The sequence below is a fragment of the Rhineura floridana genome, chromosome 3, assembly GCF_030035675.1.
Source record: "Rhineura floridana isolate rRhiFlo1 chromosome 3, rRhiFlo1.hap2, whole genome shotgun sequence".
NCBI classification, from domain to species: Eukaryota; Metazoa; Chordata; class Lepidosauria; order Squamata; family Rhineuridae; genus Rhineura; species Rhineura floridana.
This window is the reverse complement of record NC_084482.1, coordinates 226352010-226492602: the sequence shown is the minus strand read 5'-3', so window position 1 is coordinate 226492602 and position 140593 is coordinate 226352010. Positions and strand designations below refer to the sequence as shown.

The window sequence follows — 140593 nt, the reverse complement described above, 5'->3', positions numbered from 1 at the left end:
AGCACAGCCATCACGGCTAGTAGCCATTGATAGCCCTGTCCTCCATGAATTTGTCTAATCTTCTTTTAAAGCCATCCAAGCTGGTGGCCATTACTGCATCTTGTGGGAGCAAATTCCATAGTTTAACTATGCGCTGAGTAAAGAAGTACTTCCTTTTGTCTGTCCTGAATCTTCCAACATTCAGCTTCTTTGAATGTCCACGAGTTCTAGTATTATGAGAGAGGGAGAAGAACTTTTCTCTATCCACTTTCTCAAGGCCATGCATAATTTTATACACTTCTATCATGTCTCCTCTGACCCGCCTTTTCTCTTAACTAAAAAGCCCCAAATGCTGCAACCTTTCCTCGTAAGGGAGTCGCTCCGTCCCCTTGATCATTCTGGTTGCCCTCTTCTGAACCTTTTCCAACTCTAGAATATCCTTTTTGAGATGAGGCGACCAGAACTGTACACAGTATTCCAAATGCGGCCGCACCATAGATTTATACAACGGCATGATGATATCGGCTGTTTTATTTTCAATACCTTTCCTAATTATCGCTAGCATGGAATTTGCCTTTTTCACAGCTGCCGCACACTGGGTCGACATTTTCATCGTGCTGTCCACTACAACCCCGAGGTCTCTCTCCTGGGCGGTCACCGCCAGTTCAGACCCCATGAGCGTATATGTGAAATTCAGATTTTTTGCTCCAATATGCATAATTTTACACTTGTTTATATTGAATTGCATTTGCCATTTTTCCGCCCATTCACTCAGTTTGGAGAGGTCTTTTTGGAGCTCTTCGCAATCCCTTTTTGTTTTAACAACCCTGAACAATTTAGTGTCGTCAGCAAACTTGGCCACTTCACTGCTCACTCCTAATTCTAGGTCATTAATGAACAAGTTGAAAAGTACAGGTCCCAATACCAATCCTTGAGGGACTCCATTTTCTACAGCCCTCCATTGGGAGAACTGTCCATTTATTCCTACTCTCTGCTTTCTGCTTCTTAACCAATTCCGTATCCACAAGAGGACCTCTCCTCTTATTCCATGACTGCTAAGCTTCCTCAGAAGCCTTTGGTGAGGTACCTTGTCAAACGCTTTTTGAAAGTCTAAGTACACTATGTCCACTGGATCCCCTCTATCTATATGCTTGTTGACACTCTCAAAGAATTCTAATAGGTTACTGAGACAGGACTTTCCCTTGCAGAAGCCATGCTGGCTCTGCTTCAGCAAGGCTTGTTCTTCTATGTGCTTAGTTAATCTAGCTTTAATAATACTTTCTACCAGTTTTCCAGGGACAGAAGTTAAGCTAACTGGCCTGTAATTTCCGGGATCCCCTCTGGATCCCTTTTTGAAGATTGGCGTTACATTTGCCACTTTCCAGTCCTCAGGCACGGAGGAGGACCCGAGGGACAAGTTACATATTTTAGTTAGCAGATCAGCAATTTCACCTTTGAGTTCTTTGAGAACTCTCGGGTGGATGCCATCCGGGCCCGGTGATTTGTCAGTTTTTATATTGTCCATTAAGCCTTTAAGAAATGTATGGCAGCAGGAGGAAAGATCAGACCCATCTGGGCTTGGTGACATCAAATGATACATGGACCTGAAAGGAATTTGTTTTGTTGTGAGACTGTAGAATGTTCAGTCAACCTTGGTTGCAAGTGGGCATACAAAGAGAAAAGGGGAGAATTGTAGAGATGTAAATATTGAGAAGCAGCTAATTCGGCTTGATCTGTGCTAACATCCTTTGTTTTTGTCTTAAATTTCCAATGTTATTTTTTCTCCCTCCTTCCCCTCAGCAGATGATGGGCAGAAGAATGAGAATGATAGGGAACCATTGATGGTGTCATTGGTAAAAGCGAAGTGTGAGTCACAAAAAGACACATTTGGAAATCACAGGGGCCCAAAAACATATGAAGGAAACCCTTCAAAGAATGGGAGGCAGAAATCCTCTGCTTCTCAGCGTTTGCATCACAGAACGCACAGAAGGAAGAAGTCACTTAAATGCACTGTGTGTGGAAAGAGCTTCAGCGTAAGGGGTAAACTTACTCAACATCAAAGAATGCACACAGGGGAGAAGCCATTTCAGTGCATGGAGTGTGGAAAGTGCTTCAGTTGGAGCAGTAGCTTTACTGTACATCAAAGAACCCACACAGGGGAGAAACCATTTCAGTGCAAGGAGTGTGGAAAGTGCTTTAGTCAGAATGGTCGCCTCATTTTACATCAAAGAACCCACACAGGGGAGAAGCCATTTAAGTGCATAGAGTGTGGAATATGTTTCAGTCGGAATGATCACCTTACTGTACATCAAAGAACCCACACAGGGGAGAAGCCATTTCAGTGCATGGAGTGTGGAAAGTGCTTTAGTCAAAATGCTCGCCTCATTTTACATCAAAGAACCCACACAGGGGAGAAGCCATTTAAGTGCATAGAGTGTGGAATATGTTTCAGTCGGAATGATCACCTTACTGTACATCAAAGAACCCACACAGGGGAGAAGCCATTTCAGTGCATGGAGTGTGGAAAGTGCTTTAGTCAGAATGCTCGCCTCATTTTACATCAAAGAACCCACACAGGGGAGAAGCCATTTCAGTGCATGGAGTGTGGAAAGTGCTTTTCTCAGAATGCTCACCTCAGTTTACATCAAAGAACCCACACAGGGGAGAAACCATTTGAATGTATGGAGTGTGGAAAGTGCTTCAGTGAGAGCAGTAGCTTTACTTTACATCAAAGAACCCACACAGGGGAGAAACCATTTAAATGCATGGAGTGTGGAAAGTGCTTCAGTGAGAGCAGTAGTTTTACTGTACATCAAAGAACCCACACAGGGGAGAAACCATTTAAATGCATGGAGTGTGGAAAGTGCTTCAGTGAGAGCAGTAGCCTTACTGTACATCAAAGAACCCACACAGGGGAGAAACCATTTAAATGCATGGCGTGTAAAAAATGTTTCAGTCAGAATGGTCACCTTACTTTACATCAAAGAACCCACACAGGGGAGAAACCATTTAAATGCATGGAGTGTGGAAAATGTTTCAGTCAGAATGGTCACCTTACTGTACATCAAAGAACCCACACAGGGGAGAAGCCATTTCAGTGCATGGAGTGTGGAAAGTGCTTTAGTCATAATACTTGCCTCATTTTACATCAAAGAACCCACACAGGGGAGAAGCCATCTAAATGCAGGGAATGTGGAAAGTGCTTCAGTGTCAATGGTAGCCTCACTAAACACCAAAGAACCCACACGGGGGAGAAGCCATTTAAATGCTTGGAATGTGGAAAGAGCTTCAGTCGGAATAGTAACCTTACTGTACACCAAAGAATCCATACAGGGGAGAAGCCATTTAAATGCATGGAATGTGGAAAGCGCTTCAGTGATATTGGTAGCCGTACTTCACATCAAAGAACTCACACGGGGGAGAAACCATTTAAATGCATGGAATGTGGAAAGAGCTTCTGTCAGAGCCATCAACTTACTGCACATCACAGAACCCACACAGGGGAGAAACCATTTAAATGCAGAGAGTGTGGAAAGTGCTTCAGTCAGAGCAGTGGCCTTACTTTACATCACAGAACCCACACAGGATTGAAACCATTTAAATGCATGGAATGTGGAAAGAGCTTCATTGCCAGGAGTGACCTTGCACGTCATCAAAGAACGCACACACAGGAGAAATCATTTAAGTGCACAGAATGTGGAAAGAGCTTCCGCCAGAGTAGTCACCTTACTGTACACCGAAGAACACATGCAGGGAAGAAACCATTTTAATGCAGGCAGTGTGGGAAGAGTTTCCGCGTAAGGACTAACCCTACAAACCTTTTAAGGGGAGATCTTTATCCCAGTCTGTATCTGTATTAGATTGTATCTCTCCCCTTCAATATTAGATAGGTACCATCTCTATTATCTTTTTGGTGCCTACTGAAGATCTTCCTCTTTCAACTAGCCGTACTTATCTCAGTCCGCGTCTCTGTTGGAATTAGTTTTTAAGATGTTTTTAAAGCTTTTCTTTTTTTAAAAGATGTTTTGTATTAATATATTTTAAAGTATGTTTTTAAAGAAGTTTTAGAGTGGTTTTTTTTTTTTTTTTGCCACCCTGGGCTCCTACTGGGAGGAAGGGCGGGATATAAATTCAATTAATTAATTAATACTTTCAACTGTTGGTTCTATTTATTTCCCTTTTTTAAACCTTGTCAACCAGAGAAGCAGAGTCAGGACTCAGAGACTGGGTTTGGCATTAAGTTTTATTCCAGAACTCAGGACAGGAACACAGCATCAAAACACATGAGGCACCTGCCCTTTGGAATTCCCTCCTATTATGTCTCAGACAAGTGTTCTTGTTTTCTTTTTGGTGCCTCTTGTAGACCTTCCTTTTCTAACACACCTACCTGAACTTACGAGATCTGAACAGGGTGGTTCACGGCAGATGGTACTGGAGGTCGTTGATTCATAGGGTCGTTGTAAGTCTAGTTGGCTTGGAGGCACAACACACACACATGTATCTGTATAAGATTTGAAAATTATTTTAATTGTGTTTGTGTGAAATGGTTTTTTATTGGTGGTATTCTGATATATCGTATGTGAGCCCATTAATAAATGCAAATAAATAAATAATGCTAATGCTTTTATGTAATGGCCACTTTACCAGGTGCTTTCATATACTTTAGCATACTTTGAACTGTTGATTTTATTTATTTTCCTTTTTTAAACTTGTGTTGATTTTTATTGACAATTTTAATGTATGTTATTTTGTTTGTAAACCTCTTCAGTACTATAAAAGTCTCCCAGCAGAGGCTGGAGAAAACAAATGAATGCCCCCTCCCCGGGGTGGGTGGGAAGGCCATCAGAGCCAGGATGGAACCAGACTGTTGGCACTTAAAAAGGTGACAGAGACGTTTTTAGACTGATTGTGGGGCGATAGCCGGCAGGAGCTGGGGAGGGTCTGCTTGGGAACAAATCTCCCTCTTGGGATGAAGATGGACAAAAAAAAGGTGAAAATGTAAATTGGAGAGGCATAGAACATGACATGGTAAGTACAGAGGCACAGGACAGCTGTACAGAGAGACCATAGGCCAAAACATAAGTGCAAGTTACACAGGCCTGTCAGTTTCACTCTAGCGAAGCAAAGGTACAGGCTTATCGGAAAGGAAAGACCCATCCTGTTCAGTTTCCCCTTAAAGCAAAGGCAGAGGCTTGAAAGTTTTTTAGTAGTAAAGCACAGAAACAAGCTGGTCAGTTTCATCTTGAAGCAAAGGCAGAGGCTTAAAAGTTTATCCTTAGCAAAGCAAATCTGGTCAGTTTCACCTTTGAAAAAAACTTCCTTAAAAGGAGCTTGCTTCCTGGAGGATTCCTTAACTGAGTTATTAATGTAATGGGTAACCTCAACTGCCCTCGCACAGACTGGCTACCTATGTGTTCCAGTCAGGACAAAGAGACAAAACCTCTAGTAACCAGAAATGATTATGCTCTAGAACGGTTTGTTACAGAGCCAACCAGAGTGGTGCTGACCCTGGACTTCATTTTAAGTGGTACCCATGACCAGGTGGAAGATGGGAGTGCTGTTGAACCAATTGGGAGCAGTCATGATAGTGCTACTGAATTCACCGGGAGTGTATCCCACAGATCAGGAAAGGCACCACCAGGGCCAAGAGAAGGCCAGTGTGGTTAATGAGCAGAGCCAAAGATGCGATCAGTGGCAAGACTTCCTTCAAAAAGTGGAAGTCTTGTCCAAATTAGGATAACTACTTTGGCAAAAGAAAGGCAAGCAAGCAATGAGATCCTAAAAAAAATGTGAGGAGCACATGGCTAAAAATATAAAGACGAACAACTAAACCATTATTTAAATACATTAGTAGCAGGAGACCATCTAGGGAGGAAGATAGATCCTTGGACGATAAGTGAGTTGAAGGTGTGCTAAAGGAGGATAAGGAGAGAATGCTTTGGGGAAAAAAGGATATTCTAGAGTTGGAAAAGGTTCAGAAGAGGGCAACCAGAATGATCAAGGGGATGGAGCGACTCCCTTACGAGGAAAGGTTGCAGCATTTGGGGCTTTTTAGTTTAGAGAAAAGGCGGGTCAGAGGAGACATGATAGAAGTGTATAAAATTATGCATGGCCTTGAGAAAGTGGATAGAGAAAAGTTCTTCTCCCTCTCAATACCAGAACTCGTGGACATTCAAAGAAGCTGAACGTTGGAAGATTCAGGACAGACAAAAGGAAGTACTTCTTTACTCAGCGCATAGTTAAACTATGGAGTTTGCTCCCATAAGATGCAGTAATGGCCACCAGCTTGGATGGCTTTAAAAGAAGATTAGACAAATTCATGGAGGACAGGGCTATCAATGGCTACTGGCCATGATGGCTGTGCTCTGCCACCCTAGTCAGAGGCAGCATGCTTCTGAAAACCAGTTGCCGGAAGCCTCAGGAGGGGAGAGTGTTCTTGCACTCGGGTCCTGCTTGCGGGCTTCCTCCAGGCACCTGGTTGGCCACTGTGAGAACAGGATGCTGGACTAGATGGGCCACTGGTCTGATCCAGCAGGCTCTTCTTATGTTCTTATGTAAACTGTCTTCCAGCAGAAGGTGTAGGGTAGATCCTTGTGCCTGAAGTAACGTTTGCAGGGAGGGAATATAAGCCACTGAGACTGATAGTGGGGACGAGAGATGGAGTCCTAAGCTTAATTGACAAAATAAAAACAAATCCCCACCCCTGAGTTGTCAGAGAAGTCAGATGTGAGACAGGTGATCTTCAAACAAAACTCTGTAACTTGTCCTTAGATGCACCTCCATACCCGACAACTGGAAAGTGACCAACGTAACACCAATTTTTAAAAAGGATCCGGACGGATCCTGGAAATTACAGAACAGTCAGCTTAACACTTGCCTGAAACTTTGGAGAGATGCTGCCAGTCCGTGCAGATAAAGACAATCTTGGGCTGGATGGACCAATGGTCTGTCACAGTATAAGGAAGCCTCCTCTGTCCCCGAAGGGAGCAACCTTCAATGCCTGTGGTGGAGCGTCCACCATTAACTGGTTGGGGTTCTTTGTGTTGGAAACCCCATGCATGTAATATTGCCCCTTTTCAGACTCGTGCCAATTGCATGCTGGCCAGGAAAAGGGGGAAAGGGGTTGGGAGAAAAGCAGGGAAGACTCTGGGAATCCCTGGTTGATGCAATCCATGCTGGAGAGATCTAAAATCTCTGATTGGGGGAGTTCAGTGCATTAGCAAAGGCCCATGGGACTGTGCAGGGGGAGAGGGGGTCCCCTTGTAGCTGATTTGGGGGGGGAGGCCCTCGTCAGCCCTGCTGCTGACCCCCTCCCCCTGCCAGCCCCCCTTATCTGCCCTTTGGTCGCCTCCTTTGCCCCTTTCCACGCCAAAAGCCTTATTTGGAGGGCACTTCCTGGTCTGTGTGGGGTTTGTGCCCCAGAGCTGTAGGGGAGAGCCATCTGGATCCCAAGGAGGATGAAGACTTAAAATGGGGGGGCAGGTCCTGGGCAGGGGAGTCCATCTTGTGGGAAGCCTTGGCGAGAGAAAGCACCCAAAGGTGGGAGTTTGGGGGGAGGCTGGTGAAGCAAAAATGTGTTTTTTTGCAGGGGGGGGGAGACAGATAAGAGTCCCCACCCCAATCCCAGTTCCCCTCTTGGAATCCATAGATAAGGAACTGATGGGAAAGGTCTTACTGGGGGGGGGTGCACCTGGGTGTGTGTGTTGTTGTGATCCTTTGTGCCCCAGTGACAGCTTTGTTATGAAGGCAAAGGGGAGGTGGCGTTAAACTTTATTTCCCACTGTGGGCTCCTGAGAGGAAGGCCTTGGTAGAAATATAAAAATAAAATGAATTCTATGGATATCCTTATCTCATTTGCCCAAAGCACGACCCTGTAAGGTAGGCAAGAATGCTGTTGAGCTTTCCACCTTGTGCACCCCCTGCTCAACTTGGAGCAGTCTTCTGCAACCTGGTGCCCTCCAGGAGTTGTCGAACTGCCACTCCCATCAGCCCAAGACAGCATGGCCAGTGGTCAGAGATGGTGGGAGTTGGGAGTCCACAGACCACAGGAGCAGCTGAGACCAAAAATGTGTCCTGCTCCTCTTAAGTTCTGCAAAGCCTCTTTTATCACACAGTGGGGTGGATGGAGCGCAGGATTCCTCTCCCCATATTTCTCTGGCAAAGATGGAGGCCTTTCCCATCCCCAGGGAGCCCCAAGATGGCGTCAGTGGCCTCATCCGCTCCCACTCTATCCATCCATCCATCCTGCCCTTCCTCCCAGCAGAAGCCCAGAAGGCCGATTTGCACTGTCCAGGACATGATATCCAACCGGTATGCACACAGGCTTTTGTTTTGTGCCCCAGATGTGAGGAAAGGCCCCATAACAGCCTGAAATTGTTCACAGATTGGAGGAGCAACTCTGGGTTGTCCAGGAAGGAAGCAGGAGGGGAGACGAGAGGGGAGGGGGAGAAGGAGGGCTGGATTGGGGGGGGTGCCGAAGGGGGCGAGAAGGGCCCGGAGAACTGTCTGGGAGAAATGGGGGGGGGTCTGACATAGAGTTAGGGCTTATATATGAAGGCCTTTTGTAGGTCAAGCATCCCGAGGGAAACTGAGCAGAGAAAAGTGATGCACCATTTATATATTTATTTATTTAGAGGATTTACTTCTCCCCAGAAGCTTTAAAAACCCCTCAGACCCCAATTTGTGCAGAGGATGAAATCCCTCCCGTCCCCCGTCTGTCCCCTGCAGGAACCTGGGAGCTGCTCCCTTCTTGAAGTGCATCGTAGCAACAACATAAGCCCTCCTCCAGCGATCCAGCATTTCACCAGTCTTCCATGATTTCGCAGAGATAATCTTGATCTAGACTCCTGACGGCATTGCTCTCTGCTTCTTTGGCACTCTCAGACCCCCTCAGCATGTTACGGTGTGCATCCTAGAGGGGGAAATAACATTGTCATATATGGAGTTTGCATGTGTTTTTTTCCCTTTGGATTAATTTATTTACTTACTTAAAAACATAAATAGCTGTATACAAATGCTTTACTTTACATCGAAGAACCCACGTATGATGGAGAATTTTCCTCCTTGGGATGTTTCGCTGGGGGTCCTTGAATAAATTGGAAGACACAGGCTTGGAGCCAAAAGGTAGGTCTTTATTCTTCCAAGCATATGCAGGGCCAGCCTCCCAGGAACATCCAGGAGAGACTGCACTGAGGCACTGTGTGCAAGCTCTTTTACAGAGTACAGTTACAGCATGTGACAATGATTTCACCAACCTTATGAGTCCTCGCCCACACAACATCACAGTTCCTCCTCTCTACAATGATTCCAAACCAATCAGAAAGCATTAGCTAATTCCAGTGCTGATTCCAAGATTCTGTCCATCTCTTTAATATTTCCATTGTCCTACTGTCTCGCAAGACTAATGCATTTCTTTGGGACTAGTTGGACAGTTACTACTATGAATAGGCTTTTGCTTGCTGCCCTGGGCTTCTGCTGGGAGGAAGGGTGGGATATAAATCAAACGAATAAATACATTAAAGAAAAACAGCAGACAGAAAAAAGCAAAACATTTGACAGGACAAAAAATAATGCTAATATTAAACAGCTGCCACTGTGATCCTTTTATGCCGTTTGTGTTTCTGGATTCTCTTGTGCAACTGGTATTTGTATGAGGGCAATCTATCAATTTTATAAACAAATACATTTTCAGCTAAAGACAAATATTCATAAGAGCAAAGATCAAGATTTTATTTTATTTGAGTTTTATACTCTGCCTTTTAATGGAAATCCTCCACAAAGCAGTTTACAATATTTTAAGTATTTTACATACAAATTTATTTCATAAAACCTTTTAAAACACATTGTTATGTGCCTTCAAGTCGATTTAAACTTACAGCGACCCTATGAATCAGCGACCTCCAATACTATATACTATAAACCACCCTGTTCAGATCTTGTAAGTTCAGGTCTGTGGCTTCCCTTACGGAATCAATCCATCTCTTGTTTGTTTGGCCTTCCTCTTTTTCTACTCCCTTCTGTTTTCCCCAGCATTATTGTCTTTTCTAATGAATCATCTCCTCTCATAATGTGTCCAAAGTATGATAACCTCAGTTTCATCGTTTTAGCTTCTAGTGATAGCTCTGGTTTAATTTGTTCTAACACCCAATTATTTGCCTTTGGTTTTCAAAGCAGCATTTCTTTTTACCAAGAAGGCCATATAACGCCTCCCCATCAGCTACATCAATCAGCTAGATTGTACCACGCAGGCAGGATTACATGGGTGCAGGTGATTCTTTCAGCAACCTGGACCTTGAGCTGTTCATGGCTTTACAGAGTGAGGATGCATTTAAATTGTATAATTGCATACCTGAGGAGTCATTCCCCATGCTTCCAGTATGTAGATACACCTTCCTTGTTCCTTGCAGCGGCTCCTCAAAGGTCTTAAACAGAGAAAGGGCCGGCGCTTGCCCTGGACGTGCAGCTTGTGCCTGTTCCACCTACCTCTCTCCCGTCTCCTACTGCTGTGTGTACTACCCGTGGAGTGCTCACAGGGCTACCATCAACCCAGGCTTCTCTAAGGGTCTGATGCCCCTGTCACCATCTTGGTTGATGGCATGCATGCTCAGTATGCTACGTGTGGACACATGCCTGCCATCAACCAAGATGGCAGTAGGGGCATTAGCCCCTTAAAGAAGCCTCTGCCGCCATCTTGGTTGATGGCAGCCCTGCCTGCAAGCGGCAGAAGACAGGAGAGAGAGGTAGGTGGAGTGTGTGAACGGGCAGATGGCCTGGAAGCTCCCTCCCTGTGATCCGCAGCAGGGACTCTGAAGCGTATTACAGAAGGGGAGCGCTACTCTCTCACCCTAACAAGGAACCCTGCAGGGCCCCCTCTGAGCCGCAGGGGCCCTCAGCCAGGGCCCGCCCTGGCCGCCCTTTGGCACTGGCCCTAAGCAGAGATTCCCCCAACCCTGCCATCTTTCCCAAAGGGCCTTTTGTTGCTGGAGAAGCCAGTTTTGCTATGAGACAAAACCCAGTTCTCATTTGCCTTCTATACCACCTCCAGTACCAGATGAAGTTGAGGCCCTCAATTTGCCACAAGGGGGAGAAGATGGTGAGCAGATATGACCAGAGGCTGAAATCAGTTTCAAAATTTATTTAAAATACATAAACAGAAGACCAGTGAATGCATTTCAGTTTACGAAAGATGAAAGCATCTTCCACAAAGAATATCAAACAAAAATCAAAAGCTATTATTTATTATATTTAATTCCTTGTTACCCAAAGGTCTCCAAGCGATTTACAAAACTGTTAAAAACACAAATAAATATATCATACCATAAAACAACAAAATACAACAATCCCCGTAACAGCCACTGAAAACTTGGGTCAGCACACTAATGAAACATCATCTTAATCTATCAAAAGCCTGGGGGGGAAAGGATGTCTTTACCTGGCGCTGAAAAGATGTCAATGAAGGCACCAGGTGGACTTTACTGGGGAGCACAATCCAAAGATGGAGAGCCCCATAAAATATTTTATACATAAAAACCATTAGAATACAATGATTACATTGAAGAACAAAGTGGAAAATGTATTATATGAAGGTATCTGGTAAAGTGCCCAGTACATACAAGGATTGTAGCAGGCAAGATTTCAATGAACTTTAGAACCATTGCTAAATCCTACACTGGCTGACCTAAAACCCACCAGTCCTCTAGTTAAAGGTTCTTGCACCCCCAGCTGTCCTAACCAACCGCACAGCAGTTTTCTTCAATAGAAGCGCATAGCTGCTAACTCAGAGGTGAATTCCAGTGAACAGCCTCCTGTGGTCTTAGATGCACATGAGCAGAGATCAGACTGGATACAACATCCAGAAAAATAAATAGAAAATTAGTCCCAATAAAAAGATTATTTTTAAAAAAAATAAAAATAAAATAGTGAAATCTGAGCCTCACCTGAGATTAAATAAAATTAAGGAAAAAATAAAATGAATCTATAAAAATGTATCTGGAAAAAGCCAGTAAAGCTATCTCTATATAAAAATCACCAGCAATAGTTCTAGTAAGGGGCAAGTAATATTTCCTAAAATTTATTGGAGTCTGTGGAAAATTCAGCACAGAGGAACCTAACCCACAGTAAAATTAGGGAGCGATCCAAGTTGGATTTATGCCGGGCAGAGGGAGTTGGATGTGGTGGAACCATGACTGACCTGGCAAGGTCCTGGTGCCACCAGGTCCCGCCAGAAGCCCCTCATCCCGGCTCACTCGTGGTGCTGCCGGGACCCTGCCAGCGCTCCACTGGGGACAGCCAGTCCAGCAGATAGAGAGCAGGCAGCAGCCCCAAAAGTGGGGCATTCTGGGGGCATGGTGTGGGAGGAGCTACGGGGGGGAGACTTACACAGCATCCAAGTCCCCCTTGGAGTGCTCCCGCAGGTCTGGATCTGTCCTGAAGCTCGCAGGCAAAAAGGCCGCTGTAGTAAAATGATTCTAATAGTGGTCTATGGGGAATGCTGACTCCCCAGTAGGACTGTTTGTGGACGCCGGCTCTTCCCTTCCAGCCCCCACACGGCTCCTGAGGTAGCCTGTGTTCAGTTGGGCCGGTGGCTCCCAAAATGGGGAGTGGACGCTATGGAGCTTTCCATTGGCTCTTCCTCTACCAGCGCCCCCCCCCCAACACAGCTTCCCATCATTTGGATTGCTCTGCCATTATAAGCAGCAAAACTGAAATCTAAAAGCAAAGTTTTCTACTTTCTGTTTATATTCCACAGAAGAGGTAAGGTGCAGCACTGAAAGACATCAGAAAAAAATAGATTGCGTGGGGGAAAAATGAACCTAAGATGGCTAAAGTGAAGAATATATAGTCTTCCCTGTGGTGCCCAACACTCCAAAAATTTTCCCTGCTCACTGATTTGTTCCTTTGTTCCTCCCCTTTGCTCGGAGCTAAAATTCAGTCCTGAATCTGTAAATGCCGTCTTAAGAGGAAAGAGGTTCCATCACACCATTTCTCTGAGCTGGAACAGCTTCACTTTGTCTTGGGGCTACTGATGTGAACCCAGAGCCTTACTTAGGGTAGACTCTTGAGCCCAAAACTATTGGAAGCATCCAACCTTATATCTCCATCACAGTCACTGAACCTATTTCCATACTCCATTAATTTACATAATTTTTCTCCTGTGTGGGTTCCTTTGATATAAAGTAAGTATACTGTTTCAACTGAAGCTCTTTCCACTCTCCATGAAGTAAAACATTTCCCTCCTGAACATGTTCTTAGATGTCTATTAAGTGTTTCACTACCATTAAAGCATTTTCACAGTTCTTCTCCCGTGTGGGTTCTTTAATGTAAATTAGGGATATTATTCTGACTGAAGTGACTCTATGAATTTAAATGGGTTCTCTACCCCATGTGTGTCCTATGATGTTTAGTAAGGCTACTGTTCCAACTAAAGCTCTTTCCACATTCCACGCATTTAAATGGTTTCTCCCCTGTGTGGGCTCTTTGATGTGAAGTAAGGTGAATATTCTGACTGAAACTCTTTCCACACTCCATGCATTTAAATGGCTTCTCCCCTCTATGGATCAGTTTATGCTTAGTAAGGTTGCCACTCACACTGAAGCTCTTTCCACACTCCATGCACTGAAATGGCTTCTCCCCTGTGTGAATTTTTTTATGCATAGTAAGGTTGCCACTCACATTGAAACTCTTTCCACACTCCATGCATTTAAATGGCTTCTCCCCTGTGTGCGTTCTTTGATGTAAAGTAAAGCTGTTCCAAACACTGAAGCTCTTTCCACACTCCATGCATTTAAATGGTTTCTGCCCCGTGTGAGTTCTTTGATGCAAATGAAGGGCACTGCTCTGATTGAAGCCCTTTCCACACTCCATGCATTTAAATGGTTTCTCCCCTGAGTGTGTTCTTTGATGCATACACAGAGCACTACTCTCTTTGAAGCTCTTTCCACATTCTAGGCATTTAAATAGTTCCCCCCCTAGGTGCATTCTTTGATGTAATGTGAGGTTTCTATTACAGCTAAAGCTCTTTCCACACTCCAAGCATTTAAATGGTTTCTCTTCTGTGTGTGTTCTTTGATGTACAGTAAGGTTACTATTCCAGCTGAAGCTCTTTCCACACTCTAAGCATTTAAATGGTTTCTCCCCTGTATGCATCCTTTGATGTAAAGTCAGGCTACAGCTTACACTGAAGCTCTTTCCACACTCCATGCATTTAAATGGTTTGTCCCCTGTGTGTATTCTTTGATGTACAGCAAGTTTACTGCTCTGACTGAAACTCTTTCCACAGTCCATACATTTAAATGGTTTCTCCCCTGTGTGAGTTCTTTGATGCAAAGTAAGGTCACCATTCCGAACAAAGGTCTTTCCGCACTCTATGCATTTAAATGGTTTCTCCCCTGTGTGGATTCTTCTATGCTTAGAAAGGTTACTACTCACACTGAAACTTTTTCCACATTCCTTGCATTTAAATGGTTTCTCCCCTGTGTGGATTCTTTGATGTAAACAAAGGGCACTGCTGTGACTGAAACTTTTTCCACACTCCATGCATTTAAATGGTTTCTCTGTTGTGTCATGATGCAAAATCTGAGAAACAGAGGGTTTCTCCCTCCCATTCTCTGATTGGTGTCTTTCAGGCTTTTGCGGACCGCCATTATTTCCAAACATCTCTTTCTGTGCTTCATGCCTGACTATTGCCAATGGCACCATCTTTGGTTCCCCATCATCCTCATTTTTCTGACCATTATCTGCTGGGGGTGAGGAGAAAAAAATCATGATTAAATTTCAAGTCAAAATCAAAGGATCTCATCACAGATAAAGCCCAGCTGGTGTATTATTTTAAATTGTTTTTAGATTTTTAAGTGCCTTTTACGGTTTTAAGGTTGTGCATAGTTTAATTGTATTTTAATTGTATATTTTTCTATGTTTTTAACTACATGTAGTTTTATTTGTAAGCCGCCCTGAGTTCCAGTTTGGAAAAAGGGCAGGGTAAAAATAAAGTTTCAATTCAATTCAATTCAATTCTTGGATTGCTGCATTTCCATGATTCCGCACTTTGCACACCCAGCAGAAACAGAGATTACCTTCTGAATATATGCTACAGTCTCACACAACAACATAAATTCCTTTCTGGTCCACATATCACCTGTTGTCACTAAACCCAGGTGTGCCTGGTATTCTCCCCATCTGGGATACAACTATGGCATACATTTCTACAACAATATTCAATAAGAAGCATAGTGAGGGACAACGTAAGTGCAGCCATGCTGGGAAAGAGGCCAAACTGAGCACAGCTCACTGCACTCAGAAGAGATGATCAGAGAGAAATATAGGAACACAGGAAGTTGCCTTATACTGAATCAAACGATTAGCCCCTCTAGCTAAATACTGTCTACACTGGCTGGCAGCTGCTCTGCAAGGTTTCAAATGAGGGCCCCTCCCAGCTCTACCTGAAGATTCCAAGGATTAAATCTAGGAACATCTACGTGCAAATCAGGTGCTCTGCCACTGAGCTAGTCTTTTCTCAAAGGCAGGAACGGCCCAAGACCAATGTTGCACAAGTTTGCAATGACACTTTGGACTGTAAGGAGAATGCCTCATCCGTGGGTTATATATTTCACTGGCCAACTCTGAATTTAGCCACAGGCACTGCATCATCTTTTGTTCCCACAGTAACCTTTCCCAAGATATTTTTCCAATCCACACCTGCTGATCTCTCCCCTTCATCAGTGTCCTTCCAGCCAAGAGATGAAAAGAGGTTTTGAAATTTCTTTCAAGGGAAGAAGCAAGCTAGTTACTTCTGAGAACAAAACATCCAGGCATTGCTATGGGCCTCTCCCAAAAGCAGAGAAAGGCAAGATCTTAGACCTCCTGGTGATGAATAGGATAGGGATGTGTTGACTGAATAGGACCCATAGGACACTTGTAAACAGGCGTTCGGTGTACTTTAAGCACAGCTCAGTAGCATTGTGGAAATCAATCCAGCTATTTCAATTTGGGAGTTTCTCAGCAGATGGAAGGGAAGTTTCCACATACAGGCCGCCACTTCCTTTATAGAAAGACCGCTGCTGGATCAGAGCAAAGGTCTATCTAGTCCAGCATCTTCACAGTGCCTGAGGAGATGTGTACAGGAACTCCACAAGGAGGACATAAAGGCAACAGCCCGATTCTGGCAGACAGCAGTCAGCCTCTCCTGCACCCCTTTCAGAGGAAGGGTGGGACAGAAATTGAATATAGATAAACAAATAGTTCCCATTCGGAGCTTTATCTTCCATGATTATTTCTAATTCCCCTTGGAAGATGAGAATTATTTGCATCTATTTTCACAGCAGAAGATATAAGGCAGATCCCTGTGTACAAACTAATTTGTGCAGGAAGGGCGTCTGAGGAATTATGATCATTTATTTAGTATTCTTTGATTTATATCCCGCCCTTCCTCCCAGCCGGAGCAGGAATTGAGGCAGATAACGAGTTTCAATCTCTTTTTAGCATACTGGTTTTAATTATTTTTGAAAAATATTTTGAATTACTTCTTTTTAACTGTTTTTATTGGTAATATGAATGTTTTTTGTAAACCACTGAGAGGTTTTCCACAAACAAGATGTGTGTGTGTATATATATAATACAATACAATAAAATAAAGATTCAGAAGTCTAATATTGGAGGCAGTACGCTTCTGATTACCAATTGCTAGGAACGGCAGGACAGGAGAGAGCTCTTGTGTCAGGTCCTGCTTTCGGGCTCCCCATGGGCATCTGGCTGGCCACGGTGAGAACTGGGTGCTGGACTAGAGGAGCCACTGACCTGATCCAGCAGGCTTTCTGTTCTGAAAGCCATATGAGTTGTCCACCAGTAGAACTCACAGCTGGACAGGTGACTCTGGGCTCCCTTGGGAGGAAGGGCGGGATATACATTTAATAAACAAATACAATCAATACATAAAAATAATAATCTGCCAGGAATGATGTTACACAGGAACTATCGGTGTCTATTCCCAACACCGAAGAGGGCCCCATAACAGGCTAAGCAGCTACCTGCTGATGTCTCCTCTTCTTTGAGATCCTGGTTAAACGGATATTTCTCTTCTTCCCAGCAGGAACTGAGGTCAGATTCTTCCAAGGAAACAGACAACACTAGTTACTTTTGACCACAAAACATTTACCCAGTCCAAACCGAGCCTCTTAAAGCTAAGAGGAGGTATAATTATGGTCTTTATTATTATTATTATTATTATTATTATTATTATTATTATTATTGTTATTATTTATTTAATTTATAACTCCCACGCCCACATGAACAGGACAGAGCCTTTATGGTCGCAGCGGCAGCAGTCTGGCACTTAGTTTGAAATGCCTGTTGGAGATGACACAGCCAGCTGTTTTCATTTGGGCCATATCATTTTAACACACCAAAAGCAAAAGTGAGCCTGGGAGCCGTCCCTCTTTCTCCCACAATAAGCAAGCCAGAGATGCGCTTCAAAGTTACAATCCTCTGGTAAAATCTTCTCTCATGGTGATTAAGATTCAAGCCACTGCAACGTATTTACATAGACAGAAACACCATCAGCACTTCAGTGTCTTAGTTTGAAAAGAATAATCAGTTGTGAAAGATGTTAGATTTCTGAAAGGGAAATATAACGGCATGTGTTATATGAATGCTCCTGTCCTGAGCAGTGTCGGAGGCAGGAGCCGCCAAGGCAGCAGGAGCAGGAAAGGGATCTTCGCAATATATGGTTCCCCTACTCCCAGCAATAACAATAATGGACCCCAACTGACAGCAGCTTGAACAGTGAGTGGTTTGAGGCAGAGGAGCACCACATCCAAAACAAGAAGGTTGCAGCCCCCTTTACCACCTCCAGACATTGGTTCAGGACTCACACTGCCCATCCTGGCACCGATGGAACAGAAAGAGTTGAGAGCTGTCAGCATAGCGGTGACACTTTGCCCCAAATCCACAAGCTCCAAATAGGAGAAAGGGGGGGATATACGAATTTCAGATGACATTATTATTACAAACATACATGGTCACTGTTCAAGTTGCCCTCTCTCAGCTTTGCCCACCTGGGTATTCGGTGCAGCACTATGGTAGATCTGAGGGCCGGGGAGGCAGGGTCGCTGTGGTCTATAGGAGTACTTTCTCGCTCACCAGGCATCCTGTCCAGATGGCGACTGGTCTAGAGTGCCTCCACCTTGTGCTGGGCCAAGGAGACAGACTGGGAATCCTGTTGGTGTACCGTCCACCTTGCTGCCCAACAGCTTCCCTAGCTGAGCTGACAGAGATGGTCTCGGAGGTGTTGTTGAGGTCCCCCAAACTTGTGGTGTTGGGGGACTTCAACGTTCATGCCGAGGCTATCTTATCTGGGGCGGCTCAGGACTTCATGGCCTCCATGACAACCATGGGGCTGTCTCAATTTGTTACTGGCCCAACGCATGTGTCGGGTCACACTCTTGATTTGATCTTCGCCACTGGTCATGGAGATGGTGATCTGGAGGTGGGGTGTTTTTCATCTACCCCATTGTCATGGACAGATCATCGCCTGCTGAGTTTTAGACTTACGACGACTCTTTCCCTCTGCAAGGGTGGAGGACCTATTAAGTTGGTCCGCTCCCGGAGACTCATGGATCCTACTGGTTTTCAGAGGGCTCTGGGAGTTTTTCCGGCTGATAGTACTGGCGCTCCTGTCGAGGCCTTGGTCGAACTGTGGAATACGGAGATGACCCGGGCTATTGACATGATCGCTCCCGCGCGCCCTCTTCGTTGCAGAGCTCATACAGCTCCGTGGTATATGCCGGAGCTGAGAGCGATGAAGCAAGAGAGAAGGAGGCTGGAGTGCAGATGGAGATGAACTCCAGACGGATGCAATTATGCTTTGGTAAGTGCCTCTACTAAGTCGTACATAAAAGCGGTAAGGGCGGCGAAGAAGTCTTACTTCGCTGCTTCTATTAGGACATCTCTTTGCCGCCCAGCAGAGCTTTTTAGGGTTGTAAGAGGACTCTTACATTCAGGTCCTCAAGATACCATTGAAACATCTGAAGCTCGCTGTAACGACATTGCAGGGCACTTCCAAAATAAAATCACATGCATCCATAGGGACCTAGACTCTGATGTTATGACAGTTGAATCCACTGAAGTGTCCAGAGCACGGTCTTGTCCTTAAGAACATAAGAACATAAGAAGAGCCTGCTGGATCAGGCCAGTGGCCCATCTAGTCCAGCATCCTGTTCTCACAGTGGCCAACCAGGTCCTTCATTATTGGATGAGTTTCAGTTGGTGCAGCTTGAGGAAGTGGACAAGGTGCTTGGAATGGTGCGGGCGACCACGTCTGTGCTAGATCCTTGTCCATCTTGGCTAGTGAAGGCTAGTAGGACTGGGACCACCGGCTGGGCTAAGGAAGTGATAAATGCCTCCTTGAGTGAGGGAGTAGTCCCTAGTAGCCTCAAGGAGGCAGTAGTAAGACCTCTTTTAAAGAAACCTTCCTTAGACCCAGATGACCTGAACAACTATAGACTGGTGGCGAATGTCCCCTTTTTGGGCAAGGTTCTGGAGCGGGTGGTTGCCGGTCAGCTCCAGGCGCTCTTGGATGAGACCGATTATCTGGATCCGTTTCAATCCGGTTTTAGGCCTGGTTTTGGCACTGAAACAGCCTTGGTCGCCCTGTACGATGACCTTTGTCGGGAGAGGGACAGAGGGAATGTGACTCTGTTGATTCTCCTTGATCTCTCAGCGGCGTTTGATACCATCGACCATGGTATCCTTCTGGGGAGACTCGCGGAGTTGGGAGTTGGAGGCACTGCTTGGCAGTGGTTCCGCTCCTACTTGGCGGATCGTCACCAGAAGGTAGTACTTGGGGAACATTGCTCGACACCTTGGACTCTCCATTGTGGAGTCCCTCAGGGGTCGGTTTTGTCCCCCATGCTTTTTAACATCTACATGCAGCCTCTGGGTGCCGTCATCAGGAGTTTTGGAGTGCGTTGCCACCAGTACGCTGATGACACGCAGCTCTATTTCTCCTTTTCATCCTCTACAGGTGAGTCTGTGGATGTGCTGAACCACTGCCTGACCGCGAAAATGGACTGGATGAGAGCTAATAAACTGAGACTCAATCCAGACAAGACCGAGACACTGTTGGTGAATGCCTTCCCTGTTCAGATGGTGGATGTTTACCCTGTTCTAGATGGGGTTACACTCCCCTTGAAGGAACAGGTTCGTAGTCTGGGGGTGCTTTTCGATCCTTCCTTGTCTCTTGAGGCGCAAGTGGCCTAGGTGGCAAGGAATGCGTTCTACCACCTTCGGTTGGTAGCCCAGCTACGCCCCTATCTGGACAGGGATGACCTCGCCTCAGCTGTTCATGCTCTGGTAACTTCTAGGTTGGATTACTGTAATGCGCTCTACGTAGGGCTGCCCTTGAAGACAGTTCGGAAGCTTCAGCTAGTGCAAAACGCAGCAGCCAGACTGCTGACGAGGACCAGCCGGTCAGCGCATATAACACCTGTTCTGGCCCGTTTGCACTGGCTACCTATTTGTTTCCGGGCCAGATTCAAGGTGCTGGTTTTGACCTATAAAGCCTTACACGGTGTGGGACCGCAATACCTTGTGGAACGCCTCTCCCGCTATGAACCTACCCGGTCACTTCGCTCAGCAGCTAAGGCCCTCCTCTGGGTACCAACCCATCGGGAAGCCCGGAGGACAGTTACACGATCTAGGGCCTTTTCTGTAGTGGCCCCCGAATTGTGGAATAGCCTCCCCGAAGAAATACGCCTGGCGCCGATGCTGCTATCTTTTCGGCGCCAGGTTAAGACCTGGCTATGCTCCCAGGCATTTTAATGTGTTTACTTTTATATTTCTGTGGTTTCTGTTTGTGTTTATTATTGTTCGGCTGTTTTTATTATGATATTTTGTATTTTAATGCTTTTGTACACCGCCCAGAGAGCTATTCGCTATGGGCGGTTTAAAAATGAAACAAATAAATAAAATAAACAAACATGCTTGAGACTGCAGCCTTATTTCAACTTCCAGTTTATCACTCAGCTATAGTTTACACGTGAAAAGGAGTCCAGCAGTGGGGGTGGAGGGAGAAACTTGTCAAGGAGAGCGTTTGTACCCATTCCCCAGTGAAGATGCCAGGGAGCGAGCCATGCCAAGCAGGTGTCCAGGGCACATCACCAAGGTGTAACAGCCGCCTTGACTGCAGGGATAAAGGGCACAAATTGCAAATTCACACTTTCAAAATCAGTCAGGGAAAAAAACGGCTCCTTACCAACAGAGGCCACAGTTTCATAGTTCTCCTTCATGACTTCCCTGTGCAGAGCTCCTTGGCCTGGCTCCAGCAGAGCCCATTTCTCCTCACTGAACGATGCAGCTATGTCCCCAAAGGTCACCAGACCCTGGAAGAAGAAGAGGAAGATGACAAAACAATGATTTAAGAACATAAGGATGCTGGATCAGGCCAGTGGCCCAACTAGTCCAGCATCCTGTTCTCTCAGTGGCCAACCAGATGCCCCGATGGGAAGCCCACAAGCAGGACCTGAGTGCAAGAGCGCTCTCCCCTCTTGCAGCTTCCGGCAACTGGTTTTCAGAAGCATATTGCCTCCTACTATGGAGGCAGGGCACAGCCATCGTGGCTCATAGCCAGTGATGGCCTCGGCCTCCATTGATTTGTCTAATCTTCTTCTTTAAAGCCATCCCGACTGGTGGCCAGCACTGCCTCTTGTGGGAGCAACGTCGAGCTTAATTGGATGTCCACAAGTTCTAGCATCATGAGAGAGGGAGAAGAAGTTTTCTAATTTTTCCATGCCATGCATAATTTTATATTTTTATATATTTTATTTTTATTTCATATTACTGTTCTATGATTCTATGATCTCATTCTGGTTCAGTCACCACCAGTTCAAACCCACTCAGTATATACCACCCATTTGCAGAGGTCCTTTTGGAGCTCTTCGCAATCCCTTTTGTTTTAACAATCACTTTCCCAATTTCCCAGTCTGAAAGGGGAAGGAGTAACATGGTAGGTGCATGTGGGCTTTGGTCAATTTACCAGCCCCTGTAAGTAGGCCACTTTGGATCAATGCAGTGAGGGACACCAACTTGGATGGCTTTAAAAGAGGATTAGACAAATGCATGGAGAATGAGGCTTCCAGTAGCTACGGCCCAGGATGGCCGTGCTCTGCCTTGGCAGGCGGTGTCAGGATGCCTCTGAATACACTCAGAATCACAAGTGGGGAGGGTGCTTTGCTTGTGGGCTTCCTACTGGGTTGTCTGGTTGGCCACTGTGAGAACAGGATGCTGCACTAGATGGGCCCCCTGTGGCCTGATCCAGCCACAGGGCTCGTCTTCCGTGCTGAGGTAGTGCCCAAAGTAGAGACCAAAGGGCACTGTCTTCCAGAGCCCCTTCCCACTAAATACAGGGAGAGGTACCGAGGCTGTCCCCCACGTCTCCCCGATTCTCTTTCCTTACCTGCGGTGGCTGCTGAACAGCCGTTTCCACTCTGCCCCAAGAAAGAGACGACCCCGACGGTGCCTCTGAGGTCATTGTGGCGGAGACGGAAGAGGAGGAGGCGTAAGCGCAGGCACCTCTGGGCCTCTCGCAGCAGTTGCCACGATGCACTTTCGAGCAGGGAGCAGCCCTCAAGGTGGGGTCATTGCAAAGCCTGCAGGGGAGAGAGAGGGGGTGGGACGAATTTCATCCTTGGAGCAAATTTGGAGTTTAGGGGTTTTAATACGATAAGCGTCCTGACGCTTTTGGTGACCAGGGACTGCTCAAAATGAGAAAGTGGTTAAGTTTGCTTCGGGATGCTCGACCTTCACGGGGCCTTGACATTGAGCCCCTAAATCTGTTTTAGACCCCTCCTCAGTTCATCCCAGACTGTCTTCCAGGCCTGGGAAGGTCTTCCCTCTTTCGCCATCATCCAACCCCAGTCAATCTAGCCGCTCCTGCCTTTTCATCCTGCCCACCTCAGAGGTTCTCTTTTAGCTTGTGAACCCTCTCAGACTTTGTTCCTGTGCCCCTTTTTCATCACGAGGAGGGCATAAAATTAAAAACCTAACCCCTGTGCACAGCAGTCGGGTATAGTGTCCCTGAAAGTTGGCGGTTTGTGCATATTGTAAGGTGGGATTCCTGCATTGAGCAGGGGGTTGGACTTGATGGCCTTATGGGCCCCTTCCAACTCTACTATTCTATGATTCTATGGGAGTGGATGAGGCCCCTAGCTCCATTTCGGAGCTCCCTAGGGATGTGAAAAGCCGCCCTTCTCGCCACTGGAAATATAGGGAGAGGAACCCTGAGCTGCATTCGTCTCAGCCCGCTGGGCAAGGAAAAGAGTTTTGAGCTACTTGCAACACTCCTACGTTAAAAACAGAAGGACACATTATGGGCATCATCTACTTGCATAAACCTTTACAGCAAGGGTAGAGAACCTTTGGCCCTCCAGATGTTGCTGAACTACAACTCCCATCAGCCCCGGCAAGCATGGCCAATGGCCAGGGATGATGCGAGTTGCAGTTCAGCAAAATCTGGAAGGCTGGAGGGCTCCTCACACCTGCTTTAGATGTTGTGGGCTACAGCCACTGCCATCCCTGACCATCGGCCATGCGGGCTGGGGCGGGTGGGACTCCCAGTCCAGCAACATCTGGAGGGCACCAGGTTGCAGAAGGCTGTTCCAAGTTGCGCAGGTGATGTGCAAGGTGGAGAGGTCAACAGCATTCTCGCCTACCTCACAGGGCTGACGTTTGGGCAACTTGGATATAAGAAGTTCATTTACTTATAATAAAATATGTGGATAAATTATGTTTTAATTTTTTTTTGCCAAGGCCTTCCTCTAAGGAGCCCAGAGTGGAAAAAATATTTTCACACACACACACACATGTACCCCTTTGTCTTCATAGAAACACTATCAGAGGGCCAAGGTCACAAAGTGAATTCCACTCCTGAGCAGGGATTTGAACCTGGGTCCTTTTTGACTTAGTTCAGTGTTAAATGGCAAGCATCTGTGCCCTTTCCTCCAGTGCTCTCTTTCTCTCTGTGTGTCTTTGTATTGAAGAGCCCTCTGACTTTTGCATTGCAACAGCGTAGCCTATTGTACAAAGGTAAAGGTTACATCCATAGCTCCACCCACTTTTTCCCCTGTCCCTGCCCCCCCACTGGAAAGTGGCCCCTGGAAGGTGGTTGATGTGAGAATGTGGCCCTCAGGCAGGGAAAGAGCCTCTGTCCCATGTCTGACCACTGCACTAGACACGGGTTGTCACCCTGGCCCACCTTATAGGGTGGTTGTGAGCATTGCCTGGGTATTGTATAGTGATACAGAGGCCCTCCCACCTAAGTGGATCTCTCCAAGGCAAGCCCCTCACCACCACCCCCACACACATACATACCTCTGAGACCCACCCCCGGGGGGGCTTTGATCTTGAGAGGGGGGTGGCATTTAACTATTTCCTCCCCCTCTCCCCGGAGACTAATTTAAAGGGCTTCTAAAGAAGCTGGTCGGTTTCAAACGCATTTCTCTTGCCTTGCAGGAGGGAAACTGACCAGCCGCTCTTCGTCCCCCCCCCCCAACAAAGCCGCTCTCCCTCCAGCTCTGGGGCTGTTCTCCGCCGTGCCATCTCCCCAAGCAAGGCGGCTCCCTCTGCACCAAGGACCCCTTTCTCCCCCTGCCCGGCCTGGGGACTGGGCTGACCTGCGAGAGAGGGAGGCGAAATCCCGTGGAAAGTGGATCAGGCCCCCTCCCTGCCTGGGGAGCCCCTGGAGGGCCGCCCCATCCCCCCTCCTCCTCCCCTCCTCCTCTTCTTCCCCATCACACCCGGTGATGTTGCACCTCTTACTCCTTTGCGCGCACCGGCGCGGACCCTGCAGCGTAGCGCCGCCTTCTCCGCGCCCGCTTCTTCTAGTGCCTCTCCTCCCCCCCCTTTTGATTAAAACTTCCTGCCTCTCTAGGAAACAAAGCTCAGTTCCTCGACCCACCGGAGGACTGCTCCTCCCCCCCACCTCTCCCTCTCCTGCCCCAGGAAATGCGTCCTATCGAGGACATCCAGACTGACCCCCCCCCCCACTGCCTGGCCTCCATATTTCCCCCAGGACTGACCTGCGCGGGGAAGCGGCTTCGGAGTGAAGCTTGCAAGGCAGACCAGGCTGCCATTCGGCCCCCCTTTGCATGGATCAGCCCCGCCCCACTTTCTATGGATTCCCAGAGAGGAGGGGGCTCCTCCCTCCCTTAAGCCCCCCTCTCCCAGGAGCAAGTCCTTCTTCTCACGTGAACCCCGTTCCTTGCGCCTCTCTTTCCTATGCGCGCTCCAACCTCCTCCTTTCTCTCCTTGGCTGACAAAGGCAGAACCCTCCATTCACCCCCCACACCCTTTTCCTTCTTTTCATTGCACCTTTGATTGCCTCTCTAGGACCCAAAACTTAATGAAGGTTTCTACCCCCTCCCCTAAAAAAGTAGAGAGCCAGTGTGGCATCGTGTTTAAGGTGCTGGACTAGGACCTGGGAGACCCGGGTTCGAATCCCCACACAGCCATGAAGCTCACTGGGCGACCTTCGGCCAGTCACTGCCTCTCAGACTCAGAGGAAGGCGATGGGAAACCCCCTCTGAATACCACTTACCATGAAAACCCTACTTGTAGGGTCGCCAAAGGTCAGAATCGGCTTGAAGGCAGTCCATTTACATTTTTCCCAATCAATTGGCAGTCGGTGAAACCATTGGGCCAAACTGCTTGGCCTTTCCAGCTCTCCCTCTTCCGGGGTCCTTTCTGCTTAAGGGGCCTTTCTGCCTGATGCCTTTGCTTTCAAGGGCTGCAAACAAACCAAAACAGACCCCTGGACTGCACCCAGGTTTGCCGCTGAGCCTTGCCTGGAGGGCAGATGGGCTTTTGCAGTAAGAAAAAAAACCCCGTCTTGCCCCCTTTTCCTTTGAAGTTATGGTTTTAACAAATAATGGTTTTGGCCCTACAAAATGGCATTAACAGCCTCCTCTTGTTATCTTGCACCTTCCATTTTGTACGCAGGCACCAGCAGAACCTTAGATGTGAAGGGCACCCAAAGGCTGCAGTGTCCTTTGCAAGATACACAGAGAAGGACCATGAGAACCTCTGCATGTTGTTCCAGAACCTCTTCCTTATGGGAAAAGTTAACATGGCCCCAAATGTTACCTTTTCCTTTTCAGAGAAACCTCATCTAATACAATGGGCACAGGAGATGGCCAATGGGATGGACTTCTGCGAGGGGGAATGATCAAGGGGATGGAGGTTACAGCATTTGGGGCTTTTTAGTTTACCAGAAAAGGTGAGTCACGGGTGACATGATAGAAGTGTGCAAAATTATGCAAGGCACGGAGAAAGTGGATAGAGAAAGGTTTTCTCCCTTTCATATAACATGAGAACTTTTTGACATGCAATCAAGCTGAATGCTGGAAGATTCAGGACAGACAAAAGAAAGGACTTCCTCACGTGCACAGAGTTAAACTCTGGGATTCACTCCCACAACAGACAGTGATGGCCCCCAACTTGGATGGCTTTGAAAGAGGATTAGACAAATTCACGGAACATTACGGCTAGCAGTGGCCACTAGCCACAATGGCTGTGCAAGCAGTATGCTTCTAAAAACCAGTTCCTGGAAGCCAGAGGAGGCGAGAGTGCTCCTGCGCTCCTGCTTGCGGGCTTCCCTTTGGCGCATCCGGTTGGCCTCGGTGAGAACAGGAGGCTGGCCTAGTTGGGCCACTGGCCTGATCCAGCACCCTCTTCTTATGTTCTTCTGTTTCTGAACCAAACAGAGGTGTGAATTCCGACTGAAACGGATCTAGAAAATCTCCTCCAAGAGTACCTGGAGCTGGTTGGCCACCACCCTCCAAAGAATCTTGCCCAGAAAGGCCAGTATAATTAGGAAATATAATTAACAATCTCACAATATGGATTAGTTACTCCTGAAAATTCTGCATGTCTGAATTTGCCTTCTAGTTAATCAGACCATCGATAAACTGTAGACAAAACCCTATTCTCACTCCCTTCCTAGTTTGAGAACCAGATGAATGTGAGGTCCTTCATTTGTCCCTGTGGGCAAGAGGCCTGTGACCAGATGATCGGAGGTGAAATCAGTTTGGAAAATATACTTAAAATACATCAGCAGAAGACAAGTGCACAATATATTTCACTTTTTAAAATATGTTGGCATAGTCCACATAAAAATATCAAAGGAAAATCAAAACCACATTATAAAAAATGTCTGGAAACTATTAGATGGGCAAATAAACTGCAGCAAACTTTATTTTAGTTATGTATATAGTACTGAAGACGTTTACAAACAAAATAACATACATTAAAATTGTCAATAATATTAACATTTAAAAAGAAGTTTTAAAAAATGAAAAACACACAAAAAAACCAAGTATGCTAAACTAAACTATATGAAAGCACCTGGTAAAGTGGCCAGTACATAGAATTAGGGTTTTTAAAAACAATTATTTCTATTTATTAAGAGCTTCCCATAAAATATATCAAAAATGCCAAAAATTAAAGTAATTCCACACATATAAAAACAATTAAAATAAATTAAAAATCCAATACAGATACATAATGGGATAAATAAACCCTTAAAAGGATTGTTGGAAAAGGAAGGTCTGCAAGAGACATCAAAAAGAAAAAGAGAAGGCACCTGGCCTGGTCCAAGCTGTTTTCATATTTGTAGTCCCAACATTAGAATTAACTACAGACTTAACATTGCTAAATACTATCTTAGCCTACCCAAATTCCACGAGTCCTCTAGTTTAAAGATGTACAGCAAGGCTCACACGGAAGTTTGTTGTACATTCCATTCCTTTAAATGTGTGTATTCTTTGAGGAATAGTAAGGTTACTCCTTACACTAAAACTGTTCCCACACTCACTGCATTAGAAGGGTTTCTCCTTTGTGTGTGTACTTTGATGTACATTAAGGTGATTGCTCGGGCGGAAGCTCTTGCCACACTCCATGCATTTAAATGGCTTCTCCCCTGTGTGTGTTTTAAGATGTAAAGAAAGGCTAGCGCCTTGACTGAAGGTCTTTCCACACTCCATGCATGTAAATGGCTTCTGCCCTGTGTGCATTTTTTGATGAGTATTAAGGCTACTGCTTCGATTGAAGCACTTTCCACACTCCATGCATGTAAATGGCTTCTGCCTGTGTGGGTTCTTTGATTATTAGTAAGGGTACTGCTTTGATTGAAGCTCTTTCCACACTCTCTGCATTTATATGGTTTCAATTCTACGTAATGGGGAATTCTACTCTCAAGCCCTGCTCTGTTTAAGAGACACTTTTTCTCTTCCCTGAAAAAGGAGGGGTGTGGGTAGGAGGTGATTTCGTGCGTGCGTGCGTGTGTGTTTCTTGCTGACCCTGAGAAACTCAGGCTACTTTCTAATGCTTGCTTTGAATTGTTCTGCTAGGCTTGAGGGAAGTCTGCCAAGGAAGAAGATAACATTTATTTCAGTTTCTATTGCTTGTTCTTCTTGCTCACAGGATGGCCTTGTGCTCTCCTGCCACAGTACCTCAGGGATGCACGACGAGTCATTGTGGGGTGGGAATTATAGTCCAGAATGCTCCAGGGAGATTACACCTTTCTGCTTCACATTTATTTATTCTGTGAACTTCCACCTGAGCCAGTTGTGCATTGCCAAAAACTAGGGCGAAAGAGGACACAAATTTGCATACAGTTTGCATGTTAATATATGTGTATAAATACACACTTAGAAATAGCTCAGGGCAGTTAGATACTCATGGTACTTAACCACCCTTAAAAGTGTGATGCAAGTATTGTAAACTTTTACAATGTGACACAATCTAAAAACAATGAGAATATACAGATAATACAAAATAAACACCCGCCCTGTGGAATTCCCTCCCCTTAAATATTAGACAGGCGACATCTCTGTTATCTTTTCGGCACCTACTGAAGACCTTCCTCTTTCAACAAGCCTTCTAAGTAGAGACCTTATCGCAGTCTGCATCTGTGTTGGAATTCCTTTTTAATATGTTTTTAAACCTTTTAAAAATGTTTTTAATCTTTTTTTAAAGATGTTTTGAAAGCTTTTAAAAATATTTTTAAAGATGTTTTGATTTAATGTATTTTAAAGTCTAGTTTAAAGTCTAGTTTAAAGTCTAGTGTTTCTAGTGCCCTGGGCTCCAGTTAGGAGAAAAGGCGGGAAATAAATCAAATAATACATAAATAAGGGATGTAATCGTTGGTGCTGAGGCAAACACAAACACAAACACACACGCAGGCTCAGCTTTTCCCTGACACCAAGGAAATTAAGACACCTGTGTGTGCTAAAGTCAGCCCGACAGAACTACAACTCCCATCAGCCCAATCCAGTGGCCATGCTGACTGGGGCTGATGGGAGTTGTAGTTTTAAAAAAGTAACTTTTCCAAACTCTGTTGATATGTTCAATCGAGGTAAGAGCAACGTAAACACGGTGACGTCAGAGAACTGAAAAAAGGAGGGCAGGGCCAAAGTTTATCTTCCTGCAAAAGTCCACCTGCCCTCCATGCAAATCTCTGCTGTTGCAGCCGCAAAATTCAATGCAGTCCTTTTTGCAGCCCTTACAAGCAAAAGCATCAGGCTGTGCAGGGCAGGAAGGGCCGGGGCAGCAGAAGAGGGAGTGCTGGAAAAGCCAGGCTGTCTGGCCCAATGGTTTCCCAGCTGTGGTCGTGGGGAGTAGAAATCTTCGGGTAGCAAAGACAGGGAGGTTGGGGCCCGGCTGCTTGCCACTCAAGACTCCTCCTATAGGGGGGGGGTAAAGGAACTGAGCTCTGGCTCCTAGAGAGGCAGGAAGTTGCAATCAAAAGTGGGGGGAGGTAGAGTATTGAAGGGGAGGGGAGAGAGAAGGGGAGGGGAGGGGGAGTCTCTCTATGCCTATTTTGGGGAGAGGAGGAGTTCGGAGCTTGCAGAGGACAAAGAGGTGCAACATGGGGGAAGGGGCGGGAGAGAGAAGGATTTGCATTTGGGGGAGGGTCGGGAGATAAAGGAGAGATGTTCCACCCCTCTCCCCAGGCCCCCCTCTGGAAGGGGGGCTGACGCATGCAAAGTGCGGCCTGGTCCCCATTGCAAAGATCCTGTGTCGGAATCGCGTATTTGCCATTTGCCGAGTGCACCTTTTTTGCGCAGTTAAAGAGGCGGCCCGGTGTGCGGTTTGCCGAGCAGGATGTGCAGAAGTCCGTTGCGAGGCATCCTGGGTCCCCAGGGGGACGCGCAACTCAGGAAGGGGGTCTTGGTGCGGCGCGGGTCGGCGAGACACAGGAAGCCGCCTTACGCTGAGTCCGTCTAGCTCAGTGTTGCGTACACTGACTGGCAGCGGCTCTCCAGGGGGCGTTTCCCAGCCCTGTCTGTCTGCACGGCGCGTCTGAATGGCCGGAAAGCGCAGGAGGGGAGAGCGCTGCTCTTTGCGCTCAGGTTGCGCGTAAAGGGCACGTGGTTGGCGCTGTGAGGAGAGGAGGCCGGGCTGGATGCGCCCCTTTTGGCTCTTCTTAGGTACCTGAGGATTGAACCCGGGGCCTTCTGCGTGCAAGGCAGGTGCTCTGTCACTCAGCTGCTACTGCTCTGCCTTCGGGATAGCTGTGCTCCTTTCGTGGCCCAGAGCTGGGAGGGGGGAGAGATGTGTCTGGTCAGTTTCCCTCCTGCGGAAAAGGGGAGGAGGTGGGGATTTGAAACTGACCAGCCTCTTGTTATGGGCGTGTTATGTGCCTCCAAGTGGACTACTACTTATGGCGACCCTATGAATCAGTGACCTCCGGTAGTGTCTCTCATGAAACACCCTGTTCAGATCTTGTAAGTTCAGGTCTGTGGCTTCCTTTATGGAATCAATCCATCTCTTGTTTGGTCTTCCTCTTTTTCTACTCCCTTCTGTTTTCCCCAGCATCTTTTCTAGTGAATCATATCTTATTATTTTATTTATTGATTGCTTTATTAAATTTATATCCCGCCCTTCTTCCCACTAAGAGCCCAGGGTGGCAAACAAAAGCACTAACAACACTTTGAACCATCATAAAAACAGACTTTAAAATATATTAAAACAAAAACATCCTTAAAAACACATTAAAACAAAACATCTTTAAAAACATTTTTTTAAAAAGGTTTAAAAACATATTAATAAGCAATTCCAGCACAGATGCAGACTGGGATAAGGTCTCTACTTAGAAGGCTTGTTGAAAGAGGAAGGTCTTCAGTAGGTGCCGAAAAGATAACAGAGATGCCGCCTGTCTAATATTTAAGGGGAGGGAATTCCACAGGGCAGGTGTTTATTTTGTATTATCTGTATATTCTCATTGTTTTTAGATTGTGTCACATTGTAAAAGTTTACAATACTTGCATTAAAGGGTCGGTGCCACTACACTAACATTTCCTATGTTGTGCGGAATGGACCTCCTGGTAAGTTGGTATCTTCTCATTATGTGTCCAAACTATGATAATCTCATTTTCATCATTTTAGCTTCTAGTGATAGTTCTGGTTTAATTTGTTCTAACACCCAATTATTTGTCTTTTTCGCACTCCATGGTATGAGCAAAGCTCTCCTCCAACACCACATTTCAAAGGAGTTGGTTTTTCTCTTATCCATAATGGAGCTTAAAATATTTAAACCCACAAAGCCCAAATTGATATAAAAGATGAAATTCTTCCTATCATCTCTCTCTCCCCTGCAGGCACTTGGGAGCTGCCCCCGACTTGAAAGTGCATCGTGGTAACGACTGTGAGAGTCCCAGAGACGCCCAAGTTTATGCTTCCTCCATCTCCTCCACAGGAAGCGCAATGACATCAGAGGTACCATCTGGACCATCTCTTCCTTGGGGTAGAGTGGAGAGAGCAGCCAGGAAGGCACTTCAGGTATGGGAAGGAGCATCCAGGAGAGTCATAGGGATTCCCTGGGTGCCTCCCTCTGTGCTGAGTGGGGAGGGGCTCTGAAACAATATTTATTTATTAACTGTATATCCTGCCCTTCCCGGCGCCCGGGGCGGCAGGTGACAAGTGGTAAAACAGCAAAAGCATCCTTAAAAACAAAACTCCTTTAAAACATTTTTCAATGTATGTTCAAAAAACCTTTAAAAACGTCTTCAGTTCAGTTCATAGAATCGTAGAGTTGGAAGGGGCTAATGAGGCCATCGAGTAGAAACCCCTGCTCAATGCAGGAATCCAACTTAAAGCGTAAGTTCAGTTTATGGAATATGTATTTATTTATTCATTTATTTATTAGATTTATGTCCCGCCCTTCCTCCCTGTAGGAGCCCAGGGCGGCAAACAAATGAACAAAAAACACTTTAAAACATCATAAAAACAGACGTTAAAACAAAACATCTTTGAAAATATTTTTTAAAAGGTTTAAAAACATCTTAAAAAAAAAAGGTTTAAAAACATATTAAAAAGCAATTCCAACACAGACGCAGACTTAAAAGGCTTGTTGAAAGAGGAAGGTCTTCAGTAGGCACCCAAAGGACAACAGAGACGGTACCTGTCTAATATTTAAGGGAAGTAAATTCCATAGAATATGCCTTTTCCTCTTTGCTTTTGGCACAGCAGGAAGTCAAAATGACCTGCAAACCACATGAAGCCTTGAAAGATGTAATCAAATGAATGAAAGCACAAATACCGCTTCCCTATTATCACTTCCCCTTTCAAACTGGAAGAATTGTGCATGTTGGAAGAATGATCTTTTCTTCTTCTCCTTCCAGATTCTGTTGACCTTTGAGGAGGTGGCCGTGTACTTCACGGAGGAGGAGTGGGCCCTGCTGGATCCGGGCCAAAGGGCTCTGCACAGGGAAGTCATGGGGGAGAATTATGAGATGGTGGCCTCTCTCAGTAAGGACACTACTTTTTTTGTGCGATTGTTAGATACTGTAGGTATGAATTCACAATTCTCAGTTATTGGGCTGGATGAAGAAGGAGTCTGGCCTACTCTAAGGCAGCTTCCTAATGTCGTGAAGGTTTTCTTAATCATTCGATACAGTCGCCTGCCGCCTTCAGCTGCATCTTGCTACGGGAGGAGAAGGCAGTTTTACAAATGCCACATTTGCAAGGCACCCTTTAGCATGGCAGCACCTGTACTTTGGAACTCCCTGCCCATTGATATTAGGCAGGCACCTTGCTGTATTGTTTTTAGTGCCTGCTAAAGACTTTTTTGTTTCAGCAAGCCTATCCAGGCATGTAATTTTACTATATAATTTTAACTTGCATTTTAGTACATATACTATATCTCTTTTGGAGGAAGTGAAAAAGCAGGGATGGATCCTAGGCTGATTTTTACTTTCAGAGTGATTATGGCCCAAATCAAAACAGCTGGCTCTTCAAAGTTCTGCAGGGTCAGCCACCACAGTCACTTCAAGCTGAGTTTCCTATCCAGTAAGTACATGTTCACAAGAGCCAAACTGATCCTGCTGGGTCCTCATGTCCCTGACCATGTCATGCAGAAAATAATAAAATCACAATTGCCCCTCTTATTTATTATAATAATTATTGATAATATCTACTGTATTTATATAGTAGTTTAAAGGCAGACCCCCACAAAGTGGTTTACATAACATTATTATAAACACGGCTGAATATTTTGTGGTCAAATTTAACTAGTCTTGTTGGTTTCTTTGAAAGAATCTGACCTTGGTTCCTGTTGGGAAGGATGGGAAGATCCATTTATCCAGGATCCCAAAGAAGAGGAGGAAACAGCAGGTAGATCCTTTGCTGTGTCGCGAGCCCCTTTTTGGTCTGGGAATTCAAATATTTTTCATTTCCTGAGAAATACTGTCTAAAGGAAATGGGCCCATCAGGTGGTGAGTTCTGGTGGACATCTTAATGGAAGAGAAGGCTCTCAATGGCTACTAGTCATAATGGCTATGAGCTACCTATGGAAACAGGGGAGGAGCAGCAAGAGGGAGCTATTGTCTTTATGTTCTGCTGCTGGGCTTCCCAGACGAATCAAGTTGGCCCCTGTGCAGAAGTTGGACTAGAGAAATCTTTGGTCTGATCCAGCAGGGCTCTCCCTATGAGGAAGAGAGATGGCCTCCAGGTTGAGGTTGCCCTTCTACATGCTAAAATATGCTGCAAATCAAAACATCTGGCTTGGCTTCCAAATAGTCTGGTGGCCACCTTTCAACAAGCTTTCTAAAATCTTTATCCCAGTTGGAATCTGTCCTGGATTTGAATGGATTTTATATATCTGCTGTTGTTATAAACTGTTTCTATATATATAATATCTTTTTTTTAAAAAAAATCTATGCTCCCCATATGCTCAGAGGCACATGTTACCAAATTCTTCCAAGCTACACACAGGAAGTGGATTGGACTGTGAAAGACCAACCCAAATTGTGTATGCATTTTTACAAATTAGTAGGGCAGTACAGTATCTTGAATGAGGAGGTCAGGTCTCTTGCTTCCCTGGTCACTATAACTGCACAATTTCCCTGCTTTTTAAACTTTGATAGAAATATCTGTTGGTTACAGATATGTTCTTAAACCACAAGGTTTGGGTTTTTTTTGCTTGTTCTGAGGGGACATGGATTCCATTGCAAACCTCTCCCTATAGGGTGCTTTGAAGTCCTGGCACCAGGTGATTGACAAGAGGGCAGACTCGCCCGCTTATCAAATGTGGCCTGTAAGGCCAATTCTGATCTGGCCTGTGGAACCAAAAAGAAATAAATCTCCTGATAAGTGGGGGGTTAAATCCTCCTGCTTTGACTGCACGCTGCTGTTTCCTACTGGGAAGGAGAAGATTCTGCTGGAGAGAGGAATGAGGAAAGGGAGAGACTGGCAGATAACAATTTTTAAAATGTCTTGGGAAAGGTAATAATGGGAGCAGAACTAGGCCAAATTCAGGTGTCAGTAAAATACACATCCAGCTGTGTGTTAACAGAGGAGTTCAGTTCAGAGTCATGGGCCATTCCTGCCTTTGGGGAAAGGCCATAGCTGAGTGGTGGAGCATTTACTTTGCATGCCAAAGGTCCTGGGTTCAGTCTGTGGCATCTCCAGCTACGGGTGGAAAGGGCCCATCTGAAATTCGGCAGAGCCACTCGTGGCCAGTGTGGAGAGCACTGACTACATAGACCAATTTATTTGTTTAATTTAATTTATATACCGCCCTAAGCCAAAAAGGCTCTCTGGGCGGTGTACATAAGAGATAAAACAAGCACCAATGAACTTATCTTCCTGCATTTGTATCTAAATGTCACATTTGACTGCAGCCAAGTCCAGTGGTATTGCAGAGTATAGTTTTGTTAAAATCGATACCACACTTGTGTCACATCTGTACCTAGTGACATCAGGTGGGATATGGAAGAGGCAGGAATTGTTCTTTGAGACTGCAGTGAACTCAAAGCAATTTCAATTTCAGCTAGGCACAGAAAGAGAAACTGGGGAAATTGTTGGGCTTTATCCGTTATGAGATGCTGTTACTGCATTGAAATACAAATGAGATTTTTCTGTTTTTTCCCCTCCTCCACCCTCTGGCCCAGCAGATGATGAACAGCACAGTGAAAATTACAGGGAGCCGCAGATGGTGTCACTGGCAACAGGCAAGCATGAAGCAGGAAAAGAAATGATTGGAAATGAAAGAGGACAGAAAAGGTGTGAAGGAAACGTGTCAAAGAATTGGAGAAAGAAATCATCTACTTCCAAAGGTGATGGCACCCATAAGCCTCTGACGCTACAGGGAGATCACAAAAGAAAAAGCAGGAAAATGTATCCAGTGATTGTGGAAGCTTTCAGAGATATATCAGATCTAAATAGGGATTACAGAATCCATGAAGGGGAGAAACGATATAAATGCATGGAGTGTGGGAAGAGCTTTAATGTGAGTGGCAGCCTTACTAAACATCAAAGAACGCACACAGGGGAGAAACCATTTAAATGCATGGAGTGTGGAAAAGGCTTTAGTATGAGTGGTAACCTTACTAAACATCAAAGAACCCACACAGGGGAGAAACCATTTAAATGCATGGAATGTGGAAAATGCTTTAGTGTGAGCTGCAGTCTTACTGCACATCAAAGAACTCACACAGGGGAGAAACCATTTAAATGCATGGAGTGTGGACACAGCTTTAGTGTCATCTGTAACCTTATTAAACATCAAAGAACACATACTGGGGATAAACCATTTAAATGTATGGAATGTGGAAAGAGCTTTACTGGAAGTGGTAACCTTACTAAACATCAACGAACCCACACAGGGGAGAAACCATTTGAATGCATAGAGTGTGGAAAGAGCTTTAGTATGAGCAGTAGCCTTACTGCACATCAGAGAACCCACACAGGAGAGAAACCATTTAAATGCATGGAATGTGGAAAGAGCTTCAGTGTGAGAAATCATCTTAATAATCACCACAGAACTCACACAGGGGAGAAACCATTTAAATGCATGGAATGTGGAAAGAGCTTCAGTGTGAAAGATCAGCTTATTAAACATCAAAAAACACACAGCACAGAGAAACCATTTAAATGCATGGTTTGTGGAAAGAGCTTCCGAGTGAGCAGTAGCCTCACTCTACACCAAAGAACACACACAGGGGAGAAGCCATTTAAATGCATGGAATGTGGCAAGAGTTTCAGTGTGAGGTGTCATCTTACTAGTCATCAAAGGACCCATACCGGGGAGAAACCCTATAAATGCATGGAGTGTGGAAAGAGCTTCACTGTGAGTAGTAGCCTTATTTTACATCAAAGAACCCACACAGGGGAGAAACCATTTAAATGCATGGAGTGTGGAAAGAGCTTCAGTGAAAATGGAACACTTACTAAACATCAAAGAACTCATAAAGGAGTGAAGCCATATAAATGTATGAATTGTGGAAAGAGCTTCGGTGTGAGCAGTAGCCTTACTGTGCATCTGAGAATCCACACAGGGGAAAAACCCTATAAGTGTATGGAATGTGGAAAGAGCTTCAGTCAGAGTAGTAACCTTACTTCACATGAAAGAATCCACATAGGGAGAAACAATAGAAAATCAATGGATTTTCAATGGAGTATGGAAAGCGTTTCAGTGACAAGATAAGTCTTACTGTACAAGAAAAAACCCACATAGGAAAGAGTAGAAATCAACAGAGGGCAAAAAGTCTTGTGGCACCTGGAAATGTAACACATTTATTAGTTTTCCTTGCCTTGAGTCTGCTTCATCAGATGCAAATCAAGTGTTTATCAGAAAAAGACATAAACAGTGAGGTTTTATGGAAGTAAACAATGTATTTTATGGCTTTATGTATTATAAAATGCAATGTAAGATATATAATGTATACAGTCTGCATCTGCATTGGAACTGTTTTTTAGATGTTTTAATTGTTTAATCACTGGTGTGTTTGCTGCTTAGGGCTCTTTTGGGAGGAAGAACAGGATATGAATGTAATAATTAATAATAATGATGATAATGATAACGCTTAAATTTATGCAGTTGACCCCTGTTTGCCACCCTGCGCTCCTTCTGGGAGGAAGGGAAGGATAGAAATTTATGATTATTATTACTACCATCTGCAGTGGAATATAAAACCATTATCACAATTCAAGCTAAAATTGTTAGATAATGACCACCTTGATACGTTGTCATCAGGGCCAAGCATTTTGCTGTGTAAAGTCCATGTAGAGGAGCCAGGTAATATGGCACTTGAATCCTACTCTGGTGAGGTGAATGCATCCTATACGCTCCTGAGGCAGCAGGCCAGATTAGGAGGCTCAAGACAGGCAGTGTAGCAAGAGAGGGGAATGGCTTCAGATTTCAAGAGGAACAGGCAGAAGGTGCTTCTGATGTCCCCCAGAATCTCCTGTCTGATGCAGTCAGTTCACTGGGCCACCCTTGAGAGTTGTGATGCTGTCCTGCTGGTTTCTGAATATTGCTGTTTAGTCTCAGATAAAGGAAACACTTTGTCCAAACATCTTTTGGTGAACCCTTCCCCCTTCCAATATTTTAGTTTAGAGAAAACGTGAGTAATGTGGGGGACATAGTAGAGGTGTATAAAATTACGCACTGTGTGGAGAAAGTGGATAGGAGAAGGGGACACCACAACTTGGGGACATCCAATGAAGCTGAATGGAAGATTCAGGACAATATTTCTTACACAGTGCATAGTTAAATGATGTAGTAATGGCTTTGAAAGAAGATTAGACGAATTTATAGAGGATAAGGCTATCAGTGCCTACTCTCCATGTTGGCTATCTTCTCCCTCCAATGTAATTCCTCTGAATACTTTTTGGAAAAGGTTTTGGGATGTTGCGGAGCAGAGAGAAGATTTAATATTCTTCAGTGGATCCATCTTAGTTTCATGTTTTTTTCCTGATGGCTTTTTATGGTGTAACTTGCCTCTTCTCTGGAAGATACACGAAGAGCAGACAACTTTGCTTTCATCTTTAGCTCAGCTAATTTCCTGTTTGGATTTTCCTGGATCTTAGATCCTGGACATCAGACTAATCTATGGTCTTACCTGCATTTTGGACCATAAGAGCCTATTCCCTGGATTTCCCCCTGGGTTGATAGATGTGAACTTCTATCAAGCGAAAATGCCATACAGTTAGAACAACTGGAAATAGAGGAAGCTTTAAATTGGAGGACCCTGGAGTTATAGCTGGGTGAATACACACAGGTAGCAATGGTTCATGTTAATCTTGCATGTTATAATCCTTGTATGTGATGGTCACTTTACTGTTTTCCATGTTGTTTCTCATGCAGTCATTGCAACCTAATGGTTCTTAGGTGTAACGTGATATTGATTTCCCTTTGATACTCTTGGTGAATGATGCTTACATGAAATGATGCTTATGCTTTTCATAAACTGAAATGCATTCATGGTCTGCTGCTGTTGTATTTTAAATAAATGTTTGAAACGGATTTCAGCCTGTGGTCATACGTGGTCACAACCCTCTCGTGCACCAGGGCAAGCTAGGGACTTCACTTTCATTTGCAGCTGGTAGTGGGGCAGGAGGGGAGTGCGAATCGGGTTTTCTCAGCAGTCGGCGAAAGTGGCTTCTCCAGTTTTGGGAAAGTGGCAGGGCTGGGGAAAATCCCTGCTTAAGAGCTTGGAGGAGCCGTTGCTTCCTGGGGTTGACGTTCCTGGGCCAGATACGTCAATGGTCTCATTCATTAGAAGGCAACTCCAGACATGCAGAGTTCTCAGGAATAACTCATCTGTGTAGTGAGATTCCTTCTGATGTCAAGCCTCCCCCCACTCTGTGCCCCTCAGCTGAAGGGAGATGCAAGGAAAGGGCACAAGAAGGCCTCCTGGCGGTCTGTTTCACCCAAGGGCTGGGCAGCCCATAGGTAGACTGGCTGAAAGACATTTATTGGTGGATTCTCCTTCCAGGGTGAAGGATGATTGCTCAGTTTCAGCACAGGGGCGTTCATGCACCCTCATATTTTTAAAGCAGCCACCAAAACTATAGAAACTTTTGCAGTGATTTCACGACCCCCCCCCCAAAAAAATAATAATTAAAAAATTGGTTTTGTTCTTTGAAGAGTGTGGACTTCCTGGAGCTTACATCTCCCCATGTGACTCACTGTAGGCCGTTTGTACCAGGGCCAGGAACAGCCTGATCAGTTTAAGGTCTGCCCCCAGCCCCTGCTAGCAGGAGGGAAACTTACCAGGCAGATTTTAGGTGCAGGAAATCTGAAGGCATCTTTTCTCTAGTTCTGGAGCTCAAAAGCACCATGTGCCCCCAGTAACTCACTTGCTGGATCGTCACCTTGTAGTGGTGAGTGGGCTTGCGTGTTCCAGTGAACCCTGTGAGCGATGCTGTCGGGAGTCATGTACTCCCAGCAGGGTCACCCATAGCGGTAAAGTCAAGGCAGAGGAACCAAAGAACGATCCAAGAATGTCCTCGATGGCAGAACAGGCGGAGGACAACAATGTGTATGTTACAACGGCTGTGAAGGCGGATGAAGGCTACAGCAGATAAAAGACTTCCAATCGTCGTGGTGCCCATGCCATTGGATCAAAGCCTGTTTCTGTCAAGATTGTGTGTTGAACGTTGTGCGCAGATTCTGCAGAAGTCAGTGCCATTATTTCACAATTATGTTTGGAGTTTTTTTAGTGTAAAATTTGCAAAGTGTTGCTGTACTTCACATATTCATAGAAATAAAAGCAAAAGAAAATGATGTCCTATAGGAAACTTCACTAAAATTGCAAAGTAAATCAGACATATTTAAAGTGACCATCTGAAGTATGTCAACTGTCTTAATAATGTTGCTTCCTCCCTGCTAAAACAAGATCAGCACAGCACATGTCTTCTATTATTTGGGCTGATTGCAGGTGTTGCCACCACTCACCATATGCTCAGAGGCACATTACCAAATTCTTCCAAGCTACACAGCAAGTAGATTGGACTGTGAAAGACCAACCCAAATGGTGTTTGCATTTTAACCAATTTGTAGGGCAGTCCAATATCTCAGAGAGGAGGTCAGGTCTCCTGCTCCCCTGGTACATTCACTACAGCTGCCCAATTTCCCTGCTTTTTAAAGTTTGATAGAAATATCTGTGGGCTATAGGTACATTCTTAAACCACAAGGTTTTTTGCCTATTAGTGAATTTCCCTGCTTTTTAATCCGGGAGGTAAGAAATGGGATCCTGTGCAAGTTTGCTGAGAATGGATTGATCATTTGCATGCTTATTGAGTTCAGTAGGATTTACTCCCCTGCAATCATGCTTAGGATACGTGAAACTGACCACAGGGAATGGGGAAGGGAGCAGGAATGGAAAGGCAGAGGGGAGGACTGGGATGGGAGCAGGCAGGAGGGGGAGGGGAGGACAGATGTGATCATTTGCATGTTTATTGAGTTCAGTGGGATCTACTCTTGTGCAATCATGCTTAGGATAGGTAAAACTGACCGGGGGGGGGAGGGAAGGAGGGCTGGAGTGGGCAGGGGAGGAGGAAGAAGGAAGAGGGGAGGAGGAAGGGAGAGGAAAGGGGAAAGAGGGGAAAGTCAGGTCTGATCATTTGCATGAATATTAAGTTCAATCGGATTTACTCCTATGCAATCATGATTAGGATAGGTAAAACTGACCAAGGGGGAAGGGGAGAGGGAGGGAACATATCGGAGGGGGCAAAGGAAGGGGGAGGAGAGGGCAGGTTTGATCGTTTGCATGCTTATAGCCGAAGCTCTGCTCACGGCAGGAGTTCGATTCCAACGGGAGGAAGTTGAATCTCCAGTAAAAGGGGTCGAGGTCCACTCAGCCTTTCATCCATGCATGGTCAGTAAAATGAGCACCCGGCATATGCTGGGGGGTAAAGAAAGGCCGGGGAAGGAACTGGCAATCCCACCCCATATATATGGTCTGCCTAGTAAACGTCACAAGACGTCACCCTAAGAGTCGGAAAGGACTTGCACTGTAAGTGCGGGGACACCTTTACCTTTTTTTAGAGTTCAATGGTATTTACTTCCGTGCAATCATGCTTAAGATAGGTAAAACTGACCATGGGGAGGAGGAAGGGGAGGGGGAAGGAGGAGATTGGAAGGGGGGAGGAGGGAGGGGCAAAAGAAGGGGGAGGGAAGGGGCAAGAGGGAGGGGATAGGAGAAGGGAGGGTGGGTTTGGCCATTTGCATACTTTTTGAGTTCAATGGGATTTATTTCTGTGCAATCATGTTTGAAAATGGAAATGGATTGCCTTCAAGTCAACCAGACTTATGGCAACCCTTTGAATAGGGTTTTCATGGTAAATGGTATTCAGATGTGGTTTTACCATTGCCTTCCTCTGAGGCTGAGAGGCAGTCACTGGCCCTAGGTCACCCAGTGAGCTTCACGGCTGTGTGGAGATTCAAACCCTGGTCTCCCAGGTCGTAGTCCAACGCTGACCTGGGGGAGGAGATTGGGTGGGTGGGCACTGGGCAGAAAGGAAAACATTGTGAACAGTATCATTGCTTTTCACCATTTCCCCCACCTTTTTATTCTACAAAAGGCACATGTAGCCTCCCTAGGGTTGCCAGGTTCAGGGCCTGAGACTGATCCTGTATCTTTAGGAGAAGAGGAAGTCAGCCAAGTGCAGGTGTTCTTGCAGCACTGTCATGGGAAAAACCACAAGGTGGGATTCTCCCTTCCCCCCCTGCACAGCTTTTAAAGATACAGAAGACCTCTTGGAGGCTGGGCCTGGCAACCATGAGTAAAGCCCTGCGAACGCTCTTCTTCAAAAGGTGTTAGAGGGCGAGAAAAATGATACTTGGCACAGTATCTTAGCTAGAGTACACAGCTGAATGAGAATAGGATGCTGCCTTATACTGAATCACGTTGGTCCACCTAACTCAGTCCTGTCTACACTGACTGCCCTTCCTGGAGATGCTGGGGGTTGAACCTGGGACCTTCTGCATGTAAGGGAAATGCTCTACCACTGACCTATTGCCCCTTCCACTGTAATTAAGTCTTCTTTTATTTAGTGGCCAACAGCATGTCCATATCAAATATTCATACTGATTTTCAATTATCTTTTTATTGCTTCATGTCTTAGGTTGTATTAAATTTTACATTGAGCTGAAGCCAGAGCTTGGAAAAGGTACTTTTCTGAACCACAACTCCCATCAGCCCCAGCCAGCATGGCCACTGGGTTGGGATGATGGGCGTTGTAGTTCAAAAAAAGTAACTTTTCCAAGCTAAGATAAATCCAGTGAATATGGAACCTTCCCTCTGGCTCCCCAACACAATACCCTTTTAAGAACATAAGGACATAAGAAGAGCCTGCTGGATCAGGCCAGTGGCCCATCTAGTCCAGCATCCTGTTCTCACAGTGGCCAACCAGGTGCCTGGGGGAAGCCCGCAAGCAGGACCCGAGTGCAAGAACACTCTCACCTCCTGAGGCTTCCGGCAACTGGTTTTCAGAAGCATGCTGCCTCTGACTAGGGTGGCAGAGCACAGCCATCACGGCTAGTAGCCATTGATAGCCCTGTCCTCCATGAATTTGTCTAATCTTCTTTTAAAGCCGTCCAAGCTGGTGGCCGTTACTGCATCTTGTGGGAGCAAATTCCATAGTTTAACTATGCACTGAGTAAAGAAGTACTTTCTTTTGTCTGTCCTGAATCTTCCAACATTCAGCTTCTTTGAATGTCCACGAGTTCTAGTATTATGAGAGAGGGAGAAGAACTTTTCTCTATCCACTTTCTCAATGCCATGCATAATTTTATACACTTCTATCATGTCTCCTCTGACCCGCCTTTTCTCTAAACTAAAAAGCCCCAAATGCTGCAACCTTTCCTCGTAAGGGAGTCGCTCCATCCCCTTGATCATTCTGGTTGCCCTCTTCTGAACCTTTTCCAACTCTATAATATCCTTTTTGAGATGAGGCGACCAGAACTGTACACAGTATTCCAAATGTGGCCGCACCATAGATTTATACAATGGCATTATTTCCTGCACATTGACTGATTCCTCTCCCCTCCTTCCCTTCACCCACCCCTAAAATGCAGTTCTGAATTGGTACATGCCGTGTCAGGATGAAAGATGTCCTATCACACAACTGTCATCAAACAGCTTCCTTTTGCCTTGCGGCACGTGATGTGATCCCAGGGCCCTTTCAGGGGACACTCTGGTCCAGAGCAGTTAAAAGTATCAAAATTGCTATCATCTTCGTGGCTGGGAGTTCAGCGTAAAAAATGACCGGATACATACAAGTTGATTTTCTATGATTTCAGACCTGGCGCTTCCAGCAATATGGACCGTTGGGGACAACCTGAGGTGCTCCAATAGTATCCTATAAATAAATTATAAATACAAAATACAATATAAGAAACGAAACTATAAAAATACGATTAAAAACCACACCACATCTAGCACAATGCATTGCAACTGCCAGAAAATAACATTAAGAAGCCCACCAAAACCTTCTGCAATTTTCAAACGATCCGTGGGGGGAAAGTTTCGGAAGCTCTGACTTACAGCTCGGAAGCTAAACTGTAAACTAAATCCCCATTTTGGAAAAGTGGCTAAAAGAAAATTCCCAGTAAGGTATAGTTCCACACAACAGAGGTCTAGCTATAGGGAGCCCCCGATGACGAAGCATCTCTGCCCTAGTGACAAAGTGTCAAGGTGAGTTAAGCGGCTCAGCGAGTTTGCCAGCATGCATACTCTCCTCTTCCTCCTGTTGACCTAAAGAAATCCCAAAGCCCCCAAGTAAGTAATTTTTGATTTGCCCCAATGGGCGAGAAGGTGGTGACCAAACAGGACCCGAGAGGCTCAAATCTGTTCAATGTTATTTATTTTAACTATATCAGCAAAAGACTAGTGAATGCATTTCAAGCATAACAACATCAAAGAGAAATCAACAGTACATCATGCATGAATGAATTTTGGGGAAGGGAACAGTATATGCATATAGGGATTACATGGAAAAACAGAATATGAATACGTAAACTTGACTATTCAACTTAATTCTACACAGAAGAATATGCAAGATTAAAATTAACTACAATTTAACCATTGCTGAATCCTACATCGGCCTATCTAAACTCCATCGGCCCTTTAAAACGTACTCAATTAAAGCTTCCTACATAATCCCAGCTGTCCTAACTACATGGACTTTTAAGAGAAGAACACAACTATCAATGCAGAGTGAAATTCCAGAAATCAGGCCCCTGTGGTCTTCCATGCATGTTACAAGAGATCAGTCTGGTGTCCAGGAAAATTCAAACAGAACATTAGCCGAGATGAACAAAAATGTTTCAAAATAAAATAGTCTAAACGTTACTCAGGAATTAAATCATCAGAGGTGTACAAAAAAACCTAAATTACTGTAAAATTAGAAGCAAAGCTTCTTAAAATCTCAAAACAAAGCCTTCTCTTATGTATAAGTTGCAACACAAAAAGGTATCATGAAAAAAAACCTGTCTGTGTGAAAAAGAAATGAAGCAAAGTCCAGAGAGGAAAGTTGCTGACAAATCCAACAGTCACACTCGGCTTCAGAAAAGGAAAGTTCCCAAAAATAAAGGAATGGCAAAAAGGATATTGAAAGTCAAAAGGTCTGGAGTTATACTGCAGGCCAAGAAAGGTTATCAGCAGGTCCAAGAGGATGCAAGGGTGGTGCTTGCTATGATGATGTTTACCCTCCTTTCACCAGCAGGTCCCAGGGGGTGGGGTGGGGTTTATAACAGTTTAAAATTCAATATTAAATACAGTTGAAATAAATTACAAGCATATGAACTGGGTGGGTCCTGAAAACACACATCTTAGGTATCAAAGGCCAGGGAAAAGAGTCAAAAGAAGGTATTAGTGGCAAGAAAGCATCCTTCAGTAAATGGAATTCTTGCCTAAATGCAGAGAACAAAAAGGAACACAAAGTTTGGCAAGAATCAAAAGTGTGTCAAAGAAGGATAAGGAAATTGCAGAGAAGCTGAATGAATTCTTTTCATCTGTCTTCACAGTAGAGGATATAGGGCAGATCCCTGTGCCTGAACTAACCTTTGCAAGAAGGGAGTCTAAGGATCTGAGGCAAACAAGGATGAAGTGAGATGAAGTTCTAGTCTTAATTGACAAAATAGAAACCGACAAATCCCTGGGCCTATGTGGCAAGCCACTGAGAGTTCTCAAAGGAGATTGCAGATCTTCTAACAAAAATGTGTAACTTGTCCCTGAGTTCAGCCACTGTACTTGAGGAATGGAAAGTGACCAAAGTAAAAGGATCCACGAGGATCCTGGAAATTACAGATTGGTTAGCTTAATGTCTGTTCCAGGAAAACTGGCAGAAAGTATTGTTAGATAAGCATATAGAAGAACAAACCTTGCTGAAGCAGAACCAGCATGGTTTCTGCATGGAACCTATTCTTATTACTTTCTTACTAACCTATCAGGGTTCTTTGAGTCAAGCATATTAACAGAGGTGATCCAGTTGACCTTGTATAGTTAAGACTTTTAAACAATTTCGATAAGGTACCTCACCAAAGACTCCTCAGTAAGCTTAGCTGTCATGGAATAAGAGGAGAGATTCTCTTGTGGATCAGGAACTGGCTAGGAAACAGAAAGGAGAGAACAGCAATAGAAAGTGAAGCCCACCAAGAATCTGTACTGGGACTTGTGCTTTTTAACTTGGTCAAAGATGATCTAGGATTAGAATGAGGAACATAGGAAGATGCCTTATATCAAGTCAGAGCATTGGTCCATTTAGTGCTGGAAGTGTGGCCAAGTTTGCTGATGTTACTAAATTGTTCAGGGTGGCTAAAACATAAAGGGATTGTGAAGAGCTCCAAAAGGACCTCTCCAAACTGAGTGAACAGGCGGTCAAATGGCAAATGCAATTTAATGTGAGCAAGTGTATAGTGATGCATTTTGGGGCAAAAAAATCTTAAATTCCCATATACGCTCATGGGGTCTGAACTGGCGGTGACTGACCAGAAACGAGACCTTGGGATCATACTGGATAACTTGATGATTATGTCGACCCAATGTGTGGCAGCTGTGAAGAAGGCAAACTGCGTGCTAGAGATCACTAGGAGATGAAATTAAAATAATTTGTAAAATATTAGAGCATAAAAAGTTCATCTTCAGCTAAAAAAAGAAAATCAGCATTCAGGATGTTTCAAGCTGCTGAGCTGAAATATAAAATATACATAAGATGACTAAGAAAACATAAAAAGATACAATGGAATGAGAATCGTTTCCCCCAAGAATTATAATGGTAAACTTAAAGAACCAAAAAGCCTGAAGTGTAAAAACCACACGTAAGAGGACTAAGGAAACCTCAAAATACATTCCTAATAATAATAATAATAATAATAATATTTAATTTGTTTGTCGCCTATCTGGCAATTAGCCACTCTAGGCGACGTACATTAAAAAAGATAAAATACAATAATATCAGATGCAATCATATTAATAACAATAGATAGAAATACTGGACAGTCATCGATACATAATAAAAGCAATTATATTAACAACATACGATAGATGACAGACTCATGACGATTTACCCATCCCAAGGACCTCGAAGGTCGAATTGTTCATTTTTCCACCAACGGTGATCATCATTAAACTTAAAAGCCCAGACTGCGAGTTTTGATTACTAGCTGAGACATACCGGCTTGTGAAGTAACTTGTACAGTCAAACAGCTTGCAAAGTAGAAGACTAAGAAAACGTCTTTAGATATTCAGTGTAAATGGCCGCAACACACATTTTTTAAACAAAGAGATCCTCAAACTATCGCCTTGTTTTGCTTTAGGAGCACCAGGTGCTCAAACATGTCATCAGTCAGAGAATGTCTTTTGACAGCCATTTCATTCCCGCCTGTGCTGAAGAGACGCTCCACAGCTGCACTTGAAGGCAGACCCGTGTTGTACTGAAGGAAGCTTTTCAAAACGCGTGGGAAGGCATGCAGCGATGACAGCTCCCTGTTTGGAAACTCCAGGTACCTTGAGACTTCCTCTTCTGCGGAGTCCTCTGCTGACTTTTTGCTCTGAGACTGTATGCTGAAAAAGTCATCGTCGCAGTCGTTTGCACGTTCCTTGTCTGAAGCGCTTTCACCCTGCTTAGCAACTACTTCGTGAATGTGATCTCTCAGACAATTTTCCATGTCATACCTGCTGAGATCTGTATTGCACAGATCCAGCCAGTCCAGCTTGAACCGAGGGTGTAAGGATGCTGCCACCAAAAGCTGGCGCTTCTCCCAAATTGGCCCAAACCTTTTTCTGATTGCTCCTCGTACAATCTTCACCAGAGGGCGGCAGTAGGTGTAATTTACAGACTTCTTCTCCAACACCTGCAGTTTATGGTCTAGAGCATGCAGAGTTGGCAGCAAATAACCCATATACATGCCATTTTCCTTTTGAAGGATATCGATGGACTGGGCAACTGGCCCCAAGATCTCACAATACTCCTGGACGACGTGGACCTCGGGAGTTGTGAACCTCTGCAAGGAGCAGAAGTCCATGATGGAATCTATTTTCTGTGGCGCAGTGGACAACAGATCCCTTAGTTGCTTCAGGGCACCATAGATAGAATTCCATCTCGTTTTATTTGGAACCCTGAGAAAGTCACCACACTGGTCCCTTATGTACGCTGCAGCAATTACTGACTGGTTTTGCTTGGACCATAGTTTATAACATTTCCCTAATAAGGAGCAAAAGTGTTTTCTGAAACCCCCCAAAGAGTTCAGAGCTCTCACAATATCCTCAGTTGCCACCAAGTGCAGCGTGTGACTTGCACACCTTTCGTATGGACGTAAACGTACTTCTGTTTCTTCGTCTTGGTCTTCACCTGCATCCAGAATGTTATAGACATCCACAAATTCCACCTTCACATCCTGCTGGTCATCATCATCTTCCTCAGAGTGCTCTGCGACATCCACCGCCTCCCTGTCGTTGTAGAGAACTCTGAAGGTTTTTTTAAAGTTAGAGCCGTTGTCTGTGGTGGTACATACCACTTTGTCGTGGATTTTGTACTCCACATGAACATTGTGCAGCGTTGTAGCCAGGAGATCATAGGTGGGGGGTCCTTTCAGACGTCTGCAAGCCAGCACACAGAACTCGCGAGTCAGACTATCTGGGTTGATCCAGTGGGCTGTGACCCCGAGGTAACTGTTTTTCCCATGTGTCCAGCAATCCACACTGGTGGCCACATGAGCCACTCGAGTCAGTTTCATTGCAACCTCTTCTCTCATTTGGTAAGCCTTTTTTTCCAGTCTGTCTCTCAGAGTCTTCGAACTCATAACGGACAGGTCCTTGCTGAGGCCAAGACGAGCAAACTCAACGAACGATGGCTTGTCCACAAGCTCAGGGGGCATTGCCTCCTCCACGATGAAATCAAGGAGTTTCTTATCCAGGATTTTCTGGGTGACAGGCTCTCTGCCAGATCCCCACCTCTCTAGGGTCACCTGCATCTTGGGAGGCCTTGTTCCACTAGTGTCTTCTGCTTCAGAGAAGTCATGCCTCTTTGTATGTTTCCTTTTTGCAGCCTCGAGAGCTCTGAGCTGCTCTGGGTGCTGCTTCTGGAAAGAGAAAACAGCCTCACTTTAGAGCCTTATACAAAGAAAATTCTCTGAGATCAGCTGACCCACAAAAGCAAGGCTTTGCCTTAATAAAACTTATCAGGGACCCTCCAGGCAAGTGCTTTATTGTGGGTGTAGCTCTTGATACAACAATACTGCATCAGCAATCGATACCACATTATTGCTGTCCACAAGGGCCACAGCGCAACAAAAATGGGATGAAAATAAACCAGAACGTTTGTGGTGCTAAAAGGTACAGGATTTCAGCTGGAAGTTACAGGACATGAAATGATTCGACATGAAGCAGTTATTAACAATATTAATAACATCAGCCATCACCATAAAAGAGGAAGTCTACCAAGAGTGAGACTTTGGACCCTGTCTGTCTTGGACTTCGGCTGCCTTGGTCCCCGGCCTCGCCTCTAGGATTCCCTGCTCTTGTAGGACTATGACTAAAGCCTGACTCAGGATTAAGAGCTAGGCCCTGACTCAGCAGTTTTGGTGACCCACTCCAGCGGTTTTCTACGTGTTTATACTGGCCTGCTAGTAGTGTGTTTGTTCAAGAACAAGGCTTTTGTCTGTCTTATAGCGGTAGGATGTGTCTTCACTACAAGAGGGGAGGGAGGGGGATACAGGGGGCTACCATTAGTGTTGTAGAGGGCAGAGGGAGATACGGAGTAGGGAGGCAGTTATGTTATCAGGGGAGAGGGGTATGCAACAGAGTGCTGGTTGCCCCCAAACTGTCTCCCCGTTTAAATAGCCTGAATAGCCGTGGTGACATTCCCTCCGGGCTGAAATTGCTGCTTGTGAATGCCAGGTCGGTGAATGGTAAAACAACGGCCATTCAGGACTTGATCCTGGATGAGCATGCCGACCTGGCTTGTATTACTGAGACCTGGTTGGATGAAGCTGGGGGGGTTAATCTCTCTCAACTTTGCCCACCAGGTTTCTCTGTGCAGCAGCAGGCAAGACCTGGGGGGCGGGGAGGTGGAGTCGCAGTGGTCTATCGGGATACTATCTCCCTGACCAGGTGCCCTGCCCCACAGTATCCAGGGTTCGAGTGTGTGTATCTGAAGTTGAGTGGTCGGGACAGAATAGGGACTCTGTTGGTGTACCGCCCACCCCGCTGCTCCATAGTCTCCCTTCCTGAGCTAGCCGGGCTGGTCTCGGGGCTGATGTTGGAGTCCCCTCGGCTTGTGGTGCTGGGGGACTTCAACATCCATGCCGAGGCCGCCCTGTCGGGAGTGGCTCAGGACTTCATGGCCTCCATGACAACCATGGGTCTGTCCCAGTAGTATCTGGCCCCACTCATGTTGCTGGCCACACCCTGGACCTTGTTTTCTGTGTGGAGGGGGATGATGGTGATCTTGGTGTGGAGGAACTTTCTGTAGTTCCTTTGTCATGGACAGACCACTACCTGGTGGGGTTTAGACTCACTGGGACTCGGAACCTCTGCAGGGGTGGGGGACCGATTAGGATGGTCCGCCCCAGGAGGCTGATGGATCTGGATGGTTTCCTGATGGCTCTTGGGGATTTTCCTGCCACCTCAGCAGACGATTCTGTCGAAGCTCTGGTTGACCTCTGGAATGGGGAAATGGCCAGGGCGGTGGACATGATCACTCCTGAGCGTCCCCTCTCATGAAGTGGAGCCAAACCAGCCCCTTGGTTTACCAAGGAGCTGGCGGTGATGAAACGAATGAGACGGAGACTAGAGCGACGTTGGCGGAAGACTAGGAGCGAGTCTGACTGAACACGGGCTAGAGCCTCCTTGAAGGCCTACTCTGTGGCAGTGCAGGCAGCAAAGAAATCATCTTTTTCTGCCACCATTGCATCTGTGGGGAGCCGTCCAGTGGAGCTGTTTCGAGTGGTCAGGGGTCTTTTACATTCTGGCCCCCGAGAAGGTAATATAGATCACTCAACAGCCCGCTGTCAAGAGTTTGCACAGCACTTTGCAGATAAAGTCGCTCAGATTCGTTCCAACTTAGACGCTATAATTGATACAGTCTCAGGGGATGTAACTTTGGCTCCTGTCTGTCCAATAATGATGGATTCTTTTCAATTTGTACAGCCTGAGGATGTGGACAAGATCCTTGGAGAGGTGAGAGCCACCACATGTCTGCTAGACCCTTGCCCTTCCTGGCTTATAAAAAGTGCCAGAGAGGGACTGGCTGAGTGGGTGGGGGGAGTGGTTAATGCCTCCTTACACCAAGGCAGAGTTTCAGTGTGCCTAAAGGAGGCAGTTGTAAGGCCTTTGTTAAAAAAGCCCTCCCTGGACCCCTCCATAATGGATAATTACCGGCCAGTGTCCAATATTCCATTTTTGGGTAAGGTAACAGAGTGTGTGGTGGCCTCCCAGCTCCAGGGATTCTTGGATGAAACAGATTATCTGGATCCATTTCAATCTGGTTTCAGGCCTGGTTATGGGACAGAGACGGCTTTGGTCGCCTTGGTGGACGACCTACGCAGAGAACTGGACAGGGGGAGTGTGCCCCTGTTGGTTCTGCTGGACCTCTCAGCGGCTTTTGATACCATCGACCATGGTATTCTTCTGGGCCGCCTTGCTGGGATGGGACTTGGGGGCACTGTTTTGCAGGGGCTCCATTCCTTCCTGGAGGGACGAACCCAGAAAGTGGTGCTGGGGGATTCCTGTTCGAGCCGTTGGCCATTGGCCTGTGGGGTCCCTCAGGGCTCAGTTTTATCCCCTATGCTATTTAACATCTACATGAAACCGCTGGGAGAGGTTGTCCGGGGGTTTGGGGTTCGGTGCCATCAGTATGCTGAAGACACCCAACTCTATGTCTCCTTTCCACCTAATTCCAAGGAAGCTGACTCGGTTCTAAACCGGTGTCTGGCGTCAGTGGTGGACTGGATGAGGGTGAACAAATTGAAGCTTAATCCAGACAAGACAGAGGTGCTCTTGGTCAGTCGTAAGGCGAATCAGGGAATAGGGATACAGCCTGTGCTGGATGGGGTTACACTCCCTCTGAAGACACAGGTTCGCAGTTTGGGTGTGCTCCTGGACTCAGCGTTAAATTTGGAGTCCCAGGTTTCTGCAGTGGCCAGGAGTGCTTTTGCACAATTAAGATTAGTGCGCCAACTGCGCCCGTTCCTTGAGCTGTCTGATCTGGCCACGGTGACACATGCCTTAGTTACATCCCGCTTAGATTACTGTAACACGCTCTACGTGGGGCTGCCTCTGAAGACTGCTCGGAAACTTCAGTTGGTGCAACGTGCTGCAGCCAGAATGTTAACTGGGGCTGGTTACAGGGACATAAGAACATAAGAAGAGCCTGCTGGATCAGGCCAGTGGCCCATCTAGTCCAGCATCCTGTTCTCACAGTGGCCAACCAGGTGCCTGGGGGACCGTACTACCCCCTTGTTAAAATGCTCCACTGGTTGCCAGTCTGTTTCCGGACACAATTCAAAGTGCTGGTGGTGACCTACAAAGCCCTATACGGCTTAGGTCCAGGCTATTTATCAGACCGTATCTCCCTGTATGAGCCTGCCCAGGCCCTGAGATCCTCAGGAGAGGCCCTTCTCTCAATACCCACATCTTCTCAAGTACGACTAGTGGGGACGCGTGAGAGGGCCTTCTCGGTGGCTGCCCCTAGGCTTGGGAATTCCCTTCCTAGGGAGGTAAGAATGACCCCCTCCTTGCAGTCCTTCCGCCGACAAGCAAAGACCTTCCTATTCCAACAAGCCTTCGGAATGGAAGGCTAAGGATAGGGCGTGAAGGGTGCTGCATTGCTAATGTCTATTATATCATTTTTAAACTAGTCTGAATTCTTTTAGCTGTATGTATGGTTTTAATATTGGAAATGGTTTAATCTTATTTTAATGTAGACTTTGTATGTTTTTAATTATATGTATTTTTTATCTGGAAGCCGCCATGAGTTCCAGTTTTGGAAAAAGGGCGGGGTATAAATAAAGATCATCATCATCATCATCACCACCCCAGAATGCACACAGGCATAAACAGTATTGAAAGTGGGACTGCGTGTGGCCACCCAATTATTTTATTTATTTATTATACTTATTTGTCACTTACTCTCAATAGTTTTGTCTCGGAGCAACTTACAACTTAAAAAAAACACCCAATCTATAATTTAAAATATGTTAAAGATAAAAGAACATGGTTAACTAAAAGTGCCCATCTTGCAACAACATAAAAAAGGACCCACCCTGACCCACCCAACTAAAAGATCGACACCTGTTAGCAAAATGCCTGGGTGAATATTATCATGAGCACATCAGCATGAATGAGCATTAAAACTGATGTCTGGAGGTGTCCCCCAAGCCTTCAAAGAGCTCTCTCTGCCGGCTTCACTCTAAAGCACACCAAAAGCGTGAGTGCTGCTAACCTGCAAATGTCTTTTCAGGTTGGATGTGGAGGTTGTTGCCGCGCTCACCGTCTTCACTTTGGGTAAGCAGAATTTGCACTGCACCGTCACGTTCTTGCCCCTCTGCGACACGAAAGAAAAGGCTCGCTCAAAGCCAAGCCACGGCAATGGTTTGGCAGAGGTCGATGGTCTCCCTAGCACATCCTGGGCAGCACCCTCCTCCCCGACAACCACGCAGTCGTTATTCTGGCGTTTCTGTGCCTCTGTAAGATAGAACAAGAGGAACGTCTGTAAGAAGCACTTTCCTCCACCAAGGTGCTGGTTTTAACCTGTAAAGCCTTACATGGCTTAGGACCACAATACCTGATGGCAAGTTTCTCCCGACACGAACCCACCCATACACTACACTCAACATCCAAAGCCCTCCTCCGGATGCCTACTCCGGGGGAAGCTCGGAGGACAGCAACAAGGGAGAGGGCCTTCTCAGTGGTGGCCCCCAAATTATGGAATGATCTCCCTGATGAGGTGAGCCTGGCGCCAACACTGTTATCTTTTCAGTGCCAGGTTAAGACTTTCCACTTCTCCCAAGCATTTTAGCATGTGTTTTTAAATTGTTTTTAAAAAATGTGTTTTTAAATTTGTATATTTGTTTTTAATGTTTTAATTGTTGTAAACCGCCCAGAGAGCTTCGGCTATGGGGCGGTACACAAATGTAATAAAATAAATAAATAAATAAATAAATATGGACATCACTTCCTCTGATCCTATGATTATTTGAGGGAGGCGGAGCCTTCGGGTGGGATTTCTGGTGGTGATGGCTGCGCTTTACTGAGCTCCTTCACCCCACTGAGCCCATCCAACACCATCCAGACCTCAGTACATGAGGCTGATCAAAAGCAGGGCTGGGCTACACTTTCCGTGGCAAACCCCTACATACCTTCAACAGTGGAGGCAGACGCTGCCCGAAGCAGAGAGGGGCAGGCCCTGGGAAAAATGATCTAAGCAGATCCCCAACCCTCAAAAGGGATCAGTCCCCCAGAGAGGAAGGAGAGAGAAAATGAATCCCCGCCACCCACCAACTCAAACAGACCAGCTTTATCTCCATCGCGAAACACCCAGGATGCAACGCAAACTTCTCTGCCTCTGAGAGAAGTCTGCTGAGAGGACGAGAAACGGTGCGCCTGGCTGAGGCCAGCAAAGCCAGACTCACATTTACCCCTTTCAGGTCGGCAGCCAGGCCCTGCGGAAAGGGGTCAGAGGAACAAGGAAGGATTGGCTCCCACGCCCAAGAGCGCAGAGGAACAAGCCGCATGCCCCTCCAACCTGCTGGACCTGACACACAGCGCAGCCCTGCTCCTAGATCAGTGTCCCTGGATCAGCGAGGCCGGACCAAAGCCCCCAACTTGCAGAGCTTGGAGAAGTTACTTTTTTGAACTACAACTCCCATCAGCCCAATCCAGTGGCCATGCTGGCTGGGGCTGATGGGAGTTGTAGTTTAAAAAAGTAACTTCTCCAAGCTCTGGCAACCACCCTGTCAGCTTCCCCCCTCCCTGCCACGAAAACCAGTTCATTGCAAGCACCGCTGGAACCCAGGTTGCCTTCTGAAGATGCGAAGTCGCTCTGAATTGTCAAGGGAGTTCCTAAGACTTCTTTTGTAAACTGCCCAGAGCTTTGGCTATGGGGCGGTATATAGATGTAATAAATAAATGAATGAATAAGACTTAATGTGAAGCCAGGCGTCTACGGCTGCGTTCACACCATCCCTTTAACGCACCTTCCCCAAGAATCCTGGGAACTGTAGTTTGTTAAGGGTGACGGGAACGGTACCTCTGTGAGGGGTAAACTATAGTTCCCTGGATCCTTTTTTTGGAGGGTAGGGGGGGTGGGCTTTAAGCATATAGCGTGTGTGAAAGGAATTCTGATTTTATCCCCTTAGGAACCCATCTTTGAAGTATGTTTAATTTGCTGAAGTTAAAATATAACATTTGCAGTGAAAATTATAAAAGAGAAGCATGTTTGCATAGATGTTCTCCTCAACGCAGGCTTGAAGAGATTGTGGTTAGCATGTTTCCGGAGCTATTCCCGAAGCAACATCGTGTAAAAGAGGAACTATCACAAGAATGATTCTTAGGAGAAATCACATATGCTGGTTTTACATTGTGTGAAGTGTTGATCATTACTCTTTTTGAGATGTTTCTGGATGTCTTGTTACGTACCTTAAATGTGTCAAAACAAGGTTAGAAGGGCATAAAAACCCTTCCTCTTTCTTGCGGATGAACAAAAACAGTCCTTAGACATATAGGCCAGGTACCCGCCCCCAGGGGAGGATACCCGGGCAGGGATTGGCCCAAGGGGGTCATAAGGTACAATGAATCATTATAAAAAGCAAAGTTTTCCTGTTGATTGGCAGAGTGAAGTTCGAGAGAGCTTCCTCTCCCATTATGCATAATGGTATTTTTTGTTATTGATCAATAAACCTCTGTCCTTTGGAGCAGAATCTTTGGTCTGGAAAGGTTTCCCTTCCACACGTGTACGCAGCCTATGTCACTGGCAATGCTTGGATTTACTCTAATAAGCACAGATGTCGTACCATATTTATTTATTTATTAAATTTATATCCCGCCCTTCCTCCCAGAAGGAGCCCCACTAAAAGCACTCTGAAACCTCTTAAAAACAAAAGACTTTAAAACATAGCAAAACAAAGCATCTTAAAAACTTCTTTAAAAATCAACTTTTAAAGCGTCTTAAAAAGCAATTTCAGCACCATAGTTTTGTTCATATAAACTCTCCCAAGAAACTCTTAAATCCGGTACCTGCCCATCTCTTCTCTTCCTCGGAGCCACACCTAAATGGATCCTCTTCTTTCAGCCACGACATCAAGGCCAGTTTGGCAGTTTCTTTCAAGGAAGCAGACAGGTCATTTCATTCGGGGTACACAACATTCAGGCATTCCATGCCACCCAGTGCCATGGCCCCCTCCCAAAAGCCAACGGCGGGAAAGGCAAAGTCTGACTGACAGGACAGGCTCATGTGGGCCCAGCAGGGTTCTCCTGGCACTTAGAAACAGGCTCTCGCTGTGCATGAAGCTCAACTCAGTGGCGCTTCTCAGAGGATAGAAGGGAAACCTCAGCCTGAAGGCTCTCTCCTCTCTTTACAAAAAGAGCCCCACTGGATCACAACAAAAGTCTATCTAGTTCAGCATTTCATAGGAAGCCCAAAAGCAAGACCTAAAAGGGCTTTTGTGCCTCTGGTGCTGCTCTTTCCCTAATTCCAGAGACTAGTAGCCAGAACTGGCACTAGTGGTCGGCCAGGTCGGGCCCTGGCTGAGGGCCCAAAACCAGAGAGGGGCCCGCCATCCAGAACCCAATCCTGCTGCACTGCCACTCAACGGACACATGGGGGGGTATGGGAAGGCATGCAGTGTAGGCGTTCTTGAAGGAGCAATTTGGTTCCCATGCACAGTGGCTGCAGTGCATGTAATTACCGAACATACACTCTATCTTTGCAAGGTTCAGACATGGATGAATTCGACACCCTACGCGCAGTTTGTGTGTGTTTAAAGTAGAGAAGCAGACCAAACAGCCAAGAGTGAGACTGGAAATTCAATTATTTCTCAAGTGTTTGTGTGCTGTGTGTAAGATGAAGGATCCCAGGCATTGAGACTATTCATATAATCCGCCTATCAGCATGGTAAGCCATCATGAATCTTTGGGAGTTGAGGAAAAAGTAAATTTCCTCCTGGAAATTTCCCAAAATTCAAAATCTTACATTTTTTCCCCTTGGACAACAGGGCATTGCCACATCAGTGAAGATTTGTTTTATTTTAAAGGTGCGGGGCAACAAGGGAGGAGGAATGTGGTTTGGGGAGGGAAACGTGGGGACAAGGCACCCCAGAAACCTGGAGCCGGACCTAACAGTACCAGTTGAGAGCTTTGGACTAATCCACTTGGGAACCCTTTGGAGGTGTCCACCAGTAGAACTCACAGCTTGATGGGTCAGTCCACTCTGGACGATATTACACAGGAATGAAGAAAACCCTTCAATTCACAGACCAAAAAAGACCCCGCAACAGAGCCAAGCACCTACCTGCTGATGTCTCCTTCTCTCTGGGGTCGTGGACAAAGGGATCGTCTTCTTCTTCCCAACAGGAACTAAGGTCTGATTCTTCCAAGGAAACAGACAAGACTCGTTACTTTAGACCGCAAAATATCCAGCTGTTCCAAATGAAGCTGTTCCTATGAGCTGAAAGCTAAGAAGAGGAATAATTTTGAACGTACAAATCCTACATCGCATGGATAAGAGAGGGCTGTGTGGTCCCAGCAGGGACAAGCTGCCACTTGTGAATGTGCGTTCACTGAATGTGAAGCTCAGTTTGAAATGCCTGTTGGGGATGACCCTGCGGGACTTAGCAGAGCTTGTTGTTTTCATTTGGGCCATATCATATCATCAGACAGAAAGTAAAAATTCACCCGAGAGGCAGTCCTCCTCCTCCAGAAACGAGCCACAGATGCACTTCAACAATTCTGGAGGAAATTTTATTCCATGGAAATTAAGAATCAAACCCCTGCCATGTATTTGTGCAGCCAGAAATGCTCCCAGTGACCCTATAATGTTACTGGTTCCAGAATGCATATGCAAATAGGGTAAAGCACATGCGTGGTGGTGGGAATGGCTTTTTGCCACATCTTGGATTTCTAAAAGAGACATAATTTTACATTTCACATTAATGCTCCCATCCTAATCAAACTTCTTGAATGAGCGCCCTATTCATTTTTTTTTATAATTTTTTTTTTATTCAAATTTTTCAAAAGGCAAACAAAACAAAGTCAAACAACAAAAACATAACAATACAACAAAAGAAAAAAATAGTTGACTTCCGATTTGAGCGCCCTATTCATTTTGAAGGCATACGCATGCTTTGAATTTCAGCCTTATTTTAACTCCCAGTTTGTGGTTCAGTTATGCTATTTCTATTAAAAGGGTTCCAACAATGGGTTCAGAGTTAGAAAATTGTGGTGGTGGTGGGGAACCTTCCCCTCCATCTCCCTCTAGCACTGGCTATCCAGATAATGATCCAAACTGCCACGTGATGAAGCTTAAAAGGGAAACCTTATCAGCCAAGAACGACGAAAAGATCTTCCTCAACGCAAAAGCATAACAGCGTGTGGAATACTGCAAAATTCTGGCAGAAATGCCAGACCCTGCTAGGGATTTTCTGACCCTCTCTATTCCAATCCTTGCATGCAGGATCCAGGGAGGTAGAGCCCTGCTCACAGCCTGATGGAAGCATACCAGTACCCACCTTGATTCGGTTTCCTCTTCCAGCCTCCAAGGTGAAAAAAATCCTTTCCTTTGGGCAGAGGAAGGAAGAGAGATGGCCAGCGGGTGCTCCCAGATTGCCAGGGAGCATCTCTTCCCATTAGGGGCTTGGAGCACAAGGCCCAGAATCCCAGATGGGAAACCGGTTCTCTTGAAGCCCCAGCAGGTAACTGTCACTCCACGTCTTTCAGATGGGCCACTGGCCTGATCCAGCAGGCTCTTCTTATGTTCTTATGTTCTTCTTCTTCTTCTTCTTCTTATTATTATTATTATCATCATCTCAGGCAGGGCAAGGCCTTTCCCAACACTGGCTCCCTGATCCTTGTTTTAATCTGGAGCTGTCAGGGACCCCGTGTAGAACCTTCTGCATGCTACAGCAGGTGTTGTTTCCTGAGGTGCAGCCCTTCCCCAAACATGGCCCACAGACACACTTCCATAACTACGTCCCTACAGACCAGGAACAAGTGGGGCAAATACTAAACTTGTGCCTCCAGCATCTATCAGTCAGGGGAAAACAACGTCTCCTTACCTAGAGAGTCCACCGTCTCATAATTCTCTGCCATGACTTCCCTGGGCAGAGCCCATTCCTTCTCCGTGAAATGCTCAACCACTTCCCCAAACGTCAGCAGGCCCTAGAAGAAAATGATATGATTTCTTGAAAAAAGGAACCATCTCCTAATTTGAAAGGAGAGGCGGAAACTTCTGTGGCTAGGAGTGCCTTTTACCAGCTTTGGCTGGTAAGACAGCTGCAGCTGTTTCTGGACCGAGATAGCCCAACCACTGTTGTCCATGCACTGGTGACCTCCAGGCTGGATTACTGCAATGCACTCTATGTGGGGCTGCCCTTGAGGTTGGTCTGGAAGCTGCAGCTGGCGCAAAATGCGGCAGTGAGACTGGTCACTGGGGCAGGGTATCGCCAACATGTCACCCTGCTGCTGAAAGAATTGCACTGGCTGCCTATTAGCTAACAGGCCAAGTTCAAGGTTCTAGTTTTGGTGTACAAAGCGCTATACAGTTTGGGACCTGACAGATTGTCTAGGCCATGCAGGGAATGCAAGTTTAGGAATGCTCTCCCCCCCCCCCGCTTTCCTCCCTTCCCATTTTTGTACCTTGAATTCTTCTCTCTCCAGCTCCTTCCCTGGGAGAAAAAAAAACTCATGAGGAGACCCCTTCCACCCTACTCCCCGTCCTCACCATAGGGAGAGGGAAAGGCACGAAGCCCACTTCTCTTCCGGTTCCCTTTCGCACGTGAGTGTGGGTTTTAGACAGAGGTGGGAGGAGGGGCTCCACTACCGCCAAAGCTCTATGGTGCCGTCCCCCCCGTTCTTGTTTCTTTGCATTGGCCGTGTCCGAAAGGTGTTGGCGCAGTTTCAGAGGGGCCACGCACGGGACACAGAAAGGCGCTTTGCAGGCGCGGAGAGGGAAAGAGTCACGTCCAGTGAACTGGCTGCTCTGCTTCCAAGAGAGGAGGAAGATTTTTAAAAGGGGGGCACGCTGGGGAGACATCACAGTGAATCCACCTCCATCCCTGGGGAAAATCCGTCTCGTGTGATATCTTGGCTGGGGGGGGCAGGCTGATGTGTGGACAGCTGGAGGAGGGACCCTTTCAGGTCGCCTGGATCCGAAAAATGCCTGCTCAGCTTCCACTCCTTCCAGGCAAAGGAAATGGGGAGGGGGTTTGGAAGTGATCTGGCTTTTCTTAGGGGCCTTCTAAGAAGTCTCAGGGATGGAGGTTTCCCTAGACTGCGATGGCTACCAACTTGGATGGCTTTAAAAGATGATCAGACAAATCCATGAAGGATGAAGGCTCTGAATTGACTTGCTCGCCCTGATGGCCATGTTGAACCTCCACCGTCAGTTACTGGGAAAATTAAGAGAAAAGACCATGTGTCCTCCCCATTTTTTGGGGAAAAAAAATTTTTGGGAGAAAAAAACCCATGCCCCCTTCCCCGGGCCTTCACATCTCTGCCTCTGATAGGACCGTTTACACAGGGCAGCCTCTTGGGCTAGTGCAGCCACCAACAATGTTGTGTTAATAATAGCTTAGTGTTCCGCCCTCAGCTTTCTCCGGCCTTTTCCTTACACCTCCCTCATCAACTGACTTTCCCAGGGGACAGTTCACTGCCTATTCTTGCTACAGAATGGTGCCGGGCTTCTGCCTCCGCCCCCACCCATGTCTGGTTGCAAATGGGCTTTGCGGTTTCCAGGCCTAGAGAAGCGGAACGCTTTGAGACGCAACGGTGGCTTTCTGGAGCGCATGACATTCAGCTGGGTGGCAGATTTGGCAATATCTATTGCTAGGTTCCTCAGATGGCAGAAAGAGACCCTTGAAAGGTCACCACATTGACCAAGGACTTCTTATTTGGTAGGAACACCTGCCCTTACGATATCTGGCATTTGTACGGATAATTCCCTTCTGTGGAAGGACCATCTCCCAATACCTGCTGGCTCTTTTCCCCTCCAGGTGCCTCCTTCCTTACAGGGATACCCTCCCTACTTTCACAGCCTCAGAACTTGATGGCTGCCAATGGCTTTTGTGCAGGAATCGGTGCTCTTGAAGCGGCTTCAGAAGCTTATCGTATCCCGACCGCGTCGCTCGTTCACCTTTCGTCACCTTGCAATTGGTGGCAAAGGGCCGCCCACCTCTGACATCTCGTTTTGTACGCAGGCAGACAAAACAACACAGGCCGGACTTTAGATGTGAAGGGCACCCAAATGAGGAAACGACCACATGATCTCCTCTGCAAACTGTTAACAAAACCTTTCCTGTATGGTAGACGTTAACAGAGCTCCAAAACTTGCCTTTTCATCACCTGTCATGAAGGTCCGTCTTCCAAGCATTATGCCTGGGTCTGACTATGAACTGTCTCTCACTTTGCTGAGGCTTGGAGCCTATCCTGCTTGTGACATCATACATGATGTCATAATGATGCACTTGCATTCAGCCTAGGCCATCGCTGTGGCAACGCCAGTGGCCGGCAAGTCTCTGCAAAGAGGTCCCCATCAGCGTCATTTTTCTTTGCTGTTTTTAGCCACATTAACCAAATTTTGGACTGCATTCTGGGTTCACGGTCAAAAGATCCTAAAAGTGAGGGTCAGGGGCGTCCGTGAAAACTGCTGGCTTGCAGGCAAGCTGCATATTTCGTAACAGCAAAGGGACAGTAACCAGCCCACAGAGCCAGTGGGTTTAAGAACGTATAAATCTGGGTCAGTATAATGCAGCAGTGGGGAGAGGGAACGGACGGGTCTGAAATAAAAAGGGGAACGAATTCTGGACACCAAGGGAATTTTCTGGGTGAAATAAAAAGCCAGGAACATATTGGGTACACCCAACACTAAACAGGGAAGATTTCATGTCCAGCAAAATCTGTTGTTTTGTTTTCTGTTTTGCTTTTATGTGTTTTTATATCCCTGTTTTCCTGGTTTTAGGTTGTGGTTTTCAGTTAATGTTTAAATCATACATTGTTTGCTTTTTAGAGTGTACTCCACTTAGAGATTTTTGAAATATTGGTAAATAAATGCTTTTGAATAAAGTACAACAAAATTAAATCCTGCAGGAGCAGAGGAAGCGTGCCAGAGTGTTGCAGGCTGGATGGCGACTCCTTCTGGTTCCACCAGCTGCCTCGCAAGACACATTCAACTGATGGGCGGGGCACCCACATGTCAATCACACAATGTCCCACTATGACATCACAGGACTGGCGTCCAGGCGGCAGCGCACACCTGTCAAAATCCCTTGCGCTGTACTTAAGTCCCCGTGATTCCAAACTTAAAGGGGAGGGGGATGCCTCTTCATTCCCCATTATGGAGACTTAAAGGTAGCATGGGGAGACAGTCTCTAAGCCCCCCTGTGAGAAAACAGGAGGCAGATGCCATCTTAAAGACTTTTGCTCAGGGCTTTAATTCTAGCTCAGCTGATGACAGATTAAATCTTGCTGCCATGGCTCTGTGATCGTGTTTCCTGCCGGCCACAGGATTGCGGAGCCAAGTCAGCATTAAAGCCTGTCCCGCACACACACGCACACACGTTCTGATGCCATTAATGACATTAACCTATGGGTGGGTGGGCGTGGGTAGGGCAAAGTGGCCTTGGGGGCCAAGTGGGACCCTTTGAAGAGCTGTGACTGGTCCAGACACCAGAAATTCCCCAGTGCAGTCCCTAAGAGTGAAGTCTGGATCCTGTCAATGGAAGATAGGTCAGGAAATATTTTGGGACTAAATCAGAAATCGATAATGGGGAGGCGGGAGACTTGGTAACATGGAGACCTCCTGAGAAGGAAAGGCCACGTGTTGCGATACAATTCCAGCAACTCCACTGTTGGCTACACAATCGTACTCAAAGAGTGCTTATCACCGGTTTCTTCTCAAAAGGAGAGGAGGTAACGAGCAGGATAGGCACGGCTTGGTCTTGGGACCAGCACTCTTCAACGTTTTGCATCTTTGCGGGGCGGGGGGAATGATCCCACCTGCCCTAAAAGGGGCGATGATCTGACCACTCCTGGAAAAGCCCACTCTGGACCCACTGGTTTGTGACAATTACTGACCGGTTGCAAATGCCCCCTTTTTAGGGAAGGTGATTGAGAGGGTTATGGGCGCAGCAATTGCAAGTACTCTTGAATGAAACAGATTATCTTGACCCATTCCAGTCTGGGTTCAGGCCAGTTCCTCCAAAAAGATTGAATGCAAAAGGCATAGTTTTGTTAATTTGGGGGAACTTACTTTTGTAGCCTTATCTGACCACCCATCAGAAGCCCATTTCTCAACAGAAGCCCAGAATTCAACCTGATGTCTGGAACTGTCTGCCTTTTTTCTCCCTTCCTCTCCCCTTTCCCTCCCCACCCTGGCCCTGGTCTTTTCTGCATGCCTGGAGTTTTTTCCCCGCAGCCTCCATCCATCCCTTCCTCCTTTTCCACCCAGCCAAACCCCCTCCCTTCCGCTGAACTCACCAGCTCTCACCCAGCCTCTTATGCAGATGCAGCAGCAGCAACCTGGCTGGGATGCTCAGAGGTTGCTGGGGGGGGGTCGGTCCACAGGTCACCCCTTCTTTAATCTAGAAAAAAGAAACCAAATGAACAGCTATAAGATGGGGGATACTTGGCTCGGCAATACCACATGTGAGAAGGATCTTGGAATTGTTGAACAGAAGCTGAATAAGAGCCAACAGTGTGATGTGGCTGCAAAAAAGGCAAATGCTATTTTAGGCTGCATTAACAGAAGTATAGTTTCCAAATCGCGTGAAGTACTAGTTCCCCTCAGCGCTGGGTAGGCCTCATCTTGAGTACTGCATCCAGTTCTGGACACAGCACTTTAAGAAGGATGCAGACAAACTGGAACGGGTTCAGAGGAGGACAATGAGGATGATCAGGGGACTAGACACAAAGCCTTATGAGGAGAGACTGAAAGAACTGGGCATGTTTAGCCAGGTGAAGAGAAGACTGTGGGGAGATATGATAGCACTCTTCAAGTACATGAAAGGTTGTCACACAGAAGAGGGCCAGGATCTCTTCTCGATCATCCCAAAGTGCAGGACACGGAATAATGGGCTCAAGTTGCAGGAAGCCAGATTTCAACTGAACATCGAGGAAAACGTCATAGAATCATAGAACAGTAGAGTTGGAAGGGGCCTATAAGGCCATCAAGTCCAACCCCCTGCTCAATGCAGGAATCCAAATCAAAGCATTCCCGACAGATGGCTGTCCAGCTGCCTCTAGAATGCCTCCAGTCTCGGAGAGCCCACTACTTCTCTAGGTAATTGGTTCCATTGTCGTATGGCTCTAACAGTTAGGAAGTTTTTCCTGCTGTCCAGTCGAAATCTGGCTTCCTACAACTTGAGACCATTATTCCGTATTCTGCACTCTGGGATGATCGAGAAGAGATCCTGGCCCTCCTCTATGTGACCTTTCATGTACTTGAAGAGTCCTAACTGTTAGAGCCATAAGACAATGGAGCCAATGACCTTGGGAGGTGGTGGGCTCTCCAACACTTGAGGCATTCAAGAGGCAGCTGGACAGCTACCTGTTGGGAATGCTTTGATTTGGATTCCTGCACTGAGCATGGGGCTGGTCTGGATGGTCTTATGTGTCCCTTCCAACCCTATGATTCTAATCCTTTCTGAGGAGCTCATGTGTCAAGACAAGCTGAAGGCTCCTGGCAGGGAAAGAGGAGGAGAGGCTGCTTCAGAGCCCTGGCAGGGTTTTTCTTTCCCAAGACATTTGGCTGCTGGAGGGGGGAGACCCAAATTGCAGCCCCCTCGTCCCATCAGACCCTACGCTTGCAAACATCCTGCAAATCCTCTCCTCCTTCCTCTCTCTCCTCACTCACCCCTTCCTACGGCTGGCATCCCATGCGCGCTGACATGAGAGTAAGTCCTACTTCGGAGTACCTCTGCACAGTGCTGGCCTCTTCCTCCTCCCTCCCTCTTTTCTCCATATTCCCCCTACTTCCAAAGCCCACCCGCCTCTGGGAGAGGAGGGGGCTCTGCTGCACCCAAGAGGCACTTCAGAGCGTCAGGCTAGGACCTGGGAGGCAGCCACCGCCTCTTAGCCCTACCTACTTTACAGAGTTGTGAGGATAAAATAGGGAGGCAGCATCTCATGTGTACCCCCCTGAGCTCTTTGGGGGCGGGGAGAAAGGTGGGATGTAGTGCCCACAAAAGAGTGGGGCATTTGGGCTTCAGGATTTCACAGTCTAGCTCCCGTTGCCATTCGTGGATCGCCATGGGACTTTTGGTTTGGTTTGAAGACGCCTGTGCGTGAATTTGTTTTATGTGGGGAGATCGGCGGACAACGATCAACACACAATCTTGCCAGAGAAAGGCTCTGATCCAATGGCATGGGCACCACCACGGCTGGAAGTCCCTTATCTGCTGCAGCCTTCATCCGCCTTCACAGCCGTTGTAACGTACACATTGTTATCCTCCGCCTGTTCTGCTGTTGAGGACTTTCTTGGATCGTTCTTTGTCTGGTTCCTCTCCCTTGACCTTACCGCCAGGGGTGACCCTGCTGGGAGCACATGACTCCCGACGGCACCGCTCACAGGGTTCACTGGAACACGCAAGCCCACTCACCACTGCAAGGTGACGATCCAGCGAGGATCCTCCTCCTAAATTCACCCTTCAGCCTCCCCCCACTACCTTGCCTTCCCTCCCCGCGCCCATGGGGGGGGGGTCCTCCCCTGCACCCAAAGGCCCCCTTTGCACGACTCCCACTTCCCCTTTGGGCTGAAGGGGGCTCTTCTGGGCCTTTGTCGCCCCCTTCCCCTGCCTGGGCTTCTCCACCTCCACCCCCCATTTCCCCCTCCCTCCCTCCCGCTTGCTTCGCTTTGCGTTCCCCCTCCCCCTCGAAGGGAAGCCCCCCCCGCCAGACCTTCCCTCCCTCCTTTTGCACCCACCTGATCCTGGGGAGGGGGATCCCCGCCTCATTTGGTTTAATGCACAGACCCCCACGCCCACCCCTCTTTTCCGCTCGGAGGAAGGGGAGGGGGACTGAATCCCCAGTAGGGAGGGGGAGGGCGTTTTTCCCGGCCTCTCTAGGCATCCGCACTCTCTCTCTCTCTTTAACCCTGAGATGGATTCCCAGGTTGCAAAAAAGGGGGCCGTTACTCCCCTTTGCAAAAGAAGCGCCTGCAGGGAGGAGCCCTCCAAGAGACTCCCGCGGGAAACCCGCGCGGAGCGGGGGGGCGGGCTTAAATCCTTTGGGCCTGCTTTTTGTGGGGGGGGGTCGGTGAGGGGAGGGCTAGGCTCTAAAAGAGGACTAGCCAAACTCGTGGAGGGGATAAGGCTATCGGTGGCTACTAGCCACGGTGGCCACGCTCTGCCAGTATAGTCAGGGGCAACGTGCTTCCGAAAGCCAGTTGCCGCGGGAGGGGAGAGCGCTCTTGCGCTCCGGTCCTGCTTGCGGGCTTCCCAGGGGCATTGGCCGGACCCAGCAAGACTCTTCTTATGCTCCGATTTAAGTACATTTCTTTTTCCTTTTACTGTATGGAGCAATTGCTGTATTCATAGAATCACAGAGTTGGAGGGGGCCTGTAAGGCCATCGAGTCCGACCCCCAATATATATATATATATTTATATATTGCATATATCTTGATTTATGACCAGTGAAGAACTATAGTCAAAGTCACTTGTTCAAATGAGTACTTTGATTTATTCATATTATTCAGCTTTAATTCTTTCATAACTGTGACATAAAGTTGTCTGTGCTATCTTATTCTGTGGAATTGGGATGTTCAGATCCCAATTTGTGTGCAGTTCATTTGATACACCTTTCTCAGCTGTTTTTTTTAATGTACACTGGCTCAGAGCAATTTTCCTTTTCTCAGCACCAACTTCTGCAATCTTATTTATTTATTTAACAAAATTTATATACCGCTTGAATGTAAAGACCTCTGAGCAGTTTACATAACAGTTGGTTCAACAGATCACTTTTCCCATTCTTCGAAGGACTCTTTCAAATTTATTTATTTATTTATTTATTTATAAGAGGATTTATATGTTGCCCTCTCGCAAAGCATCAGGGCGTTGTACAACAACATAAAACACATTTTAAAACGATGCTGAACAATCACTAAAGTGCCAAGCTACTCAAAGACGTTTTAAGCAGCTGCATAGGCCTGTTGGCCCCAAAAGTCTTCCAGAGGCGCCTGATTCCCCTCCAGCGCAAGCATCTTGGGAATACCTTCATTCTGGTTCGGGGGGGTCTTAGCTCAGTCTTTCCCTACAACTCCTGCTTGGAGGCCCTGTGACGAAGCAGTCACGGCTTTTTCTCCTTAGATCTGTGTTCCAACACGCTCTTGCAGCTTCACCTGGCTTACACACACCCAAGAGGGCACTTTGCACACAAATGGGGGTTCAGGGCCCACCCAGAAGGTCAGGGGGACTCAAAACCCAATTCCTTAGGGTGGGGGTAGAGGAGCAAGACAGTCCCACAGAGGGCTCACTGCCCACTCCAATTAAGGGAAGAAAATCATTCTGGGGGGGGGAATCCTAAAGGCAAGGGATCCTAAAAGGCCGTGGGCCACAGTCACTTTTCGTTTGTGATGCAGGGTATGTTGACTCTATTCTTCTCTGGTGTATGAAGCCAAGAGGGCGTCTCCCAGTCTCCCTCCTTACTGGCCCGCCAGTCCCTTCTCCTTCCCTCCCCTCTAGCCTAACTGCCCCCCAAACTGCCTAACACAGGACTACTTAGCAAAATGAGAAAATGACCAGATGGCCTGCCTTCAAGTCGATCCCGACTTATGGCAACCCTCTGAATAGGGTTTTCATGGTAAGCGGTATTCACAGGGGTTTTTCCATTGCCTCCCTCTGAGGCTAGTCCTCCCCAGCTGGCTAGCGCCTGCTCAGCTTGCCACAGCTGCACAAGCCAGCCCCTTCCTTGTCCACAACTGCCAGCTGGGGGGCAACTGGGCTCCTTGGGACTATGCAGCTTCCCCATGGCTGCACAGGTGGCAGGGCACGTAACCCCTGAGCCACTCGCTGTGGGGGGTGATCTTTAGCTGGCTCTTGACACCCAGGAGACACAAGCGGGGATTTGAACTCTCTGGACTCCCAGCCAGGCTCTCCTCCCCACTGTGCTATACCAGAAGAAGAAGCTGAATGGTGAGTCTTGCCGCCAGCCTACAATATCTGGGAGACCATGTTTATCATTTCTCCAATTTGCAAGGACACTGCCTGCCCTGTGGACAGGGTGGAGAGAGCAAGGCAGGGAGGGAAAGGCAGCGTCAGGGCCTGATCCACTCCGACAGTCCCCTCACTCCACCATCGCAGAGGATGGTGGAAGGACATGTTCAAGTGTTCCTGGATGACCCTGATTGTTAGGATCTATTTCAGTCTGGATTTAGGCGTAGTTTTGGGACCAAATCAGCCTTGGTCAGCCTGACCTACATCGGGAGAGGGACAGGGGTATGCTACTCTTAGTTGACCTCTCAGGAGCTTTGGATACCCTTGACCATTGTATCCTCCTAGATTGACTGTGTAGTATGGCTTTGGGAGGCTCTCATGCCCCTGTAAATGTTGTACAGTAATTATGGTGTCAGTTTTGTAGGGTAAATGTGGTAAGTAGAGTGAGTGAGAGGGGGAAATGCTGAGTTGTGTTTGGCTGAGCATCTGGGTGGTTGAAGGTATAAATGTGAGAATGACAGTTGTTGGTTCTGGGTTTTTGGAGGGGTGGATTTGTGTTCAGGTGGGCAGTGAGGCAGGTTTTAGGACTAAGAGATACAAAGAGAAAACTATTATATGTAACCACACATGTTGACTGAACTTATAATAATCTTGTTTATTCCCTGTGTTATTAAATAAATAGTTTTGGTTTAACATCACACCTGATCCTTGGCTGGGATATTACAGACAAGAAGGGTGGGCAGAGCAAATACCAAAGCTGGGATCAGTCTCAATGGTGGCAGCAGTGAAGAGATAGCGTAACAGCAGCAGGTATCCAAAGCAAACCAGGGCTGTAATCTTTGAAGATGGAAAGATACAAGGGGTGGGTGGGTTGTGGCCTGTAAGTGCACCCAGACACTACGAAGCAATCGGTAAGGAGGAGATGAAGGCACAGTCTCAGGGCAGTATTGTGTTACAGAGTGTCAGGTGGTGGCGCCTAGTAGACCTTCTGGGCAAATGTCAATTCAAGTCCCAGAGTATATGGTCCAAAGGGCCCTGAGGGTCACCACCTTGCTTAAGCTCAGCAGGTTTGCACCTAGTCAGTGCCTCCATGCCAGCAAATGTTTAAAAAGATGACACCGTAGCCAGAGGGAAAAAAAGGAAACAATTGTAACCATTTTGTTAAACTTCTTTTAACTGAACGCAATTGGTTGCTCGCATGGAATGATCCTCTTTGTAAAAATGAACTCGCACGGGAGCATTATTTATTTATTGAACTTATATCCTGTCCAGGGCAGCAAACGAACAAGAAAACACTGTAAGCACTTTAAAACAAAAGACTTTAAAACATATCTTACTGTAAACTGCCCAGAGAGCTTCGGCTATGGGGCGGCATACAAGTATAGTGAAATACATAAATATTTTTTAAAATCTTTTAAAAACCTTTTTAAAAACAATTAATGCAGTCAGGTGTGATTACATCATTTGGTTTGGTTTTGATTGTCTTTTTCCGTGCTGGAAGCAGACTTTCATGTTACCGCAAATTCTTTTTTAGGCTTAGGCTATGAACGAAAACATCACAGTTGCTGAAGTGCCAGGCTGATGGTAACCTCCACCCCAACTGCCTTATACATTTACAGCAGGATCATGCTACTTCAGTCACGGCTTCCCCCAAAGAATCCCAGGAACTGTAGTTTGTGAAAAGGCCGCTATTCCCCTCACAGAGTGCAATTTCCAGGGTCCCATAACTGTTTAAAGTGGTATCATGCTGCTTTAAATATATAGTGCAGATGTGGCCCTTATTCAGAGATTTACTGCCCATTGGCATTACCATGGAGATGGCTAGGCTGAATGTAAAGGCATTGTTATGACGTGATATATGATGTCACAGCTCCAAGCCTCAGCAAAGTGAGACAGTTAACAGTCAGGGCCAGGCTTCATGACAGGTGACAAGATAACACTTGAGGCCATTTTATCTTTTACCTTAGTTAATTATAGTTAATACCATAGTTAATAGTAACCATAGCATAATGGTTCCAGAACAATGTGCAGAGAAGGTTTGCACGGTCTTTATCTGTGTGTCTTGTCAACGAAATGGCAACCATTTCTACGTTTGAGTGCCCCTCACATGTAATGTTCTGCTTCTGTTATATTGTGTGCCTGAGTACAAAATGACCCCCGCCTCTGAAATTACAGCTCAAGCCGTTTAGGCTTCTGCCTTCTACAAACCAGAACTTCAGAGGAAACATGTTACCCTCTAGGAAGAAAAATGGACATGCCAGAACATACTGGGGCAATTTGTTCCTGGTGACACAACACTATCATCAGCTGTTCCTCTGCATTTTGTACTAGCCAAAGGTTCTGAAATTCTTCATGAGTCTTCCTTCCTACACAAAAGCCATTGCAGCCATCAAGTTATGAGACTCTGAAAACAGGTGTCTCTGTAAGTGTCATGGGCCCAAGGAGAACCTTTGGCAAGCTTGGGAGGATGAAGAATGGGTTACAAACGTCACGGAGATTGGGGAAAATGCGGGAGAAATGTTTCTAGAAATCTCTGGTAGCTCTGAGCTTAGTGAGGTTAATGTAGCCCATCGCGCCCCCCTCCTGTTTCTCTGATGATTGACGACAAGGTTCCCTCACTGGCGCCCAACCCAGACCTACTTGTTGAAAAGATAACATTTAATGAACAACCTTGAGTCATCCAGAGACAGGAAAGTGAGAGCAGTCTCTCAGAGTGTGAATTAATGCTTTCACCAAGGTTACAGAGATTAGAAGAAAGGTAGCTTCAGAAAATGCTGTCAGTTTCTAGAAGGAGCCCCCGCCTTGCAGCTAAAGCAAGAAAGTACCAGAGAATGCTTGGACAAGGATGTGCCTGCCCACCCCTCTTATATTTAGGATGGGTGGATGAGATTAAGGTGTTGCAACAACAGTCTACTGTCACCTCCACTTGCTCATTCTATTTCTGTGAGATGCCTAGTCTGATCCTGTTGTGGTATCATGAGATATACCTAGCCTGTACGCTCCAATTCTGTGTCATGAATCATGCATAGAATGCCTGTCTAGTCTGTTTCTGAGAGATGCCTAGTTAGTGTTTTGTATCCTAGAAGGTCTGATGCTGCATGATTTTGAGTCATTGTATAAAGATATGCTTGAGCTGATGATGATCTTAACTAGCTGAACTTACTTCTGCCTGTACCTTCCTATATGTTGGAATTAATTCAAGGTGTGTTTTCACTATAAAGACAATTTCCTACCCATTTTTTACTCTGAAGTATGGTTCAAATGACAAACCATGATATAGAAGGAGGGTTTCTAAGAGTTTATCTATGGATCTCTCTATTGATCAAAGGAATAACTCATGTTTTAGAAGCCATTGAACATCTTAAATATTTTAAAAGCTCAGGGTTAGACCTGTTGAATTTGCAAAGCAGAGAAATGCATGGCTCCTATGATCTCCTTAATAATGCATAAGGAAATCCTACTCACTCTTAATCTATCTATTACAAGGAGAATGTGGGACACCATTGAAGCAAGCAAAATAAATGCAACATTGCTAGACACATACACAAACTACTCAACTACTATCAAGCAAAAGCAATTAATCCTGGCCCTCTTTACTTAAGAACTGACTTGCAGAATCCAACCCAAAGTCTAGGAAAGGGCCCCCTCCCATTTCTCAAGGGCACCAGCCAGATGTTTGCAGGGTTCACAAGCAGCGCATGAATGCCCTGCCCTGTCCTTTTTCCACAGTGCATATTTACATATGAAGAGTGTGAAAATATTAGTTCCTCCTTTTGCCTGCATTCAAAGCACTGTCGACCACTTTCAACAGCTGGCACTGAGTTCTGGCATTTCTCCAGTATTTCAGAACGTTGAGAACCTCTACCTTCCCCTCCTCCATGAAGAGAAAAATCACAAATACATAAGCCTCTTCTCACAGTGAACATGCTCCAACCTTGAAGATGCTCCAAGCCCTTTATAGTTCCAGGAGCTCTTTTCTGTGATTTTCTCAGCTGCATAAAATCCTCTTTGAGACATGACCAGACAGCCAAAATGTAGTATGTCTAAGTTTTGCTGCTAGTTGCAGAGAAATATGAATACTTCCAACCTGGTGTGATGTTTTTATGGTGCCTCCCCTATATGCGTTCTTTGATGGGATATAAAGTATTTTCTCCACCGAAAGCTCTTTCCACACTCCAAGCATTTATAGGGTTTCTCTCCTGTGTGGATTTTTTGATGAGAAGTAAAGTATTTTCTCCACCGAAAGCTCTTTCCACACTCCAAGCATTGATATGGTTTCTCTCCTGTGTGGATTTTCTGATGAGATATGAGACTTGATTTACAACTGAAGCTCTTTCCACATTCAAAACATGCATATAGACTTTCCCTTCTGTGAATTTTTTGATGTGTACTAAGGCTTGTACTCTGACTGAAGCTCTTTCCACACTCAAAGCACTTATATGGCTTCTCCCCTGTATGGGTTCTGCAATGACAAGTGAGGTACGTGTTATTACTGAAGCTCTTCCCACATGTCATGCATTTATATGGCTTCTCTCCTGTGTGGATCCGCTGATGCAAAGTAAGGTGTGAACTCTGACTGAAGTCCTTTCCACATTCGAAGCATTTATATGGTTTAATACCAGAGTGTGTCCTCTGATGTGAAGTAAGGTGCGACCGCTGACGGAAGCTCTTTCCACATTCCAAGCATCTAAATGGTTTCTCCCCTGTGTGAGTTCTCTTATGTGAAGTAAGGGATGTGCTATGAGTGAAGCTCCTTCCACACTCTGAACATTTATATGGTTTCTCCCCTGTGTGAATTCTACAATGTGAAATAAGTGCTGTGCTATGCCTGAAGCTCTTCTCACACTCAAAGCAGGTATATGATTTCTCCCCTGTGTGAATTCTTCGATGCAATGCAAGGCTTGAAGTGTGACTGAAGCTCTTTCCGCACTCTAAGCAGCTATACGGTTTTTCTCCTGTATGAATTCTTTGATGAGAAATAAGATGCCTGTTCTGACTGAAGTTCTTTCCACATTCCAAGCATCTATACCGCTTCTCTGCTGTGTGAATCCTACAGTGTCTAGTGAGGGCTGTGCTCTTATTAAAGCTCTTTCCACATTCCAAGCATGTAAATATCTTTGCTCCTGTGTGGACTCGCTGATGCAAAGTAAGGTGTGAACTCTGACTGAAACTCTTCCCACACTCCAAGCATTTATGTGGTTTCTCTCCTGTGTGAGTTTTCTGATGCGAAGCAAAATGTGAACTCTGATGAAAGCTCTTCCCACACTCCAAGCATTTATGTGGTTTCTCCTCTGTGTGTGTTCTTTGATGACGACTAAGATTACTACTCACACTGAAGCTCTTCCCACATTCCAAGCATTTATATGGTTTCTCCCCTGTGTGGATTCTGCAGTGCAAGTTAAGGTGAGATTTACTGTTGAATGTGTTGCCACATGAAGGGCACTTATGCTTTCTTTTTCCCTTGTGATGTTTCTGCTGGACTGAGATTTGTTGGAAGTTATTAGCCTGGCAAAGAATGGCTTCATTCCTCCCGTTTTGTGCCTCGTTTTCCTCTTGTATCCTGGTTTCATCTTGATCTCCAAAGGTCTCTTCCTTCACTTCACACTTGATTATTTCTGATGAGACCCAAGATAGCTCCTGAGAATTATGTCTGTCCTGGTCATCACCTGTTAGAATAAAGAGAGGATCCATATTAAGGGTGTAATGCTGTGGAGAACTGCTCTATATATGTTTGGTTATGCTCATGTTTTGAAGGGAAACTTTTCTGTGACTACAACTGTGAAAGTTTGAGTCCTTGTTCTGTTGTAGCCTTGTTCTGTTATTGGGTGGGGCCTGGATCAGGTAAATTCTGTCTGCTTTTCTGGGTGACAGCAGACTCTGATTGGCTGGAGATTCCAGCCACTTGGGAGTTAACTGTCATTGCAGGATACCCTTGAGGTTAATCAGTTGAGAAGAGGGAGAAAAAAGTTGATGAGGAAGTGCTATTAAACATATATGTAAATATCTAACTGTCAAAAAAATCCAGCATGGTCACATCTGACTTCAAAAGAGGAAACAGGCCGGTTAGCTTAATGTCTGCCCTGGGAAAACTGGGAGAAAGTATTATTTAAGATAAATTAACCAAGCATATAGAAGAACATGCCTTGCTGAAGCAGAGCCTATTAGAATTCTTTGAAAGCGTCAACAAGCATATAGACAGAGGTGATGTAGTGGACATAGCATCCTTGGACTTTCAAAAAGATTTCAACAAGGTAACTCACCAAAGACTCCTGAGTAAGCTTAGCTGTCATGGAATAAGAGGAGAGGTCCTCTCAAGGATCACGAACTGGCTAGGAAACAGAAAGCTGAGAGCAGGAATAAATGGACAGTTCTCTCAATGGAGGGCTGTAGAAAATGGAGTCCCCCAAGGATCGGTTTTGGGACTTGTGCTTTTTAACTTGTTCAGAAACGACCTAGAGTTAGGGGTGAGCAGTGAGGTGGCCAAGTTTGCTGATGATACTAAATTGTTCAGGGTTGTTAAAGCAAAAAAGGGATTGAGAAGAGCTCCAAAAGGACCTCTCCAGACTGAGTGAGTGGGTGGCAAAATGGCAAATGAAATTCAGTGTAAACAAGTGTAAAGTTATGCATACTGAGCAAAAAATCTTAGTCTGACATATACACTCATGGGGTCTGAACTAGCAGTGACTGGCCAGGAATGAGTGCTTGGGGTCATAGTGGATAAAATATTGACCCAGCGTGCAGCAGCTTTGAAAAAAGTCAAATTGCATGCTAGGGATCTTTAGGGGATCCCCCACCCCATTCCAGCAAAGTGGAACATCCCAGAAGGTCTGCTGATTTAGAGACAAAATCACTCAGATTCAGATTGAGTTGAATCTGTCGGGAATGCTTTGATTTGGATTCCTGCATTAAGCAAGGGGTTGGACTTGACTGCCTTATAGGCCCCTTCCAACTCTACTATTCTATGATTCTATGAATGCCAGTTAGAGTAAGTCCAGTGGAAGAATCTAGAGCACTGTCTGCTCCATCTGTACTGGATCAGTTTTGAATATTGGGTCCTAAGGATGTGGACAAGTTGCTTGAAGAAGTGTGGCTGACCACCTGCTTCTTAGCACTAGCTGTGAGTGGTTGACTGGGTGGGGCCAGGGAGCGATTAACGCTTTATTGGAGAGGAGAATTCCATCCTCGTTGAATGAGGTGGTGGTATGTCCCCTCCTTAACAAGTCCTCCTTGGACCCAGAAGTGTTAAATAATTATCGCTGAGTGGCAAATATCCTTTTTTTGGGTAAGGTGCCATCTGGATCAGGAGAGGCAATTGGGCTGCTAATGTCTGGAGGCAGCGATGGGCTGGATGTTGGCCGCAAACTGAAGCTGAATCCTGAAAAGACAGAAGCGTTCTGTGTTCCAAGTTCTCAAGTCCAGGAGATGGGAAGCCGGATTGTGCTGGATGGGGTTGCGCTCCCCTGGAAAGGGTAGGCTCGTAGCTTGGGGTTACTCCTTGACCCAGCATTATCACTGGAGGCTCACATGGCCTTGGTGGCTAGGAGTGCCTATTTCCAGCTCCACCTGGTTGGCCAGCTAAGGTCCCTTTTGGACAGAGATGATTTGGGCACAATCCTCAATGCTCTGGTAACTTTCCAGATTGGATTATGTAATCTTTTATTATTTATTTTAATTTTACATGCTGGTCATTGACCGTAACAATAAAGATTATTATTATTAGTATTATTTTATTTATTAATTTTATATCCCGCTCTTCCTCCCAGACGGAGCCCAAGGTGGCATTATTGCAACGCGCTCCACATGGGTCTGCCCTTCAAGACGACTCGGAAACTTCAACTGGTCCAAAATGCAGTGGACAAGATTACTGGCTGGGGTTCCATTTAGAACTCATACAACTCCTAAAACAATGGTATTGGTTGCAGTTTATTTCCAGGCCCAATTAAAGGTGTTTAAAGCCCTAAATGACTTAGGCCCAAAATATCTCAGAAACTGTCTCCTTCCCTACAGACCCTCTCAGATTTTAAGATGAACAGAGGGTCCTTCTTAGTAGTTGCATCACCCTCAGATATTTAGGAGACGGTGGCCAGGGAGAGCTTTCTCTCTGGCAGCCCCTAAGCTGTGGAATTTTCTCATACAGAGGTACATTACGCACCTTTACTACATAGTTTTCGGCGAATGCTAAAGACACACCTCTTTAACTTGGTTCTTCGGCTCCTGAGTTTTTTTTTTTTTTTTTTTTAGAACACACCCTATTCTTGTTATTGAAATGTATTTTGTTTTTAATATTGTATTTTGGATTTTATAACCTAATTCTGAGATTATTGTGGGCCTTCGCTTTGCTCAATCTAGTGGGACTGGGATTCATTCAGTCTTCACATTCCCTAAAAGCTCTTACGAAGAAAAAGAAATCTTGCACAAGGGGAATGCTGCGAGCTGTCAAAATGAACATGAATTAACAGCTTGATGGGTGAAGTCGGTCCTGGATGAGATAAAACAAAATGCAAGGATTCCACCAGCCCTCCATGGAAGGCCCCGGACAACAAAAGGTCCTACTACACACCTGAGCAACTACACGCTGATCCTTCTTCGTTCTTCAGATCTTGGAAAGGAGAACCTTCCCTTTCTTCCATCTAGGAGATGAGGTCAGTTTTGGAGGAAAGAAACAGACTGGTTACTTCTGACTGAAAAAATCTTCAGGCTTTCCAAAGCAAACCCCTTTCTGATCCCCACTTCCAAAGGGACGTAAGGCCAGGCTGCTTGAACTCCTGCAGACTAATATTGTGTGTTGATAAAGGATTTTAAAAGGGACAACAAGCAAACTGGGATGGCCCTATTATGTTTTGAAATGGATTGGTACGAGAGAGCAGCTATGCTTTCATCTGTAACACCCAGCTCTTGTTTGGCTTTGCTTTGGCTGTGAGCCGCATTTGCAGCAACTGCGTGGAAAAGCAACATGCAAATAAAAGTAAATTGTATACTTTAGGTGTTTTGTTTTTAATCTAGCTTGCTTTTTTATTGGTGTTCCAGTGACTTTTTCCACTGTTCATTGTAAACAGCTTAGAGGTCTTTTGTTCCAGTAAACGGGATATGTCTGTCTCTTTGCATTTCGTGCTTTGGAGTGCGACTGTCAAAACACAAGGCCTTGTGCCTATTCAGCAGTAGGTGCCAGGTTCTGAGGAGAAAGAGAGTATTATACAGCCGTAAGAGTGGCCGTAGACTATAGCCAGCGTGGATTTTTCACATTCCGCCGTTTAAAATTGAAAAATACCCCTCACGCCATTCTGATGCTCCCCATAAGCTCATTTCAAAACAAAACCTTACAAAACTTATAGTCCTGAACTCAGAAACGCTTGCTTAACAACTCTCTCAATTTTCATGGCGATACACAAAACAATCAGAGAGAATCGAGAGTTCAAAGTCTAAAAAGAGAGAGAGAATAATCCAGAGCCCTTTTGGACTTTTTCCTTTGAGAGTTCTCATAATCTGTTGAAATGCATTAAAAAATGAGCCATGTTCACAGAGTACCTGTAATCCTATTACTGACCTTGCCCCATACTTTGACCTTCATCTTCTGCAGTTTAAAAGTTTAAAAAATGCCTGGCTGATTTTTAATTAATTTAAGAAATTTTGCATTGAACTGAATGATAGTGTTGGGCATGCACAGTAAGAACCAATTGTCAGTGTTCTACAAGCCAAACTCACAGCTGCTGGGCTTGCCTGGGTTCCCCTTCAGCACACCCACAGCAGATCTTGATTTCACTTGAGACAGTCATGGCTTCCCCCAGAGAAGCCTGGGAAGTGTAGTTTGTGAAGGGTGCCGAGAGGAGACTCCTATTCCCCTGACAGAGCTCCAGTGGTCATAGTGGTTTAACAGTTAGCCACTCTGATTGAAGGTCTTTGAGGGGAACAGGGCGTCTCCTAACAACTCTCAGCACCCTTCACTAACTACACTTCCCAGGATTCTTTGAGAGAAGCCATGCCTGTCCAAAGTGAAATAAAGGCCTGGTGTGGATGTGGCCAGGGCCAGCTTTGGTTTAAATTTGGGTGGGAGGCTACATGTGTGTGATGTAGAATAAAAAGGTGGGGAAAATCTTGAAAAACAATGCTACTGTTCACAATGTTTCATTTTGGAAAGGAAAGGGGCTCATCCTCTGCCCAGTGCCCACCCACCCACCCAATCTCCTCCCCTCCCCCTTCATCCCTTCCCCTCCTGCTGTCCTCCTCCACTCCCTCCCCCTCCCCCAGGTCAGTTTCACCTTTTCTAAGCATGATTGCATAGGAGTAAATCCCACTGAACTCAATAAGCATGCAAATGATCAAACCTGCCCTCCTCTCTTCCTCCCTCCCATCACCTCCCTTTTGCCCCTTCCCTCCCACTTCCTTCACGCCTCCCCCCTCCCCTTCCAATCCCCTCCTTCCCCCTTCTTCTCCTTCTGCTCCCCTCTCTCCTCCCCTCTCCTCCCCTCCCCTGCTCCTTCCCTCTCGTCTCCCCTCCCCCCATGGTCAGTTTCACCTATCTTAAGCATGATTGCAAGGGAGTAAATCCCATTGAACTCAATAAGCATGCAAATGATCACACCTGCCCTACTCCTCCCCTCCCTCCTGCTCCCCTCCCAGTCCTCCCCTACGCCCTTCCTCCCCTCCCTCCTCATCCCCTGTGGTCAGTTTCACCTATCCTAAGCATGATTGCAGGGGAGTAAATCCCACTGAACTCAATAAGCATGCAAATGATCAGTCCGTTCTCAGCAAACTTGGACAGGATCCCATTTCTTACCTCCCGGATTTAAAAACAGAAATTTACTAATAGGCAAAAAGCCTTGTGGTTTAAGAATGTACCTACAGCCAATAAATATTTCTATCAAACTTTAAAAAGCAGGGAAATAAGGCAGCTAAAGTGAATGCATCAAAAGAGCAGGAGACCTGACCTCCTCTCTGAGATATTGTACTGTCCTACAAATTTGTCAAAAAGCAAACACAATTTGGGTTGGTCTTTCACAGTCCAATCCACTTCCTGTGTAGCTTGGAAGAATTTGGTAACATGTTTCTTTGAGCATATGGTGAATGGTGGCAACAGAAATATCTGTTGGCTATAGGTATGTTCTTAAACTGCAAGGCTTTTTTTCCTATTAGTGAATAGTTTGTTATAGGTGGGGCCTAGTGAGGTATTCACTAATAGGCAAAAAACCTTGCGGTTTAAGAACATACCTATAGCCCACAGCTATTTCTATCAAACTTTAAAAAGCAGGGAAATTGGGCAGCTACAGTGAATGCACGGAGACCTGACCTCCTCTCTGAGATATTGGACTGCCCTACAGATTGGTCAAAATGCAAACACCATTTGGGTTGATCTTTCACAGTCCAATCCACTTGCTGTGTAGCTTGCAAGAATTTGGTAACATGTGCCTCTGAGCATATGGTGAGTGGTGGCAACACCTGCAATCAGCCCAAATAATAGAAAGAAGACATGTGCTCTGCTGATCTTGTTTTAGCAGGGAGGAAGCAACATTATTTAGACAGTTGATATAGTTCAGATGGTCACTTTGAATATGTCTGGTTTACTTTGCAATTTTAGTGAAGTTTCCTATAAGAAATCATTTTCTTTTGTTTCTATTTCTGTGAATATGTGAAGTAGAGCAAAATTTGCACTAAAAAAACTCCAAACATAATTGTGGAATAATGGCACTGACTTCTGCAGAATAGTCTCCAGTGGACCTCAGGAGTGTCTCAATTTGCTCAAGATAAAACAGTGGGAGGTGAAATATATTCTAGCAAAATTCTAGGTGTGCTCTATGTTTTTAATTGACTGTGCCCACCTTGCCTTAAATGAAGTGGTTTAAACGTAGCAGGCTGAAAATATGCATCCTCTTTTTTCCAACAGCTAAGAGTCATTGCTGAAGTAGCAACATATTGGAATCAGTCTGATTTTTCATCAAACTGCAGGTCCAAATTCCACTGTTAATGCACCCAAGATAGAAATAGAACATAACCTCCAATTTGAAACACAAAAAGCTGTCTTCACTATCATATGACACTGACCAATAAAAAGGCTTTGAAATTAATAAAAATAAATTTGACACAGATTTCTGGGATGAATAATGAGGGAAATAAAATTTTCTAGTGTAGATTCTCTGTAGAAACATTAATAACACAGGAAAGAAGCAAAGTAAGAAGAACACCAGCAAACATACAAAAATATAATTCTCTCTATCTTTGGAGATGGCAGGCGTTACCACCACTCACCATATGCTCAGAGGCACATGTTACCAAATTCTTCCAAGCTACACAGGAAGTGGATTGGACTGTGAAAGACCAACCCAAATGGTGTTTGCATTTTGACCAATCTGTAGGGCAGTCCAATATCTCAGAGAGGAGGTCAGGTCTCCTGCTCCCCTGGTGCATTCACTATAGCTGCCCAATTTCCCTGCTTTTTAAAGTTGATAGAATAGCTGTGGGCTATAGGTACATTCTTAAACCGCAAGGTTTTTTGCCTATTAGTGAATTGTAATCTCTAAGTGGTTTACAAAAACACACACATTGAAATCATCAGTAAAAACTGTTAAAAACAATAGTAAGCTAAAAAGAGATTAAAACACATCAGTGTCTATGTGTCCGGATAGGCTTGCCTAAACAAAAACGTTTTACGCAAGCGCTGGAAAGAGTGCAGCAAAGGCACCTGCCTGATGTCAAGAGGCAGGGAGTTCCAGTGTCCCTAACAGCACCTCTCAAGTCCTCAGAAACTGTCATCAAGCACATTTAAGGCCACAAAGTAAATCTTGGTATCTCCTTATGCACATAATTAATCGGCTTGAGTGGGCTGTGTTGGGGGGGGGTGGGTCTGATCAGTTTACTCCAGAGGGAAGTTTTCCTGTTTAAATAGAGGCAGATTCAGACTGAGACAGACTTGAGGGTCCACAGATCTCTTTCGCTACCCTGAATGGGCTGCTCTTCTTTCCTCGCCCCCATGTTTCCAAAGCCCCCTCCCCTGACTTGCCTTCCCACCCAGTATTGCCCACACAGACTAGCAGCCTGACCTGGAGATGCTGCTGCAGGTTGAACCGGGGATCTTCCTCAGACAAGGCAGGTTCTACAGCCCTTCCCAGGATTCAGGGTCCCTGCTAGGCTTTTGATCTCACCCCCCCCCATTCCTCAGCCTTCCAAACACCCCCCCAAACCTGATCAGATGATCAGGCTCCAGCCCTCTACCCAGAGGCACTTTAGAAATATATCAAGCTTCTCTAACCTGAGCCAGACCACTGGTCCATCTAGCTTACTATTGTCTACACTGGCTGGAAGCAGCTCTCTAGAATTTCGGACGTGGGGGGGGCTTTCTCTCCCAGTCGTACCTGGAGATGCCGCCGGCAGACCCGGGACCTTGTGCGTGCAAGGCAGGTGCCCCACCCACTGAGCTATACAGCCCCTTCCCTACGGTGGCCTCCTCTCTCTCTCTCTCTCTCTCTCTCTCTCTCTCCCCCCCCCCATTTCCCAAGCAGCTGCCGCTTTCCTCCTGCTTTCTCGCCCAAATCTCCTCCTGGGGTACCCCTGCACCCCCAAAGCACTTTGCACTGACCGCAGCCCTCCTTGGGCTAAACTGCCCTTCCCCTCCCCCCCCCCCGCTTTCCACCTACCTTGGAAAGGTTTCTTGGACTTGCAGAGAGAGGGGCGGAGAGCGGGTGGGCAAGGCAGCCTCTCCCACTTAGTCCTCCTGCGGGGGTAAAGGAACTGCGTTTGGGTTCCTAGAGAGGCAGGAAGTTGCAATCAGAAAGGGCGACGCTGGCGTTGGACATCTGCAACTCCAAAGCAAAGTTAACATGTCTCTGAACCCCAAAATATAAGTTGGGGTGCCCCAAATCATGTATCCCTGTGATCTGGAGTCCAACCCCCTGCTCAATGCAGGAATCCCACTACCTTCCTAGGTCATCGGTTCCATTGGCGTATGGCTCTAACAGTTAGGAAGCTTTTCCTGATGTCCAGTCGAATTCTGGCTTCCTGCAACTTGAGCCCATTATTCCGTGTCCTGCACTCTGGGATGATGGAGAAGAGATCCCGGCCCTCCTCTGTGTGGAAACCTTTCAAGTATTTGAACAGTGCTATCATGTCTCCCCTCAGTCTTCTCTTCTCCAGGCTAAACATGCCCAGTTCTTACAGTTTCTCCTCATAGGGCTTTGTTTCCAGTCCCCTGATCATCTTTGTTGCCCTCCTCTGAACCTGTTCCAGTTTGTATGCATCCTTCTTGAAGTGCGGAGACCAGAACTGGATGCAGTATTCAAGATGAGGCCTAACCAGTGCTGAATAGAGGGGAACTAGTCCTTCACACGATTTGGAAACTATACTTCTTTTAATGCAGCCTAATATAGCATTTGCCTTTTTTGCAGCCACATCACACTGTTGGCTCATATTCAGCTTGTGATCAACAACAATCCCAAGATCCTTCTCGCATTTAGTATAGTATTGCTGAGCCAAGTATTCCCCATCTTATAACTGTGGATTTGATTTCTTTTTCCTAGGTGTAGAACTTTGCACTTATCCCTGCTAAATTTCATTCTGTTGTTTTCAGTCCAATGCTCCAGCCTATCAAGATCACTTTGAATTTTGTTTCTGTCTTCCAAGGTATTAGCTATCCCTCCCAACTTTGTATCATCTGCAAATTTGATAAGCATTCCCTGCCCATCCTCATCCAAGTCATTAATAAAAACGTTGAAGGGCACTGGGCCAAGGACCGAGCCCTGCGGTCCCCCGCTTGTGATTCTGTAGCCAGCTGTGGATCCACCTGATAGTTGTTCCATTGAGCCCACATTTAGCTAGCTTGCTAATCAGAATTATCACGGGGCACTTTGTCAAAAGCTTTGCTGAAGTTGAGATATATTGTGTCCACAGCATTCCCGCAGTCTACAAGGGAGGTTACCCAATCAAAAAACAAGATAAGATTCGTTTGGCAGGATTTGTTCTTCATAAATCCATGTTGGCTCCTAGTAATCACTGCATTGTTTTCAAGGTGCTTACAGATTGACTGCTTTATAATCTGCTCCAGAATTTTCCCAGGGATCGATGTCAGGCGATGTCAGGTCAGCCCAGCCCTCAGCCCTTGCAGAATAGCTGTGTGGCTTTTGTGCCCCAGAGCTGGAGGAAGAGACGCTTTCTGGAGCAGAAGGGGTCCTGGACAATCCCCCCCCTTGCTAGGCAAGGAAAATGAGGTACAGGGCTTCCAAATAGCCTCCAGGCAGAGGGTGGAGGAATTAAATAAATCAGCTGTGACTTGGCAACACCCCTGGGAGTGTGTTGGTGGGGAAGATCAAAGCCCCCTTCAACCGGGTGGATCTCAGCTTGTCTTGCAGGATTGGTCGTGCTGAGGGGTGTGTGTGCTGAGGGTCTTCCTCTGCTGGGGCTGCAGTGCCCACAACAACCTTGTGAGGTGGGCCAGGGTGACGTCCCGTGTCTAATGCAGTGGTTAGCCATGGGACAGAGGCTCTTTCTCAGCCTGAGGGCCACATTCCCTCATCAGCAGCCTTCCAGGGGCCACTTTCCACTGGGGGGCGGGGCCAGGGGCAAAAGTGGGTGGAGCTATGGATGTGAACCTTGTTTTAGCCATGCAAAAGCCAGAAGATTCTTCAGCACACACACCCAGTAATGGAGGAGTGCAGCGCACTGGACATAGACCAAGGTGTAGAGATTTGAAAGCCTGGAAAAAATCCAGAAAAATTCAGTTCAACATAATTCACCCCCCTTTTTTCCCCCTTCCCCAGGCAATTGCATCTCGACCAGGGACATTATGATGTCTATGTTCTGCCTCCATGGCTGAAGTGCTCTTGCAGGCTACTTTGAGAAATGTGGCTGGTCCCCGGGAGAACAGGGTGCTGGACTAGAAAGGCCATTGGCCTGATCCAGCAATCACTCCTTCTGAGACCCAGAATCAAATTCTGTTAGCTACGCGGTTCCCTGGGAGACCTTGGGCCAGTGAGTATTTCTCTGCCTAGCCTACCTCACTGGATTGTTGTGAGGATAATGTGCCACACTTTATGTGCCACTCTAAATTTTGGACATCCACTATGTGTGAGCACATGCGTATCCTCTGAATGTGTGACCTTGCACATCTGTGCAAGTGTGTCTGTATCTTATTACTAGAAATACCATTTAATACTGAAGTTGTGCCCCAGGGAACCTGGGTCCAAGTCCTTGCTCAGGGATGAAATTCAGCTGATGACCTTGGCCCAGTGACAGGGCTGTTGTGAAGACAAAGGGAGGGAAAGTCAAACTTTATTTCCCGCTGGGAGCACCTTAGAAGAAGACCTTGGTTAAAAAAAAATATACTGTCTATATAATAAACTATATGGATAAAAATGTTCCATTCCTGGACTCCTTTCATTACTGGAAAGAAAGGCACTTTTCACTCCCCCCCCGAATGCACTGTAATCTTTCTGTGCCACCCCCTATATAGGTGCAGAGTGCTGGGCCTGGACCAGATTTAAGAGAATTGAACCCCATTATTCCTAATCAGGCCAATGTCTGGTTAGATTTGATCAAGGGATTCTGGGTAAAAATGGCTAAGTGTTTGCTGGCCAGAGAAAAAGCTGAATTTTACTAAAGTGATGTTTCTAGGCTTAAAAATGAGAGAAGACCAAGTACGCAAAATAACATCCTGGTATAGTGAGTGGAGAAACATCTTTATTATTATTTATTAAATGTATATCCTGCCCTTCCCAGAAGGAGCCCAGGGCAGCAAACAGAAACACTAAAAACATATTAAAAACAGACTTTAGAATATATTCAAACAAAACATATTTTTTTTTAAAACAGCTTTAAAAACATTTTAAAAAGCGAGCTTCCGGTTGAGCTTAACTTCCGGTAAGATGTATTTACTTCATCTCCAAAGAGAAACTTAATATTATTATTAAAGGACTGCTATCAGTAGCTAATGTTTAAGGAGTAAGAAGTAAGGAAGGGAGAGAGTGTGTCTTGGCATATATCCACATTCCAGCCTCTTTGACTGTGTGCGGAAATGCCGGTCTGCGGATGCTGAAGCATAGGAGGATCCGCCATAAATTTTAAGAGGATTTACTTGTCAACTTTGCTGTTTGTTGGAGGAATTAGGAACCTGAGCCCAAATTTATGAGGGCTGCTGAAACAAATGCTTATCTTGCTACAGCAGCTAAGTATACCCTATTTTGAACTGGCTCGGGGGAGTCAAACACCGGTGTTGGCCCTTACTGATTTATTTGTTACACGGTATATGGAGTCAAGATGGTAATGACTAGAAGCAACTATCAGGAATTAGGTCTAACAGTGGAAGATATTGAAATGCCAAGCAAAGCCCAGAATAAAATCACGAAATACTTTCTTCCCATTAATGACCCACCTCCTTCGAGGGCCCGAGAAACTTTAATTAATTCTGTGAACACACAGCTGGGAAATGAATGGAACGTAGCACACCCTCTCTCTGCCAAACTGCACACGATCTTCCCAGCTGCCAAAAGCCTTGCTGAGGAGCTGCAGGACGCAGGTTTAAACTTCTCCTCGAGAGTAACAAACGACAAGCTGTCTTCAGAAATTATTTAAACTTTTCCTTGAGCGTAACAAACGACGAGTTGCCTTCAGAAATCCTTACCATTGACTCTTACTGCCCTCTTAAAAGACAATCAATGACTTTACTTGAGAGCGAAAAGGAGAAGGAAGAACCCTCTTTATCAGATTCTGATCAAGACTGGCACGTCTTTCTGTTCGAGGAAATGAAACTGATCAAGGCATACATCTCAGAAACAAACAAATTACTTACCACGCTGGTGGAAGCGTTAGCGACTCCAAGAGCTGAAAAAATAGGAGTAGAAAATTCTACACACAGCTCTGAACCACCTCGCATCGAGACTACAGCCATGGGTAAGAACAGAGCTTCAATAGCCCCAAACATTAACCAACCCAAGAAATAAAAAAATATCAAGAACAGTAAGCTCAACAAACCAAAAAAGATGAACTTTGAGCCTCTGTTTAGACAGTTGGAGGTTCCAATGAAGAAGAACCCTCCAGGAGTCTACTGTCAGGTTGAGCAGGGAGGATCCTCCTTGCCGCTTACGGAGTCTTTTTCAGACTCTCAGAGTTCTATTCCTGATGAAGACATGGCAGAGAGTGTGCGCACTCCGAGGAACTACTTAGAACAAAGGACTGTGACAATTGAAAGGCATCCAATGAGGTGGAACTTAACATTGCAATCGAATAAGTTGGTCATTTCCTATAAACACAACTCTGGGGAGCGGCGCCCCTCATTTCCGAGCATTTCGTTCTTGGACAACTGCTTTCGTCAGTCCATGCACGCCCCGTGGCGACAAATTATATCAGATCAATGATAAATATTTCTAACAATCCACGTGACTGGCGTTTGATTATTACCTGTCACTCCAGTAAGGTAGCTAACCAAATTCTAAAAGCAAGGGACGGTTTAAATAGAAGGGGGATATCCGTACAAAGATATTATACCAACGCTGTAGCTCCAATGCCGTTAGCCAGTCTTCACACGCAAAATCTGTCTATTAGCACGGTTGTATCTGAAGCATCTTCAAGGACTAATAATTACAAGAACCCCGACCAGCCGGACCCTGATCCATCGAATTTGCAATACTCCTCTGTAGTCATGACATCACTGATGCCTGCTCTTTTACAGGAATTAGAACCAGAGGAGCTACAACTTACGGAGCTTTATGTCCAACTTCCAGAGTCGGAGAGATTGGCACTTGTCACTAAGTTGCATCTTCTGATTCAACGACTCAGAGCTGCAGACTGTAACGAGAGATCGATAGCTTCACCTGCTCCTTTAAATGATGCTGGAGGAAACCTTTGTACCACTAATACAGGAACCCCTATTAGGCAAAGTCCGACTCCAACAGAAGAAATGATTCCTAGTATTGTTAAATCCAATTGTTGCAAAAGTGGCGCAGTTTTTCGGGATGACATGGGAGTTTTAAATAGAATCTCGGAATCCAACTGACACGTACCTCCCGCTGCCCTGCATTTTCTTTCTTGGAACATAGCTGGCTGGAAAAGCAAACAAAGCGATCCAGAGCTGATCTCCTATTTTAACAACTTTGATGTAATATTTCTCCAAGAGTCCTGGGCAACTTGTAAACCTATTTTGAATGGCTTCTCCTCTAGACACTTGCCAGCCACATTTGCGGGCCCCAGGAGAGGTAGAGCAGAAGGGGGTCTGGCAATATTATTCTCCACTGATTTGGTCATCCAAGTGAGAGATCTTCAACCTTTGAAATCTATGGCTATGGCAGTGCTCCTGAAATTTAAAGTTTTATCTGTCCTATGCATCAATGTTTATATGCCTTCCAATCATATGCGTACCAACATGGATTTGATCTGGGATGAGTTTGATAATTATTTGTTAGATTTGGAGATGCAATATCCTAGAGCATATTTGATTATCATGGGGGACTTTAATGTGAGGATTGGACCTAATAATAATGCCCTTTTCTCGTCAAGGTTATGGAGGGGAGAAAATTGTGACCACCTTATCCCGAATCTCAACAGACTTTCGAAGGACAGCAAAATCAATTACGGGGGAATATGTCTCTCACGTCTTGTGGGCAATCATAACCTGATTATTTTAAATGGACTTGAACACCTAGATGACAGTGCGGAATACACTTACATCTCCACCCGTGGAAGCAGTGTAATTGATTATGTAATAATTTCTTCCCAACTACTTAATTTGATTTCTACCTTTAAGGTAGGAAACAGACAAAATAGCGACCACCTACCGCTTAATATCGAATGCCTCTGCCCAAAAAACTCCAGGTTAATTAATTACCACAATGCTACCCGTAGTTGCAAGTTCTCTGCGGGCAGAAGAGTCAGATGGACGACACAGTTGGCCCTCAAGTTTGAAAACTTCCTTTTCTCTCCATCGGTCAGGGCCATCTGGGAAAATTTAAGAAAAGCTAATAACTCCCAGTTAGCCCTAGTTGAGTATACATCCTTAGTTTCAAATTTAAACACCATTTTTTTCCCCAGATAGGACGTGGTTAAAAAAATTTCTGGCTGTAATGCGAAATGGTTTGATTCGGAATGTTTGGCCTTGAGATTACAGCTGAGGAATGCATATATGCAGTATCACCAGCAAAATCTTATTCAGCTTCCGCCTGAATATTATGATATTAAAAGGAAATATAAATCCCTGCTGGCTACTAAGAAAAGGTTATTTGTACAGCAAGGATGGGAGTCCTTAATTCAGGCATCGAGATCTAAAGACTCTAAAAACTTCTGGGCTATCATCTCCAATGCCTCCAGTACTGAATCTATAGCTCTTTGTAATATCCTCCCCCAGATTTGGGAACGGTACTTCACTGATATGTTTGTGGAAGTTCGTCACAAAGATCAAAGCCCTTTTATTCCCCCTGATCTTATGTCTCTTCCATCTTGGCCCCCTGTTACACAAGGAGAAGTAAAAGATCTGATAGCTGGATTGAAGGCGGCCAAGGCACCCGGTCCTGATAATATCTCGCCAGAAATGTTAAAAAATTTTCCAGACTGGTGGGCACCCATCCTAGCCAATCTATATACCAAAATTAATAACACGGGTCAATTCCTGGAGGCTTGGAGTGAAGCAATAGTGGTGCCAATATTCAAAAAGGGAGATAGAGAGGACCCGTCTAATTACAGGCCAATTAGCCTATTATCAGTAATCGGCAAACTATATGCTGAACATTTGAAAGTAAAGCTAGAAGCCTGGATGGAGGAACATGATATATTAGGAAAAGAGCAGGCCGGGTTTAGGAAAGGCAGTTTGGTACTGGATCACTCCCTAGTATTGAGCCATTTAGCGGAAAAATATAGCAAGCTAAGAGGTAATGGTCTTTATGTGGCCTTTGTTGATCTCAAAGCCGCTTTTGACTCAATTCCACGGGACAAACTATGGATTAAACTAGCAAATACTAACATCGATAAAAGGCTGCTTTCCCTGATTTACAATCTATATCAGCACACCTCTCTTCGTGTCCGTTGTGGCCGTGAGGGAGGTTTGACCGACTCCATCTTTTCTAACAAGGGGGTGAGACAGGGGTGCATACTAGCTCCCCTGTTATTTAATTTATACCTAAATGACCTGAGAGCATCTTGCCTCTCTCAGGAATTCCACTCCCCAAAAATTGCAGAAATAAGATGCCCTCTGCTTTTGTACGCAGACAACGCGGCCCTTCTCTCCCTTTCAAAAGTAGGGCTTAAACGAATGCTACGAGCTTTCATGTTCTATTGCAGTGAAAATCGATTGATTATTAACTTCTCCAAAACCAAAATTTTGGTATTTTCCAATCGTAAAACAACCTCTGTCTGGTCAATTAACAGTCATCAAATAGAACAGGTCCCATATTATAGATACTTAAGGATTATCTTTCACTACTCGATGAACTGGACTACCCATATAAGAGCGGCAATTATGAATGCCCGTAACACGATCAAGGGCGTGTTACACTTCTTTTCCAAGGGTGGGCAGTACGTGCCAGCTGTCATCCAGGTTTTCAAAGTCAAAATCATCCCCCAGCTCTTATATGGGATCCCCATTTGGATACATTCATTTAATTCCTCGGTGGAATCAGTTCTTTCACTTCTCTTACGCAGGGTGCTAGGCGTCCCAAGATGTGTTACCTCTGCAGCTCTCAGACTAGAATGCAGTCTCACATCTTTGGAATGCCAGGCATGGTTGATGGCGGTGAACTTTTGGGTCTCACGAGCGTTTAACCCACGGCCAGGATATTTAACTGCCCTCTGGAATTATGATTTTACATCTAATTGGTGTAAAAAATTTACCGCGAAATTATTACGGTTAGGTTTTTCCGCAGAATATTTAGTATCCCAACCATTTTCCATGGCAAAAGCCCAAATTCGATCTCGGCTTAGAGATTCTGACTTACAGTCTACGATCAGTGGAGCCACTAAAGTATGTTCTCCTCTTTTTTTGAAACTAAAAATGGTCCCTGAAAATTATGCTCCCTATTTGGACTACCTTACAGTACCTAAATTTAGACTAGCTTTTACGAAGGCCAGATTCAATTCTCTGCAGTCAGCACTGTTGAAAGGAAGGTACGCTGGTCTCCCTGTTGTACAACGTCTTTGCCCATGTGGAATGGGGTCCATCGAAACCCTTCACCACATGGTTTTAAACTGTCCCCTATACTCTTCGCTAAGGGACAAATATCTTTCCCTCTTGCTACTAAGGTATTCTTCCAAGCCCCCGGAAACTATAGTATCTTACCTATTGGCTGGTTCAGATAGGGAAACTTCCCTCCAAGTAGCTAAGTTTATTCAGGCCTCCCAACAAATACAGCTAACCTTGCCCTCTTAACTGAATGCTCTTGCTTCGAAGCAATTTTATTTTGTATTCTGTTTTATTGTCATTCTGTTCCTTTTGTATATATCCTGTATTTTGTATCTCTTGTTTTATAGTGGGTCCTTGACCGTAATAAACTTATGATGATTTAAAAAAGCAATTCCAACACAGACACAGACTGGGACAAGGTCTCAACTTAAAAGGCTTGTTGAAAGAGAAAGATCTTCAGTAGGTGCTGAAAAGATAACAGAGATGGTGCCTGCCTAATATTTAAGAGGAGGGAATTTGAAAGGGTAGTGGCCACCACACTAAAGGTCCGTTTCCTATGTTGTGCAGAGTGGACCTCCTGATAAGATGGTATTTGCAGGAGGCTTTTCCCTGCAGAGCGCAGTGATTGACTGGGTATATAAGGAGTAAGATAATCTTTCAGGTATCCTGGTCCTGAGCTGTACAGTATAGGGCCACCCTACACTGGAATCTTGAACTTAGCCCTGTAGCTAATAGGTAGCCAGTGCAATCCTTTCAGCAGCGGGGTGACATGTTGGCGATGCCCTGCTCCAGTGAGCAGTCTCGCTGCCGCATTTTGCACCAGCTGCACCTTCCAGTCCAACCTCAAGGGTAGCCCCACATAGAGCGCATTACAGTAATCCAGCCTGGAGGTCACCAGTGCATGGACGACAGTGGTCAGGTTATCCCTATCCAGAAATTGCCGCAGCTGTCTTACCAGCCGAAGCTGGTAAAAGGCACTCCTAGCCACTGAGGTCACCTGGGCCTCTAGCGACAAAGATGGATCCAGGAGCACCCCCAGACTATGGATCTATTCTTCAGAGGGAGTACGACTCCATCCAAATCTGAACTCGGGAACCACCAGCCCACAGCACCTCCATCTTGCTAGGATTCAGACTCAATTTATTGGCCCTCATCCAGCCCACCACCAAGTCCAGGCAGCGGTCCAGGGCTTGCACTGCTTCTCACGATCCAGATGTTACAGAGAAATAGTATACTGCTGACACCTCCCCCCAAAGACCGGCCTCCAAGAGATCTTCTGTATCTTTAAAAGTTGTGCAGGGGGAAGAGAGAATCCCACCGTGTGGTTTTTCCCATTAGAGAGTTGCAAGAACACCTGCACTTGGCTGACTTCCTCTTCTCCTAAAGATACACGATCAGTCTCAGGCCCTGAACCTGGCAAGCCCAGGCCCAAGGCATGCTGCTCTGCGGGCAGTGAAGGCGGAGTGATGCCCTCTCCCCGTTCCAAGGGCCGAAGCCCACTGGGCGAGCAACTGAATCTTTCTTGCTTCAGCCCTCAGAATTAGGGGTCCCAGGCCAGGCAAGAGATGGGGGACGACCACTGGGGTCCCACTTCCAGATGGATCTCATCAGATCTCTGGTGAGCACCTTAGAAGGGATCAGGGGAGCCATCCAGGTGGGCACCTGGCCTTTCAGCCCAGTCTTGCGAATGAGACCCAGGCCAGAGACCCAAGGCAACAGCAGACACAGCTGGGAGGTCACAGGCGGGGGCTTTGCAGCTAAGGCCTCCTCCTATCAATGGGGGGGGGCAGGGGGTCCCCTTGCAGCTGAGCCTGGGAGGCACCAACCCTCTGAGTGGGGAGTCATTGAGGGCAAAGGCAGAGACGGCCCAGGCAAGGTTTGCCTTGCAAATTCCAGGCAAAGAGTGAAAAGGGACCCCAGAAGGGAACGAGCTGGAAATATGGGGGGGGGAGCAGTGGGGTTCCCCGGAGCGGCTGCAGCCCCACAGCAAGGAGGAGGAGGAGGAAAGGGGGGCCGCCTTGCTAGAGGGAGGGAGGCACTTTCCGAGCGAGCAAGCCCAAGCCGGACCTGCAAAGGGAAATCTTTGGCTTGCGGGGGGGGGGGGGGGAAGGAGGGGGGAGCCCCCTTTAGTCCTCCGACTCGGGCAAGGAGCTCCTAGAGAGGCAGGAAGTCTGCGAGAGCATTTTGGGAAGGAGGGGGGTCCCCGGAAGAGAGGGATGGGCCTGGGGGAGGTGGAGGAGGAGTCTGGAGCCGCGCAGGGGACAAAGAGGTGCAACAGATTGGGGGGGGGAGAAAAGGAGGGGCTGCTTTTGGGGAGGGGGGAGGGAGAGCCCCCCACCGTTTCCTCTGGGGGGGCTGATGCATGCATCCATCTGCAAAGCGTGGCCCAACTGTTGCTGCAGGGCCCCCATTGCAAGGCCCGGGGGAGATATGAGGGGAAAGGGGGGCTCGCTGCGGTGGGGCAGGTGGAGAGGGAGCTGCTGGGCCGAGCATTGTCCGGGCATGCAGAAGGCCCAGGGTTCAATCCCCCCCAATGGCGGCATCTCCGGGGAGGGGTGGGAAAAGGCCCCCTGCTTGAACCCGGGGAGGGCTGCTGGGGTTGCACCAGGGAGACCCCCCCCCGAATCAGACCCCATTCGCAGCTCCCTGGGTGACCTATTTCTCAGCCCCGCCTACCTCACTGGACTGTTGTGAGGGCGAAGGGTGGAGAACTGTGCCTGCCGCCCCAAATTCTGGACCTGCATGTGCACATCTGTGCAAGTGTGTGTGCACGTGTAAGAGAAAGAGAGGCACATCACATTTTGTTATTCATAGCAGTTACCCAAAAGATTGATGCAGGCTATAATATTACAATGACTCCTGAAAGCCAGGTCTGTATTAAGTATGAAATTCCTCCCATCCTGTCTCTCCCCTCCAGGCACTGGAATGGTCTCGCTTGAGAGCAGCTCCCCACTTGAAAGCGCATCGTGGCTGTGAGAGTCCCAGAGGTGGCCGAGTTGACGCCACACAGGCGGTGCAATGGCCTCAGAAGCGCCATCTGGATCGTCTCCTCCTTGGGATGCAGTTGAAAGAGCTGCCGGAGTGCCATCTCGGGTGAGCGAAGGAGAGTGGGGAGATGGGGGGCAGCCTGGGTGCCTCTTAAAAAGGAGGTTCTTAATGTGCCCCAATGGGCAAGAGGGTGATGACCGAACAGACCTGAGAAGCTAAAATCTGTTTGGAGGGGTGTATGAGCGGAAGACCAGTGAATGCATTTCAAGTTTTGAAAGAGAAGAGGACAAATAATAATAATAATAATATAAAATAAAAATAAATGGCATGTTATACATGGATGAATCTTGGGGAAGGGAAAAATAAGGAAGGTTATATACAAAACAGAATATGAATAAATAACTTTTAAACTGAACTCTCCTCAGAAGATCAGTATGCAAGATTAAATTTAACTCTAGCTTAACCATTGCTGAATCCTGCATTGGCGCACCTAAACTCCACCAGCCTTTGGCTTAGCTGACACTGCATGTTCCCAGCTGTCCTGACTACATGAGGACACAGTCACCGATCCAGAGTGAAATTCCGGGAATCAGGCTCCTGTGGTTTTCGATGCATGTCATTGCTGTTGTTATATGCCTTCAAGTCAATTATGACTTATGGCCACCCTATGCATCTTTTGGGATATATTCATAGGTTTTCATGGTAAGAGGTATTCAGAGGTGGTTTACCATTGCCTTCCTCTAAGTCTACGGCACCCGGTATTCCCAGGCGGTCTCCCATCCAAGTACTAACTGGGCCTGACCCTGCTTAGCGTGACCCTGCTTAGCGTCCAATCGGGCATGTTCAGGGTAGCATGGCCGTAGTCAATGCATGTTACGCGAGATTAATCTGGTGTCCAGGATATGAGGTGCAAGAAAACCCAAACAGAAAATTAGTCCAGGTAAAAATTAAAGGGAAATGTTTATTATAAGTTGCAAGTGTGGAATCTTAAAAGCAAAACATTCTTCTTCGAGTGTGTCACAGAGAAATGTTACAGGGCCAAAAGACCTTTGAAAAAGATGCTTCAGTAGAAACAAGAGATGAAGCCAAGGAGGAGTCCACAGAAGAAAGTGCAGCCTTTCTGCTCCTCCAGTGCCCCAGAAACCTTGTCCTGATCGCTGATTGGTTCCTTTAATTTCCCTTTTGCTCACAACCAAACTTTGTCCTGTATTGTAAAAACACAGGGCACAGGACAAAACAGTAGCAGAAACAGTTTTCCATTTTAAGGGTTGACCTGATCTCAAGCCTTATCGGGGATCAGGTTACCCAGGACTCATAGCTGCATGGATCTTCACAAACATTTCTGCCTTTATTCAGGCCTCCTTTAGCCGTGAGCCAGAGTTTCTTGCTCAAAGATTGCTTCTGTTCCACTCCACAAACTCCGGGATGACTTTACCCATGCATGCAGATTTCTCCCCAGAATTGAGCTCACTAACACCCAGACCCCTTTCTTTTCAGTGGAGAGTACCTCTGAACAAATAGGACTTTTTCTCTATATTTTGGCACTGTGACATCTGAAAGTGACCTGGTTATAGGGGCTGATAAATAAACCAAAGTACACATGCAACGTTGGGCTTGTCCACATTTGAGCTTAGTCCACACATAAGCATTTTTGCCGTTCTAGACCAAATGCGCTCCTGTGTGTCCGTGCTGACAGCCATTTCCCTTGTCATTCAGATCTGTGCTGAGTTTGCTCTTTCCTGGCTCTTCATCTGTTAATGCCTCTCCCATACTTTCCCTTCTCAGAGGGCATATGCCCAGGGATATTCTTACCTCTGAGTATGTACCCTAAAAGGAGTGAGTGTGCAACCTGCTTTAAAAGAAAACATGGTGGTGAAATCTTGGAGATTATCCACTGGGGCTTGGAAGATGTGCAGAAGGAAATAAATAGGGCAGATGCTGCCTTCTAACCTCCAAAGCAGCTCATTCCTCAGAGACATCGGCATGGCTGGAAACGCCTTCATGAAATACAGGGATTCTTACATGGTAGCACAGCATGCCTAGCTGTGCAAGGTTGGGCACAAATTTTAGCTCCCCCCCCCATTATGTAAGAAGTGTTGCTGTTGACAGCACCGCATCCGGAAGAAAAATGAATTGAAATGGGGGAATCTGGAAGTGGGCAAAGAGGAGTTGCCCTCCCAAAGAGTTTGGCCCCTACACGCCCACCGGGGTAGAACTGCAGGATGCGTCCTCCCCCACCTAGCAGGGAGCAGCTTCAGCTTCCAAACTTCAGCCTTTCCGGATTTTCCTCGGATCGTAAAGTTGTGCCTTTTGAGTGGGAAATGTGTGGGATAGCACTTGCAGCACCAGCACGTCCTGTGGGCAGCCATGGTTTAATGGGGGCAGAGGCATGTTCCGGTGCCCATGCTGAGGGATGGATGAGCACAGTGCTGTTATCGCTTCCCTTTTCAAAATGCGAGGACGGTTGCATGTTGGATAAATTACCTCTTCTTCTTGCCCTCCCAGGTTCTGGTGACCTTTGAGGAGGTGGCTGTATATTTCACAGAAGAGGAGTGGGCTCTTCTGGATCCAGGCCAAAGAGCTCTGCACAGGGAAGTCATGGAGGAGAATTACGAGACGGTGGCCTCTCTTGGTAAGGACACTTCTTCCCCTCTTGACTGACAGATGTTGCTGTTTGTGCCATTTGTCTATGCAGTGCAAGGATGCTGCGGTGGAAACGTGTGCCTGGGTTAGACATTTGGGGAGGGACCACAGTCCAGTGGGAAAGCGTCTACATTGCATGCAGAAGATCCTGGTTCAACCTCTGGCATTTGGGGCTTTTTAGTTGAGAGAAAAGGTGAGTAAAAGGGGACATGATAGAAGTGTATAAAATCATGCAAGTTGCGGAGACAGGAAAGTTTTTCTCCCTCTCTCGTAACAGTAGAACTCAGGGCCGTCCAGTGAAGGTTGAATGTTGGAAGAATCGGGACAGAAAGTACTTCTTCTTGCATAGTTAAAAACATGGAATTTGTTCCCACAAGGAAGTGATGGCCACCACCTTCCAGTGAAGCTGAATCTCAGGCGATTCAGGACAGAGAAAAGGAAGTACTTCCTCACACAGTTAAACTATGGAATTCACTCCCCTGAAGCAGTGATAGGCAGCAACTTGGATGGCTTTGAAAGAGGATTAGACAAATTCATGGAGATGGCTATGAATGGGTAGTAACCATGATGGCTGTGTTCTGTCTCAGATGCTTCTGAAAACCAGTTGCTGGAAGCTGCAGGAGGGGAGAGTGCTCCTGTGCTCAGGTCGTGCTTGCAGGCTTCCCATTGGAGCATCAGTTTGGCCATGGTGAGAACACGATGCTGGGCTAGATGGGCCATTGGCCTGATCCATCCAACTCTGCTGATGTTCTCATGCTTGTATCAGGCTATGAGAAGAGCTGTGCTCACCTGCGTCCCGATCACAGGCTTTGCAGTAGAGGTGCTCACAACATCCCTAGTGTGTGTGTGTGTGTTACGTGCCTTCACATCGAGTATGACTTATGACAACCCTATGAATCGGCAACCTCCAATAGTATCTGTTACAAACCACCTTGTTCAGACCCTCGTCGTGACTGGAAATTCTTCAAGGACATTGTTGTCTTCCACACATTGTTCTGCATTTGCATTGAGGAGGATTCTCTGCTTGTTCATAGATTTTAAGCTTACAACCCATTCATCGGGGGCAGTTTGGATCCTTGTAATTCATTGTTTGCATAGCCAGTGCCAGAGGGCGGTGGTGGTGATGGACTGGATCTAACACTGTTGCTCAAGGTTCAGGTAGCCTCGGTGCCCAGGAGTGGCAGTAACCTATTAGAATTCTTTGAGAGTGTCAACAAGCATATAGATAGAGGTGATCCAGTGGACATAGTGTACTTAGACTTTCAAAAAGCGTTTGACAAGGTACCTCACCAAAGGCTTCTGAGGAAGCTTAGCAGTCATGGAATAAGAGGAGAGGTCCTCTTGTGGATAAGAAATTGGTTAAGAAGCAGAAAGCAGAGAGTAGGAATAAACGGACAGTTCTCCCAATGGAGGGCTGTAGAAAGTGGAGTCCCTCAAGGATCGGTATTGGGACCTGTACTTTTCAACTTGTTCATTAATGACCTAGAATTAGGAGTGAGCAGTGAAATGGCCAAGTTTGCTGACGACACTAAATTGTTCACGGTTGTTAAAACAAAAAGGGATTGCGAAGAGCTCCAAAAAGACCTCTCCAAACTGAGTGAATGGGCGGAAAAATGGCAAATGCAATTCAATATAAACAAGTGTAAAATTATGCATATTGGAGCAAAAAATCTGAATTTCACATATACACTCATGGGGTCTGAACTGGCGGTGACCGACCAGGAGAGAGACCTCGGGGTTGTAGTGGACAGCACGATGAAAATGTCGACCCAGTGTGCGGCAGCTGTGAAAAAGGCAAATTCCATGCTAGCGATAATTAGGAAAGGTATTGAAAATAAAACAGCCGATATCATCATGCCGTTGTATAAATCTATGGTGCGGCCGCATTTGGAATACTGTGTACAGTTCTGATCGCCTCATCTCAAAAAGGATATTATAGAGTTGGAAAAGGTTCAGAAGAGGGCAACCAGAATGATCAAGGGGATGGAGCGACTCCCTTACGAGGAAAGGTTGCAGCATTTGGGGCTTTTTAGTTTAGAGAAAAGGCGGGTCAGAGGAGACATGATAGAAGTGTATAAAATTATGCATGGCATTGAGAAAGTGGATAGAGAAAAGTTCTTCTCCCTCTCTCATAATACTAGAACTCGTGGACATTCAAAGAAGCTGAATGTTGGAAGATTCAGGACAGACAAAAGGAAGTACTTCTTTACTCAGCGCATAGTTAAACTATGGAATTTGCTCCCACAAGATGCAGTAATGGCCACCAGCTTGGACGGCTTTAAAAGAAGATTAGACAAATTCATGGAGGACAGGGCTATCAATGGCTACTAGCCATGATGGCTGTGCTGTGCCACCCTAGTCAGAGGCAGCATGCTTCTGAAAACCAGTTGCCGGAAGCCTCAGGAGGGGAGAGTGTTCTTGCACTCGGGTCCTGCTTGCGGGCTTCCCCCAGGCACCTGGTTGGCCACTGTGAGAACAGGATGCTGGACTAGATGGGCCACTGGCCTGATCCAGCAGGCTCTTCTTATGTTCTTATGAGTGCCTATTTTCCGCTACAGCTGGTATGTTCAGCAGCTGTGGTCCCTCTTGGACAGAGAAGACTTGGCCACTGTGCTCCACACTCTGAACTACTGCATTATGTGGAGCTGTCCTTGAGAATGGTTCAAAAACATCAGCGGATGCAAACATGCAGCAGTCAGATTACTGGCTGGGGTTCCATTTGGAACTCACGAAACCCCTGTGGGCTGGCAAGCCCTGGTGTAGAATGGATGCTCTCCGCAACGTACGTTCTCTGTCCTACCCACTTTTGATTCTGGCCCTGCTGAGCATTGTCATGTGACCCCTAGAAGAGAGTCCAGATGGGAGGGTTGCTCTCTGCCTGAAAAAGGTGCCTCACCCCTGAGATAGACCTTTGGTCTTACTCAGCACGGCTCTTCTTAAAAAGAGAGTTGGCCTCTAGGTTGAGGTTTCCCTTCCATGTGCTCTGCTCCAGATTAAAATCGTTTCTTCAGTGCCATTGAGCTGAGGTTAATGTACAGCGAATGCCTGTTCACATGGACCGGGTGGATTTTGCTGGGTCTAGATGCCTCTGTCCCATCAATCAGCTCTTCCTTTCCCTGCCATTGGTAGGGGACCATAGCAATGCGTGAGTTAAGAATGCCTGGATTTTTTTGTACCCAATAGAGTTAACTATCCTGTTTGTTTCTTCGAAATAAATTCCTAAACCAGCTCTCATCTCTTTGCTGGAAGGAGAAGATCCAGTTGCCTGGGGCTCTGATGAAGGGAAGAGATTGTGCGGTACCAGTTTTAAAAATATCTTGGGAAAGCTTAGAATGGGAACAAAACTATAATGCAATATCTGTGCTGATTAGGCTAAATTCAAAGCTTGCCAGTGACACACACCCCTCTTGTGTATTAATGTTGTACACTTCACAGCTACATTATAAAGATTTGATCTGGGGCTATTCCTGCCTTTGGGGACAGGCTGTAGCTCAAGTGGTGGAGCATGTGGTTTCAATCCCTGATAACTCCAGGTAGGGCGGGGAAGGGCCACCACCACAAACCCTAGAGATCTATTGCCAGCCAGCATAGACAGCAGTCAGCTAGATGGACCAAGAGTCTGAATCCGTACAAAGCAACTTCCTATGATAGTATCTGACGATCTCCTTTGACAGCAGGCCAATTCATAGGAGCCACAGCGCAGGGAGCTCTTCCCAGTTTGGTTTCCTCTCCAGCCTGGTTGTGCTTCTATTCCTATCCCCTAACCCCACCCCCCAGATCTTCATGCATCATCCTTTTGGATACACCACCATAGTTGTATCAGAGAAGGGAAAACCCAGAGACTTCTGTGCCTAGTGACAGGAAGTGGGATATTGACCAGAAAGGAATTCATGTCGTTCACATAACAAAACCGTAGACAGTAACATATTTGGAAAGTAGCTTGAGAAGCAGCTAATTGGGCTCAGTGTTTGCGCCTTTGGGGCACGCCATAGCTCGGTCTCCAGTTAGGCCTGGGTTGGGCAGACATCTGAAACTCTGCAGAGCCAGTGCCAGCCAGTGTAGACACCTCTAAGCTAGAAGAACTCATGTTTGGACTTTGTTAATCATCTCTTTTGACTGCAAGGAAATTCATAGGAATTGCAGAGCAGTGAGCAGTTCCCAGTTTGGTCTCTTCCCCAGCCTTGCTGCTTTTCAATCCCCTCGTCACCTCCTAATCCTAGATTCTTGTTTGAATTTATCACATGGGGGGTGATGTCTGTGCCTACTGACATCAGGAGTGATACAGACCAGAAATGAATTGATATGCTTAGATTGTAGACTATTCAGAAGATAGCCTTAGTTTCAGCTGGGCATATAGAGAGAAAGAGGGAGAAGTTTGAATATTCTAAAATCAAGGAAGCAGTTAATTGGGCTCAATCTGTAATGATGCCTCCTTTGTTTCTGCCTTGAAATCCAAAAACCATTTTCTTTTTCTTCCCACAAACAGGTGATGGGAAGAACAATGAGAATTATAGGGAGTCATCTGTGGTGTCATTGGAAAAAGCCAAGTATGAAGCGTGGAAACAGATGTCTGTATATCAAAGAGAACCCCCGAAGACTGACAGAAACCAGTCAAAGAATAGGAGAAAGAAAATCTCTGCTTCTCAGTGCGCTCACGTTGATGTACCTCTGCTCCCGTGGGAAGTTCACAAAGGAAACAGGAAGAGAATATGTCAAGTGTGTGGGGAAATATTTAGATACAAATCGCAATTAAATATGCATTACAGAATCCATATAGGGGAGAAAGTATTGAAATGCATGGAGTGTGGAAAGAGCTTCAGTGAGAACAGTAAGCTTCTTCGTCATCAAAGAACGCACTCAGGGGAGAGACCATTTAAATGCATTGAGTGTGGAAAGAGCTTCAGTGTGAGTAGTCACCTTACTCGTCATCAAAGAACCCATACAGGGGAGAAACCATTTAAATGCATGGAGTGTGGAAAGAGCTTCAGTCAGAGCAGTAGCCTTCCTTTACACCTAAGAACCCACATAGGGGACAAGCCATTTAAGTGCACAGAGTGTGGCAAGAGCTTCAGTCGCATTGGTAACCTTATTCGTCATCAAAAAACACACTCAGGGGACAAACCCTATGAATGCATTGAGTGTGGGAAGAGGTTCAGTGTGAGCTACAATCTTACTAGACATCAAAGGACCCACACAGGGGAGAAACCATTTAAATGCGTTGAGTGTGGCAAGAGCTTCACATCAAACAAGGGTCTTACTTTACATCAGAGAACCCACACAGGAGAGAAACCATTTCAGTGCATGGAATGTGGAAAGAGCTTTAGTGTGAGTGCTAATCTCACTTTACATCAAAGAATCCACACAGGAGAAAAACCATATGATTGCACTGAGTGTGGAAAGAGCTTTAGAGGGAGTAGTCACCTTACTTTACATAAAAAAACCCACACAGGGGAGAAACCCTATAAATGCGCTGAGTGTGGAAAGAGCTTCAGTGTGAGTAGTCACCTTACTTGTCATCAAAGAACCCACACAGGGGATAAACCATTTAAATGCATGGAGTGTGGGATGAGCTTCAGTGGGAGTGGTAACCTTATTCGTCATCAAAGGACACACTTGGGGGAGAAACCATTTAAATGCATGGAGTGTGGAAAGAGCTTCAGTTTGTGCGAAAACCTTATTCGTCATCAAAGAACACACTCAGGAGAGAAACCATTTAAATGCATGGTGTGCGAAAAGAATTTCAGTGTTAGTGATAGTCTTACTAGACATCAAAGAACACACACAGGGGAGAAACCATTTAAATGCATGGAATGTGGCAAGAGCTTCACTCTGAGCAGCAACCTCACTTTCCATCAAAGAACCCACATAGGGGAGAAACCATATAAATGCATGGAGTGTGGAAAGAGTTTTTGTGTGAGTGGTAATCTTGCCTTACATCAAAGAACCCACATAGGAGAGAAAGCATATAAATGCACAAAGTGTGGAAAGATATTTAGTCGGAGAGGTCACCTTACTCTTCATCAAAGAACACACAGAGGAAACTGTAAATGAGGGATGTAGAACCTCTTGCCTGTGGACCAACTGTGGCCCCCAGGCCTCCCTGTTTGGTCCCCAAGGCCATTTTGGGGAAGCCACACCCATCTGCCCCAAACCTGACATCATGACTTTAGGTAGGGGTGGGTAAGGGCAGGGCTTCAAAGGAACAAGGAGCTTAAAGTAGGCTGCTTTTTGCTAGAACAAGGCATGCTCCCAACTGCCCACCAGCTGATGAGTGGTAGGACTGTGCCTTCTGCAAGGAGGGGAATGCGATTTCCATTCAATGGAAACTGCTTCTCTCTCCGGGTGCACTTAACTCCAACAGTGGTGGCAGCAGAGGGAAGAGCAGAGATTATTCTAATTCTAATACTCTTTAAATGCCGGATTTCTTCTCTCCCTTGCAGCTGGTGAGGGGCACAAAGGAAAGAATCCCCTCCCGTGCACCTAGGAAGCAAGAAAAGATTGCATTTTAAACAGCAAGTTTCTTCCTCAAGATTCCCTTAGCGGTAAAGGGCACTTGGGGACACCCCCTTCCCAGAGATTTTGAGAGCTGGGTGGGACAATCCACCTGTAAGTCATGTCATAATGACATGATTGACAGGTGAATGGCCCTGTCTGCCTGCCAAATTTGGCCCATGAGGCCAAACCTGATAAGGATCTTGTCCGTGGAGCCAATAATGTTCCTCACTCCTGATTTAAATGCATGGAGTGTGGAAAGAAATTCAGTTTCAGCCTGTAGCCTTACAAAACATCAAATAATGCATGCAGTGTGGAAAGAGCTTGAGGAGGAGGAGTGGCCTTATAAATATCAAGGAACCCACAAGGTGAAGATACAAAAATGTATAGAGTCTGCAAAGTGCCCCTGTGTGAGTAGTAGCCTTGCTGTGCATCTGAGCACATACACGGGAGGAACCCTAAGTATATGGAATATGAAAAGAGCTTCAATGACAGCAAAAACCTCGCTTTACATTAAAAAATCCACACTGATGAAAACCAAACTATTGCTGAGTATGGAAAGATCTTAAATTTGACAGAAGCCTTACTGCGCATGAAAGAATGAAAACAAGAAATTAGAAATTCAGGGACTATGGAAAGCGGAAATAGAGTCTTCTGGCACCTGAAAATGTATTACTATTTATTGTCTAGATTCTACATCAGATGCTAGGCAAGATTTTATATCTGCGTAGACAGAAAAACTGAACAGTGAGGTCTGATTGAAGTGAACTGCATAAAGTACAATGTATACTAACTATGTTGAAGCTTATATTTATGCAAAGTAACCAATGCCCATTCACAACAGTTGTAATTGATGATAATACAGTAATTCTAGAATTTCTATGTTAACTGTCTCACTCTGCCTAACAGTAGAGCTGGCCCTGGTGGTAATTTAGCGGTTTCATATTGGAGTCTCCATTTGAAGTTCCTTTGTTCAAGAATTGCTACTTTCAGCTCAGCAAGAAGTCTCCTTCTGCTTTCCGAATACTGCCTTTATGGGTGTCATTCAGACTTCTTTTGAGGGTGCACTTCCTGCCCTCTCTGCCCTCTTTTGCACTGGAGAATCCGTGGATGGAGGCTGACTGTGTTCCCATGTGTGGTGTCTCTCACACACGTGCAAATCCACACCTCCAAGCTAAAAACATTTATTGAATATTTCAACTTTGATGAGTATAGAAGTTGGAGTCAGGGATGATCACAGCAGTAGTCAAAGTGAGGTTCTTCAGATGTCCATAGGCTATTTCAGTCATCCCTGACCATTGCCCTGCTGCCCTGGCCAAGCTCTGTGCCTTTAATTGCACCCAGACCCTCAGAAATCCAGCAGTGGGAGTTTTCCTTGGTGTGGACGAAACAGGGAGCACATGGGAGGGGGAGTTCAAGGCACAGAAGCAGGTAAAATGGATGCAACCCTCATTGATTTCTGCCCTGTTGAAAGAAAAGAGTGGTCGTATGGTTCAGCAGCTGTGACAAGAATTGGTTATTATTTATGAGTGGATCTGTAAGAAAATGCTCACGATTCCCTAGTGAAACGCGTCTTTTTAATTTCTTTCCCCATTTTATCTTCCCACTCGCGCCCCCTGCCTCATCTCTGCATGGCATCACTCCATTTGTGTTTGTATGTACCTGTTTGCCTTGGTTTTTGAAATGCTGTCTTTGTTACCTTAAGCTGGGGATAGGTAGGACACTATTGGAGCACCTCAGGCTGTCTCCATCTGTCTATAAAACTGGAAGCTCCAGGTCTAAAATCATAGAAAACCACACTGTATGTATCTGGTCATTCTTTATGCTGAACTCGCAGCCAAAACATCTGGTCCTGATTCACATGCTACCTGCTTCATCAAATTCATTTGATCTGGTGACCAGGCCTTATTTCAGGAATCTGGTTGTTTGGTCCAGAGGGCGAGGCCAGCAGAGTTATGGAACTGAAGCATTATTTGGTTCAAACTGTCGTTCATAAATAGCACGACTGTTTCCTGTTGCAGGAAGGACAGAAATTCTTCTTGGCCTGGAAGTCTGGAAACACAAGCGGCTGTCAAGCTGTGCCACCATTATGAAGATGATAGGAATTTTGATACTTTTAGCTGCTCTGGACCAGAGTGTCCCCTGATAAGGCCCCGGGGACCACATCACTTGCCGTAAGACAAAAGGAAGCTGTTTGATGACAGTTGTGTGATACGTCTTTCATCCTGACATGGCACTTAACAATTCAGAACTGCATTTTAGTGGTGGGTGAAAGGAGGGAGGGGAGAGAAGGAACCAATCAGTGATCAGGAAAAGGGTGTTGGGGAGCAGACAGAAGGTTCAGTATTCTTGGATTTATCTTTGCTTCATCTCAAAAATTTAATACAACCTAAGACATGAAGCAATAAAAAGATAATTGAAAATCAGTATGAATATTTGATATGGACATGCTGTTGGCCACTAAATAAAAGAAGACTTAATTACAGTGGAAGGGGCAATAGGTCAGTGGTAGAGCATTTCCCTTACATGCAGAAGGTCCCAGGTTCAACCCCCAGCATCTCCAGGAAGGGCAGTCAGTGTAGACAGGACTGAGTTAGGTGGACCAACGTGATTCAGTATAAGGCAGCATCCTATTCTCATTCAGCTGTGTACTCTAGCTAAGATACTGTGCCAAGTATCATTTTTCTCGCCCTCTAACACCTTTTGAAGAAGAGCGTTCGCAGGGCTTTAACTCGTCGAAAAGCAGTTACTTCAGCCCTTTCCAACATTCTTCTAGATGCTACATTCGGGCCCTTTGAAGCTTTTCGTGTGTTATGGGAAGCTGACATAGGAGAACCTCTTGCTGATTCAGTGTGGTCCTTGTGGACGTCGGTACTAGTTAGGACACTTTCAGCTTCTGTGAGAGAGGCAGCCTTAAAAATCACACACCAATGGTATCTAACCCTGATTCAACGTGTTCACCCAGTCGTTTGAGGGGGTGCAATGAAAAGGGCACATATGTGGTGGACTCGCTCTTTTGTTTCTGGGTTTGAGGATCTTGTGTTTCACCACCTCTCTAAAGTTATGTGACATAAATCCCCTGCCATATCCCTTCTCTCAGGTTTTACTGGTCCTTGTCTGCTTTATAAAAAAATGTAAATGTACTGCCTTCAAGTCGATTCCAACTTATGGCGACCCTATGAAGAGGGTTTTCATGAGGCTGAGAGGCAGTGACTGGCCCAAGGTCACCCAGTGCGCTTCATGGCTATGTGGGGATTCGAACCCTGGTCTCCCAGGTCGTAGTGCATCTCACAATAGTTGTAGGGTGGAAGTCTTCTACTGCTTGCTCACTTGGAAATGTACTTATATGTTTGGCGCTTAGCGCTGATGGAAAAGTCGACTCGCTCTGTACGGCTGACAGGTCAGGGCAAACCTGATGCTTTTGCAAAGGTCTGGTTTCCTTTTATTGCCTTTATTAATTCCTCCTCAGATGGCATTTAGTCCCCAGCATCACATGCTAGTTCATGGTGCAATTTTATGTAATGGTATTTGGTTGTTATATTTTCCTACTTTTGATATATTGTGGGGTGGCGGTATTGTGACACTTTATATGTATGACCCCCTTTATGCCTTCTTATGACCCATATTATTTGTTTATTGTTTATTTTTGAAATAAACTATTACTATTATTTTTAAAAGGCAGCTTCCTATGTTCCTAGGCTTTCAGGCCACAATTTGGGAGCCCCTGTGTATGTAGGGCTCCATTCGGGAGGAAATATAAATTTAATAAATAAACTGGGAATGTAGGAAGCTCTAATTAGAGGGCCGGTGGAGTTTAGGGTTCACACTGCATTTCCCATGTAATCACTGCATCCTAATTGGGTTTAATGTGTAACAGTCTTTTCTTTTTCCTCCAAATCCTGCCTGTGGTTGTTTTGCACACAAGCACACACACATACAGCACTCTTTAAGACCTTCTTAAGAGCCTGGAGCCCTCAGTACCCTTGCCTAGGGCATTCCCAACTTCAGGGGGGTCCTCTGAAGTTCAGGCTATGCCATCCGAGAGGTACGTAGCTGTGTTTTAATGCACCTTGCTGTGAGTCCCCCTCCCAGCTGAGATTAGATTGGTACCCTCCTTGCTGAACTTCAGGTGCATGATGAAGACGTTCTTGTTCCAGCAGCGTTTTAAGACAGTCGTCTTTCTGCTTCCTTTTATTATGCCTTTTAAATTGTGTATGGTTTATTTTAGCTACACTGCTGAGAAATGCAAATGATTGTTGTTGTTATATGCCTTCAAGTCGATTACGACTTATGGCGACCCTATGAAGCTATTTTTGGATATATTCATAGGGTTTTCATGGTAAGAGGTATTCAGAGGGGGCTCACCATTGCCTTCCTCCAAGCCTACGGCACCCGGTCTTCCCGAGTACTAACCAGGCCTGACCCTGCTTAGCTTCCAAGAACAGACAAGATTGGGCGTGTTCAGGGTAGTATGGCTGTAGGGGCAAATGATTAAGTGATATATAAATGCTTTAAATAAATACATGTGGGGCTTTCATGTTCCTGGCTGTGTGTAGTGCTGGCTCTGAGGCCAAAAAGAATACAAATAAAAGCTCTTGTCACCTTTGTGATCTCGAAAGACTCTCTGTGCCTCCAGCCCTGGGTGATTGGGCATTTGGTGCCCTCGGTACTTTGGTCTTTTGTGGGTTTTGTGCGTGCAAAGACAAGACATACTGCTTTTCCCTGTCTCTCCATCATGAGCTCTCCACCTCCACTCATTTCCCCCCCACTCACGTGCTAATCAGGTGCACAAGGCCAGCACTGCAATTAATGGATCCAATCACTATGTGCTTCCAGAACCTGCAGCAATTATAAATAAAGAATGAAGAAAAGCAGGAGATGCCTTTGGGTTTACAGGCTACACCTGTGAGGTCTTGACAAATGCTTTCAGGGAAGCAGCCCTAGAAGTGAACTAGAAAACTACTCTCAATTGCTGCCTATCATGGCTGGTAAAATCTAGCAGGAGGGGACTGACTGGACGGGTCCAGGGAATGGTCAGTGCCTTACTACAGGAGGGAGTTATATCCACTGCCTTCGAAGAGGCGGTGGTGCCACCCTTATTGAAGAGACCCTCCTGGGATTCAGAGGATTTAGAAAACCACCATCCAGTGTCCAATATTCCCTTCCTGGACAATGCAACCAAGAGGCCAGACAGCTGCAAATATGCATGGCAAAAGCAGATTATCTAGATCCATTCTGGCCTAGTTTAAGGCCTGGTTTCAGGACCAAATCAGCCTTGGTTGCCCTGATGAATGGGTGGCGGACAGAGGAGTGCAAGCTTGATCGATCTCTCTTGATCAGCCCTCATACTCTCCTGGACCAGTTCTGTGGGATGGGTGGCACTCTTGTATGGTAGGTCCAGTCCTACTTGCAGGGTCAATTCCAGAGACTGGCATTGGGAGAATGCTCTTCAGGCTGTTGGCATCTGTCAGGCCCAGGATGTGACTCAGGAACCAGACCAACGACTGTAGTTAATTCGTGTTTTATTAGGGTAATGTCCAAACAAAGACTGCGTTTTCTCATGAAGCAATACAGGGATACAGGTCCTGCGGCATTGGGAGAAAGTTGACAGAGCAAGGGGCTGCTTCCCGCCTGTTCTTTAAGAAGGGGCCAAACGGGCGTGCAATCTTTCGCTCCTCCTTAACTGCCCCTCAGGTACTGCCCGCCTTCCCCCCCTTCTCTCCTGTCTTTTCAGCTGTCTGCGTGTGCGCGGTGAGGGGGGAAGCATCACCCCCTCCTCTTCTGAAGTTTCCGATTCCAGGATGGGGGATAGGGGAGGGGCTGATGGTAAACTGTCTCCCCGCTTTTCGGCTGTGAGCAGCCCTCCCTCTTTCCCCTCTTGCTCTGAGGGGGAGGCGTGAGAATGTCCAGGGAGGGCTCAGGCTCCCTGTTGCTAAGCAACCTTATCACTGGCAGTTCCTCTGTTTTGTCTTCGCTCCAAAGGGGGGAAGTTCCTTCCCCTTCCCTCTGCCATCCATCCGAATACTCTTCTCCCAACTCTCCGGGATCCAGCTCCCCGGGATTGGGACCCCAGCTCTGCCTTCCGACACCATCCCCCCTCCCAGGCTGTGCCCCCCTCCCCTTGTCTGGCTTGGGACGGTGGGGAAAACGTTGATGGAAAAGTTTTACCAATTCTGGAGCATGCACATCAGCTGCATCTTCCCATGATCTGTCAGCCACCCCATAGCCTTTCCAGTGAATCAAGTACTGCAGCTTGTGGCGTCTGATCCTGGAATCTAAGATCTCCTCAACTTCAAACGCAAGCTGCTCATTTACCAGGAGTGGAGCTCCGGGAGGTTCCTCCGGCCGTAACTCACTGGGAGGGGCGGCTTTCGTTAAGAGGGATCGATGGAACACAGGATGTATTTTAAACGTGTCAGGCAGCTTCACGGGATTGATTTGAGTTTCTATTTCAAAAGGACCCACCCTCTTGTCTTGTAATTTTCTACATTTGCCCGGGATCTGGAGGAAGCGGGTGGACAGCCATACCTGGTCTCCCGGTTGAAGGGGGGGGCCCTCCTTCCTGTGCAGGTCAGCAACTCGCTTGTACTCCGTTTTGGCTTCGTTTAACTGCTGTTTCAGTGTCTGTTGCGCCGCTTGCAATTCCTTAAGGAAGTTCTCAGCTGCCGGTACCAGCATTCCTTCTGAGCTGCTTGGAAAGACTTTAGGATGGAATCCATAATTAGCGAAGAACGGGGTTTGTTGAGTGCTGGAGTGCAGAGAATTGTTGTAGGTGAACTCTGCAAAATGCAAATATGATACCCAGTCAGTCTGTTGATAGGACACATAACTTCGTAAATATCTTTCCAAAACGGCGTTCAAGCGTTCCGTCTGCCCATCTGTCTGGGGGTGATGGGCGGAGGAGAGTTTTAATTCCGTCTGCAACTGTTTCCACATTGCTCTCCAAAATTTGGCTGTGAACTGAGTTCCTCGGTCTGAGACTACGCTGTTTGGCAATCCATGCAGCCGGTAGACTTCTTTTATGAATAACTTGGCCGTTTCTTTAGCCTCTAAGGCCCCTGCACAAGGAAGAAAGTGTGCCATTTTGGTAAGTAGATCCACCACTACTAAGATGGCTGTCATTCCTTGGGACTTGGGTAGATCAGTTATAAAATCCATGGAGAGGTCCTTCCAGGGTTCGTGTGGGACAGGCAACGGTTGTAACAGTCCTGCTGGTGTCCCTGTTTGTGTTTTTGTCCACAGACAGAGCAGGACTTTACATAACTCTCAATATCCCAACGCATTTTAGGCCACCAGAAGTCCTTGGCCACGTTCTGAATGGTCTTGTAAATCCCAAAGTGTCCCGCTGTGATGGAATCATGACACTGGCATAGGATTCTGAGCCTTAATTCCCCTTCTGGCACATATCTGGCGGTTTTGAACCATAACAGTCCATTTCTCCAGTGAAAGGTTACTTCTGAGTCTTGACCTTGTCCCGTCTCCTGCTGATATTTTAGCATGTCTGCATCTTCTTGTTGTGCCTTTTTGAGTTCCTCTTCCCATGAAGGCTGGCATACTCCCAACGTTAATTTCTCTGGCGGGATTACGTACTGAGGCTGGTCCTCGGATTCACTTTCTTTGTATTGTGGCTGTCTGGATAAGGCATCCGCTCTATGGTTTTTGGCTTGGGCATGGTAAGTAATCTGGAAGTTAAACCTAGTGAAGAACTGGGACCATCTTATCTGTCTCTGGTTCAGCTTTCTGGCTGTTTGGAGGCTTTCAAGATTCTTGTGGTCGGAGCGCACTTCAATTCGATGAGAGGTCCCCTCTAGGTATTGTCTCCAGTTTTCAAAAGAGTCCTTGATGGCCAGCAGCTCCTTCTCCCAAACTGTGTAGTTCTTCTCTGCAGGCTTTAACTTCCGAGAGAAGTACGCACAGGGGTGCAGCTCCTTCCCTTCTTGGTCTAATTGTAGCAGGACCCCCCCGATGGCAAAATCTGAAGCATCTGCTTCCACTACGAAAGGGCGGTTCGGATCAGCAAAGCGCAGAATGGGCTCAGTAGCAAACCTTCTCTTCAGCTCCTCAAAGGCCTCGGTGGCGTTCTCTGTCCATTGAAACTTCTTCTTCCCCCTTAAACAGTCAGTCAGAGGAGCTGTTAATTTGGAAAACCCTGGAATGAACTTTCTGTAATAATTGGCAAACCCCCAAAACCGTTGTACATCCTTTTTGGTGACAGGTTGGCCCCAGTCCAATATGCAGCTTACTTTCCCTGGGTCCATCTCCACGCCTTCCGCTGAGATTCGATATCCAAGGAAGTCTAGAGACTTGAGGTCAAATCCACATTTCTCTAATTTAGCATACAGGTGATTTTCTCTCAGTCTCTTCAACACCGTCTTCACATGCTGGTCGTGGTCTTCCTGGTTCTTTGAGAACACCAGGATATCATCTAAGTAACAGATTACATACGTGTCCAACAAGTCTCTAAACACATCGTTCATGAATTTTTGAAAAATTCCTGGACTTCCACAAAGCCCGAACGGCATGACCAGGTATTCATACTGTCCGTAAGCGGTCAAGAATCCTGTTTTCCATTCATCTCCCTCCTTCATTCTGATCAGATTGTACGCTCCTCTCAAATCCAACTTCGTGAAGATTTTTGCAGAGCGCAGTCGGTCCAGCAACTCTGAGATCAGGGGCAGCGGGTAGCTGTTGGGGATGATGATCTGGTTCAATGCACGATAGTCGTTACAGGGTCTGAGTTCCCCCCTTCTTTTTCACAAACAATAGTGGCGCTCCAGCAGGGGATTGTGAGGGGCGTATGAATCCTCGCCTCAGGTTTTTATCCAGGAATTCCTTCAGGGCCTCCCTCTCATTCTCTGTGAGAGAGTAGATTCTCCCTGATGGGATGCTGGCTCCTGGCACTAGGTCAATCGCACAGTCGTAAGGGCGGTGGGGGGGTAAAGTCTCTGCCTCTTTTTCATCAAACACATCTTTGAATTCTTCATACTTTGGCGGCAGGGTCACTTGCTCGATCTCTTGCACTGCCCCCGCTAAGGTGTTCTTGATTCCTTCAGGTTGACAGTTCTCCTGGCAATACTGTGAGGTGAACCACACCACCACCTCCTTCCAACTTATTTTGGGTTCATGCTTTGCTAGCCAGGGCATTCCCAGAATCACCTCAAAGTTCGAGAGATCTGACACGTATAGCGAAATGAACTCTTCGTGCCCAGGGATTTGAAGTTTCACTTCCTCCGTGGCTTGTGTCACCCCTCCTGACTTCAGGGGTCTCCCATCGATAGTCTCCACAGCTAGGGGAGCGTCCAGTTTCCACCGGGAAATTCCATGACGCTTGATTAACTTTGCATCAATAAAATTTGTGGAGGCTCCACTGTCAATTAAGGCAGTGGAATTAAACACCACTCCTCTGGAAGTTGTAATCCGAATAGGCAAGACCAACACCCCCTCTGAGGGAGGTTGGATCGTTGGGGGGCCTTTATACAACGCTGCCCCCAGTCCACCGGCCTGCACGTGGACTGGGTGTTCTAGTTTCCCGATGGCTCAGCTTTCCCCCCTTTCAGTCCACAGTCTCTGGCCACATGGCCCGGCTTTGAACAATAAAAGCATAAACGTTCCTGGCGTCGTCTTTCCTTTTCTTCTTCCGACAGTCTTGGCCTAGCCCCTCCCTGTCCCTCAGTTGCATTACTGCCATCCCTGCAGTGGGAAGGGTCTTGTTGCGGGATGCCGAGGCTGAGTATCTCGGGACCTCCTGCTTCCTTTCCAGGCGCCTTCCTTCCATCCGGTGATCTATCTGTAGGCATAGCCAGATGAGCCCTGGTAGGTCAGCGGGGGGGGAGGTCCTGGCCAACTCATCCAGGATTTCAGCATTTAATCCACTCCGGTACATAAACATCAGGGCGGCGTCATTGTAACCAGTTTCCTGGGACAGAATTTTAAAAGCGTTAGTGTACTCGGAAACAGTCCCTTTAGCTTGCTTCAGAGCGCCTATTTGCCGCGCTACTGTTTCAGCCCTTTGCGGGTCTTGAAACATCTCGGTCATCTCCTGTATAAATCCTCTGTACCTTCCTAAGACAGTATCCTTTCTCACGAGATACGGAGTCCCCCATTTTGCAGCTTCTCCCTCCAGGAGGCTAATCACGAAAGCTACTTTAGTCCCATCGTCTGGAAATTCCGTGTGCCTGACATCCAGATATAACTCACATTGAGCCACAAAGGTTGCCAACTGATCACTTTGTCCCGCATATTTTGGGGGCAATCCAATGGGAACCTTTACTACGGCAGCTGGAGGGGCTGTTCGCATCTGGTCTATCGTGGCCTTCAAGGTTTGATTATCCGTCTTCAGCGCCTTGACTGCTGCTAGCAGGGCTTGAACATCCTTCTGCAAATCAGCTACCTTAGTCCTCAAGAGTTCCACTTCTTCCGTCTCAGAAGTGGGGTTCGTCCCCCCCGCTGCTCCCTTTGACATCTTGTCCCAGTCAAGTGAAGAGAGCGTTGAGGGTGATTTAGGTGGCTCTGTCAAGCTGTCAGGCCCAGGATGTGACTCAGGAACCAGACCAACGGCTGTAGTTAATTCATGTTTTATTAGGGTAATGTCCAAACAAAGACTGCGTTTTCTCATGAAGCAATACAGGGATACAGGTCCTGCGGCATTGGGAGAAAGTTGACAGAGCAAGGGACTTCTTCCCGCCTGTTCTTTAAGAAGGGGCCAAACGGGCGTGCAATCTTTCGCTCCTCCTTAACTGCCCCTCAGGTACTGCCCGCCTTCCCCCCTTCTCTCCTGTCTTTTCAGCTGTCTGCGTGTGCGCGGTGAGGGGGGAAGCATCACCCCCTCCTCTTCTGAAGTTTCCGATTCCAGTATGGGGGATAGGGGAGGGGCTGATGGTAAACTGCCTCCCCGCTTTTCGGCTGTGAGCAGCCCTCCCTCTTCCCCCTCTTGCTCTGAGCCTGAAAGAGGGGGAGGCGTGAGAATGTCCAGGGAGGGCTCAGGCTCCCCGTTGCTAAGCGACCTTATCACTGGCAGTTCCTCTGTTTCGTCTTCGCTCCAAAGGGGGGGAAGTTCCTCCCCCTTCCCTCTGCCATCCATCCGAATACTCTTCTCCCAACTCTCCGGGATCCAGCTCCCCGGGATTGGGACCCCAGCTCTGCCTTCCGACAGCATCTATGCTACAGGAGACCTCTGAATACTAGTTTTTCCCCATTGTTATTTAACATCTACATGAAGCCGTTGGGGGTGATCATTAGGGAATCTGGAGCAAGGTATCATCTGTAGGCCAGCTGCTTGGAGAAAGCAAACTGTCTATATCCATTCTGGTCTGTTTGCAAGACTGGTCTGGGCACCAAAATAACCTTGGCCACCCTGCTTGATGACCTTTATCAGGTGAGACACAGGGAATGCAACCCTGTTGGTTCTCCTGGAGGTCTCAGCAGCTTTTGACACCATTGGCCACAGTGTTGTTCAGGGAGTTGGAGGGGATTGTTGCTTGGCTCCATGGCTTTTGGGCTCTGGGGTTCCACAAGGGTCCATTCTGTCTCCTGTGCTATTCAACATCTATATGACACCATTGGGAACTGTTGTCTGGGGATTTGCAGCATGGTGTGATCAGTATGCTGATGACACTCTATCTCTCAGTTCCATCAGAACTGGGAGGGCGTGAAGGTGTTGGACAGTCATCTGAAAGCACCGCTGGACTGGATGGTGGCCGACAAACTGGCCAAATCCTGATAAGACAGAAGTTCTATGTTTCGGTGGTTTCCACATCCAGGAGTCAGGTGTGCTGCCTGTTCGGTGAGTGCGTGTTTGACTTCATGAAGACAGGGAGCACTCCTGAAGGAACAGGTTTGTAGTCTGGGACTACTTCTGGATTCCAACTTGTCACTGGAGTCTCAAGCGGCTTCTGTGGCTAGTAGTTCCTATGCCCAGCTTAGGCTGGAATGTCAGTTATGGGCTTCACATGCAGAAGGGCCCAGGTTCATCCCTGGCGTCGCCAGATAAGGCGAGAGAGACTCCCTGCCTGAAACCCTTGGGAGCCACTGCCCGTCAGGGCAGACAGTACTGAGTTAGATGGGCCATGTGTCCTGACTCAGTAGGAAGGCAACTTTGTTTATGCCTATGCAGTCCACAGACGCAGGGCCTGATCCTTGCAGTTCAGCTGCACAGCCCAGACCCACGGGCTGTGTGGTTTCCGTGGCAAGAGAGAGCGGCCTCATGGCTGCTTTTCCCTTGGTGCATAAGATGCATCCTTGCTGGGGGCACATGGTGTGTGTGTGTGTGTGTATGCTGGACTGCTTTTGAGCTCCAGAGCTAGAGAAAAGATGCCTTCAGATTTCCTGCACCTGAAATCCGCCTGGTAAGTTTCCCTCCTGCTAGCAGGGGCTGGGGGCAGACCTTAAACTGATCAGGCTGTTCCTGGCCCTGGTACAAACGGCCTACAGTGAGTCACATGGGGAGATGTAAGCTCCAGGAAGTCCACACTCTTCAAAGAACAAAACCAATTTTTTAATTATTATTTTTTGGGGGTCATGAAATCACTGCAAAAGTTTCTATAGTTTTGGTGGCTGCTTTAAAAATATGAGGGTGCATGAATGCCCTGTGCTGAAACTCCGTAATCATCCTTCACCCTGGAAGGAGAATCCACCAATAAATGTCTTTCAGCCAGTCTACCTATGGGCTGCCCAGCCCTTGGGTGAAACAGACCGCCAGGAGGCCTTCTTGTGCCCTTTCCTTGCATCTCCCTTCAGCTGAGGGGCACAGAGTGGGGGGAGGCTTGACATCAGAAGGAATCTCACTACACGGATGAGTTATTCCTGAGAACTCTGCATGTCTGGAGTTGCCTTCTAATGAATGAGACCATTGACGTATCTGGCCCAGGAACGTCAACCCCAGGAAGCAACGGCTCCTCCAAGCTCTTAAGCAGGGATTTTCCCCAGCCCTGCCACTTTCCCAAAACTGGAGAAGCCATTTTCGCCGACTGCTGAGAAAACCCGATTCGCACTCCCCTCCTGCCCCACTACCAGCTGCAAATGAAAGTGAAGTCCCTAGCTTGCCCTGGTGCACGAGAGGGTTGTGACCACGTACGACCACAGGCTGAAATCCCTTTCAAGCATTTATTTAAAATACAACAGCAGCAGACCATGAATGCATTTCAGTTTATGAAAAATGTGGCAGGTGGAAGGCCATGCTCCATGTCTGCACTCTGGGAAAGGCATTTGGAAGCCCTCTGTGTGAAACAACTTTTACTAAAGACAAGAGAAGGAATGACTCTTCTCTGGCATATGATTTGTACATTTATTGCATTCATTTGCGTCCTCTGCCTAGGCAGCCAAGGCAGTTTACGATTTTAAAATACTACAACTAGTAAGCAATGGTGGGGACTGTCGGAGTGGATCAGGCCCTGACGCTGCCTTTCCCTCCCTGCCTTGCTCTCTCCACCCTGTCCACAGGGCAGGCAGTGTCCTTGCAAATTGGAGAAATGATAAACATGGTCTCCCAGATATTGTAGGCTGGAGGTAAGACTCACCATTCAGCTTCTTCTTCTGGTATAGCACAGTGGGGAGGAGAGCCTGGCTGGGAGTCCAGAGAGTTCAAATCCCCGCTTGTGTCTCCTGGGTGTCAAGAGCCAGCTAAAGATCACCCCCCATAGGGAGTGGCTCAGGGGTTACGTGCCCTGCCACCTGTGCAGCCATGGGGAAGCTGTATAGTCCCAAGGAGCCCAGTTGCCCCCCAGCTGGCAGTTGTGGACAAGGAAGGGGCTGGCTTGTGCAGCTGTGGCAAGCTGCGCAGGCCCTAGCCAGCTGGGGAGGACTAGCCTCAGAGGGAGGCAATGGGAAACCCCCTCTGAATACCGCTTACCATGAAAACCCTATTCAGAGGGTTGCCATAAGTCGGGATCGAGTTGAAGGCAGGCCATCTGGTCATTTTCTCATTTTGCTAAGTAGTCCTGTGTTAGGCAGTTTGGGGGGCAGTTAGGCTAGAGGGGAGGGAAGGAGAAGGGACTGGCGGGCCAGTAAGGAGGGAGACTGGGAGACGCCCTCTTGGCTTCATACACCAGAGAAGAATAGAGTCAACATACCCTGCATCACAAACGAAAAGTGACTGTGGCCCACGGCCTTTTAGGATCCCTTGCCTTTAGGATTCCCCCCCCTAGAATGATTTCCTTCCTTGAATTGGAGTGGGCAGTGAGCCCTCTGTGGGACTGTCTTGCTCCTCTACCCCCACCCTAAGGAATTGGGTTTTGAGTCCCCCTGACCTTCTGGGTGGGCCCTGAACCCCCATTTGTGTGCAAAGTGCCCTCTTGGGTGTGTGTAAGCCAGGTGAAGCCGCAAGAGCGTGTTGGAACACAGATCTATGGAGAAAAAGCCGTGACTGCTTCGTCACAGGACCTCCAAGCAGGAGTTGTAGGGCAAGACTGAGCTAAGACCCCCCCGAACCAGAATGAAGGTATTCCCAAGATGCTTGCGCTGGAGGGGAATCAGGCGCCTCTGGAAGACTTTTTGGGGGCCAACAGGCCTATGCAGCTGCTGAAAACGTCTTTGAGTAGCTTGGCACTTTAGTGATTGTTCAGCATCGTTTTAAAATGTGTTTTATGTTGTTGTACAACGCCCTGATGCTTTGCGAGAGGGCAACATATAAATCCTCTTATAAATAAATAAATAAATGAATTTGAAAGAGTCCTTCAAAGAATGGGAAAAGTGATCTGTTGAACCAACTGTTATGTAAACTGCTCAGAGGTCTTTACATTCAAGCGGTATATAAATTTTGTTAAATAAATAAAATAGATTGCAGAAGTTGGTGCTGAGAAAAGGAAAATTGCTCTGAGCCAGTGTACATTAAAAAAAACAGCTGAGAAAGGTGTATCAAATGAACTGCACACAAATTGGGATCTGAACAACCCAATTCCACAGAATAAGATAGCACAGACAACTTTATCTCACAGTTATGAAAGAATTAAAGCTGAATAATATGAATAAATCAAAGTACTCATTTGAACAAGTGACTCTGACTATAGTTCTTCACTGGTCATAAATCAAGATATATACAATATATAAATATATATATATATATTGGGGGTTGGACTCGATGGCCTTACAGGCCCCCTCCAACTCTGTGATTCTATGAATACAGCAATTGCTCCATACAGTAAAAGGAAAAAGAAATGTACTTAAATCGGAGCATAAGAAGAGTCTTGTTGATTCCGGCCAATGCCCCTGGGAAGCCCGCAAGCAGGACCGGAGCGCAAGAGCACTCTCCCCTCCCGCGGCAACTGGCAACTGGCTTTCAGAAGCACGCTGCCCCTGACTATCCTTGCAGAGCGTAGCCACTGTGGGTGGTAGCCTTATCCCCTCCAGAAATTTGCCTAATCCTCTTTTAGAGCCCTCCAAGTTGGTGGCCATAAGTGCCCCTTGTGAGAAAGCGAATTCCATGGTTTATGCACTGAAAGAAGCACTTTCACACAAACGATGTTGTTGTGAAACGACTACAACTTACGGAGATCCTGTGAATCAGCAGAAACCTCCAGTAACATCTGTCGTGAACCACCCTGTTCAGATCTTGCAAGTTCAGGTCTGTGGCTTCCTTTATGGAGTCAACCCATCTCTTGTTTGGCCTTCCTCTTTTTCTACTCCCTTCTGTTTTTCCCACCATTATTGTCCTTTCTAGTGAATCCTGTCTTCTCATGATGTGTCCAAAGTATGATAACCTCAGTTTCATCATTTTAGCTTCTAGTGATAGCTCTGGTTAAATTTGTTCTAACACCCAATTATTTGTCTTTTTTGCAGTCAATGGTATGTGCAAAGCTCTCCTCCAACACCACATTTCAAACGAGTTAATTTTTCTCTTATCCCCTTTTTTCACTGTCCAACTTTCACATCCACACATAGAGATCGGAAATACCATGGTCTGAATGATCCTGACTTTAGTGTCCAGTGTTCACACAAGCGATAAGAGCATGAAAACATCTAAAAGGGAGAAAGAAAAGAACGACATCTGCGGACAGGTGCAGCTCTGCAAAGGGCTCCTCCTCCTGGGGGAGGGGGGTCCAGCCCCGGCCCGAGAGCCCTTCGCCAAACCATAGCGGAGGCCGCGAGCAGCAGGACCCAAAGGTGCTTCCTGGGGGGCTCTCTCTGCAGCAAGGCCACTGGCAGTACAGCCCCCCGACCCACCCCCCAAAATAAAAAGCAGGCCCAAAGGATTTCAGTGCCCCCACCCCGCTCCGCGCGGCTTTCCCGCGGGAGTCCCTTGGAGGGCTCCTCCCTCCGAGCTCTGCTTTTGCAAAGGGGGCTGCCCTCCCTTTCTTGCAACCTCGGAATCCATCTCAGGGTTACAGAGAGAGAGAGAGTGCGGATGCCTAGAGAGGCCGGGAAAGAGGCCCTCCCCCTCCCCAGTGGGGATACTGGGATCAGGTTGAGGGTGCAAATCGCGTCGCAAGGAAGGAAGGGGAAATGCAAAGCGGAAAAGAGGGGTGGGAGTCTGTGCATTAAAGCAAAGGAGGCGGGATCCCCCTCGCCAGGATCAGGTGGGTGCAAAGGGAGGGAGGGAAGGTCTGGCGGGGGGGGCTTCCATTGGGGGGAGGGGGAGCGCAAAGCGAAGCAAGTGGGAGGGAGGAAGGGAGGGAGGGGGAGAAGCCCAGGCAGGGGAAGGGGGACAAAGGGCCGGGAAACCCCCCCTTCAGCCCGAAAGGGAAGTGGGAGTCATGCAAAGGGGCCTTTGGGTGCAGGGGAGGGCCCCCGTGGGCGAGGAGAGGGGAGGCAAGGTAGTGGGGGGGGGCTGAAGGGTGAATGAAAGAGATAAGCGCCACGGGGGGAGGGGAGGAGGAAGTCAGACCACATGGCCTTTTGGGGAGGATCTCGATGTTTCGGGCTGGCGGTGGGGTGAGGGTATCTCCGGAGGGGCTCCGAGGCTGCCTTGGCTTGTTCCCCCCTCCCGTCTAGGGATCTGCAGTGTGTGTGTGTGTGAATCGCTCCCCCAAATGCCCCACTCTTTTGTGGTCTGTACAGCCCACCTTTCTCCCCGCCCCCCAAAGAGCTCAGGGAGGTGCACCTGGGCCGCTCCCTCCCCATTTAATCCTCACAAGAACCCTGCGAAGAGGCGGTGGCTGCTTTTGAACCCGGGTCTCCCAGGTCCTAGCCTGACGCTCTGAAGTGCCTCTTGGGTGCAGCAGAGCCCCCTCCTCTCCCAGAGGCGGGTGGGCTTTGGAAGCAGGGGGAAAAGAGGGAGGGAGGAGGAAGAGGCCAGCACTGTGCAGAGTTGCTCCGAAGTAGGACTTACTCTCAAGTCAGCGCGCATGGGATGCCAGCCGTAGGAAGGGGTGAGTGAGGAGAGAGAGGAAGGAGGAGAGGATTTGCAGGATGTTTGCAAGCGTAGGGTCTGATGGGACGAGGGGGCTGCAGTTTGGGTCTCCCCCCTCAGGCAGCCAAATGTCTTGGGAAAGAAAAACTCTGCTCTGAGGCACCCTCTCCTCCTCCCTCCCAGGAACCTTCAGCTTGTCTTTACACGTGAGCTCCTCAGAAAGGATTAGAATCATAGAAATGTAGAGTTGGAAAAGACCCATAAGGCCGTCGAGTCCCGCCCCCTGCTCAGTGCAGGAATCCAAATTAACGCATCTCCAACAGGTAGCTTGAATGCCTCCGGTATTGGAGAGCCCACCACCTCCTGAGGTCATTGGTCCCATTGCTCATTGCTCTTTCAGACAGGAAGTTTTTCCTGATTTTCCATTGAAATCTGGCTTCCTGTAACTTGAGCCCATTGTTCTGTGTGCTGCACTCTGGAACAATCTAGAAGAAATCCCGGCCCTCCTCTGTGTGACAACTTTTCAAGTACTTGAAAAACCTCCCCTCAGTCTTCTCAAGGCCAAAGACGGCCAATTTTTTCAGTCTCGCCTCATAGGGCTTTGCTTCCGGTCCTCTGATCATCCTTGTTCTGACCCTGTTCCAGTTTGTCTGCATCCTTTTTAAGTGTGGTGTCCGGAACTGGTCACAATACTCAAGATGAGGCCTAACCAGTGCCGAATAGAGGGGAAGTAATACTTCACACGATTTGGAAACTATATTTCTGTTAATGCGGCCTAAAATAGTGTTTGCCTTTTTTGCAGCCGTATCACACTGTTGGCTCATATTCAGCTTGTCATGCTCAACAGTTCCAAGATGCTTCTCACATGTCGTGTTGCTGAGCCAGGTATCCCCCATCTTATAACTCTGCATTTGGTTTCTTTTTTCCTAGATTAAAGAAGAAGGGGTGACCTGTGGACCCACCCCCCTGAAACCATTGAGCATCCCAGCCAGGTTGCTGCTGCATCTGCATAAGAGGCTGGGCGAGAGCTGGTAAGTTCAGCGGAAGGGAGGGGGTTTGACTGGGTGGAAAAGGAGGAAGGGATGGATGGAGGCTGCGGGGAAAAACTCCAGGCATGCAGAAAAGACCACGGGTAGGGGTGGGGAGGGGAAGGGGAGAGGAAGGGAGAAAAAAGGCAGACAGTTCCAGACATTAGCTTGAATTCTGGGCTTCTTTTGAGAAATGGGCTTCTGGCAGGGGTGGCCAGACTCTTTTCCATCAGATTAGGCTAGAAAAGCAAGTTCCCCCAAATTAAGAAAACTATGTCTCTGGCATTTGATCTTTTGGGAGGAATTAGCGTGGACTATCCTTTCGCTCATCTCTCCTGCCTTTGCAGAGATTTAGGAGTCCCCTAAATGCTGGCAGAAGACCTCTTAATTATAGCCTTGCTTTGTGCCAGGGAGTGTTGGACCAAATGCCAAACGATACCACCTGGCTCTCTTTTGAAGGTGGTGGGATGGTCTGAGCAGGAGATTCTGACCCTGCTGGGCCTTCCCTGTGCTGAAATGAACGCAGAGCAAATGGGACAAATCATAGAACAGTAGAGTTGGAAGGGGTCTATAAGGCCATCGAGTCCAACCCCCTGCTCAGTGCAGGAATCCAAATGAAAGCATTCCCGACAGATGGCTGTCCAGCTGCCTCTTGAAGGCCTCCAGTGTCGGAGAGCCCACTACCTCTCTAGGTAATCGGTTCCATTGTCGGATTGCCCTAACAGTTAGGAAGTTTTTCCTGCTGTCCAGTCGAAATCTGGCTTCCTGCAACTTGAGCCCATTATTCCGTGTCCTGCACTCTGGGACGATCGAGAAGAGATCCCGGCCCTCCTCTATAATGTGACAACCTTTCATGTACTTGAAGAGTGCTATCATATCTCCCCGCAGTCTTGGGGAGTCCTGCTAGTTGGTGGAGATTATATTGAGCTAGACCAATGGTCCAGGTTCTGCCTTGATATCTCCCGTCATATCTGCTATCATATCTCCCCTCAGTCTTCTCTCCTCCAGGCTAAACATGCCCAGTTCTTTCAGTCTCTCCTCATAGGGCTTTGTTTCCAGTCCCCTGATCATCCTTGTTGCCCTCCTCTGAACCCGTTCCAGTTTGTCTGCATCCTTCTTAAAGTGCAGTGTCCAGAATTGGACGCAGTACTCAAAATGAGGGTTAACCAGTGCTGAATAGAGGGGAACTAATACCTCACGCTGTTTGGAAACTATTTGCAAACAGGATTTGGGTCCGTCATGTATAGTTTCCCTAACTATAGGGAACTCGTGACGTTCCTGTTTTGTGAAAAATATGTTCCTTTCCTTGGGTTCACCTTTTGGGTGGGGTGAAAATGGGTGCTCAGCATTTCTGAATATTTCTGCAGCCCCGAGCAGCGTGAATAACAGTGATGTTTTTGTTCTCCTGCAACGAAGGGCCCAAATCTGACATCATCTCCTGCCCTGAAGCAGAAAAAGATGCCTGCCCAGGAGAAATCGAGAGGTAAGTCCTTTGATAAGCGGTGAAACTGTGTGTACATATCTCTCATTTCAGTTCCTAAGAACATAAGAATTGCTTGGCTGCTGCATCAGGCCAAAGGGTGGGGAGAGGGACGCCATCTAGTTCACAGCCTGTTCCCACAGTGGCCAACTGCATGTCCCAACGGGAAGCCTGCAAACAGGGCATGAATGCTAGCAGAACTCTTCTGATTCCTTGCAAATGGAATTCAAATGTGTATCTCCTACTATAGTTGAGGAAGATTATTGTTTTTCCGGCTAATAGCTGTTGACAGCCTTATCTTCCATAGGCCTTGTTAAAGCTATCCAAGTTGGTGATCCTCAAAAACCAGAACTATCACTAGAAGCTAAAATGATGAAACTGAGATTATCATACTTTGGACACATCATGAGAAGACATGATTCATTAGAAAAGACAATAATGCTGGGAAAAACAGAAGGAAGTAGAAAAAGAGGAAGGCCAAACAAGAGATGGATTGACTCCATAAAGGAAGCCACAGACCTGGACTTACAAGATTTGAACAGCGTGGTTCATAGCAGATCCTGTTGGAGGTCACTGATTCATAGGGTTGCCTTAAGTCGTAATCGACTTGAAGGCGCATAACAACAATTTGGTGGGCACCACTCTCTCTTGTGGGAGCAACCTCCGTAGTTTTAAACGTGTGCTGTCCTGAATCTTCCTTGGAAGATCTCACTGGGCTCCCGTACCATGGGACAGAGATGAAAACCAGTCTCTGTCCGCCTTCTCCTTACCATGGACAACATGACACACCTCTGTCACGTCTCTGTGTGATTTCCTTTTCATTGAACTAGAACCCTGATATCAGAAACGGTTCACCAGTTGGAGCTGAGCTGTTACGCCAGCTTCCCGACAGGTGGGTCGGTGGACTACAACTCCCATTACCCCTCACCGTTGGCTAAGCTGACTTGGGGATGATGGGAATTGTAGTCCAACAGCATCTGGGGACCTAAGGTTGAAGAACAGTCGTTTACTGGGAGGGAGGGAGAAAGTGAGATGCTGGGGAGGTTGATGTGGTGCAAATGCACCATCATGAGCATCACTTGGCTCAGCCATTCTGTTTGCATCTCGCTGACCTCCCCACAGCTTAGACCCTCCCTGTCTTCCTTCTGGTAAGCAATGGCAAGCGATCTTCCGGGAAGCTAGTGTGGTGGGCTGCCCCCACCCAGCGAACCTCTTCTACCCCAAATGAGACAACTTGTCATCTTAGGAGAGTTTTTCCAGCCCTTTGATTATTCACTTCCGTTTTCGGAACCTTTTCCAACACTCCAATACTGTTTTTGAGGTGAGGCAGTCAAAACTGTACATGGTATTCCAAGTGTGATGGCATCATAGAGTTTATACGGGCACTATAATATCAGCCACCTCACTGCTCACTCCTAACTTTAGATTGTTTATAAGCAAGTTAAAAAGCATAGGTCCCAGTATGGATTCTTGGGGGATTCCACTTTCTACAGCCCTCCACTGGGAGAACTGTCCATTTAGTCCCACTCTCTGCTTCCGGCTACTTAACCAATTCCTTATCCACAAGAGGACCTCTCCTCTTATTCCATGACTGCTAAGCTTCCTCAGAAGTCTTTGGTGAGGTACCTTGTCAAACGCTTTTTGAAAGTCTAAGTACACTATGTCCACTGGATCACCTCTATCTATATGCTTGTTGACACTCTCAAAGAATTCCAATAGGTTACTGAGACAGGACTTTCCCTTGCAGAAGCCATGCTGGCTCTGCTTCAGCAAAGCTTGTTCTTCTATATGCTTGGTAATTCTGTCTTTAATGCTTTCAGTCTGTTTTCCCATGACACGCATTAAGCTCACTGACATGTAGTTTGATAGATCCATTCTGTATCTTTTTTAAAACTGGTGTTACATTGGCCATTCTTCAGTGCTTCTGAATACCAGTTGCTGCAAACTGTAGGAGGGGAGAGTGCTGTTGCTCTCAGGTCCTGTTTGTGAGGTTCCCATGGGCACCTGGCCACTGCAAGAACAAGACGCTGCACCAGATAGGCCATTGGCCACCCAGACCTGGTGATTTGTCCGTTTTTATTTTGTCAGTAATGCCTGTTTTTTTGTCACCACTATTTTATTTTCAAAGGACTCCCTTCCTTTGAAAGTTAGTTCAGGCTCAGAGATCTGCCCTATATCCTCCTCTGTGAAGACAGATGCAAAGAATTCATTCAGCTTCTCTGCAATCTCATTTTCCTCCTTTAGCACACCTTTGACTTCCTTGCCATTGAAAGGTCCAACTGCCTCCGTACTCAGTTTCCCGCTGGAACAATTTTTTGTCATTGGTCTTTATGGTTGTAGCAATGTGTTCCTCAAATTCAGTTCTCAAAGAACTGAAATGTGAAATTGCTGATCTGCTAACTAATATATGTAACTTGTCCCTCGGGTCCTCCTCCGTCCCTGAGGACTGGAAAGTGGCAAATGTAACGCCAATCTTCAAAAAGGGATCCAGAGGGGATCCCGGAAATTACAGGCCAGTTAGCTTAACTTCTGTCCCTGGAAAACTGGTAGAAAGTATTATTAAAGCTAGATTAACTAAGCACATAGAAGAACAAGCCTTGCTGAAGCAGAGCCAGCATGGCTTCTGCAAGGGAAAGTCCTGTCTCAGTAACCTATTAGAATTCTTTGAGAGTGTCAACAAGCATATAGATAGAGGTGATCCAGTGGACATAGTGTACTTAGACTTTCAAAAAGCGTTTGACAAGGTACCTCACCAAAGGCTTCTGAGGAAGCTTAGCAGTCATGGAATAAGAGGAGAGGTCCTCTTGTGGATAAGGAATTGGTTCAGAAGCAGAAAGCAGAGAGTAGGAATAAACGGACAGTTCTCCCAATGGAGGGCTGTAGAAAGTGGAGTCCCTCAAGGATCGGTATTGGGACCTGTACTTTTCAACTTGTTCATTAACGACCTAGAATTAGGAGTGAGCAGTGAAGTGGCCAAGTTTGCTGATGACACTAAATTGTTCAGGGTTGTTAAAACAAAAAGGGATTGCAAAGAGCTCCAAAAAGACCTCTCCAAACTGAGTGAATGGGCGGAAAAATGGCAAATGCAATTCAATCTAAACAAGTGTAAAATTATGCATATTGGAGCAAAAAATCTGAATTTCACATATACGCTCATGGGGTCTGAACTGGCGGTGACCGACCAGGAGAGAGACCTCGGGGTTGTAGTGGACAGCACAATGAAAATGTCGGCCCAATGTGTGGCAGCTGTGAAAAAGGCAAATTCCATGCTAGCGATAATTAGGAAAGGTATTGAAAATAAAACAGCTCATATCATAATGCCGTTGTATAAATCTATGGTGCGGCCGCATTTGGAATACTGTGTACAGTTCTGGTCGCCTCATCTCAAAAAGGATATTCTAGAGTTGGAAAAGGTTCAGAAGAGGGCAACCAGAATGATCAAGGGGATGGAGCGACTCCCTTACAAGGAAAGGTTGCAGCATTTGGGGCTTTTTAGTTTAGAGAAAAGGCGGGTCAGAGGAGACATGATAGAAGTGTATAAAATTATGCATGGCACTGAGAAAGTGGATAGAGAAAAGTTCTTCTCCCTCTCTCATAATACTAGAACTCGTGGACATTCAAAGAAGCTGAATGTTGGAAGATTCAGGACAGACAAAAGGAAGTACTTCTTTACTCAGCGCATAGTTAAACTATGGAATTTGCTCCCACAAGATGCAGTAATGGCCACCAGCTTGGATGGCTTTAAAAGAAGATTAGACCAATTCATGGAGGACAGGGCTATCAATGGCTACTAGCCATGATGGCTGTGCTCTGCCACCCTAGTCAGAGGCAGCATGCTTCTGAAAACCAGTTGCCGGAAGCCTCAGGAGGGGAGAGTGTTCTTGCACTCGGGTCCTGCTTGCGGGCTTCCCCCAGGCACCTGGTTGGCCACTGTGAGAACAGGATGCTGGACTAGATGGGCCACTGGCCTGATCCAGCAGGCTCTTCTTATGTTCTTATGTTCTTAAATTATTTACCCCCCCCCCAATCTCTTACTGTCTCCTTGCTTTTCTATTGCCAAATTTTGTGCTCGTTTTTCTTCTTGTTTGTAGAAGATTTCCATTTTCTGAAATAGCTTGGCAATCTCTTGGCCCTGTTGGTACCTTGCTTGATCTACGGTATATGTTCTAGATTATAATATTGTGGTTTTAAACATCTCCCTACCACACTTCCTCTTTTGGATGCCTCCTTGATTTCATTTCAAGATCACCGTGGGCCATAGAAACCTGATATCACCACCCACAACAATTCTGTGATGGAGTCTGACCCTTTTAGGGTTTTTTTTCTTGTCGGACACTGTGTCTTCTTCAATGTACAGAGTGATACAGTCTCCAGGACATCCTTCCCTGTCCTTCCTATAGAGTTTGTATCCAGAGACAACTGTGTCCCATTGGTTCTTCTTTCCATTCCACCAGGTTACTGTCATGCCAGCGATGGGTAACCTCCAGCTCATGGGCCTAATTAGCCCCCGGCCTCTCCGTTTGGCTCATGAGGCTTACCCAGCTGCCCTACACCTGAAGCCATTTGTTACTTATTTTATTTAAGGTATTTCCATACTGCTTAATCATGCAAGTCTCTAAGCCGTGTACACAGACATTTTAAAAGCATACATTAGAACTGGTTTGAAAAGGTGGGAACATGAAACAGCTTGCTCCCAAAAGTTCTTTACTGACCTGAGAAAAACAATATCCAATGAGAGGAGGCGAGGGTACCGGGTAGAGGAGGGAAGGAAAGAAACCAAGCTGACGGGCGATAAGACAGTCTTAGAAGAATTCTACGGAGACTAAAAATTGGTTCCAGGGGCAAACATTCTGAAACCTTCTGGTTCTTATGGGGAGGAGATTACCTGCAACGAAAGAAAGAGGAGGGTGTAGATGTCTACAGTTCTGGCTTTTTCCCACCACAGAGCGTTTGGATGAAAAGTTGATCTGAGCCATCCTAGCTATTGGTCCAGGTTGACACCCAATTCCATAACGTTAGTCCTCTCTACAGGAGATTCCCTGAGTTCCAGAGGCGTACTGGCTAAATTTAATGTTTGTTGACCAGCGATGAGGACATTCCATGAATGGGTCCTCACCCCCCACCCCCTGCCAGGATGATTGGCCAAAAGACTACTTGGATAACTTGATTAAAATAGTGGCTTGGCTATCAGAGGGAGACATTTACATGTCTGGAGTGAGCGTTCATGCTGTGAAATGAGGTCCACAGGAACGGGCCGTGTCATCCCGCCTTGGATGATCCTAAACCCAGGATTCAGTTGACTTCCTGAAGATGCAGGGCTAGATGTCTGGGTGATGCTCCAGAAGGCAGCCCGGCTGAGCTCCTTGATCACATTCCAGGCTCAGGGGTGGATCCAGGGACCGTGATTCTGATTTGAAGGTTGGTTTCTTCTTTGCACTCATGTTTGACTTTTCTCCTGGTGGACACCTGCTTTGTAGGTTTCACCATCCCTCTCTCGCTCGCTCGCTTGCTCTCGCTCTCGCTCTGGTACCATCTCCTGTCATTCCATTCCCACGATCCAAACAGGATTGTGGACGTTTTGAAATTCATCCTTTCCTAAGATGCCCTAGTTACCTCCTGCTGGGACAGAGATGGTGTTCCATTATTCTATGGCCACTCACCCCAAAGAAGAGAGGATAGTCCTGTGTCTGAAGAGAGGCACGAAACCAGGCAGGGCAGGAATGGAAATCGCTACCCAGTATTGTCCAGGGAAACTTGAGGGGGGGGAATTGTAAGCCATTGGGATGGGTGTCACAAACTGGGATTCCCAGCAATCAATCTCCATTTGATTTTCTCCTGCATCACCAGCTCTCTGTGTGGAATTCAAGGCCGACAGACTGAGCTCTAGGCTTCACAAAGACAAGCTCACTAAAGCACTCATTCAGCTGATCCCAAACACCAGGTCCTATCACTAGTCCCTCTGAAGCTCTAGACTGAAATCTTTCTCCTCTGCCCAAGCAACCCGTCTCTCCTAAGGGTCTCATCTCTCATTGCCTACTGAGTTGAAGGAACTCGTCCTTGCATGATGATACTTTCCTCTGGCCCCACTGATCCCACTTTACTCTTCTGGATCTTCCACCTGAGACTAGAATCAGAGTTTGTGGGCGAAATACACACCGTGCTGTGAACTGGCAAGGAATTCCCGTTACAGTACAGGGGAAAGGCACAATCCGGTGTAGAGCGCACCTTGAGCCATCACTTTCTGTGTATCTGACCAGCTACTTTCTCTAGCTTTGCAGCAATTCTTTTGTCCCTCCTCATTACCTCATTGGGGAGTGGGGGAAAAGCAACACATATGTGCCTACAGAAATCCAGTAGAAAGGAATTGATGTTACTGTTTGAGACAGCAGGGTATTCATAAGGCAAGGGGGCACAGAGAGGAAAGGGGAAAATCTTGGAGATGCTGAAATAATTGGGCCTGATAGGGTTGAGATCCTCAGTTTCTGTCTTGAATTCCTAACAGGATTTTCTTTTTCTCACCCTGCTTATTCTCCCCAAGCTTATGATGGGCCTGACAATGATAGTTCTAAGGAGGCATCTGTAGTTCCGTCAGAAACAACTGAGCTTCAAGCGGGAAAAGAGATACTTGGTTATCAAAGAAGACTAAAAAGGCGAGAGGGAAACAAGACAGGGAAGGAGAAATCTGCTGCTTCTCAAGTTACTGATGTCCATGAACTCTCAATCTCACAAGATCAAAAATGGAAGACAGGGAAAATGGGTTCACTATGTGGCTCAGAATTAAATAGTCCTCGCAGAACTCGCACAAAGAAGAAACTTGATAAATGTATGGAGTGTGGAAAGATCTTCAGCAATAGCCGAGGTCTTACTTTACATCAAAGAACTCACACAGGAGAGAAACCATATCAATGCATGGAATGTGGAAAGAGCTTCAGTCAGAGTCAACACCTTACCACACATAAACGAACTCACACAGGGGAGAAGCCATTTAAATGTACTGAGTGTGGAATGAGCTTCAGTCGACGCTCAAACCTGACTTTACATCAAAGGACTCACACAGGAGAAAAACCATACCAATGCATGGAATGTGGAAAGTGCTTCAGTCAGAGTCAACACCTTACCACACATCAACGAACTCACACAGGGGAGAAACCATTTAAATGCATGCAGTGTGGAAAGAGCTTCAGTCAACGCTCAAACCTTGGTTTACATCAAAGAGTTCACACGGGGGAGAAGCCATTTCAGTGTAAGGACTGTGGAAAGAGTTTCAGTGAGAGCGGGACGCTTACCAAGCATCAAAGAACCCACACGGGGGAGAAACCATATAAATGCATTGATTGTGGAAAGGGCTTCACTGTGAATCAACAACTTATTTCACATCGAAGAACTCACACGGGGGAGAAACCATTTAAATGCATGGAGTGTGGTAAGAGTTTTAGTCATAGGGGGACACTTGCTATACATCAAAGAACCCACACAGGTGAGAAACCATATCAATGTAAGGAGTGTGGAAAGAGCTTCAGTGAGAGGACAACACTTTCCATGCATCGAAGAATTCACACAGGGGAGAAACCATATAAATGCATAGAATGTGGAAAGAGCTTTATTCAGAGTAATCAGCTTACTTTACATCAAAGAACCCACACAGGGGAGAAACCATATAAATGTATGGATTGTGGAAAGAGCTTCAGTGATAGGGGATCTATTAAGAGCCATCAGCGAACCCATACAGGTGAGAAACCATATAAATGCGTGGAATGTGGAAAGCATTTCACTGTAAGCTCACATCTTACTATACACAAAAGAACACACACAGGGGAAAAACCATATAAATGTATGGAATGTGGAAAGAGCTTCAGTCACAAGTCAACCCTTACTATACATCAAAGAACCCACACAGGGGAGAAACCGTATCAATGTAAGGAGTGTGGAAAGCTTTTCAGTGAGAGGGGAAAGTTTATTATGCATCAAAAAACCCACACAGGGGAGAAACCGTATCAATGTAAGGAGTGTGGGAAATGTTTCAGTGAGAGGGGAAAGCTTGGTGTTCATCAAAGAATTCACACAGGGGAGAAACCATATAAATGCATGGAGTGTGGAAAGTGCTTCACTGTAAGCTCACATCTCATCATACACAAACGAACTCACACAGGGGAGAAACCATATAAATGCATGGAGTGTGGAAGCAGCTTCATTGATAGTGGATCACTTACTAAACATCAAAGAATCCACACTGGGGAGAAGCCATATAAATGTATGGAATGTGGAAAGAGTTTCATTGTTAGCCGAGGTCTTAGTTATCATCAAAGAACTCACACAGGGGAGAAACCATATAAATGTGAGCAGTGTGGAAAGAGTTTCCGTCAGACAGCACACCTTAAGGTTCATCAGCGTATTCACACAGGAGAAAAACCATATAAATGCATGGAGTGTGGAAAGTGCTTCACTGTAAGCACACATCTTAATGTACATAAAAAAATCCACATAGAGGAAAAACCATATAAGTGTATGGAATGTGGAAAGAGCTTCCGTTGGTCTGAAGGTCTTACTTCACATCAAAGAACCCACACAGGGGAGAAACCATATAAATGCATGGAGTGTGGAAAGAGCTTCAGTGATAGTGGAACACGTACTAAACATCAAAGAACCCATACTGGGGAAAAACCATATAAATGCATGGAGTGTGGAAAAAACTTCCGTCTGATTCAGTCTCTTACTAAACATCAACGAACCCACACAGGGGAGAAACCATATAAATGCATAGAATGTGGAAAGAGTTTCAGTCAGGCAGGAAATCTTAAGATTCATCACCGTATCCACACAAGGGAGAAAGCATATAATTAAAAGTGTAAAAGCATATGGTTAATTAAATTAATCAGAAGATCCTTGTATAAGCAATCAAATAGTCTAGGTTTAATGCATTCATAGGAACATAGGAATCTGCCTTATACTAGATCAGACAATTACGCTGACTGGCAGTTGCTCTCCAAGGTTTCAGGCAGGGTGTCCCTCTCCCCCTACCTGGAAATGCTATGGATTGAACTTGGGACCTTCTGCATCCCAGGCAGATGTTCTGCCACTGAGCTATTGGCCTTTTCAGAAGTAGTGGGCCGTTTGGAAGGACCTAACATATCTCAGGGGCCATTCATAGCAAACTGTCTTACTAGAAGTCAGACTGTTGATCTGTCTAGCTGTCTACACTGGCTGGCAGCAGCACTCCATGATTTTTGACAGGGTTATTCCTAACCCTACCCAGAAATGCCAGAGATTGAACTGCATACTGTTGATGTGCTCATCTACTGTCTGTTTTTAGTTATGTCTCCGCTTCGTTCATGGGAATCTAATTCCGATATAGGTGGTAGAAGCTAAAATTTGTATTGCCCCATCAGGATAGCAAAGAGGCAAGTACTCCCACCCCCAGCAAGGATCACTGTCTCTAAGCAAATTGTCCTGCCTTGTTGGAGATTCTTCTATGCTATATTCATTCATCTGTCCAAATTGTCAGTCTTGCACTGGTTTCCGAAGCAGGTGACCTTCTTGCTAAAAGGAGAAGTTCAGTTGGATGTTTAATGATAAGGTGGGTTTGGTTGTGGTTATTGAGGCACATTAGATAACAAGGATCTCAGGGAAGAATCTGTAGCTCAGTAGTGGAGCATTTAGTAGATGGTCCCAGGTTCAGTCACCAGGATCTCCAAATAGGACTGGGAGGTTTTTCTCCAACGACAACTTGAAAATCCCTGACAGTCTTGGCAGACCACTTAATGGTTTTTCTGCTTGTTACAGCAGTTGTTTTTTTATTGCTTATTTTACTTCTTACGTATATTCTGTGGAATTCACGTTGTAATACACTATAATGTAAGAAATTTAAGGAATACAGTTCAATATGAACATTTAATGCAATGGATGTGCCACCTCCCATCTTCAACCAGAAATCCACAGGCATGCCATGGACTACCAGAATGAAGCTCAGGGACCAGACCTCAATTTAGGAATCTCTTGGGTAGATGATAGTGAGCTAGATGGACGAATGGTCTACCTCGGTATAAGGCAACTTCCTATATTCCTGGGTAATTGCTATTTTGATAAGCATGGAGGTTTTTTTGCAGAGGTACATCCAAGTGGGTGGCCATCTCTACCACAATTAGGAGCAAATTCCATAGTGGTGTGTGAAGAAGTACTATATTTTGAAGGGCTGTGGAGTCGGAGTCGGGAGCAATTTTGGGTGGAGGCGGAGGCGGTAGAAATGTACCGACTCTGACTCCTTCATAAATGGCAAATGTATATTAACTAGTAATAACAAATTTACTGTAGTAAAATGGTAGCACAAGGCATTTCATCACCACCACGTGAATCCAGAGCTTGGAAAAGTTACTTTTTTGAACTACAACTCCCATCAGCCCCAGGGATTGGGCTCGTAGGAGTTGTAGTTCAAAAAAGTAACTTTTCCAAGCTCTGGATTCAAAAGGTGGTGACGAAATGCCTTGTGAGTTTATTTGTATTATGGCTTCATTGTGTACTTTTTATAATACTTACTGCGTTCTTTTTTTCTTGTACGCTGCTTAGAGATATTTTTTATATTAAGCGGTATAGAAATAGTCTAAAATAAAATAAATTGTGCTACCATTTTACTACAGTAAGTTTGTTAGTACTAGTTAATATACATTTGCCATTTATGAAGGAGTCGGAGTCGGACAGTAGAAAAATAGAGGAGTCGTAGTCGAAGGTCTGGCGTACCGACTCCACAGCCCTCATATTTTGGCTGTCTCATATGTGAAATCAACACAAAAATCCCCCCCACCCAGCACCATGAACACTGTTGCACATGGAATAATAAGGGACCTCTAAAAATGACCTGGCATAAGGAATGCTCTCCTGTGCCATTATCTAAAACAATAACATTTGACTTTCTGATCAAGAAGCTGGTACATAATGCGCCTGCTTCTTCAGGATGAAATAGTTAAAATTATTTAACAGACAGATAAAATAGATAATTGCTGGTTAGATCTTGGTGCTATGATATTGTTAAGGATACGAAATGATGCACGTATTTTGTCTGAAAGCTTTTTAAAATGATAATTGTATAATACTATGAAATAGTTCTTGATTTAGCTTAGCCATTTTTATGTTACTTGGCAATTAGTTTAGAGCATGAAATAAAGATTTGTAAGGCATGCGATGGTTAGCTGTTGATGTTAAAATTTGTAATTTTATGGCAGAAAACTCAGTCATTTCGCTAGCTTAAATAGATCTGGTATGGCATTATTGTTAAAAGATTTGTTTATTACCTGTGTTATGATTCTTTCTATTCTTGTACTACACTTACGTGAAGCTTTTATTCTGTAATAGAATTAACATTTTGCTAGTAAAGAAAATATTTTTAATCAGCTTGGTTTCACAAAGTCATTCCTGAAAAATACTTCCATGAGTAATTCTCAGCTGAGAAATGTCCTTTATCTGGAGAAGACGGCTGTACTGAGTAATCTTTGCCTTTTGTTGCAAAGTCTAGAGAGCTTTCTATTTACAAGGGTGTATTAAAAGGGGGAAATCTTCAAAGAGGGCCTGATCTGTCACACTTGGATCTTCCACTGTTGAGTTTCATTGGATGGCCCCAAGTTTCAGTAACATGGGAAAACTTCTCTAGTGGTGAGAAGTTCCAGGGACTCATTGATCACCCATATTTGGTTTCCTTTGGAAAGAGGTCACTGGAGACTTGCAGGCATTTTGTAATATTTGTTTTTATTTATTAATGTATAGGTTGAGCATAGATGCAGGTGCACTGCTTAAATTATCCGAACAGATGGCTGCACTCCAGTGCTTCCACATCAGATCTTGAGAGGGGAGCTCACCCGGAGTTGATTCCAGAGTCACAAACTCAGCTCTCTGCCTCTGGTTCTCCCTCTGCCTGAAACTGCAGCCTCTTTTTAGGCATGTACATATCTTGCCCCTTCCCACTGGCAGGGAGGGAGGGCAGATTATGGGCTGTTCATGCTCATTTGCCAAGAGGCTGGCCAGGTATTGCCCCGGAGAGCCTACACATCTCCTGATTACATAACAGTTATCAAACGATCCCAAACAATATTACGAACCATTGTTTTATTACATTTCTGTCCCGCCCTTTCTCCCAAAGGAGTCCAGGGTGGCAAACCACAATATAGCAAGACAATTAAAATTATCCTCATAACTTCAATAATTTCAAGTTTCTTCCTGGTTGAGCCATCTTACTTTGGCCAACCGTAGCTAACAGTTTTAAAATACAGTTTTAAAATAAAGCATTAAGAACACGTGAAAACAACAAAAACGTAAGAAGGTAGAGTGGGTCCTAGAAATATACCGCCTCAAGTGTCAAAGGCCAGGGTAAAGAGGTGCATCTTCAGCATTCAACTGAAGATGTGCCATGAAGTTGCCAGATGCACCTTGGTGGGGAGGGAGTTTCACAGCTGAGGGGCTGCCACAGAGAAGGCCCTCTCCTGGGTCACTTCCCCCTGAGCTTCCGAGAGCCCTATCAAATTTATTTGATATTTTGATAGGGGGCTCTATCCAAAGGGCCCCTCTGCTGATCTCAACACCCGTGAGGGTCAGTAGGGAAGGAGGCAGCCTTTCAAATACTTGGGGCCTAAGTAGTTTAAGGCTTTAAACACTAACGTGAGCTCCTTTAATTGGGTCAGGAGACAATCTGGCAAAGAATGCAGCTAAAGCTAAATCCCCACCAGTAATCTGGCTCCTGCATTTTGGACCAATTGAGGTTTCTGTGTCGTCTTCAAGGGCAGTCCCGCGTAGAGTGCACTGCAGTAATCCAGTCTGGAAGTTACCAGAGCATGGAGTACTGTGGCCACGTCTTCTCTGTCCAAAAGGGGCCAAGGCTGGTGAACCAGCTGGAGCTGGAAAAGGCACTCCTAGCCACTGAGGCCACCTGAGACTCCAGCGACACTGTTGGATCCAGGAGTACCTCCAGGCTGCGGACCTGCTCCTTCAAGGAGACAGCAACCCCATCCAGAACAGGCCATCTTCCCATCTTCTGGACATTTTATTTATTTATTTATTTATTTATTATTTGATTTATATCCCGCCCTTCCTCCCAACAGGAGCCCAGGCTGGCAAACAGAAACAGTAAAAACACTTTAAAACATCATGAAAAGACCTTAAAATACATTAAAACAAAACAACTTAAAAAACATTTTTAAAAAAGCTTTAAAAACATCTTTAGAAGACAAAAGGGTTAAAAACATATTATTAAAGAAAACATTAAAAGCATTCTAACACAGACACAGACTGGGATAGGTCTCGACTGAAAAGGCTTGTTGAGAGAGGAACGTCTTCAAAAGAGAGCAGAGCCTGCCTAATATTCAAGGGGAGGAAATTCCATGGGGTAGGTGCCACCACACTAAAGGTCCGTTTCCTATATTGTGCAGAACGAACCTCCTGATAAGATGGTACCTGCAGGAGTTCCTCACCTGCACAGTGCAGTGATTGACTGGGTATATAAGGGGTAAGACGGTCTTTCAGGTATCCTGGTCCTGAGCTGTATAGGGCTTTGTACACCAAAACTAGAACCTTGAACTTGGCCCAGTAGCAAATGGGCAGCCAGTGCAATTTTTTCAGTAGCATGCTGGCGATACCCTGCCCCAGTGAGCAGTCTCACCGCCTCATTTTGCACCAGCTGCAGCTTCTGGACCAACTTCAAGGGCAGCCCCACATAGAGTGCATTACAGTAATCCAGCCTGGAGGTTACCAGTGCATGGACAACACTGGTCAGGCTATCCCAGTCCAGAAATGGCTGCAGCTGTCTTTCCAGCCGAAGCTGGTAAAAGAGACATGAGAACTCTGGACATGTAACACCGCTGTCTTTTCAGGATTTAGCCTCAATTTATTGGCCCACATCCAGCCCATCACCTCCTCCAAGCACCAGTCCAGCACCTCAGCTGCATCTCCCAGTTCAGACGGAACAGAGAGATAGAGCTGGGTGTCATCTGCATATTGATGACACCACACTCCAAATCAGGTCTTGTTTGCAGGTTTCTAAGCGAGGCATCTGTTTGGCCACTAGGAGAGCAGGACGCTGGATTAGGGAGGCTGGAATGGTCAGGGATGTCATGGTGCAGTGCACAAGTCCTACCAAACCAGTTGGTCACCAAACAGGAGTAGGCAAAGTTTCCATGGTCCCCATCAGTTGGGCAGGTAGGCGGAGCTGTATGGGCAGCCCCAGTTTCTGCTTGGCTGGGCAAGATCTGTTTGCCCAGCAACGGATGCTGAGTTGGGAGGGTCAGAAAGGGAGCAGCACTGGCTAAAACCTTTCTGAGCTTGAAATCATGGGGAGCCGCCGCCGCCTGTTTCATATGCTGTTCATGTTCAGCAGTAACATCTCTGTCTTGCCTACACCTGCCTTTGCCAACCTGGTGCGATCGCTGTAGCTGATGGGAGTTTCAGTCCAACAACACCTGGAGACCACCAGGTTGACAGGGCTGGTGTAGACATTCATACACATCCCCAAACAATTGATTGGACCATGCTCTTAATGAAGGTGTTGTGCCAGTGAAGTTCAGGCTAAGCTGACCTTTCTACGTCAAGAGCACGGAGACCAATTTGGTGAGTTCTGGCCAAGATGTTTTTGTTATGTAAATTTATATAAGCAGAGATTGTGAATGGTCTGAGCTGTGTGTGTGTGCCAGTGTGTGTGTTTACCTAAGAAAGCAGTCTTTTACCCTGCATTGAGATCACTGAGACTTAAGAGTAAAACAGGAAGAGCTGCTTTATTTATAGAAATACATAGTAGATAGAAAGGCATACCTCGTTCTAATTAACTAACTTGGAGGTGCAATGCCCAGACGTGGGAGTTGCCCTCGTGGCTCAGGAGGGAGAGAGCAGAGACAGAGGTCAGTCGGACAGTCAGAGCAGAGAAGAGAGAAAGGACGGAAGGAGGAGGTGCAGGTAAGCTTCCCTTAAAATGTATCAGTCAACGGAAGGAAGTCAGTCAGAGCATCACAGGGAAAGGTAGCCAAGCCTATGCATCTGGAACGTAAGCAAAAGAACAAAACAGGAGTTGCTCTTGCCCCACTTCCAATAGTTTTTTCTCCAGCTCTGCACTTGTGATTTGAGTCATGCAGAGCCCAGCACACTGGAGAGGTGATGCTTCCTCTCCCCTATAATTATCAAAATTATAGTGACTTATTAATAGTCTTGCCAGAGCAAAAGCAGTTCCCCAAAGGTTCCCGCTGAGTCCAATAACATAAACATCAGAATCAGATGTGGCCGGAGAGTCACCTCTTGGATGGAGCCTGGAGAATGTGTTGCAAAGTTAGTGCATACTTCTGAAAGCCTGGCCTAAGAGTTAGAGCAGGTGGTACATGTGTGTGTTCTGCCTGAGTGATGTTTCCTCTTCTTTCCTTTGGATTGAGGAGTTTGTCAAGGAGTATTATTATTGTTATTATTATTATTATTATTATTATTATTATTATTATTATTATTATTAACATTTGTATACCACCCCAAAGCCGAAGCCCTCTGGGCAGTTTACAACAATTAAAAACATTAAAAACAAATATACAAATATATAAATTTAAAAACACTTTAAAAAAAAAAAATTTAAAAACATGCTAAAATGCCTGGGAGAAGAGGAAAGTCTTGACTTGGTGCCGAAAAGGTAACAGTGTTGGTGCCAGGCGCACCTCGTCAGGGAAATCATTTCATAATTTGGGGGCCACCACTGAGAAGGCCCTCTTCCTTGTTGCCAGACTCCCAGCTTCCCTCGGAGGAGGCACCCGGAGGAGGACCTTAGATGTTGAGTGTAGTGTACGTGTGGGTTCGTGTCGGGAGAGGCGGTCCATCAGGTATTGCGGTCCCAAGCCGTGTAAGGCTTTATAGGTCAAAACCAGCACTTTGAATCAAGCTCGGAAACATACAGGCAGGCAATGCAAGCGGGCCAGAATCAGTTGAATGCCCTGGTTTAAATAGGAATAAAGGCATAACTCACTCTTTATGCAAATCTCTGTAGCTGGTTATTAGTTCCCAGTTCCAAAGGTTTAATTCAGAGCTGAATGAGCAGCCTCAATAATGAACTGAGGTTTATGTAAATGTTACTCTGCAATCACAAAATAGGGTTTGGGCCACCCCAAATCATACACTCACATTTCTAGGTCAGTGTCCTGTGGGAGAAAGTCCAGCATCTTGTGCATTCCAAAGCTTAGTTATATCACAAGGCATTTTGAAGTGTGTTCCCTCCATGCAAAAAATAGCAAATATGCATAATAAGAATCTGGGAGTGGGCACCCGCAATAAACTGTGGGCCACCCAAAATCATCCACTGCCCTCAGCGAGACGTCCAGGCATTGTATCAGGCCCAACACTTTGGAACAAGACACTATGAAATGTTGTACGCCCCCTTGACAACAATTGCCAATGTGCGTAGTAGTGAGCAATGTGCACCCTAAATTAAGCTTTGGCCACTACAAATCCTCCACTGACAACTCCAGGAGGGTGTCCACTACGCATCACTCCCAGAACAAGCTTCCCCTTGGGGCCAAGACATTGTCAAGCATACTGTCTCCATGTCAATAAGTGCCAGTGTATGAAGAGATGGAGAAGGGACTGGGGGCGGGCTTCTGTAAACTAAGCAGAGCTTGGCAAAGTTACTTTTTGGAACTACAACTCCCATCAGCCCAATCCAGTGGCCATGCTGGCTGGGGCTGATGGAAGTTGTAGTTCAAAAAAAGTAACTTTGCCAAGCTCTGACACTAAGCTTCTGTCCTGCACATCTCAGGAGGAGCCCTGAGGTGTCACCTGAAGCCAGATTTTCTGGACAGTCAGGCTGACGTTTACCTAGTTCAGGGCTGTCTTGAGCACCAACAGCATGAAGGCATCCTGGCCTTAAACCAAGATAGCATTATGATGTCACGTAGGATGTTACAAGGAGGATAAGCCTGGCAAAGTGGGACACAGCGAAAAGACCCTGGGTTAAATATCCAGACTGATCTTTTTGAAAGACGATGGAAAGGTTCATTTCTGGGTTATATTAAGTTTTAACCGAGTGGGAAACATTTGGGACGGTTTGCTGAGGATACTGCCTATGTGTCTTGTCAAGGAAACTGCAGCCATTCCAGTGTTTACATACAGTGTTCTTCTGACGGTTGCATTTTAAGGTTGGAAAGCTCTGCCTGGGCACAAAATGAGAGAGAAGAAGCTGCCCTGAGAAAGTGGCAGAGCCTTTTAGGACTGCATGTAGTGAAACCAGAACTCCCTTGTAGGACAGGGACGGGGAATCCGTTGCCATCCAGATGTTGCTGAACTTCAGCCCCCATCATCCCTGATGGTTGATGGTAGGAACAGACGGGAAATGGAACCCAGGAACATCTGGAGGGCTACTGGCCCCCCACCCACCCCGTTATAGGAAAAAAATAGGCTAAACACGGGGGATGGGGGGAAATAGGGACGGTGGATGTCCAGCCTGTCCTGGATGGGGTTGCACTCCCCCTGAAGGAGCAGGTTCGGAGCTTGGGGGTTGTCCTAGAACCACCTCTGTCACTTGAGGCTCAGGTAGCCTCGGTGGCACGGAGTGCCTTCTACCAACTTTGGTTGGTGGCCCAGCTACGCCCCTATCTGGACAGGGATAGCCCGGCTTCAGTTGTCCATGCTCTGGTAACCTCCAAGCTAGATTACTGCAATGCACTCTACATGGGGCTTCCTTTGAAGACTGTTCGGAAGCTGCAGCTTGTGCAAAATGCAGCAGCCAGATTGGTAACAAGGACCAGACGGTTCGAACGTATAAAACCGATTCTGGCCCGCTTGCATTGGCTGCCTGTTTGCTTCTCTGATGAGGTGTGCCTGGCACCAACACAGTTATCTTTTTGATGCCAAGTTAAGACTTCCCTCTTCTCCCATGGCAGATTTGCCATTCCCTTCCATATTCCCTACCTCAAATCAACAATAAGAACATGAGAACATCAGAAGAGCCTTAAAGCTGGATCAGGCCAATGGGGGCCCATCTAGTCCAGCATCCTGTTCTCACAGTGGCCAACCAGGTGCCCATGGGAAGCCTGCAAGAGCACTCTCCCCTTCTGCAGTTTCCAGCAACTGGAAACATACTGCCTTTGCCTACGGAAGCAGAGTATAGCATCAGAGCCAGTAGCCACTGATAGCCTTTTCCTCCATGAATTTGTCTAATCTTCTTTTAAATCCATTCAAGTTGGTGGCCATCACTGCCTCCTGTGGCAGTGAGTTCCATAGTCTAACTATATACCTCATGAAGGAGCACTTTCTTTTTTCTGTCCCGAATCTTCCAACATTCACCTTCATTGGATGTCCCTGAGTTCTAGTGTTATGAAAGAGGGAGAAAAACTTTTCTCTGTCCGCTTTCTACACACCATGCATAATTTTATACACTTCTGCTATGTCACCTCTTGCTGGATTTTTCTCCCCTTTTCTGAACCTTTTCCAGCTCCCCAATGTCCTTTTTGAGGTGACGCGACCAGAACTGGACACAATATTCCAAGTGTGGCCGCACAA

General features: G+C 46.3%; 6 protein-coding genes and 1 long non-coding RNA gene across 29 annotated transcripts in view; 4 read left to right on the top strand and 3 right to left on the bottom strand.

The window, feature by feature from the left end:
- The window catches only part of LOC133381801 (zinc finger protein 420-like), a 17328-nt gene extending 12738 nt beyond the window's left edge, over positions 1-4590 (top strand). The window contains exon 6 of the mRNA XM_061621267.1: positions 1780-4590. Within this exon, the coding sequence (XP_061477251.1) occupies positions 1780-3749 (1970 nt within the window). The 3' untranslated portion in view covers positions 3750-4590. The remainder of the gene's footprint in view (positions 1-1779) is intronic.
- A 6508-nt stretch (positions 4591-11098) lies between these two features.
- On the bottom strand, positions 11099-24878 carry LOC133381832 (zinc finger protein 665-like). Of its 7 annotated transcripts, none has more exons than XM_061621339.1 (6): positions 24777-24868; positions 23835-24038; positions 22424-22616; positions 21224-21350; positions 17001-17078; positions 11099-14714 (listed from the first exon to the last, which is right to left on the bottom strand). In XM_061621339.1, the coding sequence occupies exons 2-6, from the start codon at positions 23846-23848 to the stop codon at positions 13354-13356; spliced, it is 1773 nt and encodes a 590-aa protein (XP_061477323.1). In that variant the 5' UTR covers positions 23849-24038; positions 24777-24868; the 3' UTR covers positions 11099-13353. The 7 variants fall into 7 exon arrangements, with proteins under 7 accessions (XP_061477323.1, XP_061477322.1, XP_061477324.1 ...); XM_061621338.1 differs by having other exon boundaries at positions 11099-14717; positions 24777-24867; XM_061621340.1 differs by lacking the exon at positions 23835-24038 and having other exon boundaries at positions 11099-14717; positions 24777-24878.
- A 4944-nt stretch (positions 24879-29822) lies between these two features.
- LOC133381823 (zinc finger protein OZF-like) lies at positions 29823-38770 on the top strand. 8 transcript variants are annotated; one of them, XM_061621312.1, is made up of 6 exons: positions 29829-29883; positions 31257-31349; positions 31623-31803; positions 32646-32772; positions 33559-33636; positions 35418-38770. In XM_061621312.1, exons 3-6 carry the CDS (start codon positions 31729-31731, stop codon positions 36947-36949), a joined length of 1812 nt encoding a protein of 603 aa, XP_061477296.1. In that variant the 5' UTR covers positions 29829-29883; positions 31257-31349; positions 31623-31728; the 3' UTR covers positions 36950-38770. The 8 variants fall into 8 exon arrangements, with proteins under 8 accessions (XP_061477293.1, XP_061477296.1, XP_061477294.1 ...); XM_061621309.1 differs by lacking the exon at positions 31257-31349 and having other exon boundaries at positions 29823-29883; XM_061621310.1 differs by lacking the exons at positions 29829-29883; positions 31257-31349 and adding an exon at positions 29925-30749.
- A 5363-nt stretch (positions 38771-44133) lies between these two features.
- LOC133381837 (uncharacterized) lies at positions 44134-59624 on the bottom strand. The gene is made up of 6 exons (XM_061621357.1): positions 59601-59624; positions 59021-59123; positions 57259-57336; positions 55986-56069; positions 53194-53435; positions 44134-48832 (listed from the first exon to the last, which is right to left on the bottom strand). The coding sequence occupies exons 2-6, from the start codon at positions 59052-59054 to the stop codon at positions 47042-47044; spliced, it is 2229 nt and encodes a 742-aa protein (XP_061477341.1). The 5' UTR covers positions 59055-59123; positions 59601-59624; the 3' UTR covers positions 44134-47041.
- A 5764-nt stretch (positions 59625-65388) lies between these two features.
- LOC133381883 (uncharacterized) lies at positions 65389-77069 on the top strand. 2 transcript variants are annotated; one of them, XR_009761742.1, is made up of 4 exons: positions 65392-65566; positions 75396-75577; positions 75872-76017; positions 76458-77069. It is a non-coding gene; the product is annotated as an uncharacterized LOC133381883 (long non-coding RNA). The 2 variants fall into 2 exon arrangements; XR_009761741.1 differs by having other exon boundaries at positions 65389-65566; positions 75872-77069.
- LOC133381839 (zinc finger protein OZF-like) lies at positions 68760-81855 on the bottom strand. Of its 3 annotated transcripts, none has more exons than XM_061621363.1 (3): positions 81140-81191; positions 76669-76738; positions 68760-73774 (listed from the first exon to the last, which is right to left on the bottom strand). In XM_061621363.1, exons 2-3 carry the CDS (start codon positions 76736-76738, stop codon positions 72210-72212), a joined length of 1635 nt encoding a protein of 544 aa, XP_061477347.1. In that variant the 5' UTR covers positions 81140-81191; the 3' UTR covers positions 68760-72209. The 3 variants fall into 3 exon arrangements, with proteins under 3 accessions (XP_061477347.1, XP_061477346.1, XP_061477348.1); XM_061621362.1 differs by lacking the exon at positions 81140-81191 and adding an exon at positions 81734-81855 and having other exon boundaries at positions 68762-73774; positions 76669-77280; XM_061621364.1 differs by lacking the exon at positions 81140-81191 and adding an exon at positions 81734-81820 and having other exon boundaries at positions 68762-73774.
- A 9735-nt stretch (positions 81856-91590) lies between these two features.
- LOC133381809 (zinc finger protein 420-like) lies at positions 91591-133482 on the top strand. Of its 7 annotated transcripts, XM_061621288.1 has the most exons (7): positions 92383-92458; positions 93107-93282; positions 95683-95809; positions 99049-99117; positions 100307-101733; positions 116191-116200; positions 128961-133482. In XM_061621288.1, the coding sequence occupies exons 2-7, from the start codon at positions 93208-93210 to the stop codon at positions 130940-130942; spliced, it is 3690 nt and encodes a 1229-aa protein (XP_061477272.1). In that variant the 5' UTR covers positions 92383-92458; positions 93107-93207; the 3' UTR covers positions 130943-133482. The 7 variants fall into 7 exon arrangements, with proteins under 7 accessions (XP_061477269.1, XP_061477271.1, XP_061477270.1 ...); XM_061621285.1 differs by lacking the exons at positions 92383-92458; positions 116191-116200; positions 128961-133482 and adding an exon at positions 91591-91807 and having other exon boundaries at positions 100307-106861; XM_061621286.1 differs by lacking the exons at positions 92383-92458; positions 116191-116200; positions 128961-133482 and adding an exon at positions 91821-91843 and having other exon boundaries at positions 100307-106861.
- The last annotated feature ends 7111 nt before the right edge of the window (positions 133483-140593 follow it).

What these genes read in the sequence shown, in the direction of transcription:
- LOC133381832 (XM_061621338.1), bottom strand. An exon ending in CTGTTCAGCAGCCACCGCAG is followed by an intron (nt 21,351 to 22,423) that starts GTAAGGAAAGAG and finishes TTCTTCTTCCAG; the next exon opens with GGTCTGGTGACCTTTGGGGA. An exon ending in AGAAGAGGAGACATCAGCAG is followed by an intron (nt 14,718 to 17,000) that starts GTAGCTGCTTAG and finishes CCTCACCCCCAG; the next exon opens with CAGATAATGGTCAGAAAAAT.
- LOC133381823 (XM_061621309.1), top strand. Translation starts at nt 29,834, where the DNA reads ATGCCTATTTTGGGGAGAGGAGGAGTTCGGAGCTTGCAGAGGACAAAG. An exon ending in AGCTTGCAGAGGACAAAGAG is followed by an intron (nt 29,884 to 31,622) that starts GTGCAACATGGG and finishes TCTCCCCTGCAG; the next exon opens with GCACTTGGGAGCTGCCCCCG. An exon ending in AGAAGAGGAGGAAACAGCAG is followed by an intron (nt 33,637 to 35,417) that starts GTAGATCCTTTG and finishes CTGGCCCAGCAG; the next exon opens with ATGATGAACAGCACAGTGAA.
- LOC133381837 (XM_061621357.1), bottom strand. Translation starts at nt 59,054, where the DNA reads ATGGCAGAGAATTATGAGACGGTGGACTCTCTAG. An exon ending in TGAGACGGTGGACTCTCTAG is followed by an intron (nt 57,337 to 59,020) that starts GTAAGGAGACGT and finishes TTTCCTTGGAAG; the next exon opens with AATCAGACCTTAGTTCCTGT. An exon ending in ACCTGAAAAGACATTTGCAG is followed by an intron (nt 48,833 to 53,193) that starts GTTAGCAGCACT and finishes TTCTCTTTCCAG; the next exon opens with AAGCAGCACCCAGAGCAGCT.
- LOC133381839 (XM_061621362.1), bottom strand. Translation starts at nt 76,738, where the DNA reads ATGGAAGAAAGGGAAGGTTCTCCTTTCCAAGATCTGAAGAACGAAGAA. An exon ending in ATCAGCGTGTAGTTGCTCAG is followed by an intron (nt 73,775 to 76,668) that starts GTGTGTAGTAGG and finishes TTATTCTAACAG; the next exon opens with GTGATGACCAGGACAGACAT.
- LOC133381809 (XM_061621288.1), top strand. Translation starts at nt 93,208, where the DNA reads ATGGCCTCAGAAGCGCCATCTGGATCGTCTCCTCCTTGGGATGCAGTT. An exon ending in CGAGACGGTGGCCTCTCTTG is followed by an intron (nt 95,810 to 99,048) that starts GTAAGGACACTT and finishes TTCCTAAACCAG; the next exon opens with CTCTCATCTCTTTGCTGGAA. An exon ending in TGAAGGGAAGAGATTGTGCG is followed by an intron (nt 99,118 to 100,306) that starts GTACCAGTTTTA and finishes TCCCACAAACAG; the next exon opens with GTGATGGGAAGAACAATGAG.